The 124039-nt window shown below is 41.4% G+C and overlaps 6 protein-coding genes across 6 annotated transcripts in view; 3 read left to right on the top strand and 3 right to left on the bottom strand.

Moving 5' to 3' along the window:
• LOC137904674 (phospholipase ABHD3-like) overlaps positions 1-4303 on the top strand; it is a 4425-nt gene extending 122 nt beyond the window's left edge. The window contains exons 2-8 of the mRNA XM_068748878.1: positions 157-339; positions 1732-1777; positions 2826-2938; positions 3193-3366; positions 3713-3761; positions 3851-4016; positions 4119-4303. Of these exons, the coding sequence (XP_068604979.1) occupies positions 157-339; positions 1732-1777; positions 2826-2938; positions 3193-3366; positions 3713-3761; positions 3851-4016; positions 4119-4303 (916 nt within the window). The remainder of the gene's footprint in view (positions 1-156; positions 340-1731; positions 1778-2825; positions 2939-3192; positions 3367-3712; positions 3762-3850; positions 4017-4118) is intronic.
• Positions 4304-7418: 3115 nt separating this feature from the next.
• Positions 7419-35037, bottom strand: greb1l (GREB1 like retinoic acid receptor coactivator). The gene is made up of 34 exons (XM_068748418.1): positions 34989-35037; positions 30746-30857; positions 27423-27594; positions 26961-27134; positions 26210-26386; positions 25918-26094; positions 25685-25807; positions 24877-24999; positions 23356-23496; positions 23118-23243; positions 22384-22521; positions 21718-21903; positions 21223-21522; positions 20973-21101; positions 20477-20611; positions 19988-20185; positions 19665-19845; positions 18981-19170; positions 18062-18198; positions 17556-17898; positions 17110-17225; positions 16273-16505; positions 15528-16093; positions 13835-13961; positions 13564-13739; positions 13375-13494; positions 13111-13272; positions 12804-13008; positions 11745-11907; positions 11383-11610; positions 11150-11291; positions 10864-11064; positions 10160-10298; positions 7419-10066 (listed from the first exon to the last, which is right to left on the bottom strand). Exons 2-34 carry the CDS (start codon positions 30809-30811, stop codon positions 9903-9905), a joined length of 5958 nt encoding a protein of 1985 aa, XP_068604519.1. The 5' UTR covers positions 30812-30857; positions 34989-35037; the 3' UTR covers positions 7419-9902.
• A 14970-nt stretch (positions 35038-50007) lies between these two features.
• rock1 (Rho-associated, coiled-coil containing protein kinase 1) lies at positions 50008-72983 on the top strand. The gene is given in 32 exon segments (XM_068749355.1): positions 50008-50100; positions 55994-56075; positions 58006-58106; positions 58235-58372; positions 58513-58688; positions 59143-59227; positions 59423-59567; positions 59657-59795; positions 60221-60312; positions 60904-61115; positions 61945-62033; positions 62221-62269; positions 63042-63177; positions 63351-63442; positions 63532-63778; positions 64243-64349; positions 64514-64664; positions 65247-65407; positions 65491-65675; positions 66264-66333; positions 66438-66541; positions 66712-66877; positions 66958-67054; positions 67139-67227; positions 67316-67507; positions 67602-67767; positions 69063-69133; positions 69273-69361; positions 69453-69531; positions 69690-69951; positions 70606-70813; positions 71018-72983. Coding segments are annotated over 32 exon segments (4125 nt in total). The 3' UTR covers positions 71070-72983.
• Positions 72984-73645: 662 nt separating this feature from the next.
• usp14 (ubiquitin specific peptidase 14 (tRNA-guanine transglycosylase)) lies at positions 73646-78869 on the top strand. Its single transcript, XM_068748663.1, has 16 exons — positions 73646-73762; positions 74511-74656; positions 74801-74833; positions 74929-75033; positions 75535-75638; positions 75739-75797; positions 75881-76011; positions 76175-76255; positions 76348-76430; positions 76613-76727; positions 76937-77002; positions 77084-77176; positions 77251-77379; positions 77516-77576; positions 77817-77924; positions 78024-78869. The coding sequence occupies exons 1-16, from the start codon at positions 73747-73749 to the stop codon at positions 78167-78169; spliced, it is 1476 nt and encodes a 491-aa protein (XP_068604764.1). The 5' UTR covers positions 73646-73746; the 3' UTR covers positions 78170-78869.
• Positions 78870-78921: 52 nt separating this feature from the next.
• thoc1 (THO complex 1) lies at positions 78922-84964 on the bottom strand. Its single transcript, XM_068748943.1, has 21 exons — positions 84917-84964; positions 84639-84712; positions 84463-84523; positions 84303-84372; positions 83540-83658; positions 83421-83469; positions 83238-83333; positions 82857-82939; positions 82700-82773; positions 82473-82581; positions 82249-82383; positions 81901-82001; positions 81738-81804; positions 81551-81601; positions 81372-81442; positions 81180-81275; positions 81023-81088; positions 79836-79919; positions 79576-79723; positions 79382-79466; positions 78922-79279 (listed from the first exon to the last, which is right to left on the bottom strand). Exons 1-21 carry the CDS (start codon positions 84962-84964, stop codon positions 79002-79004), a joined length of 1965 nt encoding a protein of 654 aa, XP_068605044.1. The 3' UTR covers positions 78922-79001.
• Positions 84965-92734: 7770 nt separating this feature from the next.
• LOC137905022 (aquaporin FA-CHIP-like) lies at positions 92735-94750 on the bottom strand. Its single transcript, XM_068749245.1, has 4 exons — positions 94388-94750; positions 93611-93772; positions 93417-93497; positions 92735-93112 (listed from the first exon to the last, which is right to left on the bottom strand). Exons 1-4 carry the CDS (start codon positions 94748-94750, stop codon positions 92933-92935), a joined length of 786 nt encoding a protein of 261 aa, XP_068605346.1. The 3' UTR covers positions 92735-92932.
• Between the last annotated feature and the right edge of the window lie 29289 nt (positions 94751-124039).

Raw genomic sequence — 124039 nt, 5'->3', positions numbered from 1 at the left:
GTGTAACCTGGAACTGAACAGAATGCATTCATGTGTGTGTGTGTGTGTGTGTGTTTAAAGCGTTCTTGTGTGAAGTGAGCAAACACACATACATATGATACGGTGTTATGTTCAGAGCTATCGTTGATGAGTTTCCGGTCGTGTTTGTCTCTGCAGTGAGCTCATTAAGGCCGCAGATGGAGGGCAGATCTCTTTGGATTGGTTTGACAACGACAGCAGCTTCTCTCATCCTGACCCCGCCTCCAGGCCCACAGTCCTGCTTCTCCCCGGTCTGACCGGCACCAGCCGAGAGTCCTACATCCTGCACATGGTCCAGCAGAGCCGGGATCTGGGCTATCGGTGGGTGGGATCTTGGCAGGAAACCCTGGCAGAGGTCCATATGCTCCGAGGGCATTAAATCAGGCCATTAAATCACACAGTTGATGCTTAAGTTAACATTTTTCATTCATCCAGCATTCAGAAAGTTTGTCCAATAACAATAATATTGATTTTAAAGATGAATCTTGAAATTTAGTAGCAAATGTAATTTCCCCCCCTTTTTTTTCTTTTCGGCAGGCCGTATTCGCTGCACTCTTTCTTTCTCCCAGATTTGGGAAGAGTGCCGGCAGACTCAGCATCTTCCACCCCCCTCACCCCTGTCTGTGTAGCTTAATGAATTACAGCTCATCCCTTTGGAGCTTAGTCCAGCCAGACCAGCTCAGAGTGTGTGCTGCAGTGCGCGCTTAAGCACGTCCCTACCCGTATCCATCTCTCCGTCCGCTTGCCCAATGCCCCATCCAGCCCCGCCCGACTGCTGGGTAACACCGGTAGAAACCGCAGGTCACCTCCACCAGATAATAGTTGAGTGATGCCAGGTGGGAAGGGATGCTGATGCCTGTGCTCTGCAGGACGGAGAATGATCTTTACACAGCTGTGCACACCTCATTATTTTATTTTTTTTCGTGAGATTTGTTGAAAGGAATGTGGGCCACTGTGTTCCTTTGGAAATGCGAAGTCAGGAAGTTAGGTGGGGAAAAAAGAAGAACAGATTAGCCACATGTATCTGATTTAAAGCATAGGTTTGAGTTTAATTACTAATTTATTAAACAAAGTAATTATTAATATGATCTGTTGAGTGACCTTTGCATTTATAAAATGAAGAAACATTGTGAAAGTATTAGTATGTAAAGTATGAAAGAAAGATTTCTCAGAGCTACAAGGTGATATATTCAAAGAGCTTATTTTTCCAACAAAAATATTTAGTTCACTGTTATTGTAAATAGAACAAAATACATCTGAAAATGGAAAAATACAATGACAAATAAGAAAATAGTTGCCGTTAAATTGTCTGCCACTTGATTATTCGACTTAGCTGTATTGATTTAGTCCTCTTTTAACATACAGCCTTTTCTTTTGTCCAGGTTTTTCATAAAGTTAAACCTAAATTACGCATTGTCAAAAATTATTTACATTATCAGAACAACAGTCCAAACCAGAAAGATAATAAATGTTTTGTTTTGTTTTTTTACATTTTTGAGAGTCAGGATAATCCTTAATAATACATTTTTCCCCCAAATATTTGATTATTTAATAGGTAAGATGTTTGTTTATTAATGTTTGATGGTCAACCAATCATTTCAGGTCTTGAACGAGTCTGAGAAAGAGTCAATAGATGGCAAGAGAAGCAAATAATCATTTAGAAGAATGTGTAGTAATATTGTAATTAATGTGTGTCTGTCTTGTATATTCCAGATGCGTGGTATTTAACAACAGAGGAGTTTCTGGAGAAATGCTGCTGGTAAGAATTGTTTGTATTATCCGTAGTCAGAACAACCTGCATACTAGATCATTGTTTATCGTGCTCATCTGCCCTTGTTTTATTGCATCGTTTGGTCATAACTCACTGGCAGATTAAACCGATGCTGCACAGACGGTTTTGCAGACATGGGATTAAGTCGCTGACAGATCTTTTAATGTGCATTCTCAGAAATATAACCTTGCTAAGCAGCTGCTCTTCAGACACCTGGCGTAATCGGTTCTTGTGCACCTGGGGTATATTTTGCCAACAGAATTCAGATTCTGAAAGCGTCTACAGTTTTCCTACTGTGTTATGTCAGCCCTGCTCCTGTCTGCACATCTTGAAAGAGCGGTACCTTCTTTAGGGTTGACTGTAACATCACCACCATCACTGATATCCAAAGCATCAGTGCGCCACTCGTTCTTGCAGCTTTGCCATGCCTCACGTAAACTGAGATATGATCCAAAGATATTAGAATAGAATAGAATATCCTTTTATTGTCACTGTGCAAAACCTGACCAGCAAAACTTTGTGTGGCGCTAAACAACCCCAGTGCAAATAAAAAAACAAGGTACATGCAAGGCAACATTGGCTAAGTAAGCAATATACAAAAAAAATAATCAACTTAAAGAAGACCACCTTATAGCAACATTAACATAACAATATACAATGAATCATTTTAAACATTTATTATCAGGAAGCTGAAGATAGACAACACCGTGCAGCACCACAGAAGTGTGTGTTTGGTGTATGTGTCATATTTCTAGTGTCTCATCTCTGTCTGCTCTATATTACGATGTGTTTACCAAAGATGCTTTTTTTTTAACCATACTCTGTAATATTCAGGCAATAGGGTCCAGTTACTGAGCAAGGTTGAAGTAATTCTAAAGTCAATAAGACCATCTATATTTTTGTTTTGATTATTTTCATTTGAAATAGAAAGAAATAACTTCATTATTTTTTTGTCCACGGACAGTCCTCACAATTTGAAGAGCTGTAATGAGCCAGCGATAAACGAGTGACTCTCTTTTCTTCCCATTCCACAAAGACCCCGAGGACCTACTGTGCAGCCAACACAGAGGATCTGGAGACTGTTATTGAGCACATCCAGAGGTCAAATGAAGCTGCTCCAATCATGGCCGCTGGAGTTTCGATGGGCGGGTAATGACACCATTCCCCACCAGAGTTATACGTCCAAGAACATTTCCAATGTAAAGCTTAAAGACATCCTTGCTAATCTGTCTGTGACTCAGTAACAGCTAAATCTGTATTCATTGTTCAACTCTCACAATTAAAATTCTAATTTCCTAGTTTCTGGAAGTGAAAATACCTTCTTTATTTTTTTATTTTTTACATTCCTGATCCCTGTTTCTTCCCATCTGTTACTTCCTCTCACGCTCTCTGCATTAATTCAGGATGATGCTGGCTAACTACTTGGGACGGAAAGGTCGGCAAACTTGTCTGAAAGGGGGCGTGGTCTTCTCAGTGGGCTGGGATGTGTTCGAGTGCACCGCTTCTCTGGAAAAACCCCTGGACCGCTTCCTCTTCAACTCCTACCTCACCAGCTGCCTCCAAGCCTCTGTGCACAGGTCGGCCAGGGCCCGAGCGGCATCAGTGCTAGGAGCTAGGTCTTTCTGAAGCTTCACTAACTGGTTCCATTTATTTTATTTTCACATTTTATTTTTTACATTTTGGTTTGACTTTTATGGTCCAGGCAAACTGTTTCTGTATTTTTTTATTTGTTAGCTGTTCACATTTAGCAATTACTATTCTATAGCTGCATGGAATAAATATATATACAATCATGGTTTTCAAAGCTGAGCTTAATTATAGTGTTACAGCCCGGCCGTCTTATTTTAAGGACATTTTAGAAGGAAATAATGTCATCATGAGCGAAAAAAAGCAATTGATGGTTTTCTTTTCCATCTCCCTCAGACACAGACCAGTGCTTGAAAAGTGTTACGACATCGATCATGTCATGAAGGTCGGGATTGTTTAAAGTCACATTTAGTCATAAATGTTCAAAATAAATAAATAAAGGAAGTAGTGGATATTTTTGCACTGTCCCTGCAGGCAAAGACCATTCGAGAATTTGACGAGAGGTTCACGTCCATAATGTTCGGCTACCCCACCAATGATGACTACTACCACGATGCCAGTCCTGTCCACAGGCTGAACTCTGTGCAGGTGCCAATGCTGTGCCTGAATGCTGCTGATGATGTCTTTTCCCCTTCTCATGGTGAGGCCCCATTAGCCTCATGAAGAATTATTAAGGGGCAATTCACAGGGATTTAACGTTTACTGGCAAAGAAGCTGAATCCTTCGGTTCCTCCTCTGTCAGCTATTCCGGTGGAAGCAGTTAAGCAGAATCCCAACTTGGCGCTGCTCATCACCTGTCACGGCGGCCATATTGGTTTCCTGGAGGGCTTGTGGCCTCGGCAGAGCACGTACATGGACCGAGTCTTTAAGCAATTCGCTGAGGCGGTCATCGAGCAAGGCAGCCGACTCCAAGACCTCTCCCGATAAGAGACCTTCACACTTTCGTATTAATTTCTTCTTCCCTCCTTCCTTCAGTATTTTCTAAGTGCAATCTTCCTTGCTTTTTTTCCCTACCTCATCCTCTTCATCCCTTCCTTTCACCTTTTCCTCCTCCGACATCCTTGCCGCTTCCAACTTTCTTTACTGCATTCCATCCATATCTGTTCTGCCTGTTTCCTTCCTTCCATTGACTCTCTTTGTTTGCCCTGCATCCCTCCATCCGCTTTGTAATCCTGCCACAAACAGAAAAGAGTTATTTCTTATTCCAAGGGCAGATGTTATTGAATGCAGCATGTGTTGCATTAAACATTCTTTCAGTTATTGTATGTAATCATGTTCTCCGTAATATGCTTTTAAAAAATAGCAAGCACCGCTGAACAACTCAATCCGTCACCATCAGGTTAAACTATTTCTCAGTTTATTTTGTGCAATTATTTTCTTTTGAAGAAAAGACAAGTACTGTACATGAAAACTCATGTCGTTTGCCATTAATAGCAGCAGGATTTTAGCCCTCAGGGATTGTGTTTATTTACTCCTTTCTTTCCTCGTCGTCATTTTGTCTGGTCACTCATTCTACTCTGTGTTATTCTTGTTTTCAGGTAGCTGTTTCACCGTTTACATGTTGTTGTACTAGTACGATATCGAGGGAAATAGAGCTTATTCGCTTAGAGTTGTTTCCACAGATTAAGCTGTAGCCAAGAGATTTGCCTGATAAAATAACTCTGCTCTGATCGAGAGCTTGCAGTTGATTTTGTCATGCAGCGCAGAGCTAAGTGAGCACTCCGGGTTTTTTAAACATGCATGATTGTAGCATCATCACTTGTCTAATTCTTGGCAAGAAAGCAAATTACTATCTTTACCCAATTTGCATGCACTCCCCCCCCCCCCCCCCCCCCCACACACACACACATTCTACCTTTACACACACCAAATAGTTCCACAAATATATAAAATGAAGAATACCGGTAGTTCATTAATGACAAGGAATGTGCCGTTGCACTTTTAGTTGATGCTATTATGCCTCTAATTTATTAATGCAATGATCCTCTGTTAATTTGATGTATGAAAGTATATCCTAAGGGTTAAACAGAGCGGCACATGAATATCATGGGATTATCTTTGTGAAAATGCTGATGGTTATTATCGTTAACAAATCTGAGGGTGCTAGGTACGTTATGTGAATGAATTAACGCACACACGTTGGGTGTTAGAAGTGTCGGATGTTGCTTTACGACGTGCATAGTGTCATTAATGGAAGCTGGTTTCCAGGCTGAGGCGGTCATCGAGCTCTGTTCTAGTTTCGCCAACAACGATCAAGCGGCTGGCTACCGTTGGCATCGAAGAAACGACAGAGCTGACCGGAATCCAAAGTCATTTCCATGAACTGCATGGAGGATTTTCTTTTGTGTGTGTGTGTGTGTGTGTCTGTTCTGCCAAGTGTCCATCGAGATGCATGTATCTCATCGTGTCCTGAACCTTAACATCAGCTCAAAATCTGTAGCACAAATAACGTGTTTTCTTCTCCTTCTGATAGGATGCTGCATTTTATTTTGTACACTACATTAAAAGATGAAAAAACGTAGATGTGCAGCAATAAGGTTAAAATGTGTCTGTAGTGTCGAAACTACCAGTATATGCACATCATCAACATAATTGTAATATGCTATATTTAATAAATTATGAAACAGAGTCTAAGTCGATGTGTGTGCTGCCTCTGCTTCCAAAGCAGGCTTTACACTCAGCACATTGGAATGCTTGACTGACTGCTCGTCTTTCTGTCCTTTCACCACCGGGTGCCTGCATATCTGTGTGTGCCGCTGCAGCGTCACACCCCCGTCCCTCTCATGTCACAGTATTGGGTTGTGGTCCACACACACACACACACTTAGCTGTTGATAGGAAATGCATCACTGCTGCAGCGGATGTGATCCACCAAAAGGCAAACTGTAATCCACCAGCACTCCACTTACCCCCCCAGTAAGCCCACAGACAGATGGGCTGTGGTTTTAGCTCGAAGGTTAATGGAAGCATCAGAGTAATTAGAGTAGACTGCCAAGAGGGATGAGTAATTTACTGCTGCTTAACACCAATTAAAATTATGTGAAATCCCCTATTTAAAAAAAAAAGGTTTTTGATCATGTGACCATGATATTAATACTCTGTTAATGTTCTTGAGATGAACAAAAGCCAAAGAAATCATTGCATACTGTATGCATGTATGGTAGTAAAGAAATATATACTGTATATAAATCTTCTCCCTTTGTCAGAATTATGTTTGTCCCAAATGAACCAGTTTGAATTGTCTCAAATCATTACAGACAAAACCCTCCTGGGCTTTCTGTGCTTCTGAAAATAGCAATGAGCAATCAGTAATGCATGTGGAAGAAAATAGCCTTGTGTCATATCATACATGTGTTATAGGTTGAAGGGGGAATTATGCACTAATATTACTTCTCAGCAGCAGGAATTCTACCATTCCTGGACCAGAAATGTCCCTCTTCCATTAATGTGAATCCAGAGTGGATCCTACTGCTCCACAAACATCTGGGGTTTACCCATTTTCAAAATAAAAATCAAGGATCCAGTGCATGCAAAAGAAGTGAGGATTAAAAAGGCAAAGGACAGGGCTGCACAAACATCTAAACAAACAAACCAAAAAAAGATGCGGCATTGTCTTCAGTAAGCCTGGAGAGGTTCCCAAAATGTAATTTAGAAATCACCTTGATGATGTAAGCGGAGTTAAGTTTGTTCGTGTTAGAGTTAAAATTCAAATGTACAATTTCTGCTTCATGGATATCTTTCGTATCGTGACCGACTTCAATATCACGAAAGAGATCACAATGGGAGGAATTACTAGGCAAGTATTAACATAAATTAATCTTACCTCTAAAATAAAAAGACTTTATTTCCTAGAATGCTATGAGGAAGCCGAATAAGAAACAATCGAGTTGCATTATGGGAAATGAAGGACCCCATAATAAACTTGTTTTACCTTGCGTAGCTCAAACGAAGTAAGCAAAATCATCTTTATGCATATTCTTGCACATCTCTAAATTATTTGATGGTTAGAGTGAAATATTATATTTCCCATCAAATGGATAAAATTCCAGATACTTGTGCACGCTTAACTCAGTATAAATATTTTACCCTAATTCAAATTATATTCAGATCACATTAAGCATCTGGAAACAATTCCCACGAGATGTCCGTATTGTTTCAGCGCCAAACAACATTTGCACTGTCATTGTGCTACCGTCGTGTTTTATTTCCATGCTCCCAGGTGAAAACTACAAAACATAAGCATTAAAAAAAAAAAAAAAAAAAAAAAAGACACGAATGATTTTTGTAGTCACTGTATTACCTTCATACAATTTCAACAACAATAGCAATGGCTCTAATGTCATATATTCACAGCCTGCAACCATAATGCTAAACATGAGGTAGATCACCCGGACACCAAGGCTACCAGTGGGCTGCACATGGTTATTAAAACACACTTCAGTGAAGATTGTGAGAGCAAATTGCATATTACATGTTAAATAATTAAAAGAAAGACATTCTCTGGGCTGTTGGAGATTGATCACTTGTCTTGTTTGGACTCATTTTGGGTTTCCTCTAATAGTGGGAAACATCACCTTTCTGCTGGCAACTTGAATAGTGCAAGTTCACGTTTTCTTACCTCAAAGACAATTCAGTGGATCTAAGAATCATTCGTTTGGATCTTGTGCAAAGCCGTCATCGATGGTTTATTAGGGGGGGGGGGGCACGCTTCCTGTTCAAGCAAGCTCAGCATGCAATCCCATATATCACACATCAATGCGATTATCAGTCCCAAATGCTTATCAAAATAAATATTAATCCCTCATGGACCTGATTTTCATTTTCAATAAAAATCCAACACAAGAACAGGAAGGAACACAGACACATGCGTTACGGACACGGCTAGGTAGATTCTTCTTGCCTTTGCGACATCATATTGAATGCAGAAAGACATCCTGACCAAAATATACTGGAAAAAGTTACACAAGACTTTAAAAAAACCCAACAACAGTAACCCTCAGTGGTTAAAGGGGCGATACAATATATTACTAATGTAAACAACGTTTTCAACAGTACAGTAGTCTAATATCCAATCATTTTATTTTTCAGACAAATCACACGGTTCACCCTCACAGTTAAATGTTTTCTTCATTCTTATTGGTCAAATCAAAAATGACTTGGGCACTGGGCAGTGACTGTACTGCATCACTTTAAGGCATATTCTCTTTGGGCAACCCTGTGCAGAAACATACAAAAAACATTCTACTTTCAAGTATGTGAAATGGAACTGGCCAGCTGCTTCTGACAGTGTGTGTGAAACTTCTTCCATTATTGATTTTTGCCTGCAAAAGATGTGCAGATTCTAAATTCCCTGTGTGGATCGTAACGGAGACCATTGACGGACAGCATCACAAGAGGTCAAATCTCAGGCAGAGACAGCGGCAGGAGATTTTGGCAGCGATTATTACATAGCATTTACTAGCAACGTGATTATGCTTAAAATTCCCAATACTTAAGCCAGTAGATGCCTGAATAGAAAACACGTCATTTATTGGAATGTCTGGATTGGCAGAACCAGTACACAGTAGCAGACGGCTGAAACCCTGTCGCATGGCAGGTGGGTCTGCTCTGCACCGCAGACACACTCCATGCTTATACATTCAAGCCATTCTGCAACAACAGCACTCTACTTTCTTGAAATTTAAGCTTTCTCCGATTGCGAATTAAGACTTTGGATAAATCGACATTTGTAATCAAAAGACGGCACTCATACGGATTATCGATGCCGCAAAATAAATGTTTAAGACGCACAACAGAAAAGGGATTCTCATTTACAAGCCAAACGTGCTCAATTTAGCACCTTGCTGTCTCGAGTCACGAGAGCATTATTGTAGAATGTGACACTCAGTGATAGAAGGTGAAACGGTATCTATTTCTTATGGCAGTGAAGGAGTTTGAGAGGCAGTACATGATGAGTCGGAACGGGAAAACTCAGGGAAAACGCTACTGAGGAAGTCTTTGGTGCCGATGTAGGTATAAAAAAATAAAAACAAAAGTGAACCTGTTACCCTAATCTTAACCCCTCAGCCCTGGATCCAAGTTTAAAACCCTGAGATAAACAAAATATGTCCAGAACAAGACACATTATCAAAGTCCATGTTAATATACAATCTTCATTTTGTCACATCTTTCACAGGAGAGCCTCCATTTCTGGGGGGAAAAAATAATAATAATAAAATCTAGTTTAAGATGTTTTCTTCTACAGCCACCTTTTCTGTCAATAGAACACAAGTTCATGTGGAAAAAGACCCAGCAAAGAGCGAGACTTAAAACAAGCCAACCCTCAACAGAGTCCAAGCGTACCGCGGCAGTTCGGATGGAGGGAAAACCACATTCGGTGACCGCGTATATATCTAATGCTACAGCAGATGCCCTCTGACCTTCCATTGGAATAGCAAGAATTGTGATGGCTGGCTGGTTTTGAATCAACTATATCCTCATTTCTGATTGTGTCTCAGGCGCACGCTGGACCCGGGACGTTTCCGATTCAGACATGGCGGCCGGTCAGAAAGTAGAGGGGCCGGTCCTCGCTGCAGTTGGCCGTCTGGAATTCATCACGAAGCCGGAACTGCCACTCGTCCTCCAGCTCCAGTCTGACAATGGTCTGACGCAGAGAACTTCGGTCCTGGCTGATCACACAGAGTGTGGCACCTGCGGCAAAAAGATCAGAACTGGCCCATTACTCTTAAAGCCCTACCCGGTGTGAAAGCGTTTGACAGTTACACGTGCATGCACACGAGTTACCTTTGAGGAAGCGGAATTTCTTGAGGAATCCGGAGGCGACGAATGAGTCACAGAGGTAAAGCAGAAGGCCGCTGAACAGCAGGCCCTGGTGGTTCAGGTTGGTGGAGTGTGGACGAGAGTTGATGTAGCACACGGAGATCTGTGTCCCAACATGCAAATAATATATACGACATAAATTACTCCAAGTCACGCACAATAAAGGAGACATGATGTTTACAATTTTTCCTGGAGGGGCTCGCTCCAAGCCAGTGATGCATATGCTGCATCGTCTGCCACAGGGCTTCATGATTTATTCCCATAAAAGGAGGAAGCGTGCAAGAAATGTTCCGAGGCGTGCATATAATGAAGCTGTGCAGAGTGAAGGGACGGTTATGAGGTCATAGGCACAAATGTAAAGAAGAAACATGCACTACTAGCATTCATTGTATATTCGTACATGTACGTGGAAACCGGTCAGAATGTTCTAAGGAAGCAAAAACAGATGGAGAACTAAAGCTGAATCTGTTCTGTAAACCTTATTGATGTGCTTCTACAATGTCAACACGTTGTTTTTTTTAACAGTACACACTTCCCGGAGATAGTAGTAGAAATATATAAAAACACAAAATCTCATATTTTACTTGACAAACGAGGTTCACCATTAAGCATTGATGCAACCGTTTCCACTCCTACTTTCAGCTGCAACCCCTCTCAGGAGCTCTTACCTCTGGGCTGATGTTGAGGTAGCTGTCGATGGAGAGAACCGGGCTGTTTCTGTTCTGAACAGCCTTTGGAAACAGCCTGTGGCTGCAGTTCTGCAGGAACTTCTCCAGAAGGAACTGGGCCGGGGCATTCAGAAGGGTCTGCTCGCTGTCTGGGGCGCAAACATACTGGGATGGGCTGATCGGGGTGTGGTTTTTTATTTCCTACAGGAAGAAAAAATCAGTTAAATGTAAGAGGGGACACACTCATCCGGGACACACGCGTGCGTTTCACGAGCACGCCACCCACCATTAGTTTGGGTTTGACTTGGAAGTCTTTGCTTCCCCCAACTGGAATGTATTTCTTCATGAGACTGAAGTAGTTGAAGCGACACAGCAGCAGCCCACTGCTGTTCACCCTTAGATTGAAGTCCACCTCCTCACAGCTATACCTGCAGAAATCCAAAACGCACCAATGCCAGCACATCAGGACACTGCAGTAGCTAACATTTGACTCACTGACACAATCCTCTGCCAATTTACCGATTAAGATCGTATTGAACGTTCTGCGTCAGGTCCACATTAAGCATGACCAAGTCATGGAGATGACACCGACTGAAGGGCTGGCCGGCAGGTCTGCGTGCCAGGCCACTGCTCCACTTGCGAGTCCCACAGATGGCATAGAGGGAGATCTTGGGTGTGGATTCCATATGCTGCAGTATCATCTTCAGAGACACATTGGTCAGGGCCGAGCCTCCACCCGATGTCTCACTGAGGGAGGGAACAAAAAAAAAATGCTTTGATAAAGCAAGCTTAAAATTAGAGTAAAAAAAATAAACAGCTAATAATCATCACTAAAACTCTGCAGCAAATCACAGCAAATATTACAAACAAAAAACAATTACCTGTCGTTTGCCGATTGGTGGCTGTTCCACAGCACACAGGAGTCATCCATCATGACAATGAAAGGCCATACATCCTGCCTCCTGACACCCTGCTCCTCCAGCCGGTTTCTCTCGAGCTCAAGGTTGTGGTACGACAGCTCTTTGATCAGGAAGCGGGCGGCGCCTGAAACAGACAGGACCAGGTTTTTCATGTCACGCTTTCTCACAAGTGTTACACTTACAACGGCAAAACGTTAGAGCGCAGCGCTGCAAGAGGCAATAATGAGTGCAAGTAAGGCATTACATTTTCCACAGAGTTCATAGGCTTTATATATTTACAAAACAAACCTTTAAAACTATGACAATGTATGATCTGGGTACAGCACAAAGGGGATCGGTGCAGTGAGTCAAAGCGGGTGAAAGGGGAAAAGAACCATCTGTCCTGACTGTTGCCATCTTCACAACAAATATAAAAATACACATCAACTCAGATTCACTTTTATTCTTGACGGTTGGTGTATAAAGATACCAAGAACGATTTAGAACCTTTTGGCGATAATCCAGATCACCATGTGGACGGTGTAAATCTAATTACAAGGGGAACGAGCTGCTTGGCGGAGGCCTGCTCTCTGATTGCTTTTATAGATTACCCTGTTTTGACAATTAGCACACAGTTGGTGATGCATAAAGAAGTGTAACAATGACATCACAAAATCAAGTACAAAAGGAAAAATAACAATTTGACAAATAATGCAAGATGGACTTTGTGAATGAAAATAGGGTGTGTAACCTACAATCACTGATACACATCATGAATTTTGCTATGAGACATTATGTGAACATAATTTGCTTACTGGAAATCCCCACCGCGCACCTTAAACCTCATTTAAGTCGAGAATTAGATAAATCACTAAATCACTCGTGACATTGTGGAATATAATTATCTACACAAGCGTGATTAAAGCTCGCATGTTATTACGGCGCCTTTCAATTGATCCTAAGAGCGTAAAGCCGTTCGTTGGTTTTAGTAAAACGAGACAATCAATCGTCACGGTTTAATTAATGCCATCGACTGCTCACCAATTCCCGCATTGTTGAACATGGCAGGCAGGACAAGCAGGATGTGGTTAGGCCAGTACTTCCTGTAGTGTGGCATCTCAAAATGTTTGACCACCAGAATGTGCAAATGCGTGGCGCCCTCCATAGCATGGAAAATGTTTAGCAGGCCATGCTCTTGGCGTCCAGTCGTCGGGGTGAAAATTGGACTCTTTAACAGTGCTGGGTCCTAGGGACAAAAAGAACAGAAAAAGAAATTACAATTCAAGTGGTGAAGCAAGCTCAGTCTCTCCGTCCATATTACACATCGGCACGTATAGTCTCAACCAACCCTGGTGGAGACCAGAGGTAAGCGCATGCTCTCCAAATGGTTCCCCTGCTGATTGAAGACAAAGTGCTGCTCCTTGGTTTTTGGAATCACAAACTGGAGCTGGACCTCTTCCCCCAGCATCGACGAGCAGAAGGTGAAGGTATGGAACGTGCAGTCCGACAGCTGCAACGCACACGTGCACAATTAACGGCGATCGCCATGAAGCGTGACTGCAGAGCAAGAAGACCAGTAAATGATGGTGCGAGCCGGTGTGCTGCACTCCACCTGCGTGGGAGGGCTCGCTTCACAGTAGTGGTGACACTGCTCGCAGTGATGAAAGGCATTGTGTGCAGCGAACTTGCTCAGACGTATGGACATGGTCTCTCTTTTGGCCGGCGTTTGACTCTCTCCTTCTTGCTTATGAGCTGCACAGAGCAAGAAAACGGCAGATTGAAAACATTTAATCACGCTGACGCTGTGAGCTTTTGCATGCTTCTGCTGACCTTTTAAGCACTTTGGCATCTTGTCATTGTAAACAGGGCTGGCCTTCTTGAACCTCGTGTCCCGGGGGTGAGGGTCAAAGGGTAGCTTTCGAATGTCCTCAATGTCAGGCCACTGGGTATTTACTGGAGCCGTAACCGCTGACGTTTCTAGGGAAGATGGGAGCAGAAGGTGTCCTTCATTACATCAGTGGTGCGCTAGAGATCATACAAGGTCAAAATAGATGAGTCCCATTGATTTGCACCTTCTTCTTCCTCCTCCTCCTCCTCCTCCTCCCCCTCCTCATCATCATACACATCTACCTCCAACAGTCTGATGAGCATTCGAAACAGGATACGTAGAAACTGCAGATAGGCACCGGTCTTTCCCACCTGGCACAATTAGACAAAAAAATATATATAGAAAGAGTTAATATTCGGTCCGGGAACAAAAGTAAAGACTATCCAGACTAATAATGTTTTAAATAGTCTTGTAACTGCACGTCCTGCATGCAGTTGTTCCTGCTTTTAATAAATAAGCAGTAAGTTTCAGTAGTCGTTTGTCATCGCGCTGTGAAGGAGGCACCGAGGACGTTTCTTCGTTTGAAGGCACGGCGCCTGTATGTGTGTGTGTGTCGGGCAATGGAAATGACTTCACGGTATGTTTGTGGGGCGTTGCAAATGTGACCAGCTACACTGAGGGGATACCACAGCTGCAGTGTAAATGATAATGCACACATAAAAAGGTGAGTAGAATAGAGGAGAAGCAAGGCGAACCAACATCTGTGCAAAAGGGCCATAATATTGATCTATCAGCATGCAGTTAAAAGCTAGATGGTCTTATTTCTCAATAATACTTGTGAAAATATGACTGATAAATAGTGGCTGCTACAACACAATGGGTTTTTATTTTTTCTTCTTTCAAGCAGTAAACTCAGTGAACTGAACTCTCCTGTTGTGACTTTCTTCCAGTTCAATGATCCAAACTCCGAATGTCCTTCTTTTGGTCCTGCAAACAATACTGATAACCTGAAAGAACCTTGGACGTCTGTCCTCGAATATTACGCACTCTGCCTGCAATTTGGGTGTGATCATCTTTTTGTTTGGATCTCAAAGTCGCTAAAGTAGTCATGCTTTCTCCAAAGTGAAAAATGTTTTTATCAAGCAGACCTTGCGAAAGTTCATGCTCATTTTGACATGTCTGGAGTGTCGTCGTAACTTTCTTTTTCTGTCTCAAGGCAATCTCTTGTTTGCAGACTCTTCACAGATTCTACCAGACCAGACCATACACCGTGACTCCAATCATAATAACACAGTACTGCTGTACTCTGCAGAATGGATTTTAAACTTTAATAATAATCAGATTTAAAGATCTATATGGCCTTGGTCTTGCCTATCACAGACTAGCTGCTGTCCCTGCTTGCTGTTCCTTCAGCCCGACTCACTATGAAAAGAACTCTTATTCCATTCGACGCTCCCCCTGAGGAAATCAGACATGCACAATCAGTTTCTTCTTTGAAGCCACATTAACAATTATTAGAAAGGCTTTATTACTCTTACATGCTTTCATTATAGACCGTTTATAGACGATTGATTTTTATTAATGCTCTTTCTTATTATTTTTTTTATCTTGACCGGTGGCATTATTTTCTCAGTTATTGATTTGTTTAATTATGTGCGTTTGTAACCTCGTTTTGGAAAAATGCTACTCAAATCTCAGCTTTGGTTTGACACAAAACCAAATCCCATACATTCTCCTTGATTCATCGGACTTCCTCTGTGGTGGTGCAGCCGGTGACACGTTTCCTCACAGCAACAAGGTTCTGGGTTCAGACTCGAGGACTTTTCAGAGATTGCATTGTATAGGTGAACTAGAGGCTCTAAAAGTGCTGGTAGGTGCGAGTGAATATCAGCTGAGATAGTTGTGGAGGACGCACTAATATAAGGGTTGTATTTCACCTGTGGGGGCCCACTGAGGAGCAAGCGTCGTGGATGTGGCCCAAGAGGAGCTTCATAATCGGCGTGATGTTGCCTGGCGATGGTCCACTGGCGGTAATATGTGCTCTGGTCTGCCCCCTGCAGGTTATGAGTGATCAGGGGCCTGAGCGGGCTGCTCCAGGCCACATCTGCATGAGGCAGCAGGGAGAAGGAGCTCAGCGGACACCCCGACTCAAACGCAAGCAAGCTGTATGCCGCCCGTGACATAATGACTGTCCGCGGTGAGACCCGGGTGGGCTTTGGCTCTCGACCGCACTGTGTGGACTGGCTGGGCTTCTGGATGGAGGACGAAGATGGGGAGGGGGCGGAGGAGGACGAACTGGAGTAAAGAGAAGGGGGGGCCTTGGAAACATGAGAGGGGTTGGCAGAGAGGTGGCTTCCAAAGGAATCACACTCCTGCTTGAATCCTTGAGTCACTGTGCCGATGTCCGAGGTAGTGGTGCCTTCAGGTGGACAGTTTGAGGTAGAGGGCTTCTGGGCAGAATCGGCAACGTCAGATGAGCTGACACCGTTCTCTGGCACAGAACCTGAGCGGAGACAAATAATAAATGCATGTCTACCAACAGCACTCCTTTAATTAGACACAAATTAAGTTGAATTAAGTTGTGAGTCATTTTAATTGCTCAAACATTTTCGCATCATCTGTAAACACCGTCCATTATATTCAAATTAAAAGTTAGTAGTCAGACGGAAGCCCGAGACTCACCAGAGGTTCTGGTCGCTGCGCTGCCATTGCTCTGAGGTCTTTCCAGGTCTTCGCCATCATTCAAGCCAATGGCGGCCTTCTCTCCATCGGATTCCCGAGGAGCCATTGCCTTTTTGGGCTCCTGGATGATGCCCATGGACACATAGGTGCAGGCCAGGCCCACCTCCTGTTCCAGGGCTGTACGAGTCAGGTAGCTGGAGTCAATCAGACGCAGGTCACTGTATTTCAGAGATCTAGAAAGGTTAAAAAAAAAGGAAAAGGATTATTGCAGAGAAAAGTTCACTAATTTCAGTTTCAATGTTTCAATCAGATGGGCACCACGGCGGTGTAGTGGTTAGCGCTGTCGCCTCACAGCAAGAAGGTACCAGGTTTGAATCCTATCTGTGTGGAGTTTGTATGTTCTCCCTGTGTCCGCGTGGGTTTTCCGGTTTCCCCCCCGCCTCCAAAAATATGCTATTTAGGTGAATTGATGAATCAAAATTTTCCATAGCATACGAGTGTGTGGGAATGCCTCTCTGTATGGCTCCGTGATGTGCTGGCGACGCATTCGGGGTGTACTCCGCCTCTTGCCCGTAGCAAAGCGAAAGAATGATAGATGATCTGTCAGATGACGCGCTTGAAAATTCATTCCAAGACAAATCATAAATTGTTTTAAAAAAAAACACATAAAATGTTGTGGGAAACTGTATTGAAGTCATTAACTCTGCTTAGCAAAATACACCGAGGATGTAAAAAGCAAAGCGAGAAAGATCATGATGAGCTAGAAGAAATTGTATGCCCTGAAAAAAACTCTGATTGGCATTTATGGGTGATGGAATATTTGCAAGTTGATCTCACCTGGGGAATGTTTCTCCAAGAGGGTCCTTTCCCGTGAGGATCACAATGCAAGGAAGCCCTTCCAGATCCTCGTAGGTGTGTGGCACCCAGTCTTCAGTTTCACAGCCTCTCCACGTCTGCAGGAGAGCAGCCTCATTCGTTTGTCATCTTATCACTTAGAACTTGATCAGCAGAGCATCGTCGCAGACAGAGATAACAACAGTCTCTACCGCACAACAAGCCATTTCACAAGATTCCTCATTTTAAGATATAGTTGAGAATATAATTTTCATATTACTTAAAAGGTCAGATGAAAGATATTTTAGTGGAGCTATAACGCACCTGATTTCTGTTTAAAACAATGTACGATGACAATTTTAATCAGGTATCCTTGTTTTTGTAACTCTGCAGACATGAAAACTCTCTATGTAGAAGCACAATAAAAAGTGACTTGAACTCCTTCTCACCCTGAGGCGGCTGATGAAATTTCTGGCCAGGCTGAGTTCGGATGCGGGGCTTCCGAGCAGCACGGCAAAACAAAGCCCCAGCCCCAGTTTGTCCCTCACGTACTCTAGTCGTTCCCGGGCCTGCATCGCCAACTGAAGCGAGGGCACCCGGACAAGTAGCATGTGGCCCCGGCCCTGGGAGCCCTCTCTGCTCGGGGCGTTGATCAGGTCCTCCACCATGGCCAGGGTCTCTGGGGTTATGTGGTCTCTCAAGGATGGGGAAGAGGTCAAGGCCATCATGGCCTCAGTATACTGCTGAATCAGGAGGTAGCTGCGGATCACCATGCTGTGCAAGTGTGGATGCCTGGGACACCAATAGATGAAGCTGTAACTGACTGAGATGTCTTAATAACACGGGCACACTTTTAATACGTTTGTGTTTCTTGCGAGTCCTTTCAGGAAGACAGAAGACACTCATCTCATTGATCACGGATGGCAGCCTTCTCTTTTCGCCTCAGCATACTGACCTTTCTAGCAGAGTGTGGACCATCTTTTCAAATGCATCATCATAGCGCAGAATGGGACTGGCCACGCCCCACTGCAGGGAGCTGCTGTAGTCCCTCAGACCAAAATACAGCAGGTCACCAGGAGACTGCTCCCCCTGCTGGAGAGAAATGCACCCTGAATGAGTGTTGATGTGCAATATTTATACTACTATTCTGTTAAACAGCCTAAGGTCAAGTTTTTCATTGTGCTTCACCAAGTGTGCTGAAAAGCAGAACTGATTCACGAGGCAAAACATAATTTTGGTCGTGTATTTATCCATCCAATATGAGGCAAAGTCTACTTAGAACATTTAAAATTTGTTTATGAGGCATGGGCATATCAAAAAACATATATATATATATAATATAAATTATGCTATTCAGTATTCTGCTGTGGAATTTTTTTTTCAACTTCTTTACTTCTGCAGTACAATTATCTAATTAGGATTTGTACTAACCCGAACCCTTTATGGAGAAGAATTATATCTAAAATACAATCTCTTTTTTCAGTAGTCACGCTGAAAATAATAGCTCTTTGAAATATTCGTTGGAAGTTATACCTTTTTCTCACCCCTGATTTTCATATCTATCCCTAAAATTGTCAAATTAAGCAAAAAATGCCAAAAATGTATCTTATCTAATATCTCAAAAAATAAAAATAAATAACTTTAGTGCAGTTTAGGTCCAGCAGGTGGTGCAGTTAAACTAAAACTGGTCACCGCATATATTCGAAACTGGAACATTTTTAGTTGACAAAAGGCTGTATGATTTTTCATTAAATTAATGGCATGTGTCTCTATAGAGTTGTGCTGTTTTCACACAATGACTAAGTTGTATGACAACCTCTAAAACCTGCAGGACTTTCATTATACCTTCAGAATGGGCATTCAATAATACTCACCAGACTTTGACCGGAAGGCCAGTGAACCTCATTGTGAATGCTGATTCGGGATTGGCGGGTCTGCAGCGTGTATGGGAAGCAGCTGACCTGTAGGACCAAGAGGTTCATGGCATCGAGGACTTCCTGGCAGTTCACCACCCGGTCGGCCAAACCCTGCAGCTCCCCGTGGCAAACAGAACCAGACAGCGCACTGGAGAGGAAGTGGAAGCAAGAGATTCATACTCTAAGTTATGTTAATAGCATTTAGCACGGGCAAGCTGATCAACAAGGACACTTTTTGCTTTTGCCGTGTGTTCCAGTCCATTGCTCAAAAAAAAAAATGCACTCTGGAAAACAAGAAAAGTATTTCCTGTTCTCTCAGTGACAGACGTTTGCTGATCTTGGCAGGAGTGGAAGTGTATATAACATTTGGAGCTTTTTTTTTTATTATTATTTATAATCATAATAATAAAAAAACAGCCTGAAAACAATAACTCAAAATTCCTTGCCGACATTTAAACAAGATTCAAGGTAATGGATATTCATTTGTTTTTCAGCCGCTTGCAGCTGTTCTCCCTCCGTTCTGCACTAACTGGTGAATAAAAAGGTCAAGGCTACAGTTACAGCCACAACAACTCATGTTTTCAATCACCTTTAGATTATCAATAGCACAAAACAGAGTCAGTGTTCCTGATACCATCTCACCTTGTGAGGTCGACGTGCGAGTTGTCGTGGATGAGGACAAACAGGGTGTACGGATTCTGCTTGACCTTCTTCATGAAGGCTTCCATCTTGGCGTGAACGTCGCTGTCCAAACGCACCACGTACTTGTCTGATTTCTGGTGAGCCGAGGGGGCGTCTTCTAATCCCAGATCCACAAGCACTCCTGTGCAACACAGATTAAAAAAAAATATATATATATATATTTACTGTAAAATTGGCATCAGAATGTTGAGAAAGTCTATATACGATTCCCGTCCGTGAATCTTAGTCGGTGAACGTGCCATCACACACACACACACACAAACCTGATTGCCGGATTCGCTGAGCTGTCTGGTGCACCAGAACGTGAGACGGAGGGACCAAAACGAGAAAGTCCACTTTAGAAAAACGCCCCAAATCAAGATTCTGTGTCCCGGAGTCAGCAATGGAACAGACTTGAGAGAGGAGGCTGCGAGCCACGCTCAGCTGGGTCGGATAGATCTGAAAGACCTTATGCAGCAGCTCTGAAGGAGGGGCAAAGCAAATAATAGGCCTCAATTAAACTGTTGGTTGAGTGTGTAACAAAAATAATAATTACTCATGATGACATTTTAAATATGAAGACTATTACTAGCAAGAAGAATATTAGATTAGAAGAGATTAAAACAGGATGTCGGTCGGATGCTGAAGTCCTCATGCCAGTAACAATAAAGCGCATGCCCATATTGATTCACAATATATGCAGAACAATCATTGTTGTGGTTGGCACAAGCACTTTTAGCTTAGCCAGTGAGTCAACCTGAGGGCGGTCTAACCTCTGTCCGTGGGTGGTGACATGCTGGCAGCCTCCTGGGAGTGAATGTAGTCGGTGACATCTCCCTGGAAGGGCTGGATGACCTGGCCCTTTCTCCTGCGCTGGTATCGCACCAGCTGTTTGTCCAGATTGTCCCCTAAAAACAACCAATCGCCAGTCACACACACACACACACACACACACACACACAGCCAGGCTGTTACAACACACCGCTGTGCACAAACACGCATCTGAACACACAGTGTGGTTGTGGTTACTGTAAATCTTTACTAGACATCTGAATCCATGTGAACCAACATGTTCTGTATTTTAGCACATGTACTTGTGTTAAATGATCTCCCTGCCACATTTTAAATACTGATCTGTCCTTAAAAATGGACATTTTTGCAGCAAATACAAAGTCAAACATTAACTCCCAACCCATTTAGGGACATGCACACAGTTCAAATAATTGACATTATTGTGTTTGGTTATTTTGACCAGTTGTAAGCACTGACCCAGTGAAGTTGTTTGGAAGTGAGATGCCAAGATGCTGACTTTCCCTGTGATGAGTTCATAGCTGATTTCCTTCAGAAATTCATTAGTTGTAAGCATGCCTTCAGCTAACGCCCGTGCCTGGTACTTCCCTGTGCGCAAAACATAAATCCAGATTAGATTACAGCGTTAACAAACAGATCGTGCAGACTAATGAGCATAACAGCCAGTTGAAATGTTTGCAGAGGACTTGGATGAAACATCATCGCTCACCCAAAACAAGCACGCAGAACTCATTGCCGCTCATTTTTGCGCTGCATATAATGACAACATAGGTGGGCAAGCACTGCTGGTGTTGAGGGCCCTCGCTGAGCGAACGGAGTGACTCGGAGATGCCTTCTCCCAAAGAGTTATGGGTAACCACAACCTGGACGCTGCCTCCAGAGACGCTGGCCTCCAGCCGAGCCAACCAGGGCAGCTGGGACGGGGAGATGGGGGGGCCCCCAGGACAGCAGAGCATGGCTTTCAAAACAATCTGTTCCAACTCTTCTCTCAGAGGAATCTGCTCAGAGCCTGCAAGGAATTGAAAAATGAAAAGAAAAAAAAGGGAACTTGAGTTAACCTTAGTCGTGATTAATTTGCGGCGTAGTTAAGCTAAAGATGAAAGAAGCCACGAAACTGCTGCATATTTGACACAAGCGTCTCCATCCAACATGTCCGTTTCGGTGAGGATTTATTTGAGCGCGTGAGCTTATGTTAGGTGCTCACCTAAACGTGCAAGGTACTGCAAAGTGAGCAGACTCATCGTCTCCACTGAGAGGAGCTGGCTGCTGTTGAGACCCAAAATGCCCAGAGTTTTGTCCGTCAATTGGCTGCTCTTATAGCAGCTGACCAGCAGGGGGCTCACCACGATATCGCCAACGTTGCCATAGAAATATGGTAAGGTGCCATGTCCTGAAATAAGGTCATCGGTTAGGCAAAATGAAAAGATGATGTGTGGAGGTGGCTAGAAAGTACAAGAGGCAACAACAAATCCACATTTTAATACGTGCAGCCAGCAGTGACAAGAAAATTCAAATTGAGATGACTCACATTTTGTTAAAAATATTTGCTGAAATGAAAAAACTGGAAAACCGGATGTGGGTTTACAAGAGCAATTTTCTATTTGCATTGTGGTAATTTTTTTGATAGACATATCATGAAGTCTTATTCACAGGCGCATTTGTCATTTGAAAAAAAATACATCTTTTATATTTAATGTAAAAATACTTGTTGCTGTAGCACTTGTTTGATTTGATGGAGCTGTATTCTTCTTGGTGCTAAAATAGGGCCCGATTAAATTTCTCTTTCCACGATTAACATTATTCTGACATTTCCCGTGGGGATGCTGCATGATTTGCCGGAAAAAGAAGGATTAGGTCACTTGTACCGTACCAATGAGGATGACAGGCCGAACTCCTGAGGAGTTGAGCAGGTTGTCTGGTACGATGACGGTTTCTCCAGCGCTAACCGGTTGGGGCTGAATGATGCCTGTGACAGGTGGCTGAGGGGAGGACACTCCTAATACAGAACCTGGAAGGACAGAAATCATGTGGATATAAATATTGGGCACCTGCAGATACATTATGAAATTATGTTAGCTTTAAACTGGCTTACGGTCATGTAGTCATCCCAGTCCCAAAAGTACTCATGATTTCTGTGCTGACAAACTTACAGGTTTGTATTTTTTTTATTTTCAGGGAACTCAAATCTTTTTGGCTTAGTTGTAATTAAATATAATAGCTTGGTTTTAACATCACATTAGCCACTAATGCCTGTTACAAATAAAAAATACAATTAAAAAGTCAGGGGAGCTAATTTCGTTTTTAAATGAAAGCTGTACATGAACCCCAATTACATGATGTGGCTGAAATATTCTTCAATCATGCAATTTTTTAAAATGACTTCTGTACAAATACACAGCTCTTATCTCCATGGCAATACTGTGTGAATCATCCCTCACAATCAGAGGATGTCAGGGAGGATGAATACCCATCCCCAATTCAGAGGGAGGACAGACACAGAGCAGAGACGGACTGGCTTAGACTCACAGATGCACACAAAATTAAATGTGCAACAAAAGAAACTTTCGATTTCCAACCCATGTCATGCCATGTAGAGGAACTGACCTGGAGAACAAACTATAGGCCGGATAGCAGGTACGGGGACGGCTGTCAGTGGGACGGGCACTACTGCACTGGGATGCCAGCTTCGGTGGCGCTTCTTTGGAGGACCAGAGTTCATGGCAGAGGACACTGGCCGTCAAAAACAGACGCAGAAAGCAGTTTCAGGACAAGACAAGATGATAATGCTCGTAAAACATGTGCATTTCTAAAAAAAAAAATGTTTTTGGAGAGAAAGACCCACCGGGGCTGTCTCCTAAGTCAGGAGTGCGATATCCCTGACCTTGATGCCCTAAGGACACCTGGGAGGACGGGCTCAGTAAGGGAGGACGCCCATCAATGGTCAGGCCATTAGCTGGGCCATTCACCCTCAGCGCTGTGGGTACTGAAGACACACATGTGTACAGACTCATAACTACACACAGTAACACACACGAGGTTTTAGTTCTTAACATGTTGCAAGTTTTGCTCGTTCAAATGATTGCAGAAATAAAAACTGCAATCTAGGTACGAGTTTTTAAAAAGCCTCCATTATAAGTAAATAGGTAAATCTGGATTTATCTTTTTGTATCCAGACAATACATCGGGATCGCTCTAAAAATGTAATGGGATCTCAGTTAGACCAAGACCCATCTTCAGATGCCCCCCCCCCCCCCCCCATCAAGATCCATCCAGCAGTGTTTCCATAATCCTGCTAACAGACCAAGAAACCAACGATGTCAAATATTAATTTTATTTTAATTTTACCTCCGGAGGTTATTTTATTGTTATCTGGTATTTTGGATTTAATGACGGTGACACCCCTCAACTCCGATTGTATTTAGTTTATTTACTGCGCATCTTTAGACTCTACCTTTGCCTTATATTGAACCGTTTGCTTGTCTGATTACCTGCAGTCCAGCCACTCTACAACATGTATTTTCAAGCCCAGAGTCAACACTCAAGCTTTTAATGCAAATTTCCTTTTGACGTCTGTTTTGACCAATGGCCCTTAAAGAGAATTCATCCTCAGGGAAGCACAATTGGATCCAAAAAACTCAACAGTAATTAAGATAGTACTTAAGACCAATGACTTGCATCTTAACAGGCCTGTTAGAATGATCAACTAATACATAAGAAAAAGATTAAAATAAAAAAGAAGCCACTGCCTGCAGAGGTTGACCAACACATAACACGAATCAGTTCGAAGAGAGATTTATTGATTTCCTATGCATGAGCCTTGCCAATGGCTGCTGCGGACTTTTTCCCGATCTTATATCCACTAGGTTTTCAATATGCTAAAACATTACTTGCATGTATAGCCTTTTCTTGTCAATAACTCAACCTCGTAAAAGGCCTAATGGATAGCAAAGCCTTGAAAAGTCGTTGCTGCATTATTTCCTTCAGTACTGACTTGTTTGCATATGCTGTGGACCCTAGAGCACATGTGCACACACACACACACATATGTGTGTGTGTGCACATACATATGTGTGTGGTGATCTGGATCATCACCGTATATTTATACACCAACCATGAAAAGTAAAAGTGAATCGGAGTTGATGTGTATTTTTTTTAACTGATTTTTGAGTGGGGTTTTCAATGTTCAAATTTAATATTTTTTACTGACTCTATTCTGGACCCGATCCAGATAAAATTTCATCCAGATCCGTCCCGTTCTTTTTGAGTTATCTTGCTAATGGACAGACAAATGGCAGGGATTACATAACCGCCGCCTCGCCTCGGCGGGGGTAGTTAATTAGGTGTAATGAAAGACGAGGTTTACCTATAGGTAGAGTCTTGTTTCCAGGTGTGGAGGCCAGAGGTTTGAGGAAACTGTAGTCTCTCCCAAGATCCTGGCTCCCAAAAAACACAGAGGATACTTGTGCCATTCTGGTGGGTGGAGAATCTGCAGGTGAAAACAAAACATTTTTGAATTTATTATGAAAACACATCTAATAAATATCTTTAGACCCCTGTTTGATTTGAGCTAGAGATCTTTGGACTGAAGCAAAACTAACCTAACCTTCCTCTGATTGTCTATTCGGTTGTCTTTTATCAAATAGATGTAAACGGACTGCTGCACATCTCTATCAAATGTCTGTTGCACAATACAAACAAATCGTATTTTTCATTTACCATTACAGGATAAACACTCATTTGTAGGAAAGTGGTGCATGTTGGCAGCCTTTTCAGGAGCAGGATGTACCTGGACATCAAAGTCAGGACATTTTAAACGAGAGTAACATCAACGAGCCCCATTGATCTGTGCTGAAAGGCCGGTTACAGATTTAGAACAAATCAATACCATAAGCCCACAAGCTTTCCCCCCCAATCAAAGTGGGGACAGTTGCTCCTGTGGTGAGAGGTCAGAGAAAAACAACTGCTGAGGGGAAGCAGAACGCGCATTTTGGTGATGTGGTGTTTTCTTTTGGTACACTTTAGCTTTTTTATTGAATTTATTTGATCAAAGGTGATTATTTATGTGCTTTTTCTGTTGCAATTTTTGCTTTAAGCTAAAAAAAAAAAGAGACACTTGCAGCTGATACTGGGTTATTGCAGTCTTGCACACGTGCATCATCTCAAGGCTTCACCTGAAAGGGAAAAAGGCGAGGAGCTATGTCCACTGGCGCCTCCATTCTCTTTACTGCTCAGCGAGGAGGATAAGCTGGGCTTGGATGTTGATGCACTGCAGGAGAACTGACGGGTTTTACAGTCTGGAGGCACAGAGAGCAACGACAGCTATGAACGAGCACGTCCGCACAGTGAAAAATGAACGCATGGAAACACAGAACTGAAAAGCGGTTTATTTCTGCAGCGTCGTGACCTTTCCAGCAGATGAGGGGTCCTTTACACAGAGCACCCTGAGAATTCTTCACCAGGTAGTATTTTAAGTGCTTCTGCTTCTTAGGCTGGGTAGATAACTTCAGGTTGATGTGGTTGGAAAATTCAGTGAAGTATCTGAAACCCTTCTCCCCACAGCCCAAACAATTTCCTGAAAAACCTGGAAGTAGAAAATAAGCATGGAATAATCGTGGATTTTCCGAGCCGAGTTCAGTTTACGACCAGCATTATCCTGTCTTCTTCATTCTCATCTCCTGCTACAAGAAAATACTCACCTAAAAGTGCATTTTTCCCATTCTCGTCAGGCAAAAAGCGACGGTCCACAGCACACACCAGGATGTGTTCAGGGACACTGGGGGACTTGGCGCCTACCAGCTCAAAGCCTGCTGGGACTTCAATTGGCTCTGTTGCTATGGAGACCAGGCGCAGATCCTTGCCGGCTTGACAGAACCCTGAAGAATAAAAAAATAAAAAAAGATGTATAAGATTCAAATTATTTAAAAAAGACTTTTGTTTGTATACTAAGCAAAGAAAATGAAGAAATGAAGTCTTCTATAATCTGATCATCTCAGCCACTGAGGGTGCACGAGCAACTAGTTAATGTTTCCCCTGGTGTTACCTTGCTGTTCCGCCTACACAAACACTATGAGACAGATTTTCTAGCAAACCTGGTAGAATGGGCTGGACAGAGTTCAAGGAAAAGGAGTGGACCCTGATAAAGGAGCACAGGAATAGTTTTTCTACTTCATTTGAGCACTGCAATAGAAAGCATTTTCTGCACTGTTGGAAGATTAGGACCTGTGGCACAAAAGAAATCATTAAACCGGTATCACTACAGCCAGGTAAATGGAGAGATCATACAGTTCTTTCAATTACAGATAAATTACTTGATGTTTGTTTTTCATGAAACCTGAAATTTGGATTAGGGTTAATTTCATCATTTGGGGAGTGTTGGGGTTTGGCAGATGCGCTATTCTAACTGGCCTGCTTGTTTTTGAAATCAATGACTTTTGCTACGCGAGTTACCATCCAGTGTGCAGCATCCATCAGGTGCCGGGGCCTGCAGGTAGGGAAGAGGAGGGCTGCTGCTGCCTGAGTCATCATCTTCCTCCAGCTCCTCCAGATCATTGGACGAGTGGCCATTCGCGAGCTCGTGGCATGCCGGCTCCCTACCATGGAGGTCCCGTTTGGATTTTGTGTCTGATAGACATTTTAAAGAGCAATGTTGTCACGAGAGATGGATTAGAAACACCAATTACACAGGTTTACAAATTCCAAAGAAAACTCTCGAAATTCTTCTGGAAAGATTAATGCCATGTGATGCTAATTATGGCGAAGGAGCCTTTAATTCACTTCATAGCAGGTCAGCTGAGCATTACATTTGTTCAAGCTATACAACTACACATAAGAAAAAAAGTAAATTAAAAGGATAAACTGTTATAAATTCATGTGGGTTCAAACCTTTGCTGAATTTTTGTCACGTTCAACGATCAGGTTCTACATGATATTTACCAGGACAAGTCTCTGGCTCAAGGTAGAGCTGCGTGAAGATGGGCTGTGGATCTCCACTGCTCGAGCGCAGTGACGCCTCAATAGAATTATGGAGAGCCTCTTCAAATCGAGCAGATTTGAGCTGCCCGGCATATGAATTCCCCATTATCTGTTGGAAAAAAGAAAATGGGAAGATGTACAGTCATTGTTCTTGCAATCTCCATTCATAAGAATCAGCCTCCACATCTTTTATAAATCCAGCCATTTATTTCCAAGGATTAGGTATATAATTACATATCAACTAGTGCATGAAAGTTGCTGGATTATTCAATTAGCGACAGCTCAAGGCAACTTTTCCAGCTTCCAAGAGCTGTGAAGTGTTTCTGCTTTTCCTCGACAGATACGACAGCAGATGGAAAAGCTTAAGGTCTTAGGTATTTGGACTGTTGATCAGACAAAACAACGGATTTTAAGACACCACATTGGGCTTTTGGGTGCTCGTGGTGGGCCATTTTTATAGACTAAACTATCAACCTGTAAGAAAGATTAAATTAGTAAAGAGAGTTGAGGACCCATTTCTTGTTATCTGTTCTCGAGTGCATAATTGAGGGAAATAAAAAATAAAGATTCTGGTGAGTAAGGAGGAGAAAAGAAGTCACAGGGTGCGTCAAAAATCCACAGTTCCTGGAGCATGTGGCGCGGCACCTAGGTGTTAGCAATTAAAACCAAATGAAGCTGAACGATCGAGCCAATGAAAGCAAAGCTTTAATTATTTACCCCTATTAAAAATAACATTTATAGAAATGGCTTGAACTCAGTAGCCGTGCAGTTTACAGCCCCCCCTCCCTCACTGGCTGTCCTCTCCCTTTCTCAAACACGTTGCACGGCACGGCGGCGGCTGTAACACCCTCACTGTACGAGGCCCGTCAAATTAAATCATGACCAAGTTCAATGACTTTTTCCATTTTTGTTTCCTCTCCTTCTGTGCCCCTTTGCACCCCCCCACCCCTCCACCCCAGTGTCCCCTTCTGGACATCTGCCGAGGTCGGCTGTGTGGGCCTGAGGTTGGCCGGCTCTAATGGCAGGTGGCAGCTGGTCCAGAGGATCAAGCATGTTGTCTCAATGAAGAGGGCAAAAGAAAGCAGCAGAGGGGTGAAAGAAAGAGATTAAGAGAGGAAGAAAAACACTCTGAAGGCGGTGAAAAGGCGGGCCCATCCCATCACAGAACGGTGCCCCCTTTTCTACACCATAGCACTTCGTACTTCAAGTATCCTTTTTGCGGCTTGTCATAACATTTCACTGGATCCGCTTTTAACACCAAACCAGTCATCGGGAGTGCTCCAAACCATGTGGGGCGAGAAGGCTGAAAACGAAAATGGGAGTTTTGGCCGCGTCCCTGACACATGAGTTTGACCTGCATTTCCTTCCATGTTTGTCCTTGGACTAAATTCAACTGGTGCAGACCACTGTTATGGTTCATAAACACTGGAGCGGCCAAGTAGGGGCCAGGTTGAACACTTCAGATGTTTGGGAACAGCTCAAATGCCTCCTTCGTCTCTAACAAACGATCCCACACAGCTGTCGAAGCACTTACATGAAGGTTTAGTTTAAACAATAGTTCGATGTTGAACCGATTTGATTTCAGGAGTTTGTAGCGACTATAATAACCTCAGATCTGTCTTTTGGAACCGTGTTTTCCAATGCAGCAACAGCCTTATCTGGTAGATGTGCAGACATGTTTATTTGCATGAGTTCTGACCGAGGCAGCTCTTAAATACAGTGTAAACACTGTGAGGTACAAATGTGCGTAAAGGACTGAATAAAAATGTAGCCACACTAAAAAAAAATCATTCTGAATGCCAACATGATGAAAAAACCTTTATAAACAGCAAATTAATTTAAGTGAATGAGAACTACACATGTTGCCACAATATTTTATTGAAATTATCATGAAAACAGTGAAACGTTTTTATGATAAGGAACAACTGATGGGCCAAATTCCAAAGAGGCTCTGTTTTCTACTGCACTTGTTGGAGAAGAGCAGCAACGCTTCACATATGAGTGACTATTTGACTATCCTCTGCGCAGAAAGGATTCCAACCCTCATTAGATTAAAAATATATCGCTGTCAGTTTATCTCCTGGTAATCCAATAATCGATTGAAACAATTCTCCGACAACTGATTTCATGTATAAAATCGATGAACACATATTACAAGCAAAGTCCAAATTATTATGTCAAATGAGCCACATTTTAATCTCTGTATTCCTCCCTTAATGGTATAATATATAATATCAATATAACAACAGCTCTGGCTTATTCAAGACTGTAAAAGATGTTTACACACTGTAGAAATCGGCACTTAAATATCTAACTGAGACAGTGAATTCCAGCCAAATAGTCACCCGGAGCAGTGCAATTTTGTCAATAATGGCCACCGTGGGAATGAAGTGAAGTCTCATTTTGCCCACGCCCGGACAAGTTTTCAGACCCCCTTGTTTTCGGAGCAACCTCCCTTGGAGGGAATCTGACCAACCCAGACAAAAGACATGATTAGGAGGGCCTGATTGTTCAGAGATAAGAAGCTTAGCAGAGTGAAGCTACAGTATTTTTTTCTTTGCTTTAGAAAGAAAGACCCCCCCCCCAAAAAAAAAAATAAAAGAAAATGCCAGAGGGATTTGTCACTGGATGTTTGATTGGGAAGTCAGACGAGGCTCCAGAGGCCTCTCTGGCTGGCTGGCTGGCCCTCAAGCCTCGGTGGACAGACTTGTCATTAACCTCATACAAGCCGGAGGTGGACACACAGACGACCTTTTGTCACCTGCACAACTTAAAACAAAGCGTGACCATGGCGGAGGTCGCCTAACGGGTCTTTCAGGGGAACGACTCAGGTGGTTGCTAAGGTCAGCTGCAGTGGCTGTGAGGTGTTGCGGGTGGGGGGGGGGGGGGGGGGGGGGGGGATATGAGGCGAGTCCATGGCTGCAGTCAGCTTGATGAATGGTCAAACACTGTGAAAGAACTCTACTGTTGAGAAGCAGCTTGATGTTCAGAGCCTAATGAGTCAAAAAAGGGGGCTTTCGTGTCACCGGGTGGTGACTTTTAGAATGCTTTTCATCCAGCCAGACGGGCAGCCAGTGCCATTCCTCGGCTCCTCTGTGGCATCAACAGATTGTATGAATGTGACCCGAGGTCAAAAGCTAGTCTGGTCTCCACTCAGCGAATTAGAGACAGGGAGAGGGGGGGGGGGGGGGGGGGTACGCAAACACGAAACAGAACAGCTGAATTTCCAGCAGTGATGCATTGAAAACAAGGTGACTCACGTTGACAGACTGTTCCCAGGTGTGAAGAGACTGGTTCACCTCTGCTACATGCTGGATTGCTACCATTCAGGGGAAGCGTTCAGCAATGACAGTTCACTCAGCGCCTCGAGACCTGAGGGAGAGCAGGGAGGTCTTCAGTGAAGTGACAGACTGGGATACAGTAGAACACACATTGTTTTTCATCTCCTGAAATACAAGCTGCACCATACTGAGGTTTACATAAAGGGGGGCGGAGCCTGGGGCTGTTGCATATAATTAAAAACCCAACAGATGCTACACAACCAATTTTGAGCAAGGACATTTAAAAAAAATTCTGTCTATGCTTTGGACAGTAGGAATAAGTCCTGAAAAAATAGACAACACGTTAATATGTTTGTTTTTTTAATTACGTAACCATAGCCTCGTCAACATAAACAAGCCAGTGGTTAATTTTATGGGTGGGCAATGATGAACACCCAACTACAGCTCAGCAGGCAGTAAACAGTGGTGGGTTCAAATTTGTGAATTTTGAAACCATCTGGCAGAATGAGTCAATAAATAGAGAGCTGCATAATGTCACTTGTCTAAAGAGTGTATAAAATAATTCACCACCTTTAAAGCACTATGATACCACTATGGTCTTGTTCTACTCGTCACTCTAGTCCAAATCACACAGTCAATTCAGAAAATGAATTTGTGGATTTATGACCATGCAAACATTTTCGCCAAGGCAAAAAACAGAGAAGAAGCCGTTATAAGATCCTGAGGCTCTGGGTTTTGGTTGTTTGTTTTTTTATTAATCACAATTGGTTAGATTTTTTTTGCAGTAGTCACGACATACAGTCACCACATTCTGAAGGGATCTGCAAGTTACTTTGACCCTATTTTGTAAATGATTAGCCAGCATGACACAGCCACTCAAAGCTAAGAATTAAAATGTCACCGTGCAGCGACTGAACTGCACAGATTATGAGAAATGCTCATTTCTAATTTCATATAACAAGTTCATAGAGGAGGACTGTTTTTTTTTTTTTGTCTCAGATAAGAATGTGAACCAAAGGTCAGTCTCTGATTCTGCTAAAAACTCAAAGATCATAGTATTGAGATGTCTGATCCTTATCTGGTCATGATAGGTAGATGACACAGACAACAAATTTCCAGGTCAAGCTGATTAATAATGTTGCGTTTTTATTTTTTATTACGTTTCTCAGCAAGGCCAGATTCAACAAGGTAAAATGAACAAACACTTCTCACACTCTTACAGAAGAGCAAATGCAAGAGGAAGCCTTCGTCTCCATCTGTGGCTTTATCATTGAGATTTCCTAATACATGCTTTAATGAAAAGGGAGCTTGATGGTTTAATTGTAAAATGTCACTTTATATTAAATTTGAAGAATAAATTCTTAAAAAAGGGCAGTACCGGTAAATATATTTGTATCCCATCATATACTTACTGAGAACAACACACACACAAAAATCACAAACATATCTTGCATGGATGTTTTCCTTAAATGGTTTGCATTGATTTGTATTCACTTAAGTTTTTTTATTATTATTATCATCATTATTACTACAATCCTGGTTTGGGGAAAGGTATAGAATCGGAATTTGATGATTTCAACTCGAATCATATGTCAAGCATTTGTCTTAAACGCGGATTAGATATTTCTTTTAACCGAACCTTTTCTTTCCCAGCGTTCTCTCTATTGCTTCACTGTGTAACTACATTACAGCAGAAAGGCAGGATTACATTTAAACCCCCTTTTCATCTCTGGCTTTTAAAGTCAAAGTCAGCATATTTCTAAAAAACATCCTTTCTCTATCCTTCATTTAAATCCCTGCAAATATGAGAAAATGCAAAAGGAAAATATTAACTGTCCATAAAGTTAAATTGTTGTATTATGTATGCATTTATTTGGAACATGGCTGTAGACAACATAATTTAAAATGTAAAAATTTGTGGTAAAGTCCTCAGCACATTCCTAATAGTTGAAAAGCTGTGGATGACAGATACTGCCTATCAGACAAGAGAAACAGGGGGATGGGTAAAGAAACAAGGGGGGGTGAAACATCTCCCCATGCACTCTTAATTAGGTAATAAATGCCAGCTCACTAATGCCAGGGACAAAAAAAAAAAAAAAGGTTTAACAGAACTTTTCCTGTACCTTCCATGAGAGCTTGACTGGTGAATCTTCTAATCCAAATGAAATGTAGTTAATCCCAAAGTTGTTGTTTTTTTAAAACATATTCCATATTGGGAATGAATCATTGTGGGACAAAGAAAAACCCTGCTGATATCCAGGTTGCGTTTGGAGTTTCACTCTCCTCTGGTCCGTCTCAAGTCACCTTTGTCATGATAGCTACGGAAAGAAATGAAAATCCCACTTTTCCCCTCAGTACAGCAGAAACCCTCCCACTGTCTCTCTCTCTCTCTCTCCCTCTCTCACTCAGTCACAGACACACACACACACACACACTTAAACCCCACCCCCTCACCCCCTACACCCCGTGCCATTTGCCAAGGAGGGAGGGAATCTACCAGGGGCCCATTCATCTCGGTCCTGCTGACCCCCTACAGAGACAGATGCAGAGCTGTGGGACGGGGTTGGGGGGGGACAAAGAAGAATCCTTAGCATTTCCCCTGCGACACGCTCTGCCACGCGTGACCCCCAGCATGTCAAGACATCTGCTGTGGGGCAGTAGTCAGGTGGAAGTTGTAATTTATTTCTTTTTGGTTAGTGTGTTGATGACGATCCTTGGCCAACTGCTAAAGCTTAGTTTAGTCACCTGTTGGGACACCAGAAGCACATCAACCAATATGTATTAATATACGTTTACAAGAGATCGATTCCTCCCAGGAGAGACGTCAACTTAAACGGAAGCGTGTCTTTGCAGTCTAAGCCCTGGGAGTGGCCCCACCCTGGGTTTTTTTTTACTCCCGTTATAAATACCAGAGGCTCATCTGGTCAAAATAAATAAACAAACATGCACCGCAAATCAACAGGTACAGGCCGATGTTAGGGGTCGTGCATCATTATAGGCTGGTGTAAATGAAATGAAACGACACCCATGGGGCTTAAAGAAGGATCAGACTGTATGAATGTGCTAAATGATCTACATTTGAGTTCAATCCTTAACTTCAAAATATTAGATCCATTCCCTTGGTCACACTTTCCTCATAATGTTTGCTACATTTGTATTTTTTAACGGCACAAGATATGCAATTACATTTGAAAACATTTTTTATACATATTGTGAAGGATATAGTTTAGAATAAATATATAAATATAGTACATGCATCTTTTGCTGTGGTCTTTCACGTGCAAAGGCCTCTGTTTCCTGGCTGAGTAATTAATGTTAAGAAGTCAGCAAGAATTTGGCAGGTAAACAGCAGGTCCGGGTAAAGTCACATCTACTTGATGGCAAGGAGGATGCATTCACCATTTGCCCTTCGGTCAGACTTTAATGAAAGTGTTTCCCTTCTAATTCATTAATGAAAGATTTCATTAAGAGTCAAAAAATAATCAATAAAAGAAGTGAAACTGGGTGTGGATTTTGATAGAGAATTCTTACTTTAAGCGGAAAAGTTTGTATTTTTATTTCATTAGTCACGAGGATTAATGAATCTTTTTTTTGCAAAATCTCCTAAACTTGGCTCGGGTTTCCTGCGGTAATAAACCCGTGCGAGTGATGATCCAGTTCATTACCACAGACACAGTCAACAGTTGTTTTAATCAAGTCGTGTGCAGTTCTTCACACCTCCACTCCAATGGTTATATTATAGCACAGTCAGCGTAACGGCCGTTATAAACCTCCTCGCCAGCCAATCAGGAGCTCCATTAGTCCTCCTTGCAATCATTTCTCCCATTCAGCCCCATCTGTCTAAGCAACGGGCTGCAATTTGACTGAAATTTAGATTTAGACAACGCAAGAGTTTCACATTGTGCGAGTGGAAAATGTTTCGAGGATCCCTCTCTGCAAAGACTCACTAGTATAGCCACAAGTTCAACTGGGAGGGGGGGGCGTCGGTGTGATTTATCTCCGAGCCCCTGACTTTGACATGGCGCATCTTAAATAGCCGATGTAAAATAGAGCTAATGAGTAAACCCAGCATTTTCTTTAGTCTCAAAGGGCACTGCAAAAAAACAACAACAACAACAACAACAAAAGAATGTGGATTGAATGCTTGCCCGCCCATAAGCCCATCCTTCACCACTGCATTGAGCTCCTGCTAAAGTCTCTGACAAAGGGGAAGTATTCTTACCACAGCCAACTGAGGAAAGACACACTATCAGATGAGGGCGGGGGGTTCTTGGGCCTGGGGAGGGGAGAGCTTTGGGTTAGCTGACTTATCTAAATGTAAAAGATACAAGCAGTGAGGATAAGTTGAAGACAGGGCTGTTTGTCCATTAAGCCTGCAAATATAAATAAAAAATTCCAATATTCTGGTGACATCTGTACTGCTGTACATGTTAAATCTCACCCCCCCCCCCCCCCACCACCACAACATGTTTGAATGCTTGAGGTGTGTACTACATGGAACTTGGGTTAAAGTTATTGATTAGTAATACCCAGCCCGATGCTGTAGGAAAGAGATTCAAAAGAAAAGTGTAAGGTGGGAAGAAGTAGCTCAGGGAGCTCCTTCAAAACAATCCTGCAGCTGAAATGTCCAAAAAAAAAAAAAAAAGTATTACAGCATGTGAAAATTCCCGCAACAGAATCCCCTTTTCCATCCACCTTATGTGGGCTACCTGACACCACGGGTGTGAGGAATCACACTGTTGTTTACCATCCGGGTGGCAGTCTTCAGCTCTAATTTCCTTATAAAAGCCCCCACGACCTTCTTTGGCTCATCTTTCCCCCGACACCCCTGCCCTGCTGGGTGACCTGCTGGGTTCTGAAGTGCAAATCAGAGCGCGTGAGGATACCAGAGGAGCGAACATCACTCAGGACTTTCCAGTAAGCAGCAGAGAGGAAGGAAAACATTCCAGCTGAATGCCGTTGCTGAAGTCGGCAGCAACAGTGAAAGAGAGGAGAAGGGGACAGAGCAAGGCTCAGTGGAGGTAGCTCGAGGGTGTGTGTGTGTGTGTGTGTGTGTGTGTGTGTATTCTGTGGAACTATAAAGTGGGGTGAACTAGGGTTTAAGACCTGGTGTGACCAGAGGGAACGGGGGCAGGGTCCAGGCTCTGAGGAGGGGCGGACAAAGGGAGCATTTGGGCAGATGAAGAAGTCATCATCATTAAGCCACTGGAAGTTTACTGTCCAGTTATAAAACTCGTTTCAATATTCGAGGCTAGGGGTGCGTGTGAAAGGGCAGAGAGGCTGGGAATGCCCGTGAGAGGCTGAAGGGCATAGCAGCTCGCACAGAACTGGACCGTTAATTCATTAGAGCGCAAGCAGCCTTTGTGTTCACACTAGGCTGATTGGAGCGGTGACCTTGCCACACACTCTGGCTCATCGGATGAGTTTAAGGGCAAGGCATTTAACCTTAAACTAAGGACAGCCTCGTTTAATGGCACAGCCGACATCAAACGTAGAAGTGGTGCGGCACAAATAGAAAACAAGCCTTGTTAAAAAGGTGCTGAATAACACACTTTCACAGGAAAGTGAAATAAAAATGTGTGGGTTTGAATTAAGAAATACAACCTTTCCTATAAAAAGGGCTGAAACTGGAAACTGGGGGGGAAAAAAGCCGGAATCTGTATGCCTTTCTTTCGGCTCAACTGATCATGTCTTCTGAAACTTTTTTTTGACAGAACCGACTTAAAACAATGCAAATGTACAAAATCATTACAATATTTTATACCATTGTAAAATGAACATTTTCAACCAATTCCATCAGTCAATTGTATTTTTAAGTGATGCTCCTTCAGGATTCAGGAATCTTGTCCCCGAAAATTACAAATTAGTCCTTTGATTATGAGAAAGTGGATCTCTTGGCTGACGTCCCTGACAGAATTAGGTGAATGAACATGGAGGACGAGTGACAGTTTACAATGCCGTTCATGACTGTGTAATAAAACGGAGGCCCCGTCAGTGAACCCGATCTGCATTTTACTGCCGCCGGGTTGAACGCCAGTTCACGCAATTTGGAACAACAGTCAGAGAGCCTAATGCATTTATAGACTTTTTCAGGGAAGCCACATTGAACTGCACAACAATGAGTTCTATTTCATACTGTAAAGCTGTCACCAGCAGTGGTCAAGCACTGGTCAATGGTAAAGGGCAAGAAAAGGGAAGGAGCGAGAGGGGGAAAAAAACAAGAGTGAGACAGCCAAAATTTAATTTGTTAGATGAAGACTTATTCTTATCTAGGTGACCTCATAAAAACTGATAGCAAGCTTATTAAACATTTAAACAAATTATTCACCATTTGTTTCAATGTAGCATGCGCTTCATTTTATTTTGGAAAAAGAAGCAGCTTCTTCAAACATCTGGTCCTCTCACCTGGACTCATCGCAGCGCAGATCCCTGACGATGGCTTACCAGGCATTGTCCGGGCCGTAAACTGTTGTTTAGACAGGCCTATTTGTCGTGGGGTGTAAAAGGAGAGCGACCCCATCAAAACATTGGCTCTTTATCGAATGACGGAACGAGCAAAGGGGTCAGGTTTTGCTTCCAGGAGCTGCACTCCACCCTCCCACTACGTCACCTAGCAGTCAAAACACTGAGGCGCTGAACGTGTGACGCTAATGGGAGAGGTCCATCAAAACATCCAAACGTTTAGCCCTCCATGCAACAACTGCAAAAATAATCATTCATTCATTTTTTTTCGAAACTGCCCATTTGCCATCTTAAAACAAGCACATACTACATGTTAATAAATGAAACTGCCAAATGTGATGCAAGAGTAAGGAAACGACTTAAAATAAATAAATAATAATGAATAAGTAGATAAATGCAACCCTAGATTAATCAAAGATTTCTGTTTTGATCCCGTAACACGTTCCAATGCTATAATCGCAATAGGAAACTGCAACAGCTAGTGAACGAGTCACCTAACAAATGAAAAATTAACACCTTACTCACTAAAAACGTTGGTTATCTTGAGTAGCTTTTCCCCAGTTATATAGGAACGGACTCAAAAGCCATCCACTCAAAGTTCTGTCGAGTTGCTTCCCGCAACGAAAACACTAACTCAATTTAGGGACACTGGATCACTCATGGAGAGGACATAAGAAAGAGGTCTGTTGTGTTTGGCAGGCATCCAGAGGGACATCCACCTTTCACAGTTGGATCCCTCCTTTCTTTTCCTCCTTGGAAAAAAGTCTTAGCCACCTTGAATCCATTTGAGTGACACCGCGACAAAGAGGCTTTTTAACGTCCCGACGAAGGAGCCCCCTCCCCTTTCCCTCGGAACTTCCTTACCGGGCGATCAGCTGTATCCATCGTGGCCCCTCTTCCTGACCCCAGGCGGTACTGCTGCATCATCATCCACCCCCGTCACTCATTCACCATATCTCCTCCATCACCCCCCTGCCCTCCCGATTAATAAGCACCAGGTTGCCGTCGGTGACGGGACCCACACTTAAATCCCATCAGTCCTCCATACAGTGGCAAGAGCCACGGCATCAGCAGGGCTCTTTTTGTCTTAACGGGACAATGGAAGCAGGGCCATTCTTTGTTGAGGGCTTGACCCCGCACACAAACTCTGCTGATGGAAAAAAAGTGACAGCCAACCCATTCAGGTCCAGTGCACTTCATCCGGGACCGATCCCTCTGAGCGATGACATACTTGTCACGACTGGCAGATGTGATAGTTGGGACAGGGCTCGGTGGACAATGTAGGGCGCCAGGATGAAATAATGGGTACAAAGAAAGAAGTAGAAGAAATAACTACTCAATAAAAGATCCAAGACAATATTAGATCAATCCAATACTAATGCTGCAAGTATACAGACATACTGGTTGTTGGTACAAGATCAACAGGATGCTAAGAGCCTTCATTAAGAGCTCAATGGGAATGTGGAAAGCAAACCCCAGAGGTCACCTTAAATCTAATGCCCAAGTTAACATCAAGTGTGATGGAGATGCACTGTTGTTCTGCAAAGGCCTGAAGCCCATCAAACAGATCATCACAAAGAATGCCTACGGACACCGACGCAGGGCAACAATCCGCCACCTGCACTACATGGATGCCATCAAGCTGTACGACAGGAATACATTCACAGATCTACAACATAGAAGTAGCTTCAATAAACATGCAATATATTAGGTGAACTGCTCACTAAAAATTTGCCATCGGTGTGAGCGGGTCAATTAACGTTATAGATTTGGTATTATTAAGTCTACCAAGTTACCTTAAATAAAAGTACTAAAGTTACTATAAATAATTATATATATATATTTTTTAGAAAAACTTAACTTAGAGAAACGTTTTTCTATATACATTATCCTCACCAGGTTTTACAGTGTAGCGCTCACCAATTACTCTGAGCTGTGAGAAATGAATGGGCTTCGGTTTCTACTGACATAATCTTCTTTAATCAGTGTTGAGGCAGCAAAGTAAACGAAGCCATCTTCACTCTTAGCATTTGACTGAAACAGTGGTACATAGCGATTGATGTAGATTCACTCTGATGAATTGTCAACAACGCTACAAGTGATACGGACTGCTGGAGCAATAGTTTATTTTACATCCAACAATCTAAAACTAGAAAAGCACTTGGACAGCGCAGACCTCCGCCAAGCAGCTCATTCCCCTCGTAATTGGATTTACACCATCCACACGGTGATCTGGATCATCATCAAAAGGTTATAAATTGTAAGCCTCCACTAGAAGTAAATGGAAAAATCTTGAATTTATTTGTATCCAGATCACTCTAAAAATTTAATGGGATCCAAGTTAGACCCATCTATGGATTTTTTTTTACCATGGTCCATCCAGCAGTTTCTCCGTAATCCTGCTAACAAATGCCGTCAAAAACATAACCTTCTCGGCAGCAGCGTTAATGAAGTGGGAATATTTAAAATGGAATGCAACAGATCTTATTACGTGAGTCACATAAACTCAGACATATGACATATATTCACGTTGTTGCTGACAGGTAAATGAGAAGATCAATCCTGTATAACCCTAATCAATCAGGCTCCTCCTGCCTGTAGCCAATTAGCTCACTTTAGTATTAAGACTGAAAACAGTGGGGGGGGGGGTCTGGAAGCCTGGCTCTATTCAGAAATAAATCTACCTACAAAGACCTCTGAAGCGCTTCAATTTATACTTTTTATCTTGTTTGTTTAATCTTCACAAAAAAAAACTGTGTAAAAGTCACAAATCGTCATTTTAAGGGCCGCTTGTTTACCCTTGTTGGAATATTTGATATCTTTCAGTCCACAAAGCAGGGATAAAAATAGAACCATTTGCTGCGTTTCCCGAATCATGTCTTCAATTTCCTGTCATTTTCAAGACTCTCTGTGAAAAGGACTCCGTGCAAATAAAAGACTGCTGCTGACTCTCACATGTCCTGTTCTGTCCTGTTCTGTCCTGTTCTGTTCTGTTCTGTTCTGTTCGTGCTGGATCTGGAAATGTGCCCAGAGCGAGACTGAATAGACGAGGGAGACAGAATGACCCCTTGAAACAGCGGAACGGCGAGTCCTAGCAGCAGAGCGCTGGGTCTTGGTCACCGTATCCTTGGACAATCCGTGACAGCCTATGGAAAAGCCTTCTGCTACAGTAAACTCTCCCCCACAAACACTGGCAGCATCAACTCACGCTGACCTTGTGTTTGAATATGCCGAGGGTGGGCGGGTGAGAGAGACCGAATGTGCTCGGCGTATGTGTGTCTGTGTGTGTGCGCGCTATTATAATATTATTATGGGACAATAGATGTCGGTGAAGTTAAAGATGCTGCCCTTACTGATGTCAGAAAAACTGGATACCTGCCCGAGTGTTTCCTGCTGTTGTCCCGCTCCTTTATAGCAACAACGGCAAACACACAATTTGCATTGAACCACCAGAGCATAGAATGCTACAGCAATCCATCTTACCAAAAAGGAACATTTTATAATAATGAAAATAAAACTACATCCAGACACGAGTGCAAACTTTAGGCCTCTGGTGAAACCAAAAGGTTGTATAAAACGTCCAAATGAAAGTTTTCACATTTAATATTGCACTGACTCAGGATACCAATACCGCGTGTTTAACAACCTATAGAGGGGTCACTACAAAGTCCTGCACAGATTACAACCAATGTTATTCTGTACCAGTGTGTCTCGCTATCGTGTGAATTAGGAGAGACAAAGCACAAAAACTGCGATGATGAACCAGTCACATATTTTATACTCTGCAAAAAAAAAAAAAAAAGGCCGTTCGTATGAAAAGGTCACAACAACGAAATTCAAAAGTATAAACTATTTACTTTCCTTCAACCTGTTGATGGTTTAGTCGGTGGTATGGAACATATTGTCCTCTATCAAGAGAACATTTAAGTGCCAGTGTTGGCTGCAGGTAACGTTCCACAGAGGTTGGCATCTGTACTCGGGGTGGAAAACACAGAAGTACACTCAGTGCGAACACCCTGTTCCATAACAGTACAGTGCGAGAAGGAGATTCTCAACTGGGCGCTTTCCAAGTTTCAGTCAATGGAAAGAATGAGGATATATGATTACTAAGTGCTCTCTGTGGCGCCACATGCACACTTTGAGCTTCATGAGCTCACACTGATGTAATGGAGCCCACAAAGAACCAAATAGATTGAAAGAAAGAAGCTGGAGCAATGCCATGTTTTTACTGCGACGCTATAGGATGCAGTGACGTTGGGGGGGGGGGGGAGTCACTGGCTGCAAATGAGAGAATTCAACTCAAAGACTGAAATTGATCCTTCACCTTGACACGCCATCACACCTCTGCAAACGCACAAATGCATTTTGGAAACGATGGCAATCCATCGACTTTTCTCCAGATACGCTTCCTGACGGTTTATTTCTGCCGACGAGCTGCTTCGACTTTCATCTGGGATTGTTTCGGCGAAGAATATTAGGATCCTTGAGCTTCTTACAACTACTTTGGCTTTGCGTTTAGATGCACTTACAAAAAAAAAAAAAAAACTAAAGAGACTGTCGTGTCGTTATCTTAATGGATACAGAGGGTTTAGATAAACTGGAGATTGGACTCGCAAGTCTTTCACTTGGTCAACCAGGAGATCCAGCAGTAACAGATAAGAACTTGTTCTTCATGTCAGAATCAGAGATAACTGGCAGGACAACAGGAAGTGCCATCTAGCAGGGTCGTGTTCCATTCATGCACGCATGCGCGCATACACACACACACACACACACACACACACACACACACACACACAATCTCCCCTGCAACAAAGACCGGGATGTTCGGGTCATTCTTTTTGGCTGTACTCCTACATATTGTACGTCCCACCATCCTGACAGTACGTTTCCTTTCATTCGTCACTGACAGCCCCCCCCCACCCCACCCCCCCGTAAAACAGACAGGCATTTCATCCTCGTAACTTCTGCCATTCCATTTCACTCCTGAACGGGCCATAAACACAGAAGTGAAGTTGAATCCCACCCAGACACACAAACTCATGTTCAGAACGGAAACAGGATTTCTCCATAATTCTTCTGGGATTATGTCATGTTCATGTGGACGGCTGTGGACTGAGCACACGTGAATAGAACCAGGGGAAGGAGCAAGAGGGAAGTTTGGGTGAATATGAAACTGATTTGTTTAAAATAGAGGAGAAATAAATGTTGATTCCCAGTCCAACACTACATAGAATTTAGGAGGCAGAATTCGATTAACGCAGTATCTTCTCACTGTTGGTGTACTGAAGGGGCAAAAAAACAAGATACATGTTGATAGACAATAATTAAACTGGAACATACCGCAATACTTGATCCAACAAGATGGAACGGAAAGGAGACTGAATCAGTATTGTTGAGCTGTATCATCCAACACAGCTTGTTCTAGAATTTCAAAGCAACTTGTCATTCCAGTTGTGAGCAGCTCCCTCATTTACTCCCAATGGGAATGTGACAGCCTCATTTTAAAGTCTCATTTATCGGCCTGCATTGTTTTCACCATTGATCATTTTTATTTAAACATCAATATAAATTTCCCCGCCCGAGGCCAAGTTGACTGATCTTACGCTCTTGTTTTGTTGACCAATATTCAAACACCAGAAATACTCCCATTGCTATCCATAGAATACCAAGAAAAAGTATATATATATATATATATATTATTTTTTAAACTTTTTACCAAGAAAACTGATTTAACATTTCACGCAGTTGCTGATTATCTTATTCCTCTTTCTTGATCGAAAGAATTAACTGAACACCCAATTCAGCTAGAATCAATAACCTGCTTAAAAAACAACAACAGCAACAACAAACAAACAAACATCTGCACCTGGCTTGCATATCGGCATAAAGCATAAAGCACACACAACGAAAAATGAGGGGAATAAAATAAATCAACATTTAAATGATTGCCGTTTCCTGCAAGTGAAACTAAGACGTAACAGCTGACAGTAGAGGGCTTTGAGGAGGGAGCCCCACCCCCCACCCCCCCCCCCCACCAAAGGGATCAATGCACATAAATGGAAGAGGTCAAAGACCTTTGACATCTCCTTTCAGCCGGGGGAGGGGAACGGGTCTTTGTGAGATTGGCTTTAATGATCCGATTGTCGGCCGTGTGCACCTTTATACAGTACGTGCCGCTTGTCGCATTTGTGTATGCGACAAGACACTTTCGTTTAACCATCCAGCCACAAGTGTGTGGTTTCAATAATAATAGTTAAATATATATATATATATATATATATATATATATATATATATATATATTTTAACTATAAAATTTAACTGTATATCACTTGCTGTATGCATCCAGCTGCTTTGTTTCACTCTTCATCACTCCCACATCTGTCCACCCATCCTCAACCTCCCCTGGTCCTCTTCAGACCTTATCTGGCGTTCCCTCCCTGCTCTTTCATGCTACATTTTTTTTGATGAGGGTTTTGGTCATATAAAAGGCCAAAGCAAGAGAAAGATGATCGCTTTGATGTATTTTGCACTGTAGAAATTGTGTTTATGAGAAAACAAGAAGCATACTCTAATGTCCATGTTTTGGATTTGTGACTACAAGCATCATTTCAAATTAAAAGAGTCAAATTACTGCTTTTGAATTGGATCACATATAGAACTGGCTTCATGCCACAGCAGCAGAAACACTTCCAATAAAGTCTTGGAATATCTGTCTCTTTTACAAATCCTCCAAGTGAACACAGTGTTCCTGGTGTTCGTGACCCCCCCCAATAAATAAAAAAGAACAGGTTAAAAGTTTAACAGCATCCAAGCGGAAAACATCTGGCTTTTGCAGATCTGTAGATCTGTGATGCTCCTTTTCTTTCTTTAACTGGATGATTCTGAATTCCACTGGATGTCCATAAAGCAGTAAAACCAGTTCCATAGAAGAAGAATCCTAAACTATTTCCCTGGGGAGTGAAATGAAGACATAGTGATAACATTTAATGGGAGTGAAGCATGCAGAGTACATTTATTCAATTACTACACTAAAAAAATAAATATTTTTGGGGTTACTGATAATTTACTTGTGCACACCTATTGAATACTACTTTATACTTCCACTCCACCGCATTATACAGGCAAATTGTGTTTTAATTACTTATTGCTTGACTACATATATCAGAGATAGTTCAAAGGATACTGATGAGATAGATACATGATCCTATAGCAAATATTAATTCATACTATGCATTATACAAAAATAAAAGCACGTAAAACTCATTTTATAACATCGTCAAAAATAAAAGCGTGACAGCCTATAATAACAGAGGACAGTTTTGCAGCATCTTTTGCTGATATTATAAATCAGTTATTTTATACTTTTACTTTTCATTGCGTTTGTTTACACGATTGTGTTGCTAGGGCTAACACTACCGGCACTTCATTATGCATTTTCATATATCCTTAGTGTGTTTTAGTGACACAATGTGTGCACAAGTGAAAAATGCTGCAAAGATGGCCTTGACTTACCGGTTTGGTGAATAATGGATATTTTGAGGACTGCCTGTTCCCGTTTTTTTAAGATCCTGTTACATCACACTCAAGCAGTGTGAAACAATACAACTGATTTCTTGTTAGGACTTTGTCCCTGGTACCATCTGTACTCTGGATCGTAGAGGCCGAGAATCACTGAGAAATACCTCTGCAAGGATGAAGAGAAGCATCTGTCTGCTTCACGTGCCGGTCCCAAGGGCGACTCGCGATCTACACTTGTACTGCAGACGATTTAAGAGGATGTTTGACACTAGAAATTTTTCCTCATTGATCAATTTTCAAAATGAAATGTTTGCCGAGCAGCTTGAATCCAAGGCAGAAACTAAAGCCTCTTTGTTGCTGACTAGAATGGAAATCAATGGTAATGCATGCCCTTTTGTTATGACACCTAATACAGATCTCAGTGATCCATCCACACACTCGCTGTCATAACACAGAGCAATTATGAGAGAACACGCGAATGAAACGTGCCAGGTTCTAAATGAACATGTGCATTCCAGAAAAATAACATGTACAGCAGGGGAAGCTGAGTAAACATGAGACATTAACAGGGAAAAACAGGAGCCCTGATGTGCTTCAAATGACAGTGAGGGAATAATGAGAGAGAGAGAGAGAGAAAAAAAATCTATCTGTTACCTTGACGACAATTCCTTATGTACAAATTGATATGAAACAGTTATCCTGGTTGAGCTTTTTCATATGAGAAATGGCTTCTTTTTTTTTGAAAAGCTCTTTGCCTCACAGCAGGTCTTATGCACGAAAACAACCGTGAATGAGAACTCAGGCAGAAAATAAAAAGGATGCCATTATCATAACGAGATGAAACCGCATTGAGCATTTTAATATGATGAATTATTATTTTAAAGAGGACATCTTTTCAGGGTCACGCTGCTTTTGTCGCATTTGGGTTCATTTGATTTGATAAAAATGTACCCCCCCCCCCTTCCCAGCAAGGCTCGGACCTGCATGTCTGCGTTACTTATTACTTATTGGCCGTTTTCAGCATTTACGGCACATTTTCTAAAGGGAAACAATAAAATGTGAGGCAATGAATAAAAATAAAAATACATTTTTGATTTTGAAAAATAAATTCAAGTCACTTTCTGGTATACCTAGAGGGAATGCATTTTTCGTTTGTTTGAGAATCAAAAGGTCAACGTGTAACAGTCCCAAACAAAGTAAATGCCGACTCCCAAACACCAACAGCTCACAGCCATCGGCCAAACAACATGGGACTGAGATGTCTCCTTCAAGTCTAGAGAGGGAACCCTGTCCAAGCGCAGGAGTCGAGTCACGGGGGCCTTACTTATCTCCTCCCAGATTAAGTCCCAATTGTTCACAAGAAACAAAGGCAGGCAGTGAGGAAACCAGCCCCCCCAAAGGCCAGATGGTCAGCATTCAGAACCCCCTGACCCCTCCAGACCTTGCCCTCTCTGACAGGGCTACGCGTGCTCTAAGCAAGACAGGCCACCCAACAAATATACGCAATCCACATTGCTTCACGCGATTCTAGACTGTAGTAGATCGTTCAACGGAGGTCAAGCTGCAGCGGACGAGCACCAACGGTAGATAAATCTGCAGCGGATGGCAACAGTTGGACTCTTTGGCCATATTTCAAATGATGCTGAATGATGTTTAAAAGCAAATCTGGGCCTAGATCATAAAAGGGATATATTATTAAAATGCTGCATTGGCATTGAGTGATGCATTTTCATTTTCATTCATGCATGCGGTTGGAAGAAAACAACTCTACCAGGCTGCGGCTGGAAGGCTCTTCTCGTAAGGTGCATGAAATTGCCTTTTAAGTCTACGGCATTCTGGAAGTACAGAAGAGGATAGAGGAGGCATGAGAAATGCAGCCAGCGAGACATGAAACACAAGGAACGGCAGATTAGATGCAGTCAAGACCGACTCGGCTCGCCTGTAATTACGATGACAAACCACCAAATGCATCTCCAGGTCACTCTTATCTGACATGACTTTATCTAAAGCAGCCTGTTTCAACACCAAGCCTGAGGCAACTCCAACAGCATTCAACAAGCAGGTAAATAAGTGGCTCGGTGGCAGATATACTTGACTTGATCAACAGCTGGAGGGACATTTTCAAAAAGAAAATAAAAGGTGAAATGCAACTTAACCGGATTTGGAGTTAAAATAAATACAAAGACTGCTGGTAATTTAATGATTTTTGAATGGCGATTTCAATTAAGAAGGATTCATTGGCCTTCTTGTATGTTATAAAGGCCACTGACACGCATTGGACTTACAACAGCCCCCCCCCACACACACACACACTCACTCAGCTTGTTAACTGGAGCGCAAATAGAAAGAACATTAAGAAGAGGGCAATATTTGCCTGCATTAAAACAGACTTCCTGCCAGAGACCGTGAACTCGAGCAGAGCCTTCTACCCCAAACATCTTATTATCACATCGCACAAGCACACATCGGAGTCAGCCGTAGTTTACATTAAATCCAGTTCACCAACTTTACGCATCTGTCTCAGCCTCCTTCACGGACCGACAGCAGTCTCTGCAGACTCCCAGCGACCATTCTCGGCGGAGCTTCAGCTCCATTTCCTTGTTTCATAAGTGACACGTTTTACCTTCGACATGAATTTACGTGAGATTTGGGATTCACAAGAAACCACAACGCGCGCCTACCTCTGATCACACGGAAGGCGCGCCCGGTAGCCAAAGCCGCGTCTCGGTTCCAAAGACGCCGCCGTTGCTTCGCTGCTGCTCGGGTCGCTCTGCTGCTCGGCCACAGCTGATCTGCGCAGGGGGGGTGGTGGGGGGGGAGCCGCCGTGTGACGTCACGACATTACTGTACGTGGGCCTTCAAAGGCAGGGCGAAATAACTTGAGTTCTCTCTATCTATATGTCTGCTGATCTGGGAGTGGTCTTTGTGCAGAGTGACACATTGGATATATATATATATATCCATATATATATATATATATGATCATTTTAAGTGTACTGTAATATAGAAATATCATACACAAGTCAGTCAGCAAAATGTATTGGTGTATTTTATTGGTGTCCATGAAGACTCACATTATGTTGGTGGATACAATCAGCAGATCCGGTATAAACAAATCAAAACGTGCCATAATAATATGGGTATTGATCCATAATACTAAGCATGTCGAATTTTATTTGGCACATTGATCTCTTCTGACAACTTGAAAAGCATTCAGAGAGCGCAGACCTCCGCCAAGCAGCTCGTTCCCCTCATAATTGGATTTACACCGTTCACACGGTGATCCGGATCATCACCAAAAGGTTCTAAATTGTTCTTGGTATCTTTATCTGTATACACCAACCATCAAAAGTAAAAGTGAATCGGAGTTGATGTGTATTTTCAACTGTTTTTTGAATCCGTAAATGGGGTTTTCAATGTTAAAATTGTATATTTTTTCCTCACCTCATTCTGCACCCATCCGGATGGAATTCTGTGGTGAGATAGAGGTCCGCACCCTACATGACTGTGTCAAATTCCATAAACATAGGCCAATAATCAACCGAGATATTGAGAAGCACATGTTGAATCTCCATTGACACCAACCTTAACGGAAATTTCAAAGTGAGCCATAATCCAGGATCTCTTCTGTATCCTAACCAAAATGTAATCATCTGCTCCTGGTAAGATTCCCAACATTTCCTGACAATTTCATCAATATCCTGCCATAAAGTTTTGAGAAGTGTTGAGTTATCTTGCTAAAAGACAGACAAACAAACAAACCATCTCGGGCAAATACTGGAACCTCGTTGGCAGAGAGATAAGAACAAATTACTGCACCACGTGTCAATGACCTGGCGTGCTTCTTAAGATAGAAATGTAGACCGAGAAGCTGGCGCTGTCCAATTTAAGAACGCGTGAAAGGTATGGAGTACGCGTTAGCGGCACATGTTTTAGATCCGTCATTGGTCTAAATTCTGATCGTCGTGTTATTAAATGGTAAAGGTTATACAACACCGCCCTCTGTCGATGACAGTCTGCATAACACAATAGAAAGAACCAGAAGGGCATTGGCATCTCTGCCAAGACCCAGCAGTACCTTTAATTAAATTACAGCATACTCCAAATTCCAAAAAGACCTGCTATCAAATGGCTGCTCTCGGGGTCCTATTAAATGGGAAAAAAATAAAAATTGGAGAGAATTTAAATGGAAAGTATTCAGTAGATATTTCAGGACACCAGACATTTTTGCTAAAATGACTCCTAATATCCCAAGTTCTGGATCCTATCCGGATGAAATTCTGTCGTAAAATAGCCCAAAAATGTGCATGTTCAAAAAAGAAAATACAATAGATTAGAATCGGTGCAATTTATTTGAAGTTTACAATTTTCATTGGCAACATGATCAAGCCCGTCGACAGGGCGGGGGAAGCAACCGGGTCCGTTGTCCCTGAACGCGTCTCGACACGGCGCATGCGCAGTACTTGACATTTTGAAGTCGCTTCTTCGGGGTGTTTGAACAGGAAGGCGGACATGTTGATTATGCGGTGGACGAAAATCGGGCATAGTCTGCTGTTTTTTTTCCTCAGCCGAGCTATCAGACATTGGGAGACGGGTTATATGACCGAACTTGGAGCTAAAGCCGTTTGGAAGGGGAGCAGTCGCTGACAGTGCAAGGGCCGCCACGGAAGGAGCGCCGTTACGCGTTCGGGCTCCGCGTATAAACGGAGCGAAATTCGGAAGAAGCAGAAGTTTCCCACCCCCCACCCCCCTCCCCGCCGCCACCACTTCTACTTTTGAGCTGTCAGATTAAATGTTCGGGTTCTCGTTTTGCAGACGTCTGCCACAGATGCGGGGGGAGGCCCGGGCGGACTATTCCTACAGGTCGTGACTTTGACGTAGAATTACGCTTCGGTTTTTAATTCCCTTTTGTTTGGATGCACCAACATTTAAGCCCTCACCCTCAGTGGCATCCTGCGGAGGCTGACTAATCTCTTGCCACATTTATCGTTTGCCACTCGGACTGGGAAATACATCGTTCGTCTTCGAAAATGTGGCTTTTGTATATTCAACGCAACCTTAAGCGTTTCATCGTGTGTGAGGGCCCGATGAGAACAATGTATTTTCTTTGAAGTGCGGCGTAAACTTCAAACGAAGAAAGGAACATTTGGCTAGCTAGCTGCTACTGGCTGCTAAAGCTAGCTAGCCAGCCTTCTGAATCGCCAGTGCTGTTCATAAACGAATATCGGGACTGATTTATAAATTTTTTAGAGAAAATGTCTGCCGGTGAAAGTATGGAGGTTCGGTTTGGAAAAATCGATGCCATGTTGAAGGACCCCAAGTCAGAAGTAAACACGGATTGTCTGCTGGTAAGTTTTTAGCTAGCTAGCTAGCTAGCGAGCCAGGCATCTAGCCAATCAACCTTTCGGGGTCAGTCTACTCCTTGGAGCAGAAATTGTCACTGAAGGAATGTGCAAATGAATGAAACCGACGAGCCAGTTTTGCTCGTGCTGCTAATGAAGTTCAAAAACACGTCTGCGTGTTGTGTGATCATGAATGCATGAAGAAAAGTGATTATAAACTGTTGTATCCTCATGATCAGATACTGTAAAAAAAAAAAAACATGCAGCCAAAACAACGAAACCTTAATTTCTTGTGCTAACATTTTTATTACAGTGAGCTGCTATGCACTATCAGTGTTAGATCACCTAGCGAATGGAAGTGATGTTTCTTTTCTCCTTTATAATATACATCTTATGGTATTTAAAACACGGCCAGTCGAAACACTGCCACTAGTATTTGAAAGAAAATGGTGCTGCTCAAACAAGGGAGGGAATTGTTTTCAAAAACCAGCCAGATCCATTCAGATTTACCAATCACTCGGGTAGATTTTTGTTTTTGGCCGGATCTTTAATAGTCACTATTTACCATCATGCTACTGATCATAACTGTGTACATGTTTAGTCTTATTATGTTAGTGTTGTGCGTTAATTAGATAATCAAGAAGTGGCTGGTCGCATGTGCTGCTTTGCAAAAAATGTAAGTTCAGTTTGTGGCGATAGGAGTAATGCAAGCCTGCATTAACCGCAGACATCCTACAGCATCCGTCCACCTGTTGGATGGAGGTATGCTACCCGTTTCCTGTCTGTGGATTTTAAGTCATCAAAAAACTCCGTCAGTATGAGGAAAAAAATCTTTGTTGCCGCCATGTGCTGTAACTGTAAAGCAAAATATTAGTTTTTCTGTTAAATCACAGGAACCTGCTCACCTTAGACTGGTATGCCAAGGAATGTTGTTGTGTCAGGTGTCTGTTGACATCAGAAGCCTTTTGTCATGTCTGTCGTTCCCTCGGTATTTCCACAGGGGTTTGCCTTGTAGTCGGTCATGGATGTAGTTGCATTCGCGGGTTCTGTGTAGAAGGAAGACCCATGTGGGTTAATTACGTGTAAGATTTTATGCTGAATTTCCAGGCACTGTTTTTGGCACCAACTTAAGTGTCGGCTGCTTCGCCTGAAAATGTCTAAATTTTTTTCCCTGCACTTTAACAAGCAATACGTTTCTCATAGTTCAGAATTCCCATATTCACGTTTCATCGTAGCTTGCTAGAGATGTCCAAAGACACTATTGATCCTTGTAAATTGATTGCAAGGTATGGGATGTTTTAGCTGGTAAATCAACTTTGGTGACTCCAGAACATCAGGCAAGCTGTGTCGGGAAGGAGTCGCGCCCTAAAACCTCAGCCAGTCACTCGTACTCTGGAAGCGTTTGTTTTTAGGGTGCTGCCGATGGTTGTGTTTTGGAAAGTTGCATCGTCTCTATGACCTCCCAATCTGTTGCAGAACGAGGCAATTCAACTCGCCTAAAAGTGCACACACTCTGCATTTTTTTTTTAATGGCAGAAACCTGTGGGGACTACTCCTGCTGGCAGCCACACACACAGGGGTGTTGTTCCCCCCCCCCCCCCCCTTTTTTTTGCAATCTTGCTTGATCAATGAATGGAGCCCTTTTTGCTGAGGCTCTCTCTGACACCAAGCAACTCCACCCACAGCTTAATAAAATGCCATGCTAATCAAATAACCTCTTGTCTTTGGCTGGCCTGGAGTTCCCTGTTTGTCCCAAAGCTACCGTGTTCTGCGAGTCTGTAGAGGCTTGAGAACAGGCAGGCGGCGCTGAGGTCGCTGGGTGTGGGCTCCGCTCTACCCGTAAACCAAAATTATGCGGAGGGGAACGCTCATGTTTCTGAATGCCGTGAATCAAGACATTTAACTCGTAATGTGAGCGGCATGCTTGGCTGTGAGTAATGGGTTCCACCAGAACCCACACTGCATCCCTCTCACTGGCCGTGTTTCTCTACCTGTGCTTTGAGCTGGCCTTTCTTTCTATCGAACACACGGGCCTCTTTGGGTCATGTATTTCTCCCCATGGAAGCGGAGTCTGTGTTTTGTGATGGTGACTGCTGGCCTGCGACTCACCACTCAGGCCTGGTCTGGCCCATTGAGCACAGTATTCCAACGCTGTCGCCCTTATCTTCATCCCCAAAATAAATCCTGTGAGGAGTGCCTTATCTGGATTGTTTGCCCCCCCCCCCCCCCCTCCTCACCTCACTGAAACAGCAAATGCTTTTGCCAAATAGTATGTATGAATTGAACATACTCTCCTTAGTTAAAGTCTGCAACAAGCAGAGGAACTATAGAAATGAATTCCCCCCCCCCCTTTTTTCAGTGGTGGGAGTCTGCTCATCATTTGGGAAATTAGAATGGTTGGATTGATATGTTGAAACTTGTTGTGCCTCTGTTTGAGATATCTGAAGGCCTCCTGGCACAGCCTTAGTTCTTTCTCTGATGCTTAGGATGCATTAGCGTCTCTGTTTGATCCCCTCTGATCTGTAATAAGCATTAATACAGGAAAGACATTAAAGGTGTGAATTCTGCACGTACGTGGGTAGATTGAACAATGCTATTATTTTTTATATTTGTCAAATAAAAATAATTTATGATATGAGTGATTTAAAAAAAAAAAATACAATTAACATGGTCTTGTTACACCGTTGATACAATGAACATGTTCTCAGATTAAATATTTGCTTTATTGAATGAATGAGATAATGAATTTGTGGGAATCAGATTTGCAGGTTAAGATCTGCCAGTATGTTTCTCTGAAACCCGATTAAGTAAAGCTTGTTTCCAACAGTGCTGTGTGGCAAAGAAGCTAGAAAATCACAATTGATAGTGTGATAGATTTAATTTTTAATTTTTTTAAATTTCTGCTTTCACTTCCAATAATGGCGCTTTTACCACCATCACAATGTGTCACAGTTTCCGTTCAATTTAGCTCAATCCTCAGGAATTTAAATGAAATTGCCATGTAACAACACCAGAGTCTACCAAAATGCTGATGAACTATTTTACTGTCTTTCATTAACCTCCTGGTTTTTGACTTTGTTCCATCCTAAACTTTCCTTTTTTCCATCAGGCTGGCCGTCTTGAGTTTCTGTCCTTGTTCTCGCGACCTTTGCCTTAATGGACAAACCTTACCTGGAAGGTGTTTGTCAGAACTGATAATGCAGGTTTCATCTGAATTTGATTCTTTACTGATAAATTACATCTCATTGTCTTGAAAAATCTGTTTGAAGCAGAGGCTGTGGTGAGCATTTGATCCATGTCTGTCCATTGTAAACTCTTCTCAGCTGTTCAGCTATGGGAACAATTGGCTGAGCTATTTGTAGCTCTGCGTTCCTTTAACTGACTGATTAGCTGAAGGAATGCCCACTTAAATTATGACATTTTTAATCAAGAATCCTTTTTGCCTTGATACTCCTATTAAAGCTTAGATCTTTATTTTCTGCCAATGTCTTTCTTTCTTGAGGCTTACATTAGATTAGCCTTTAGATTGGCCCACTTACAGGAGATCATGTGAACCATGTCCTGGCAAGATGGTTGTGTAATAAGGTGGTTATTGTCAGGGTGATGTCAGATATCTTGGCCAGAGCAAGCGTGACAGTTTTTCCCCCCCTTCTTAAGAATCCACAACACGTGTGTATTTGTGTGTGTGTGTGTGTGTGTGTGTGTGTGTATTCGTGTGGACACATTGTTGGAATAACTATTATGTTCTGAGATGAAACCACTTGTGACATTAATTCTTGCTCAGTAGGACCTCATAAGGAAATGGAATGCCCCTGTTTTTTTTTTGTTTTTTTTTAGGAACCTGTGAATATTAATAATTAAGCACTGCTGCCAGGAGGTAGCAGCAGTGCACCTGCAGTCTGTTTGCAACTGCTTTTAACAAAAGAATAATAATTTAATATTACCAGAGGGCACATGGACAGAAAACACGTTACAGCTGCCAAAGTCTAGCATGGGACTCCTCCTCCCGGAGTACCGACTCTACCTGGTAAAAGCTATGTTATCGGAAGCGCCAAGCCCATTTGTTACCAGATGTAATGAACACACAACTATGATCTCACAGATGTGTGCCCCATCAGTCTTGTTGAACGTGGTGGATGTGGAACTTAAGAGTTTACACTAGAATTTAGAGAGACTGTACAACTATTTGGTGAGCAGTATTAGTAGAGGCATTTTTACTTGAAATGCTGATCCCTCGTACCTGAATGTTTAACAGTGTGGTATTACGTGCTTAGAATAACTTCATTGACTCCTACGGTCACATTTGTGTTTACAATGGAAGTGCCTTTATTTGCAGGGCAAACTGAATGACTGGCTTATACGATTGCTCACGTGTGGAAAGTCTTGGAGAGGTGGCGAAAAAAAAGGAAGTGAGAAGTAGGGCTCGACTTATGTCAGTCCACATGCCTTGTGCTGGCATGCAGGAAGGGATGATGTGGCTGAGTCTCCCATGGAAACTTCAACTCAGACTTTAATGTCTGGAAAAGAGCTTTTGTGTGTGTGTGTGTGTGTGTGTGTGTGTGGACTTCACTCCGAAAGCTAAATAATTGCCATATGTAATATCAACCACTGATGTTTGCCTTTGGTCTATCGACATTCTTTAAAAAAACCCAACAACTTTGTATTTCATTAATAGTGTAATTTTTTTAGTCATCCTTGGGATGTGTTGCAATTTGACTGAAGCAGCATCATATATATATATATATATATATACCGGTGCGTATATATATGTGTGTGTGTGTGTTTGTAGGGGCCCCATAGCATATAGAGAGGGCATAGGGTTGAGGGATGACATCATGGCAGGTGCGCCCGGAGCACTTTTGGGTAAGGCTGTGCCTTACTTACTGGGAGGTAGACTGGCCTCGCTCCATATTTTTTGTCTGGGACGGGACTTGAACCAATGACGCTCCGGTTCCCGACTCGAGTCTCGACCAGCCAGCTCCTTATGCACTAGTGCAGATTGAAAAAGGCTCATTTTGTGACTCTGTACTTGGGATGATATTTTTCCCCTCCCTCCCTCCCTTCACTTTTTGTTGGGAACTTGTTTTGCCACATACCTAAAATAGCTCTCTGACGTGTACGGTCCTGTTAAGGAATGTTACTGTGGCTGTCCAGAGCGCTCTGTGGCAGGAAGTTATGCAAACGTGCATTGCTGAGTACAGAGCCTTGTGATTAGGGTCCTGAAGGACTCAGTTCTTCAGCTTCTTTCCAGTGCAGCCTGGCTGGGCACTGCGTGGCCAACAAGACGCTCGTCTCTCCCAGCATGGGGTCTCTTATTTAGAGTCTCCTTCCTAAAAGTGAAATCTGAAAGATTTAAGGTCAAGAGATGACAGTTCTCATCTCAGGCATGTGGATCAATCGCATGTTTTGTTCTGTCCACGTGAACATCTATGGTTCTTTTGTTCTCCATAGCAGCCATTCTGCACCTCCTGCCACTCTCCAGCAGAAACATGACTTCGGAGGATTCCTTACCTCGTCTGCGCTGCTGATTCACCATATGTGCCTTTGTTTTGTTCAGGGATTCAAATAAAGCTGTCATAATTTAACATGAGCTCATTTGTGATACAGGAAAGACCAGATTCTAGGCGACGGTGAGCTCAGAGATTGTGTAACCAATGTCAACAACGAATAGTAATGTTTTATTCTTGATCGCCTGTGACATCTGTCTCATCTTTTGAAGAATGAAAATGTGGGTGTCAGACGATGCTCATTGTCACACCCCTTGGTAAACAGGGCTGGAATCCCGCTGGTCTTTGCAGTGGTGTGGTGGGGCAGCCCGATTGAACTCCGCTTGCCTGCTCCATGTTGTGTTTGGTCTAACTGCAGCAGTGACACATTAACCCTTCTGCTCTCTCCCCAGGATGGCTTGGACGCTCTGGTGTATGACCTTGACTTTCCAGCCTTGAGGAAAAATAAGAGCATTGACAACTTTTTGAATAGATGTAAGTAGCTCTCCTGCTTGTTTTCTTGGTTTCCTCCTTTAATGATGGTCTGACCGCATTTCAACCAGTTGTGTTTGTCGACCTTGTTCGATATGGTTATGAGCCAAAGCCCAGAAAAGGCTGTTTTCGGGTCGCTGCCTCTACGCAGGCTTGGACACAATAGGTGTCTGCCGCTGTCGTGTCCCCAACAAAGGGGCTTTAATAAATGGCTGGTGACCCATATGATGCATATCATGAAGGATTCTTGTTTTCTGAGCGTCCTCAGACTGGGGACCCCCCCCCCCCCCCCCCATAGCCATGCTTTACAAACCACCACAAGATTGCCAATGCCAATAGTGAAACATAATTTATCTCTCTCTTTATCTTCTAACTTCCTAATTTTGTGGCATTGACATTCCAAGGAGCAGCTGTCAGGTTGGCGTATTTGCCCCAGTATATGTTTTTCTCAAGCCAGCTGTGTTTAACAATATTAAGGTTAGAGGTCAGGGTAGAATTGTATTTAGACAAATGTATAATTTAGGCTGAAAACATCTAACTAACAATTTAACTAACAATAAATACTTATGTTCATTGCCTCTCATTATAACTGTATATTTTCCCTCCCTTTGTATTTTGTGGCCTTCACTTTTTTGTGTAAATACACTTAATATCGACACTTAATAACATTTTTCATGTGCAGTTGTTTGAAATTTTAACTCCAGTCAATGCTGCGAAGTGCGGAGATGGCTTTTTTGTTGTCACTGAGAAAAAAAAAACTTTATTGCTTATTTGCAAAAATAATTGTTTGTACTTCAGATTAAGGGTCATTAACAAAAAACAATTCTGTATGAAGAGTGGTGGAAAGAATGTCCCATGAATGACTATTAGTGTTGAGTTGTGGGATCACTGCCACTGATTAAAAGGTAGCAAAAGTGCTAGCATTCTGCAGAAAAAAATATGTTTTAGTCTTCTACTTTAGTCGTCACTTCACTTTTAGTTTTAATAAGTCTTTTCCTTACCTTCTAATCAGTATGAGGAAAAGTAAATTTAAGTTTCACAGTTGGCAATGAGCCCAAGCTACTATGAACCCTTGAACTAAAACTGCCATGAGGAATCTCCTCAATTACTCCTGGTACAGCAAGTCGAGTGTTGGAAATACATTGATGGATGTGGACTAATGGACGAGCTGTCTTGCTTTGCCCAAAGGGCTTTTCGCCTTGAATGCTGTCCACCATGCAGTGTGCTTTGCACACAGAGCGCCTCAGCTGATTATGATATTTTTGTATCTCTGTCTACTGGGACCTACTGGAAATAATTATCCTCCCCCCAAATACATGCCGATATAGTATATTTTGTGACTACGTCATAAACTTCTATTTGTGCCCCTTTCTAAGCATGACTAGGGATGACAGTCCCAGGAACTTGTGCGGCAGGCAAAGCTTTTATTCTAATAACTCGGGCCTTGAGTTTTATTTTTAGTTCACTTAAACACACCACTTTTCCATTGGTTCCCGTACTCGATAGGGCCCATGTGAATTTAAAATGATCCCCGCAGTTTGAGTATGACCAAATTTGGTTTACGATACGATCTCCCCGAGGGGCCATAACATTGTTGCATACTGAGAGTTGGCCTCCTCTTGATGTAACAATCGCTCTGATGCGCTTTCAGACTTTTCTTTTCGGTTTGCTAATAGACAGGTCTTTCCTCTGTAGATCACCGCTTGTTAGATAATAGAAACAAACTAGCAGTGAGAAGATGTTTCATATAAAATGCAACCACGAGAAACTGTATTTTATCAGGTTTTATTTTGCAACTTGTCCTGTGACAGTTTAAGCTTAAGGCTAAACATAATGCCTGTTAAATGACTTGTGTTTGTGTGTGTATTTATAAGGTTTTCTTCACAATGTATTCTTTCTGAACATCTGTCTCGACTTGCATTTCTTCCCCTAGACAAGGACACCATTAGTAAGATACGGGATCTACGCATGAAAGCAGTCGACTACGAGGTTGTTAAAGTTATTGGGAGGGGAGCGTTTGGAGAGGTGCAATTGGTAAGAAAGACTGGTAGAGAATGAATATTGCCAGTATTTTCTCTTGATTTTTTTTTTTTTAATAAAATTACTTGATATTGTGTTATGTTTTATCTTTGGCCCTAATCTGATCGCCTTAACTTTTCCAGGTGAGGCACAAAGCAACAAGCAAGGTATATGCCATGAAGCTGCTGAGCAAGTTTGAGATGATCAAGAGGTCAGATTCTGCTTTTTTCTGGGAGGAGAGAGACATCATGGCTTTTGCCAACAGCTCCTGGGTAGTGCAGGTATGATGTGGTAGAAAATACGCATCTCAAACTGAATCTTTTCTGCTTAGCCTTGTGCGTGAGTGACTCGTTCTCAAGCGATTTGTTTTATTCATCATCCTAAGTAAATGTTATCGTTTCATTCCGTTTCTATTCCGCAGCTCTTTTTTGCTTTCCAAGATGACCGTTACCTCTACATGGTGATGGAATATATGCCCGGTGGCGACTTGGTGAACTTGATGAGCAACTATGACGTCCCAGAGAAGTGGGCCCGCTTCTACACGGCTGAGGTGGTGCTATCTTTGGATGGAATCCACGCTATGGGCTTCATTCACAGGTCACAGCCAAAGTTGTATTTTCTTTGTCATCATTTAAATGTGTTTTGATTTGGGGTTTTTTAATTAGCTGCAGTCAAACACCCACATGTTAAAACATTTCGAATGAAGACTACTGTCGAGGCATGTTTAACATTTTGTTGGGCAGTGCCTCTGACATGATTTCCTGTCTTTAGCAGTACGTGATCGAACTTTATCTGCTGTGGTCATCAAGCAATCCAAACATTTTTTATCTTGATGCTTCACTAGACTGTGCAGTTAGATCCAGATCCAGTTAAAACTGGATCACTAGAATGGTGTCGCACATTTAAACTGACCTGGAATGCTATTTTTTAGAGTGGGGCTGTTAAGCTCTCATCTTTAGTTGTTAAGATGCATGCAGAGCGCTTCAGTTTGGTTGTCATGTTCAGATTGAATGCGTAATTTATATTTGACATGACTTTTCCTCTTCTCTAGGGATGTGAAACCTGACAACATGCTGCTAGATAAAGCAGGCCACTTAAAACTGGCAGACTTTGGGACCTGCATGAAAATGAATAAGGTATCTGTCAACCCATTGAGTAACAACAAGCTGAATATGAATGCTAAATGTTAGGTATTATTATTATTTACTGTTCTGTATGTGATTTGATAATTGCTTTGGGCTATGAAAACTGTTCTATGCTTTTGGTGTTTTGGATTATTTTGAGCGTTAAACTTTTCAAATTGCAATGATACGAGAAATGTTGATCTCCAGGATGGTATGGTACGATGTGACACGGCAGTGGGAACTCCAGACTATATTTCACCTGAGGTACTGAAATCCCAAGGAGGCGATGGCTATTATGGCAGAGAGTGTGACTGGTGGTCAGTGGGAGTGTTTCTGTACGAGATGCTGGTTGGTGAGTCCTCACTGGAAAGTCAAACGGCTAAATATTGATGCTGTTATATTTCTGTGACCCCTGGCTTTTGTTCCTGTCTTGTGCATCAGGCGACACTCCCTTCTACGCCGACTCCTTGGTGGGGACCTACAGCAAAATTATGAACCACAAGAATGCCCTGACTTTCCCTGACGACAGTGATATCTCCAATGATGCCAAGAATCTCATCTGTGCTTTTCTGACTGACAGGTTAGATAGAGGCAGGCCAGGCACTGGGTTTTTGAAGTGGGCTCTTATCACGAGAGAACAATTCCCTTCTTTAGGCATTGATTGTTTTCCGACTTTAGTGACACTCAGTGGAAACAATCAAGCCTTGTAGTCCTGCAATATTCAAGTGCTGATGGTTCTTCAGCTGCACGATACTGTAAAAAGATCAACAAATGTAATCAAGCATAACTGTGACAGTGGCATCAACACAGCTGGAAAGATACTTTGTAATCTAACATTTCTAGCTATGTTAAAATGTTAGCTAAACTTATTAAGAGAAATGAAGCAAGCTTAAAAGGAGCTGATGGGCTGAAACACCTTGCGTCTGCTGGTATTATGATAATCATGCACGTACGTTTTAACATGATCTCTGATCAAGATAAACGTGGCTCCTCACCCACTCACAGGGATGTTCGACTTGGCCGCAATGGTGTTGATGAAATCAAGAGGCATCCTTTCTTCAAGAATGACCAGTGGACATGGGATAACATCAGAGAGAGTAAGAACTTCTAGCTGTTGACTTTGTTCCTGACCTGTTTCAGGCCTCTTGTTAGGATCTGCTCATTATTACTGCAACCATGCAGCCAACAGTCGTGTTTTCCATTTGACTTACTGCGGACAGTCACAGGAAATTCTTGTTGACGAGTCCATTCATTCTGTATCCTTTCCAAGACCAAACATGATTCCTGTTCAGAGGCAAAGCTGCATTTTTTTTTTTTTTTTTTTAGACAGTGGGGAGGTGGTCGATCACAAATGTTACTGCGGTAGGATTGACAGCGGAGCAGAGGGAGATTAGAAATGTTAAAGCTGAATCCATAAATTATGTCCGGTATTTAGTACCCTTATATTTTATTTATGGCATGGCTTAAGGCGGCAGCACTTGAGTGTTGCCCACCTCTGTGGCTCTACTGGCTGGCCAGCTCAATGTTTCACCTGCTTAAAGGTAAATAATCTGCTCTGTTTGAAGTTGGTGTTTCTCTGTCTACCTTGAAGGTAATCTCCCTCCTACTGGCACTGTAATGGCTTTAACGAAAAAAAAGCATTAATTTAATAAAAATAATCCAATTGAATCTGTTTCTATTTTTTGCAGCGGCTGCCCCAGTTGTACCCGAACTGAGCAGTGATGTTGACACCAGTAATTTTGACGACATCGAGGAGGATCGGGGGGAGGACGAGACCTTTCCAATACCAAAGGCCTTCGTTGGCAACCAGCTCCCATTTGTAGGCTTCACTTACTACAGCAATCAGCAGTAAGTTTGTCAAACTTTGTTTCTTAATGCTTTTATTATCAACCAGCAGCTTGTGGACTGTAAAATAGATTTCATCAAGTATCGGGAAATGTGAAGTTTGGGCCTCATTAGACTTTACAAAAGGAAAACGATCCCATGCATTCCTGTAAGTCTAACGCGCCTTTGTGTCAGACGACGCCCTGGATTGTTCCAGGTGTCATCCGTCGTTCACGCTTAATCATAAAATGTTTTCTCAAGAACTTTTGACAAAGTACATTTCATTTTATGGAGGGTGAGAGTTAATTATTGATTGATTACGCTTGAAATTTGTTGTGGAGAAATCATTAAGGTAAACAAGTTTTAATATTTCAATAACTCAGAATACATGTTGCTGAATTGTTTTAGTGCAATTTCTGATATTTATTTCTACCAAACCATATTTGGTTGAAATAAAAACAACACGCATTTGAATTTATTTTGTATATAAAAGGACAAAAGGAAAACGACACCTGAAGAAAAGTTAGTTTTATTCTGGTGCTGAATTCCGGGTGTTGGAATTGGTTCAGATGTCAACAATAACAAACCTTCCTGTCAGTCATCTTAAAACCTCTAACTTTCCCTCAACGCATTATTTAAGACATTTATTTCTTGCTGTCATTGATTTAGCTATTGTTATTTATCAATAATTAAATGTGTGTGTGCTCCGTTTCCAGCCCTTTGCGTAAATCCACCTCTGCCACAAAAACCAGCGACAAACGGAGCAGCTCCACAAAAGAAGACAAGAGTCACGTAAGCAGACTGCTGAGGTGTTGGAGAACTTCAGTGAAGATGTAGAATATCTGACTATCACTAGAATCAATTTGCATTCAGGTAAATGTATTGTTTTTTTTGTTTCAATAAAGTTGGAGAACTTGCAAAAAAGAATTTACCAGCTGGAAGAGCAGCTCCACGGCGAGATGCAGCTGAAGGATGAGCTGGAGCAGAAATGCAGGTGTGAAAACATTTCATACAAATGATGAAATGTCCATTCTTTGGTTTCATAGCATTAAAGGGAGACGTTTGCATTGTTGACGTTTTTATTACTGTAAAGGTTGTATTTGTCTTTTATTCCTTCATCACTTATTGTACATTATTCAATGTAGTTAAGAATTTTCTTTCTCCCATTTTGTTCTCCACAGGACATCGAACAACAAGATGGACAAGTTCATAAAAGAACTGGATGAAGAGGTTAGATGCTGACACTTTTTAATTGCTCAACATTCTTCTAATGGACTAATTATAATATTTCAATGTTATTTGTTGCCAGAATTTATGAAAACCATAATTAAATGCACAAGCAGGTTTTGTCCTGCTTATACCACGATAAGTGATTTGTTACACCAGTACGAGCGGAGTACATCGACGATATATACAATCCTCAAACAGAAGGATGCTATCAAGAGCACAAAGCCTTGCAAAGGCATAATTATTATGTCTGTTTATGTAAGTGTTCGTGTGAGGTACAATTATGGAATAAATTGTAACTCTTCCTCCTCCTCACACGGCACACCGCTGTTAGCGCTATCGTCTGTCTGGAAGGTAAAACTCAGAATAAAACCACATTTTATATTATAGTAATACCGTATATCATTGATTATATTACTTTGTGTGTGTGTATCTATATACCGGTAGCAATTAATGTTTTTTCCATTGTTGGTATTGTTGAAAAAGCCTCCATTATAAGATAATGGGAAAATCCAGATTTCTTTTTATCCAGATGGGTATGCGGATCACTCTCGAAATTGAACGGGATCTAAGTTCAGATTTTTTTTCCATCAAGATCCATCCAGCAGTTTTTCCGTAATCCTACTAACAGACAGACAAACGGCGTGAAACGCATACCGGTAACCTCCTTGGCAGAGGTAGTGAAGACCGCATTGAAAAAACTATTGAAGACCTGATGCTAGATTATGGATTGGCTTCTTCCTGCCACACCACAGTTGCTCTGTTCTTGCCACAGGCCAACCTGAGGAAGAGCGCTGATGCCAACGTGTCTCTCCTGGAGAAAGACAAGATCATGCTGCAGCACCGTTTCACCGAGTACCAAAGAAAAGCTGATCAGGAGGCTGAGAAGAGACGCAACTTGGAGAACGAGGGTAAACCTAATAAGCTGCTGATATTTGATTCAGAGGCTTTGCAGTCAACATCTAGTTGCAAAGAGTCAGTAATTTGAACATAGCTTTTTTGTATATAATGTCCTGACGATACTTTTCCTTGCCAGTTTAGAAATAGCTTTATCCAATTAATTTCAGTCTGGCTTCTTTTCTAGTCTCAAATTTAAAGGAGCAGCTTGAAGATTTGAGGAAGATCAGCCACAACTCTCAGGCTTCAAGTGACAAGATTATGCAGCTGCAGAACCAGGTATGCTGCATACACACAGACACAATGTCTGAGGACAAAGTCAATGCAATCAACATCAACTTCCTGGTCCTGTCTCTTTTGATTGACAGATGGAAGAGGCCAATGACCTCCTGCGTTCAGAGTCAGACACAGCGGCAAGGTTGCGGAAAAGCCACACTGAGATGGCCAAGTCAATGAGCCAGCTGGAGAGCTTGAACCGCGAGCTGCAGGAGAGGAGCCGTGCAACAGACGGGGAAAAGGCCCAGCTGGAGAAGGAGCTCCTGCTTCTTCAGAGCACACTTAGTTCTGAGAGGAGGAACTATAGCCAGGGCTCTGAGGAGATCCGAGAACTGCAAGGTTACGTCAATTCAATGAAGGAATCCGACGAAAAAATTCATAGCAGCAGTTTATGTTTTATATAGTTTCTGAATTTGTTTGACATGTTTGCCCTTTTCTGGAAAGAAGTACAATAAAAGGGTGTAATTCCAAAATATGTAATCATCCCAGTGTGGTTCCCAGTGACTTGTTGAGACTGGTAGTCTCACCCTCATCCTGACATATATGACCGTTGTTGAAATTCCTCGCGATAGAAACCATGCCTCCCTCAGACAGGTGAAATCAGTGTTAACACACCGCAACAGTCAGATAAGTCTCATTTGTCATTAATCTGTGTTTTTTAACGGCACAGTGATTTAAGTTAGAGATATAGTGCAATGAAGAGAATGTAATAGGGCGTAAAATTATTTTTCTGAAAATCAGGCGGCGCTGTATGCAATGGGAACTGAGAATACTGACTTTGCATTATACCATCTTGTTCTCAGTGAGAATGGCGGGGCTGCAAGAGGATAACAAAAACTTGAAACTCGGCCTCTCAAAAGTGGAGGGAGACCGCAAACAGGCCCAGGAGAGGAGCAATAACCTTGAGAAGGTATACACAGCCAGTCCTCGTGGGAGTATTCTGTACGTGCTCCAGTGAGAGCGTCTAGCTTTTACAAAAGCTGCTATTTGGTGTATTTTTAATTGGACGAAAGGGCAGTGGTTGTATTCAACACACTTCCTGTCATTTACACTGTCGTCATCTTTTCCCCGTAGGAAAAGAACAATCTGGAGATAGACCTGAGCTACAAACTGAAGACCTTACAGCAGCGCCTCGAGCAGGAACAGACGGAACACAGGGTGACTCGTGCACAGCTTACTGACAAATACGAGTCTATTGAAGGGGCCAAATCAGCTGCCATGAATGGTATGCCAGTCCCGTGTCAGGGCACGTCCTCCTCTGCTGTTTTTTTCTCTGCTTCTTCTTCTCTATATCTTTTAATCTCTGGCTTTATTTCATTTAATTTCTTTCTGTCCTCATGTTTTATTATCTGATCAGACCCACCTGTAGGGATCTTTGCATATCAGACTTCAACTCTGAAGCAGTTTCTGCAATAGAATTTAAAACATCAAAGATATTAGTCTCCAGACCCTATTTTTTATATATTTTTTGCCTCACCATTGTCTGTTTCATGAAAAATATATGTTCTTTTTTTTTTAAGTTGAAGCCATTTTTAGCTGACTTGTTTGTCCCCATTCATCCACTTTTTTTTCTGTGTCCAGCCTCTTGAGACACACTGTTCATTGTAAATCGCAGAACACAAGTCCACTGTGACCAAAATAAACGTGTATCTACTTTTTAATGGAAAAGGAAAGTGTATCGAAAGGGAATAATATTTTACTTTGGTCTAAATGTGACTAGAACACCTGAAATGATCATGCGAGACTAATAGCAAGCCACATGCTCAAAAACAAAGAATTGACCGTCTCCTTCACTGTCCTACTTCAGCTGTTCAACAGAAGATGTCTGAGGAGAATGGAGCGAGGATGAGAGCAGAGAGCCGGGTAGTGGAGGTCGAGAAGCAGTGTTCAATGTTAGAGTTTGACCTCAAGCAGTCTGTGCAGAAGATGGAGCAGCTGATGAAGCAGAAGGAAAGGCTAGAAGATGAGGTGAGCCGTTTCCCTGGCCGTCTGCATCAAACAAAAGAGACAACATACTGCTATCTCAGCTCTCCCACATCTTCTCTGTCCAGGTAAAGAGTCTGAGGATACAGGGAGAGCAGGAGTTGAACAAGCGTGTCGTGGCACAGAGCGATCTCAAGGGCTGCTTCCAGGAGGTGGATCGCCTCAGGTGTTCAGAGAAGCAGCTCAAGCAGGAGATCAACACGGCACTAGAGAGCAAACGCTCGCTAGAGTTTCAGCTGGCGCAGCTGACAAAGTGAGTGGTCGTCCTGTTTGCTTGTTTCAGAAGATATTCCACATGATGCCCATAAACCAATCGCATTACTTGAGTTATTATCTTTGTCTGAGAGAAGATGTGTTGAAGATTTCATGTCACTTAGGCCATTGCTCTGGTTATTATTACTATTAGCTACTAGTACCTACATAGCGGAGCTCTAGACAGGAGTCCAACTTTATTGTTATTGCTGCACAGTAATGCACTTTTGAAGTCAAAGTGTTAATTGCCCTCCAACTGCTTGTTATTTTCAAATAAGCGCTATTATTCCAGTTTAGAGGGTAACTGCGCCAAAGCCGTTTGCAAGATGAAAGGATTAGGCTTTATTCGGGGTCCAGCGCCATCCACTCTGTTGCTAATCCTCTGGCCAGCGCTGCAGCCTAAGCCGCTGGACTTGGTTGTAGTTACATTTTACTACAGGGGAGGAGTTAGTGGTTGGCACTGTTTCCCTTGCTTAACAGCGCTATTTAGAGAGCGCTCAAGGTTGTGACTAACCAATTAGCTGCGGTAATAAAAACCTGAAGAGTGAAATAAAAAGTTTCTCATTCAGTTTGGTTGATGGGTTCATAGACAGTACCGAGGCAACGAGGGACAGATGAGGGAACTTCAGGACCAACTTGAGGCCGAACAGTATTTTTCTGTAAGTATGAGTTTCAATTTCCCAGCATCTCTATTTATTTATTCACTTACTTACTTGCTTACGGTACTTATTTACTGTTAAACAAGTTGCCTCTCCTCCCTCAGACGCTTTACAAAACTCAGGTCAAGGAACTAAAAGAGGAGATTGAAGAAAAGAATCGGCAAGTACAGGAGGCTCAGAAAAGGGTGCAGGAGTTGTGCACTGAAAGGTAAAAATGATTTAAACACCCACGCGTTGATCGTCTGATCCTGGTTTTGTGCCTTATTGCTCCGTTGACTGACTTCTTGATGTGGTCTGATGGTTAAAACAAAAGCAACGTTTATATAACTCGATAGACGAGGTTTAAATAACTTCACATTTCCTTCCCACTGGACAAAGGGACTCCCTGTCGGCCCAGCTGGATCTGACAGTGACAAAGGCTGAATCAGAGCAGCTTGCCCGGGCACTTCAGGAAGAACAGTACTTTGAGCTCAGCCAGGAGAATAAGAAGGCAGGGACGAGACACAAGCAGGACGTTGTGGAGAAAGAAGCGACTATTGCACGGGTGAGCAACGTATAACAGTTGGTAGGATGCAAACGTCATCTTTGAAAGGAAGTGATGCGCATTTTGACATTTCTGTGCAGCTTGAGGAATCAAACAAAACTTTGACCAAAGATGCGGAGCTTCTCAGCAAAGAGGCAACTGAGTTAAATGAGAAGCTTCGAGCTCAGGAGGAAGGTAGTGCTCCTCCGCTCGCCTTTTTATGGCGCTTTGCTTTGTTGTAATTGCATTGTCGTGAACGCTGGTGTCTGCATGTCTTTTCAGAGTACGCGGCACAAAAAGAAGAAGTTGCAAATACAATCAAGGCCAACTATGAGAAAACGCTGAACACGGAGCGCACGTTGAAGACTCAGGTCGAGATTCAGCTTACAGCACGTTTGCAAGCCCGAGGTGACGTAGCTGCTCATGCGTTCCCATTGTTTACCGTCTTTGGTTTGTCAGGCGGTGAACAAGCTGGCAGAGATCATGAACCGCAAGGACATGAAGCTGGACCACAAGAAGAAGGGCAGTACTGCCGACCTGCGGAAGAAGGAGAAGGAGAACCGCAAGCTTCAGCTGGAACTTAACATGGAGAAGGAGAAGTTCAACCACATGGCCATCAAGTACCAGAAGGAGTTCAGCGAAATGCAGGCGGTAGGTTTAAAAAAACCCCAAAAAACTTATCAGGATACTAGAGCCCAGTAATCAAGCATTCTAAAGTCCAATCTTCTGGCCGCTCTGCCAACAGCAACTGGCAGAAGAATGCACACATCGCAACGAGCTGCAAATGCAGCTGGACAGCAAGGAGAGTGACATCGAGCAGCTTCGGGAGAAACTGAATGACTTGCAGCAGCGCGTGGACAACTCCAGCGTCACCAGCCTGCAGACGGATGAGTTGGACAGCAACTTCGCAGGTAGGATCGCTGCTGCGAAATAGAAGTTGAATTTATTTATTTCATTTTGCTATGTTCAACAGAGACACCCTGTGGGTCTGTCCAAGTCGAGGTGTTTTTGCCTATCATTTGAGGCATTTATTATTATTTATCTACAACTGTAAGTTATTTAGTTCTTTTAGTTTCTTTTTTATCACATTTAGTCCTTTTTTCAGTGGTTTTTTAATGGTTATTGTTATACAAAGAATAAAAATTGTTTTTGATGTCTGTGGTTAAATCATTCTCTCTTTATTTCCCTCGTGTCCAGCTGGTTCTACTTGCTCTTATCTTTGTAACTTCTATTCCTTTCCCTCTGTGAGTAACTGAGTGGACAAGCCTCCTTTGCCTGGCCTGTTCGGATGCTCGTGTGTTTTTGGTCCCTGATTTTTTTAATTATTTTTTTTCTGCCAGATTTAAAAATTGAGTTCAGAAGAATTGGGACACTTTTGAAAGTAGAGTGAAGTGAAAAATATCTTTACAAACTGTCAGATAGTTCTAGTCTTAGAATCTGCACATTAAGGAAAGCTGCTGATAGTGAACCGCTCTCTGTCACGAGGTGAACACTTACTATGAATGAACCCCATTCACATCATACTCGACTACATCCTGTGTGAGTCTTGACACCTCATCCTCACCACCTTTCAAAATGTGTCTTAGAAAAAAACCCTCATTTTATTAATAGCAACGTGTGCCTGAAAGACTTCATACTTGTCTTTTGCATCTGATATATTTATTTACTAGCATGTTCACCTCTGAGGACTGTGTTTTTTTTGGACATGAAGACCTCCCTCGCTATGTCCCACATGCCCCTCTTAGCTCACCGTTCCCATTTAAGTTGTGTTTGTTTCAGATGCATGTGTTCGAGTCTGCATAATGTATGTAGTCTGCAATAAACTGGGTTTTTACGATGCAAATAATGGTGCTCAAACTGCACTGCATTCCTACTAAACATTTATGAATAGTTTGAAATTTTTAAAGATCTAAGAAGGGCTTTTAAAAATCTCCAGCTGCATGGTGTGTGTGTGTGTGCGTAGAAGCGGCATGGGATATGTCAGATCTTCTGGTCTTAACTTTAACTTTAATTGCTTTAACACTGTCAGAACTTCTTCAAGGCTTCACCTGTTGTTTTGAAACGGTCCTCTTAGTCGTTATTTAAGTTTATAATTCCCCCCCCCCCCCCCCAATTGAGTTGAGGATTTAAACAATGCATGTCAATTTTTCTGCAGTGCTTTATGATTTGCTAAAAATAAAAAATATAAAAAAAAATGTCATTTCAGAATCCAGATTGGAGGGTTGGCTGTCCATTCCTAACCGTGCTAATATCAAGCGGTACGGATGGAAGAAGCAGGTATGTTGTGTTTATTTGGCATTTCCTGCCTTTGCCTTCATTGTGCTGCAGCCTGTTCTGGATTGCTGAGAATGCCGCTGACCCTTCGAGCACAATAAAGCTCCTTCCTTTCATTGTTTTTTTTTCCCAATATTTGCAGTATGTGGTAGTGAGCAGTAAAAAGATTCTGTTCTACAATGATGAGCAGGATAAGGAGCAGTCCAACCCTTCAATGGTGCTAGATATTGAGTAAGTATTTTTTCGCTCCCGTTTGTCCACAAAGAGCTTTTCCCAGAGCGTTGTTGGTATGTTATTCCTAATCTTATGTTTTTGCATGTAGCAAATTGTTTCATGTGAGACCAGTCACGCAAGGAGACGTTTATCGAGCCGAGATGGAGGAGATTCCAAGAATATTCCAGGTTTGAAGTTGCATTGATTTCTATATCGTTGATTATTGTTCATTAGCAACCTCACCTTTCGGTTTAAATATAGAATTCAATGAAACTCGAGCCTCTGAAATGCTAATGTTGGTGAAATGTGGCTTTTGACGGCTCTCTCTCTACATGTGTATATTCAGATTCTGTATGCCAATGAGGGCGAGTGTCGGAAGGAGGCAGACATGGAGACAGTCCCTCAGGGTGACAAGACCAACTGCCTCCCACACAAAGGTCACGAGTTCATCCCCACGCTATATCACTTCCCTTCCAACTGCGAGGCCTGTGCCAAGCCTCTGTGGCATGTGTTCAAGCCGCCTCCAGCCCTGGAGTGTCGTCGTTGCCACGTCAAGTGCCACAAAGACCACCTCGACAAAAAGGAGGACGTTATTGCTCCTTGCAAAGGTAAAATGCATTTCAGAAGATGTCAGTTATCATGCTTTCCAAAGAGAACGTGATATAAATTTACTAAATTGAGGCTTTTGTAATTTAAGGATGCTCTGTGTTTCTTTTATTTCTAACTAATCAAAGCACATAGTCTCAGCCCATTGTGCCTCATTATATCGCCACCTGCCGATGTGTGGAACGCAGCGGAACGTCGGTTGTCCAACATAATGCGTTCTGGAACGCTGTTGGAAAACCGAAACTACATTTCCCATAAGAAATAATCGAAACTAGATTAATCTTTTCCTACGCTCCAGATAAATGCCCATTTACATGCCGACAGTTATATTAATATGTAACTACGTGTCTCTAAACAACAGGTAACACTTAAAAGTGTAAATAATAAGTAAAATAAAAGCATAATAAAAGTACATTTAATACAATTCTGTATCATTTACAAACCGTTTCGGCTGCGGTCTGATGCATATGTGGATGGATGGAAGGTTATTCCTTTGAAAGGGAGTCCTCCTCCATAAAATGACTCGGTAACTGTCCTTCTGGGTTGATTTCTCCAAACCGTACTGCTCGGCAAGATCCCAGACACAAACACCATTTTTGTATTTGGCAATTATTTTTCAGTGCAATTTTTTGACTTGCTTGTTCCCCCCCCCTCAGTAAACTACGACGTGACCTCGGCCAGGGACATGCTCCTGCTTGCCCTGACTCAAGATGAGCAGAAGAAATGGATTGGCCATCTTGGAAAGAAAATCCCTAAGACCCCACCCTCCACGTTTTCAAGGGCTTCACCCCGTTCCATGTCCGCTCGTTCCGGACCAAACCAGTCCTTCCGCAAGAATCCTAAAAGCAATACGGGAAAGCTGAGGTAAATTGACTGTGTCACGGATGTCGAGGCTTTTAAGACTTTTTATAATCAGATAATTGCACCACATATTATAAAGATACTGCAATATTCTTTTCGGGCAGTAAGAGGCGCGTGCTGCAGTCAGAAGTCATGTTTTACCCAGCTGGTGGGCTGGGATGTGGTCAAGTCAGTCGCGTGACCTGCTGTTTGTCTCCTGTGTTGTAGCAGAGCGCAGTCCAGCCTCCAAGCGGCAAACACAACATCCAGCACTTGTTGACAGGAAGCCCTTCAGAAAGTGTTGATGCTTATTTCGACTTTTCTCTACAGCTTTAATCTTATTTATTGATTTTTGTTACTGGGGTTTCTAACACGAGACACTTCCTGGTTGGTTGGTTGGTTGTTTTTTAACTCCTGGGTTCTTTCCAGTTGACACTTGGGATTTTTCTAATTGGCACTAATATTTTGTTGGGCTCGGTAACTAACTTCGAGACTATTAAACAATCTTTGTGAGCATTGTACACTGTCCACATTGAATTTTGACATGATTCAGATCTGTTAACAGAGTTGTATTGTCTGTAAACCAGCGTTGCTGTTTTCTGTTGACTTAGGTTGGGTTACTAATGAAAGTAAAGAATCGTTTTTTGCTTTTATTCGACCTTTGTCTTTGCTCTCTTTCAGCTAACCATGTCAACTGTTTGGATTTTTTCTGGACTCTAAACTTTCCTTCCTTCCATGATCCTCAAAAATGGAGAACCCTGTATTATGTAAAAATGAACTGAAAACGAAAACCGTCGCTGGATAATTGCAACACATGTCGGACACGAGGCATTGTGGACATTAAAAAGGCTTGATGTGCCCCGCCGACACCGTTCCACGTTCCAGAGATCATCCTTGACCCATCGTCAAACTTCACAAGGTTGCAACTCTCCATTTCTACCAGAAGATGGCATTCTAGTCTTGGAATCAAGATGAACAATTAGCCTATGCCGTGTTCATGGAAAGGTTCAAGGGGGTTTTGTTGGGAGTCAGTTTAAGGTACTGTCATAAAAGGATTTGAGTGGTTGTATCTCAGGGGTGGGGAAAGAAATATTTGCATTCTAAGTTCTTTCTCCACCTCACAGATGCTCAATCATACTTCTGTTTCCAGCTAAAAATCAGTGAAGCCTTTGTCTAAATATTATTTTTGTTGCCTTTTTGCCTTTTAATACTCTGCAAATCACTTATGAGGTTTGTGACAGAGTATCAGAACATGTCTATTAGATATTTTGAGAATTGAGTGAGGAGTATGCAAGATCATCATTTAAAATCTATGCATTATTTTTATGATAGTTATTTTTATTGCTCCAAGCCATAAGGAAAAAAACCCATTGTAATGGCACACAGGAGTCCTAAAACGTAAGTGTTTTTTTTTTTCTGTTTATTTGGTACATTGTTTCTGTAATATTTTTCTTGTATTGTTTTTTTTTTGTAATGTATTGCCTTACATTGGATTCATAGATAAATGGTTCAAAAGGAAAACATTAAGTTAACAAATGTAAAACTGCACTGTTTGAATTGTAAATTATTTGTAGAAGACTAAACAGGTGTAGCATTTGGCCCACCTCGTGCCTTAATGTTTGAATATTGATTTTACTGCCATATCTGTATCTTTTCTCTTCAAAACAAGACAAATCATAACTCTTCCATGTTTCCTTTTTTTTAAGAAAATGCCACATTTGTGGTTTTATCTGAACTTCTTCCTCTGGTTTAAGTATATAAAACATATATTTTAGATTACCTCTTTACGGACACATTGCAATAGACTAGCCTGTCAAAAAAATGAATAAAATTCCCGAGACACGTTTCATATCACAGGACGAATTTTGGGATGGTGTCGTGAGCCAACTTTTGTCATTAATGATGTCCTTGTTATTAATTGCAAGTTTCTCTAACACAGTAATGTCCATTAATGTATTTTAATACAAATCCCCCTCAGTGTACAGTATATAATGAGTGACCTAAGGATTGGAATACCTCTGAATTTTTTTATTTGTAACTTTTTGTTCAGTTATAAAAAGAAAAAAAAAAGCACTGGAACTATGATCTACTCTTGTCTTGGATAATTTGCATGGTTGATTGCATTGGAGTCCGCACTGATGGATATGTCAATAAACATATCTTTATCATTCATTGTTCAATAATGTTCACTGCAGATGTCGTCTGTTTTTATTTTTCAGAACCAAAAACCTGATCACCAAGTAGGCGAGGTTTCCTAGAAACTCCAGAATTTATCTTTGCAGACTCTCAAACGCTCATTTTCATGAAAATATGGTGGAGAATGTCGGAAGCACAACATTCAGTGTTTTTAAAGGCATTTTAGTATCTGATTTTCTTCTTGTTTCTCGTGTCTAAACCCGTGTTCGGAGGGGCCCCATGTGTCAAAATCTAGTTTTGGGACCTTCCATCATTAGTTTTGTGTTTACATGTTACAGATTAACGAGGGTTAACATGTTTCCAAGTAGACTGGCTTGAAAAAAAAAGGAAGATATGAATAAGATGTGTGCGTGTGTGTGTGTGGCAGTAACCTCTGCATTGCTATTGGTTTATCCCTCCGTGTCTTAGATCGCAACAGAGGCAGGCTTAGATTAGTCTCATAATATGGTAAAGTAACATTTGCTAATATGTAATAAACGAAATAAACAGTAATACTCCAACGCTGTAAAGAAGGTGGGCCGGTGGTCTATGCAGTCAGACCCGCTAGGCTAGAGCTCGGGTGTGTGTGTGTGCATCCTGTAGCATGCGGCAGGATGGCAAGCAGATGCCGGAACGCATCGATAAGTTCCCAGCGTGTTGTTGCAGCGTCATTCTGTTTGAATGAAGTTCAGCCTCGGAACTAGCCCAACTCTTCATTCGCGCCTCGGTGCATAGAAACAGGAAAAAAAGAAGGCGTTAAGGAAATATAAAGATTGCCAAACATGCCGGTGTTTACAGGTAGGAATTAACGTAAATGCAATACAGGTAGTGCGATTCTGAATGGAGATAAGTAACGAACTCTTACACGTGTTTATGAGCTGCAACGTAAAACATTTAGCCAGTTAGCTTAGCTAGCTCTAGCATGATTTGCATTTACTATGCTAACGGTGTTTGTCGGTCTCGTCGCTTCGTTACTTCACTGGTAGATTTTTTCCACAAATACGTTTTAGACATTAGTGGACATAAGAGAGCTACTTTACTCTCGCCACGTTGCTGTTTTTAAAAAGAATATAGTTTACAAACTGGCGAAGCTTACTACGCTAACATGACAAACCAGGGAACAGCTAGGCTAGCTAAATGACCAAGGTTTCGGACGTGTTTTGATCGGTTATTTAGAAACCTTTGTCTTCGCACAGTCGGGCCCCGTTAGGTTTATGTTAGCTATTTTAATTTTTCTGCATATTTAATTTGCTATTAGCAGAAAACAAGCAGCTCTTATCGCGCAGGTAGCCTTGTTAGCCAGGTTAGCCAAATCATGAGCGCACACTGGTTTAGCTTTTTCGTTTGTAGGTGACCAATAATATTCTATATGGAGCATTTTAACATTTAAAAATGTCCAGTCACCGGTTTCTGACCCACGACAGTGAAGCGGCTGCACATTCGCTTTCACTTCGGCTTTAGCTCTGCAGCCGGGCAGGCTGGAGCGTTTCTTTCTTGGTGCTCTGTCACCGAGCCTTCATCTTTACTGTATTTTCTCCCCCCCCAGTAAATGTGAAATGGGGCAAAGAGAAGTTTGATGCAGTAGAACTGAACACCGAGGAACCACCGATGGTCTTCAAAGCTCAACTCTTTGCGCTGACAGGAGTTCAGCCAGATAGACAGAAGGTGATGGTGAAAGGAGGCACTCTGAAGGTATGGAAGCAGCCATCCAGTTCTGAGCTGGAGGTGGAAAGTGCTTTTTATTTAATGACGACGAATCTCATTAAAAGACTATTGGATGGATCCAGCCATAACGTATAGATCTTTGCTCAGCCCATCATAATGTTTTTATTTCAGGATGATGAGTGGGGAAACATCAAACTGAAAAACGTGCGTATTTAAGGCTTTGTTGGAATGCATTCCACAATACTGTACATCTGACCCACAAAGTCATTCTGCACCACATTTCTGCGTTGTGTTTGTAGGGGATGACTCTGCTCATGATGGGCTCAGCAGACGCCCTTCCAGAGGAGCCTGTTGCCAGGCCCATGTTTGTCGAGGACATGACTGAGGAGCAGCTCGCCTCAGCAGTGAGTCAGCTGGAAAATTACCAGTATGGCTACAACAAAATATTGCCCATTCACATTCTCTGCACTGTTGTGGTCAATATTTTTTTTCCCCATTTAATGTGATGTTTGGCGAGCAGAGAACTTAATAGGCATATCGTGTATGTCACTTTCTATAAATAAGAATCTCACGGCATTGAGTCCTGCTTCAACTGTTTATCATGTTGGCACACGCATAAATCTGTCATGCAGGACGGGTGCAATTGAAGTAACTAAGCCTGAAATGAAAAATCAAACTGAACTTGGGAGTATAACGTCATACTTGCATACTGGTTTTACTTCGTAAGCCGTTTCTTCACTTGGGTTTAAGGCCTGACGTCCATTTTATCAAGAGTGGGTGGAATAAATAGATCCTTTTTACATCCTCATCGCAATGTCTGTCTGTGCATACGGATCTAACCGGTTTGGTTAGGGTTAGGCATCATCCCAACGGACGAATCTGTATCCTGTTCTTTTCATGCTCAGATGGAGCTGCCATGCGGCCTGACGAACTTGGGTAACACCTGTTACATGAACGCGACGGTGCAATGTCTGCGCTCCGTGCCAGAGCTCAAATCTGCACTCAGAAGGTGGGTTTCCTGTCATCCTGCACGGGAATCCTTCGTGTCAACTTGCTGTTATTTTCATCTTGTGGCTCTGCTCTTGCTGAAATCATCCGTCTCCCTCCAGGTATGCAGGTGCTCTGAGGGCTTCAGGAGCGAATGCACCATCACAGTACATCACAGCTGGTACGAGGCTTAGATTGTATATGTAAGGAAGTCTCAAACAAACAAACGAATGGCAGAAAATGAAGACGTTTTTCTGCCATCAGCCCTTCGTGACTTGTATGAGACCATGGACAAGACTTCATCAAGCCTCCCACCCATTATTTTGCTGCAATTCCTTCACATGGCCTTTCCACAATTTGCTGAGAAGGGAGACCAGGGTCAGTACCTTCAGCAGGTGAGGAACTCCTCCACGGTTCTATTACTAACTGCTACGGCTGAGCCTCGTAGCTCGGAACCACACTCTTAACACAGAGGGAAGTATAATAGCCGTTTGAACATGCAGAGGGGCGCACGGTGCCACTTGTGTGCATTTTCTTTGTTGTGTTTTTCTTCTTCAGGATGCGAATGAGTGCTGGCTGCAGATGATGAGAGTTCTTCAACAAAAGTTGGAACCACAAGAGCTGGAGACGCCCATGGATGTAAGGACGTTTCATTAGAAGGGATGTGGCGTTGGTAATTAAGGAGGAATGAGTAATGCCTTAAATTCTTGTGTTTTGCTTTCGATCTATAGACGGGCTCTGAGAGCGCCGCTGCTTCCGCTACAGCGAAGAAGAACTTCATTGACCAGTATTTCGGCGTAGAATTTGAAACTACGTATCCTTGCCTTGTGACTTTTGCAAATGTTATATTTAGTATTTTAGCCCGTGCTGGTTCAGTGGGGTTTCGCTGCAAATGTCTGGGTCATGAGGAGCGTGTGTTGAAGTGAGAACCCGGTAAAGGTCCTCCCGGCTTTGTGACATTTCTCCGCTTGGCTTTTTCTTAACCCCGCTCTTCAGCATGAAATGTACAGAGTCTGAGGAAGAGGAACCAATCAAAGGCAAAGAGAACCAGCTTCAGCTCAGCTGCTTCATCAACCAAGAAGTGAAATACCTTGCGACAGGATTAAGGCTGGTATGTGTCGGCATCTGAAATGAGAAAACGGGATTCTTTCTCTTTGATCTCCTGAAATGAAGTCCATCTTTTTCTGTCGGAGTTTCTAATTTAATTTTGAGTACTAGTACACCCTTGTATACATAAAATTTGCACTTGGTTAGTTTGTCTCCAAGGTAACAAGAATCAAGTCATGCGCCCCCCCCCCCCCCCCCCCATTTTCTTTCCAGAGACTGCAGGAAGATATCACAAAAATGTCTACATCCTTGGAAAGAAATGCCCTGTATACAAAATCTGTAAGTTCATCCTTTCCCTGTTAAGTGAACAAATTAGCAATGCCTGCTACTGTATCTGAAATGTTAATTTTAAACATCTAGTCAAAACTCAGCCGGATCCCTGCCTACCTGACGGTACAAATGGTGCGATTTTTCTACAAAGAGAAGGAGTCTGTCAACGCCAAAGTTCTAAAGGTTTGTGTTCAGTCAGGCAAAACCGGATCGTTTGGTATGAGGTTTAAAATCAAGGAGTTTATTTATTTATTAAGGATGTCAAGTTCCCCCTGATGCTGGACGTCTACGAGCTGTGTACTCCGGAACTTCAGGAGAAAATGCTTCCGCTCAGATCCAAGTTTAAGGAGATCGAGGACGATAAGCTGGAGAAACAGCAGCAACAAGTAAGTAACAATGCCATGCCACTTTCTATCCTGCTGAGCTACTTGATAGTGGTGCGTTGCCCACTTGGGCTTTACGGCGAATTGTTAATTGTCTGTTCTGTTCAGCATCTCTGCATCGCTTTCTGTTTTCCATTAGTTGGTGAAGAAGCCCGGCGCTTCCAAAGAGGTGAAGCATGAGCCTTTCTCATTCCCTGATGGTATGTGAGGACACTTTACATTTCATAATGAGGGAATCCACTCCCACTGGGATTATTTTTTGACAGTCATGTGCGCTGCCACAGTTGGGCCCTTGACAGACACGACATTCAAATCCCTGCAACGTAACAAAATGTAGTTTTCCCATAATCTTAAAAACCGTCCTGACATATCCAGCCGTTCACGTTTTACCATCTTGGTTTATTATAATAGAAAGTTGAAGCGGCGTTTCTCTCCTGCAGACATCGGCTCCAATAACAGCGGCTACTACGACCTGCAGGCCGTCCTGACGCATCAAGGTCGCTCCAGCTCATCGGGTCACTATGTGGGATGGGTCAAGAGGAAAGAAGGTAACCATGGGGGGGGGGGGGGGCTTTATCCACGGGTCCTGATGTAGAAGAATGCAATCCTATGTTTGGTCTTCATCCTGTGATCTCTGCCTCTGATAGATGAGTGGTTCAAGTTCGATGACGATAAAGTCAGTGTGGTGTCTCCAGAGGATATCTTACGACTGTCTGGAGGCGGAGACTGGCATATAGCGTACGTTCTACTGTACGGCCCCCGGCGGCTGGAAATACTTGAAGAGGAGCAGTAGCTGTGGAACATTTCCTAGGAGACAAAAACAACACCCGACATACACAAATTGCCATTTCCAAGCACTCTGCAGTAAAATTGCCGTTTGGATTTGATGACCTTAATTATTTCTTTTTGGAACCCGATGCTTGTAAAACAAATTCTGTCAGGTAGTCAACCATCACAGGCGGGAGGGAATCTCTGGACCGCTTGAACGATGTTTGGAAATTTAGCTCTGCGGTGTCATTAAACGTTTTGTATACATTGTATATTTTTATGCCTAATGTGCTTATCGCAAAAGTTCTCTCGCTAAGCTGTTGTCGATATCTTCTGAGATTTACACGACATTTCGGACTTGACCCTGCTCCCCCGTTGCCCTCTGGGGAATTCGGGTTCAATCTCGGGTCCGAAGCGCTTGGCTCGTATCATCTCCTGGAATTGTTCAGATGCATTGATGGGTTCTCTGCCAAATCTCACTAATTGCTTATTTTTGAAGGAAGCGTGTGGAGCAGGTTTAGAACAGGCTGCCCTTTTGGTGAACTGTGTGCAGTTTAAGACCTGAGATCCCACTGATGGTTAAACGACACACTGATTTCTGATGCCGCTGTCCTTCCTGATTACCCCCACCACAGGTGGGAGACGTAACCATCACCTCAGTAATAAATTATTGATTGCTTTCATAGGTGGTGAAAATAAAATGTTATAAGAGAATGTGAGCATTGGATTATTGACCAGTTCCGTGACTTTTTTTTTTTTTACAAAACATTTATTGGATTTCCTATAGTGAAAAAACTTTCGACGTACGACATACAAAAACTGCGTCTCCAGCTGTTTTTGGTAACGACCGATCCTCCTTAAGCCTCGGCGAGGCCGTCTGCGATCTGGGAGAACCCGGCGGCATTCAGCGCTATGACCAGGCTATCCGCAGTAGCTTGTGTTCCCTCTCGGTCCTGCCAGGCGATGAGCAGCAGTTTGGCCTGGATGTCGACGTCTTCGCTGTCCGTTTCGATCTCTCGCAGCTCAGCAGCCTTCATCTCTAAATGAGTAGCCAGCGCCTTCCACCGAGCGCCCAGTTGGGCAGCTATGTCATCCATCTGCTGGTTTGTCACCATCTTGCTTTGCATGCTCGGACCTGGAGGATGAGTTAATAATTGAACACGTTGAAGCCGCCGGGACAAAGTTAAATCTGGCTGGGACGTAGCAAATGTGGACACGGCAAAGACAAAGTACTTACTGTCATTGCTGTCTTTGAGGAGATTGTCTCCGTTCTCGTCGTCGTCATCCTCTCCCGTCTTTATCTCTTCAGAGGGGATATCCTTCTACAGGTATGGAAGGAGAGAGGATCAGCAGGTATTCAGTTTTATGCCGTTAAGCAGTAACGTTTTATATTATAAATGGGGGGGGGGGGGGGGGGAACCAGATCCTCACCGGCAGTTCTTTGGCCAGTTTGCTAACCATACTGTCCAAGTAGTCTGCCAGGCTCTTGAACTTCTGGTTTGTTGGTTGAAAGAAGTGTGGGCTCCTCCTGGACAGCAGCCTCAGGGCACGCCAGCCATAATTTGGGTTCCGCACAACCCTGCATTAACGGAGAGGAAGCCCAGAATGAAACAAGACACTGCTCTTCTGGATTTTTTTTTTTTTTTACTTTGGTTGGACTTGCAAACCAACCTTCAAAAGTGTAAACTTACTTGTACTCATCTTCCACCATGTTTGAAGGGTCAGCTTGTTCAATGGCCTCTGCAAAGAATTCGTCCAGTGACGGCATGAACTCTCTGAATGGAAGACATAAAATGTTACAAACATTAACAGTATTTCTCAATATTTGTGTCTCAAAAACCAAAATAAATGGTACCCCGAACAAAAATTTAATTACGTAGATCATCGCGTAACGAGAACATTTTCATAACAGTGTCTGGCTTCGGTCTCACCAGTTAGTCAATCTGACAAAAACGTCTAAAAATTCAGAAGCTTACAAAGCTCCACATTATCTGCAAATGGAAAACACACGGAACAATAGCCACTTGAACATGAATTCTGCTCGACCGAACATTCTGAAGCAGAATGTCATCAGGTCATCAGTCTGCGAGTTGCTCAAATACACCGGGGTCATGCAACAAAACAATGATCTCAAGCACAAGAAAGTATGTCCACCTCTGATTGGCTCATCAAAATCTGCACCTGACCTCATGGAGATACTGAGGTGGGACCTGATGGAAGCAGCTCAAGCTGAGAATGGCAATAAAATCTATTCTGATTTACTTTAAAACGTTTCATGTCATTAAAATAACTTCAATTTAGGAGAGCAAAAAAAGACATTGTGAGTGAGCACAAAATACAGCTTTTAAATTATTATTCCACTCAAGGAAGGTAAGAAGTTATTCAAAACCTATATCAGCCATCTGGAAAATGTTTAACGTCACGGCACAGCGTCTTAATCTGAATTAAATCTCGGCCACTCCAAAACTTGGATTTTGTTTTGACCCATTCGGAGGTAGACTCGTTCTGAAGAAGCCTCTTCTTTGTTTTTTCTTCGTGGCTTGCTGGCGTGTTTCGGATCCTGGTCCTGCTGCGTGACCCGGGTGCTCTTGAGCGTGAAGTCACAAACTGATAGTCAGATATTCTCCCTCAGGATTCTCTGGTTAATTACGATGTCGTCTAAGACCCGCAGCAGCAAAGCAGCCCCCGGACTGCCCCACTCCCACCAGCATGTTTATCTGTGTTGTTTTTTTAGGCCAAAACTTGGTCAAATAGGCTCCATTTATGAAGTGATATCTTGATTGAATAGGTAGCAATAACCAGGCCGGGGTCTGCCTGGTGAGTTTTGAAGAAAATGAAAAAAAAATGATCATGGAAGGAAGAATTGTGTCCCCCTTACCGGATCTCTGACTGACAGGCATCCATATTGTTGTGGTTCAGGTTCCACAGCCGGGTCAGCTCATCACTAACAAAACGCACCAAGAAATATTGCTTTCAGCAGGATGAACGAGGAACTTCCTCCTCTGCTCACTCACACCTTTTATTACTTCACATACTTTCCCATAAAAATCTTGCGGTCTGGCCCTTTTCCAAGGAAGTCCTCTGGCGCTTGTCTTTTCCTGGTGGGCCTTTTGGGTTTGTCGTCTATTATCCTGTTAAAGCGTAAACAAGTGGGCAAAAATGTCATTTGTCCCATTAGCCCAAGCTCTCGCACCACATTCCTGGATCGTAAGAATAAACCACAGTACCTTTCTTTCACAAAGCTTGGGCATCCCTCATTTTTCCAGCCATTCCAGTTCTCCTCTGTGTTGAGGATATGCTGTCAAAAGATGAGAATCGTGAGGGGGAACTCCTACAACACACTTATCTGTGCAGGAGTGTACATGCAAGCATCAATTCATGTATTGTATCCAAGAGGAAGATTTACCTCCAGCATGGTGGCAAACTTATCTCCATCAGGAGGGATCTCTCTCAGGAGCTGTCACAGACGGGTCCAAAGTAAAAATACAAATGTTATCTACACCTTTACTCAACACACTGAGTAAACAATATATTGATGACTTATGGATACAGCAACCAGCATATGAACTCAATCAGTGTCACTTAGAACCGACCTGATAAACCAGCCGAGTCGTCTCTTCAATCCACGTAGTCTGATCATCATTGAGAACACAGCTGGAGCTGTACAACAAATAAACGCAAGAACATGAGCCACGCCCAACCGGCGATGAGGACATTTTTTTTTTGGTGCTACATATGAGAGCAGACATGCCTCACCTTTTAAACTTCACCTGACCCTTAAGGTACTGGAAAAGGATGAGGTACTGCAGCAGGATGTGCCGCCTGAAGTTACTGTCACTGAGCTGCAGGTCCATGAGCTGGAGATGAAGAGGAAAGAAAAGGAGTCATTTACAACTCACCATCAGATAACTTACCTAAGGGCAAAGAGCAGTGACATGTATAAAGGTTAAGAGTAAAGTACTGAGATTGTACACGGTATAAACCCACAGCGTATTTTTAGAGAGGACACTTGTTTGGCAAAAGTATCTCACCACATTCAATAGACTCAAACCCGAGAACTGAAAACCTCTGATCATCATTCCTGGGGTAAAAATGTTTTCGCACCTTCTCGCTTGTTAAAAACTTGGCAAAGTAAACATGCTCTCCTCCAGACGCTCTGAGGTCGTCCAGCTTTCTCTTTGAGGCCTGCATGTCGTCCAACTTGTAGCTCTTGAATACGGCCAAGGTCTCATCAGAGTACTGTGCACGTCAAAGAGATCGTTAATTCAGCAGCAAATCATTGGAAATGGTTTAAAAAAAAAAAAAAAACTCAATTTCTTTGCAGTTACCTTCAGGAAAGTCATCCAAGAAAACTTGTCGTAACACTGCGCAGGGTTTCTGAAGTAGTCCTGCAGCGTCCAGAACTTCCTGTACAGGTTGTAGTCGATCGGGATGGAGCTGAAATTACGGTTAGATGCGGTTCTTATCATGTTAACAGTAACATGTATTTGACTCTTTAACTCAAAAAAACAATAACAGTCTTTATTTCGTCGTTGGGAACATGACCTCAACATACCATGGTGCCGGAGCATCCTCCTCTTCCATTTCTCCTTCCTCCACCTCCATTCCATCCGGCTTGTCCTCCGTGTGCTACAAAAATGGAATCGGAAAATATGATTAAAACTGTTACCACATTTTAAATTCACAGCAAGAATCGGGAGTCAGCGCTTCACCTTCTGGCCCAGAGTGCTTTCTTGCTCGTTTTTATTGAACACCGTTACATTGTCCAGGTTGAACTGGCTCTGCAGATTGAGACCTGGATAAAACACATGGTGGAACAGAAATGTGCGCAATCAGGCAAAATGAGACTCATCTCATGTTACTAGTGTAAAATGATGGATATGAAAAGTGCAATTCCTTTGAATTGAAGGAGTTTGTGATTTTTATTTGTCGTATTCTTTTTCCCAATTGTAAAATTCAGAGTACCGGTAATCCAAATCTGTTTTAATTCTTTTTTGTATACAGTGATTAGAAATATTAAGATTGCCTTGTAGTCTGTATTTAGAAACTGACAGTATTTTAAAGTGGTAAAAATACACAAATACTGTTCTTACCTGATTTTTCGGACAGGGGGAAGAGGCGTGCAAGGAAAAGCTGAATGCGCCCACAGAATACAGTATTCTGAGACTTGGACAGCCTCCTTAAAAGATCTGTGCAGATTTACAAGCATTTGAATCAGTTACGACCCCTACAAGTGTTGTTGTTCATCACTGAAAATAGAAATACTACATATTTACCATTGCACATCCTCAACAAGTAGTTCTTCCCAGCAGTATAGAAAGAGCTCTAGAAAAGAGGACAACAGTGAAACGTTGTATAATATGCGGAAGAACTATTTTAGCTGCGGATTACTTACAGATTTCCAGGTGGAAACATTCTCCTCGACAAAAGAGAATATTTTGTCACATTGGTCAAGGGGGAGACAGTCAAGAATGTCTCCCAGTAGGACAAAGGGAGTTGTAGCAGAACAGATACCTACACGGAGAGGAATCGACAAGGAGAAGTTTGAATGTGACAATGTTTTACCTTCAATCAAATAGTGTTTGATTGATCACCACAGTATAAGAAGTCTGAACAAATTTATGTCACAGTGTAAAACTGTATCGTAGTTCATGGTATTAGGTGGTACAAGTTTGTAGGTCCGTAGTTTTAAATGTGTAAAGACTTTTTTTTTTTTACTTTGTGTTCCATCATTCCAGAAGATGCATAGCATTTGGCGTTTTTCTTTACAACAAGATTAACTGTTTGAAATTGAATGCATTGGACATTTTACAATGGAGCGCTCATTTTGCAGGCCAGCTTTAAGAAAAACGCTTCTCCTTTGTAAAATGGTTGTATTTACAACCAGAGCAGGTTCTGTGATAATTATCCTCACGGTTTGGTCATGCTTGTGGGTATCTTTATGTTTGTGAGCATAACTTTTAGATCAACAACAACAGGAAATTAAATGTTGTTACTTTCACACAGAACTTTTGCACAATGGGCATTTTTATATACAATATATATTCCTTGAATTTATAATTAGGGCAATAACATACTGCCACTATCACGTAATATAATGGGAGGCGTATTCATTGCACAATCACTGCCTTTACTGTCAATCTATTGGTACAGCCTACCTTCTGTTACGGCATCAATACTAAGGTCGATGAGAGACAAGCAGTCATCACAGCTCGCCTTCTGCTCAACCTGCAGACCAAACCCAACAATGTTAGGCTTACATAAACATTAAAAAATACAATGAGGTCATTTAGAGTCGCTGGCCACAAGTTCACTTACAATCTGATCACCGAGAACACCCCTCAGAGCCTGGTCAAGAGTAGTCTTCTTTTCTGCCTCACTGTAACATACATGACAACAACAAAAAAACTACAGTCACAACAAGCGAAGCTGTCGGTTTAAACAACGTTATCTGTATTCAGAAATTATACGGAGGCTAAATCAAAGTTACTCACTTCCCGTGGATCAGGTTGAAAGCATTTACCAAATGCTTGCCGGTTTTAACGGTCAGGGCATGTTTAGCTGAAGTCTGTATGTGCGTAAAGTAGAAAACATTCAATAGGATTTCGTTATTGTTAGCTTAGATAGCATTCGCTAACTATCTGTGTTATGAAAACACTAACGGGACCAGTACAGTAGCTTGCAGTAATAATTCAACATCTAGGTATGACTTAAATTACAGATTATAATTCAAGTGGACTCAAAGAGTTTGAGCAAATATACTTTATCTCACCACAAATTTGTCTTTAGCGTCGACAAAATTGAATAAGGACGTCGCCATCTTTGCGTCTTTACAACCGGAACTGACGTAAGGGCTCTTCCGGGTGGTCAGCAGAGCGATGCATTCAGGGGCTGCTCTGAAAATAAGCCCTTCACTGCTACCATCGTTAATAAAATAAAATAAAGAAAAGAAAAGAAAATAATCATTCTTTCCACTGTATCAATAAAAACTACAGATGTATTTTCATATAAAAATATTAGTGCCACCAAATATTATTATTTTTTGATGATTTGGGGCACTATTAGTTGAACTATTAACATGAAAATATTTAATGAGAGTGAGTCTGTGAGTGTGGGTGTGTGTTTCTATGCAACTGCAGTGAGCCCTTCGTGTGAATTTCAGCATGGTAGATTGACATTGCTGCACGCTTTTCTGCCCATTATCATTTATTTACTTGATGCACTTCTCTGGTGGTACACATAACAAAGTATAGGTGGTGTGTATGTGTGGAGGGGGTGTACTGTTGCCATGTCAGTACATAAACATCAGTATGGAACACTGTGAACACAGTCACACACAGAGACCAATAACTTTTTTTTTTATAAACCTGCAACCTGCTGACTCGAAAGTACTGAACACTTTTCACAGATGTCTCAGCAGTCATATGTGAATTTTTGCTTTTGTGTCGCTTGTGTATACTCATTGGTGAGTCATGGGTCTACGTTTTAGATTACTAAGCAGTAGGATTTCTAATAGGATTGCATTCTTAGTCAAGGTCACACAAGACATTGTAACCAGTGGTGCATTACACTCTGGCATCACTGATTAAAGTATAAATAGAAAAGCCTAACCAGGGACAGGGGTCCCAAATTAGCATGGATTTGACAACACCAAAGAAAAATTACCTAGATTTAGTCATAGTCTCACTCTGTGCTTTGTGGTGGAAGGATGAGCATTTGATTTACATATAATTATATTATCTTTCTTTAAGACAGATGGAATGGATACAGTGGCCCCTTTTTGTCTGTGTTTAACAAGCAGATTAACAGGTCAGGAATTCTAAAGTCGCTCGTAGTGGTAGGACCATTCACCTTCTTCTCCATCTGACAAGTGTTTATATCTCTGCAGTTACAAGGGCAGTTAACCGAGCCTGGCGGTACAGGGATGATGTTTTGAAGAAAAAGACTAACGCTGTGAAAATATAGACCTGTATCAAATAGTGGAGGTTTAATTTTCATGGCATTTTTTTATTGTTATAAAGGTCATAAAAAGAGGAAACGAGAACTGTAATGCACTGCAGTTTTGGTTGGTTCTTCAATATGTAAGAGTTGCACAAACACACTTCACCAGATAGATAGTCGTGCCCCCGCCCACCTTTTGACATAGCGTTTATTGAACTGTTGCCAAGAGCTGATGATAAACAGAAAGGGAGTGAGCATTGCAAGTGACTGGATTGCAGATAAGGGAATAGCATCAGTCAGAATGTGTTGATCGGGTGAAGAGGGTTGAGAGGAGGGGTTACGGTGAAAGGCAAACAGTCCTCAAGCTGGACTTATTTTGCCACAAGAGTTTAATTGTATATCTGTGTTGAATAAAGTCACCTCAACTTTAATCCATTGGAATTCAATTTATTCAACTGGAATCCAGTTGAGTTTATTCAATACAGAGATCCATTTGGGATGAAGATAATATACTGTACCAAATGCACAACATCACCCATATGGCCTTGATCTATCATGACCTGGATGACTGAGAATCTCCATGGACTTCATTCCCAAATGTTTATTCTGTAAAGATAATGACAAGAAGACCACTGAACAGTCTCTCATGCCAAGTAATCAAGCTTAAAACGAGTGCCAAATAATTTCATGAAAGACAGCCTCAGAGAAAGATGGTTGCACTGTAACAAAAAGAGCATTGTCCGTCTTGTTGAGGACAACTTCAAAGCAAGAGGCTAAACACAATGCTTTGACCGCCGAGGTTAAGCACACAAAGGAAACAGATTGTAGACTGGCCACCATCACGCGACTGTCCTCTAAAATTCCACCACAAAAAGAAAGTGACCCTTCAGCACACCCATATTTCATTGATGTAGATTCAATAGCACGGGGCCCACTCAGTAGGTGTATGAGAAACCAAACTGAGAGAGATGTGATAACATTCAGCAGAGCAGGGGAATATTCCTTCTTCAAGGGTGGATTGTTATAAAGAATAATATATACCGGTATATATATATATATTGTGTTATGAAAGTACATAAATGCCAGTACAATTAAATACAATGAAATGACAGGTACTCAAAGCATATTAAATATTGCATTTCCATTATTCCCTTTCTTGTTAATTTTCTGCCTTTGAATTATATATCTGATTTTCCATCATAGATTTCACTCATATTTTTCAGAGCTGGGTTTGACAATGCAACAATTTCTACAACGCAACTCCTTTCCAGGAATTCATAATTATTATTTTTAGATACGTAGATTTTGTTAATGGGCCATCTCTTTGAAAGGATTTGCATATAATCATGGCAGTTGTCCTGCCCACCCCTGATTGGTCCTTGAACTGAAAATAACTAAAAAACCTGGAATGGCTGGAATGTCCTCAGACTGCAGAATTTCTATTAAGAAGTATTCAGCTTTGGAGTTTAAAGTGGCTTGATGGTTGTTCTGAAATTAGCACAGGGCGCATGGATCACAAGCCATAAAACTTGAAGGAGGATTAATTTAAGAAGTCTCCACGATTGTCACTTCTTGTCTGATCCAACCTTTTTACCTATGAATTTGATGCTTTTTCCATAAATGTGCAATTACCTGAAGCACATCCTTGTGTTGTTTTACTACACAGAGCGATCTGGGAATGTTGCCAGATATTTTGAACAGAATGCTGTTTAGAGTATGAGATGATTTATGAGGAATAAATCAAGGTCAAGCAGCTCTATAGGTACATGGTTAACTTTACAAATTATTATTTTTTTCTATTGACTGAAAATTGAGCCCAACCAAATGAAAAAACCCTCTTAATGTAATATCACTGATTAAAAAAAACATGATAAAAGAAGCTATGAAAAACTAAGAAACTATATTTCATAGATTATGTCTAGATTTGCTAAATTGTTGTTTATCTGCCTTTCGCCTTTAGCTATACTGTTTTCTTCTCCAGTTATTTGTTGTTTTCATCTTCTGGTTCATTAAGCAGGACATTCCTGTGCTGGCTGCAGGTTCACACTCAGGGACACAGAAGAAAAGCATGCAGAGATATGAGCTGCTATATCAAGGTCATCTTGCATTGCAATAACATGTTTTGTATATTATATGTATTTATTTTGGAAAGTTTTCTGTTTAATATGTGAATCCACCACCCACTGCACCACTATGTCACCCTCTAAAAAGGGATTTGAGTACTGTATACGTTTAGAAACAGCTTTCTTCAGACGCACCCAAACAGCCACAATTTAGCAAATTTAGATGCATTCTATATACAGTAGTTTCATAGTTTCACCCTGTAAGGGTAGCATGGTGGTGCAAGGGGTAGTCCTGTAGCCCAACAGCACACCCTGTGATTGCGATTGTTTGTTTTTCTATGTATAGCCCTGCGGCTTTCCAGGGTGTTACCCCGGCTCCTGCCAACCCCTGTTTGTTACCACACAGATCTCAGAAGAGATCAATGCCTAAATATTAAATTGAAACTTGTGGATTTAATTTGGCCAAACAAAATGACACAGCGATTTCCTCATCATGAACATTTTGTTCATCAAGCATCATTTCCTGAAAAATGTTCATACTTCTGCAGTATTTTTCTGTCATCTTACTAACAATCCAAAAAAACCAACTAGAAGGCTGAAAACATAACCTCCTTAGTGGGGGGGGGGGGGGGGGGGGGGTGTAAAAGAGGATGATGATTTGTGACAGCAAAACACAAGAAAACATAATTCTCATTTGTTAATCTAAGCTGAAGTGGTAGCCAGATCAATAATACAATTAGTTTGATACGATTTTAGTCTATCATGGTTTTATATTAAAAAAAAGGTTGTTGAAAGCAACCACAGATTCATCAGAAATAATGGCAACAGCACTACATTTGCATTTGAGTGAAAATGCCAATGCACATCAGGAAACTGATCTGACAGTCGACCTATGGGTCTAAAGTGACTGCAACAGGTGTGTCCTACTCATGAGTCCTAATCGCTGAGACAGTGTGGTAGTGGGCAAGCAAGATCTTCAGCGCCTGAGCAATGCTTACCCATGGAAGAGAAAAAGATGCGCCGCACTAGAGTTTGACTCATGCTGGAGAATTAGAGAGAAGATAATGTTTTATGATGAGAAAATATTTTTTTTATTGGATTCAAATAAGCAGCATGGATTGGTTACATCCACTTAATGTGCCTCATTTGATCATTCTTAAATGTCCTCCAGAAGGGGCTCAACAATTTTATTTTCCTGTGCTTGAACCACAGCAGAGCAGAACTCCAGTTTGTTCACTGAAGGTCTCATCTGTATGTGCTATAATTACTGTACATAAGAGCGGCCATATCACTGATACTCATTGGACCTGCCCTGCCCCTCTCTGTGTGGGTTCTCTACAGCTTCCTCCTATGTCCAAAAACATGAATATATATATATATGTGTGTGTGAATTGTGACCCTAAATTGCCAGAAGTGGGTGACTTGTCCAGGGTGTACCCTGCCTTTCTCCGAGTATCAGCATGGAATAGGTTCCAGTCCCCTGCAGTTCTAAACAGGATTATACATGAATTTTCTTGCAGACAAGATGACGTCAATTGTTTCATCTACAGCCACATTGCTGGAGTCTATCATAGCTGACAGCCCAGAGGCCCCAAATATGTTGCTAGCGCATCGTGGGGGCCACACACAGGGCAATAAGCAGGTTTAGTGCTTCAGAGAATGAATGAATAAAGATGGAATTCCAGTCTAATGAGGGCCAATAGGAGAGCTGTATTTACACCACACCCACACCCTAGGGTGCAATCGATGCTATTAATTTTAAATGCTGAAGGAATTTTAAACATTACAATATTGAATGTATTGTAAGGAATTTGCACTGCTTTTTATTTATTTTTTTATAAAGCTTTGTAAATGGCATCCCTGTCTACTTATTATATTCTAGGAAAGTGTCATGCAGGGCCCGCTAACATCAGTCATGGGCAGCTGTGCAGGAAAAGGGTCCTTCACAGCCTCCTGAGTGAAAGGACGCACAGGTTAAAGGTCACTCTGCTTCTTGTCTTTTTGTCCGTGTAGAAAATGAAAGCATTCCCTCTGGCTTGAGCAATAACTCTCCACCATAGAATAAATATATATATATATTTATTCTAAAATAAAAAAGAAGCACTCTTTTCCATATCCGATTCGTTTCTGTCAGCTCTCAAATCCAGGAGCTGTTTCCATTCTGTCAGAGATTTATTATCTTAAAGAGTTTCCATTTTAAAATTGGCTCTAGATGTATATTTCATTTTTTGAATGAAATATATATATATATTCATTCATTCATTCATTCATTTTCTAACCGCTTTGTCCGTTATCGGGTCACGGGCCAAGCTGGAGCCTATCTCAGCAGTCAATGGGCGAGAGGCGGGGTACACCCTGGACAAGCCGCCAGTTCATCGCAGGGCATATATATATATATATATATATATAATACTAATATCTATGCTGAGAGTTGAGGGGAGGAAATATGATTTATAAATGGGTGGAAGAAGAGTACTGGAATTAAGCGTATTAAAGAAAATTGAGATAATAGAGGAGAGACAATCATGGATGTAAAATGAGGCATGATGGTTCGGCTTTCTGTCCTTGTGGAAAGGAGCTGTCAAACTGTACAGCTGATCTAGAGTTCATAACTCTGGTGGTGGTGAGGGGTTGAAGGGGCGGGAGGGGGGGGTACTGTCATTATCGCACAAAGCTCCCTGTTGTGTCGAGCTCGCTGTGAATGGGGGTTACCCACATGTGGTCAAGTGGAGAACAACTCTTTCTAGTATTTATTTTACTTTGGTGCTTCTCATATAAGAATGTAGGAAATGTAAAGGCCACAGAACCATATTCTCCAGCCACAGAAGGAAGTTTTATTTAACTTATGATCAGTGTGTAAACAATCAATTGATTGATCATACTGAATAATCAATTAGTGGTTAAAATAACTTTAATGGTCTTTTTCTGTTTTGTTGTTGTTGTGTGAAATGAAGTCATCACATGATATAAGGCTACTGGCAGTGTAAATGCAATCCAATGAATAATCCCATTCTAGTGACCTTTCATTTCATTCAGTTTCTCAATGACTTAAAAGGGATTTAAATATCTGTATCACAGAGCTTTCTTTTAAACCTGGCCTAGTTTTGCGAGAGTCGGTTCAATCCACAAAAATACTCCTACTGAGCTCTAAAAGATTTAGAGCTCAGTATTATTTGTCCATCACATATTGGTCCAGGTTTTTCTTTTTTCCTAGGAACATTTGAACGCATTTTCTTTGATGAAAAATGACTCCATAACGCTGACAACTTGAGATTCATAGAAAACCTTTGCTTCACTCTGTATCGCATAACTCATACAAAACATCAGCCAATAAAGCCATCCAAAGCTTTTGAGCAAGCACTTCTGCTTCTTCTACTGAATCAAACTGCCTGTCTCTCCCTAAATGACAGCCCATTGGTTCACCCTTTGGAATAATCCTCGGCTGTTAATGTTCTGTCCAGGAGGTGTTGCAACGTGTTTAATGGTTGACTGCCCCCGGACGCTTTGATCTGATGCTGTACTCAAAAGCTGAATCCAGACAAGAAATGTTTGCACTCGAATAGGACATATAAATGGTTCATACACAATACTCTACAAAGGATCTACGATTTAGTATAATTCCGTTTAGCCCAAGTGCCTGACGAGTCCTTCTTTGGTGAGCTTCCAAAAGATAAAGTTTGACATCCTTGCTGCAGCGGTTGTAAAACTTTCGTCATCTTTGCCCCTCACGCCACTGAAAGATTAAACTGCTCAATTATTGCTTTTCTCCTGATTTGATGAGCATTTGACATCCAATAAATCTTTAGGTCACTTGACCGTTAGTTTTCTTTGGAGGTGTTTGGTTTTTCATTTTGGACATTCATGAATTTGTTCTGGATGCACCTTTCAAAGCCCCCCCCCCCCACATAAAAAATGTGATGATTACAACTGCTCACTGTTATTTGATTTGACAAATCTGACACTGGGATGACTAACTGAACAAAACCTCAGAAAGGGGAAAAAAAGAATCCCAGCTTTACATTAATCATTTTTATTTTAGCAACATGCAATTTTTTTCAGGAAATTTACAGCGTCACATTAAAGTTTTGCAACATTAGTAAATCCCTTATTGAATAATGCCTTCATCTTAAAATGTCATTTAAAACCCCTTATTATTTAGTTTACATTCTAGAGATTTGTACAAAAACAACCCCAGCCATGTATTAGTTTGGTACATGTGCAGCTGTGAGGCGACATGGTGCATATATAATGCACAGCGGGTGGGCCAGCAGAAGAGGCCCAACACCAAGTCTTTATCTTAGGCCCCACTTTAGGTTGAGGAATCTATTAATCTTTACCTGTTATTTTGGAAAATCCACTCTGTAGAATCAAAATATCACAATTTCAATATACTAGAACTCCAATTCAATTTTATTAAACAAAATGTATTCAATGCTAGGATATTTGTGCATAATTTCTTTTAGTGTTGATTGAATCAGAATAATCCTGCAGAAGGAAAATTGCCATCAATACCCTGAAATAACAAAACATTCACTATATTTCACAAGAACAAGTGTTTTATTTATAAAAGTGAACACGTACTCATAATACATTGCCCATCAGAAGCAAAAAGTGATGAAGGCATATAAAGTATACAAAAATGGCTCATCATGGAATACTGATATTGGACAACATTTGAACAAACTGCTCCGTAAAGAATACTCATCCTACATTGAATTCAAGAGCTTTTTTTTTTTTTTTTACAGGAGTATAAGGAAACATGAGGTTGTGTCTGTGTGCTGGGACTATTTTGTTGTCATCTCCACAGTTGTAGCGTCATTGCCTCCGTTAACATCATAGTCACCCACTGGTCCGCTGATCAGGACCTTCATGCGTTCAGGGAAGTCATCAAATTTGGGTGCTAGCAGGAAATCATAGACGAGAGCTGCTGCTACGCCACCGCACATTGGTCCTACCCAGTACACCTGCAATGGATAACTCGGATCAATCTCTGGATTGGGCATTAGCCGACGCCAGACATGGGAAAACCATTGTTACCTTTGTTAACATAACTAACAACACAATAACAAGTCCAAATGTTTTACTTTTGTCAATATCTCAGCAGGGCTAATTAAAAAAAACAGGAAACTTATAACTGATTAACTTGTGAAGGATTTGCAGGTCATCTGTAATGCCGTTATTGAATTATTTAAGGTTGACATAACATGCGTGCAGAAAAAAAAATTGTGACGCTCATGTAAAGGACCAGAGCTTCTTTCTCTGACTCACCCAGTGGTCCGTGAAATCTTTCAAGATCAAAGCTGGACCGAAGGAGCGAGCGGGATTGATTCCACAGCCTGTATAACTGATCTGTAATCCACAACAAGGAGACAGCATGAGAGGATGCCTTTAACTATTCTGGTGATATATGGTCCGGCAGGGGTACGGCGTAAAAGATGCATGCAATCCAAGGTGCAACTTACTGCTGCCAAGTGTCCCAGGCAAACCGAGAGGCCAATGGCCAAGGGTGCTGAGCCGGTGACATCACGGCGTCTTTTATCAGTGACTGCAATGACACACAGCACCAACTGGAAGGTAGCCAGAAGCTCTATGCCCACGCCTTGGCTGGGGGTGATGCCGTTAAGCTGCAAGAGTTGGGGAGTATTTCAAAACAACAGGAGTTTTCAGTCTGCGCCATTAGGATGGATAGTTTCTGGCTGGCATTGCACAGGAAGTGTGATAACAGCCAGGACTCCAAAACACTACATTTCATCGCTACATGTTTATCTTCCATTTGTAGAAAAGTATTTTTTAACAGTGGTAAACTATGCATTTGGCAGTGCATTGTCCCTACAATGATAATATGTTTATGCTCTAAATTTGTGTTAATGAAATAATTGATGTTACATATTGCAGATAATAAAAATTGTTGCATGTAAAAACTTTTTTTTTTAGTATCCAGACACCCCAAATTTAAACCTGAACAAAAAAGTTGGCATGACATATTTTGTTATGACTAGATTCTTTCAGCTGTTCCCATGTAATCTGCTTTAGTGATGTGTCATCACTATTCAATAATAAGCAATGAGATATTTTCATAGAACAACACAAATGGTGCCAAATGAAATTCCTCCATCCTCACAAAAGTCACCGTTTTGGCGGACGTATTTGTTAATATGGGATTAATCTTTTGAACTTCCACTTTCCAATCACATATTATCACATGTGCTATCGGCAATAATAAAATTAAATTCACTTACAGCGTTGAGCCCCAGCGCATCGGTGGCACTTGGACGAGCTCCATACACAATGCCACTGGCCAGGGCTGAGCCGAGCATCTGGGCAATAATGTACATGACCGCCTTGAAGATGCTGATCTGGCAGCTGGCAAGCATCCCAAGGGTGACTGCGGGATTCAGGTGAGCTCCACTGATGTGGCCTATACTCTGGGCCAAGGTAGCGATGGCCAGTCCGAAAGCCAGCGAAACTTTCACCTCCTGGTCTGGGTTGCTGTTGTTCTTGTTTCCAATGGCTGTGGAGATGCTGAGGAAAATGAAAAGGGTCATCCCGACCAGTTCGGCCAGAACGGCCCTCCAGAAGTCCTTGCTTTTCAACTCTCTCATGGTGGTGGTGGTGTGGCTGCTTGGCTGTGGGTTTGGGCTCTGTAAAGCGTGTGCACTCGCCAACCACAGTGACAGGCTGCATATATAAGGCCTGGGCTGATAATGGTCGGTGGGCGGGCTTTAAACAACTGAAAGAGAAGGCCACATTGAAATAATGAGAAATCCACAAGACTTGTCTGTTACTTCCCTCCCTCTGCCACCCTCCCTCCCCTGTCCTCTGGCCCCTCTCCCAGTTTGCACTATTTTCTGGTCTTTGGACTTTTGTGAGTGAGAGAACTGGGTTCTGAAATAATTGCATCCAAAGGTACATTTCCACACACACATGCATTTCCAGTTTTGGTGCATGTCGCCCTGATGTGAGTTGTTTATCAGTAAAATATTTTTTTCCTTTAAATCCCAATGATTTAAATTCTTTTAATGTTGTTATATTAACTAAATTGCATTAGCAATTTTTTTTTTTGCTCAATCGTGCATTGTTATTATACAAGTATGTTTTCTAAAATCAAAATTGGAAAAAATTGATATTTCTACCTTTCAACACAACCATAGTGGACTTTAAAGGGGGGCTAAACAAGCTAATTAAAAAGTGACAGCATCTAGTAACTCATTTTCCAAAGAAAAGCAATTAGTAGATGTTTTGTAGAGTAAAAACAAGCAGAGTAAAACATCAACTTGAGAACGGTGCTGCCTGTTGCACCTGGCCCCAGATTCAAGGGTATGTGACAGCAAACAGATTCCAGGCCACTGCAAAATGCCACTGCATTCACTCGGAATGACTGTCAGAGCTTACATTCCTGTGCGCATTCAGGTTCCTGGATTTCACTAGTTTTGTTTCTGAATCTGATTGGAGTAAAAACAAAATATCACTGGTGTTATCCTCAAAAAGGAAAGGTGGCGCAACCTGGAGGGTTTACACATTTTATAGGTGTAAATGATTCTGTCATTGCAATACAGAATTTATTCATTAACTGTTTTAAAGCGGCATCAGACGTGGATGAGGGGACGGGTTCTGTCCTTCAAGAAAGGCATGACCTTTTAATTATTAACTGTGCCAGCTGGTACTGTTCAGAGATAAATGGCTCCATGTTTGGCGTATCGTACGTCAAAGAGTTGCTGAATTACCATGGAACATTGTCTTAAACCACAATAACTAATATTTGGGGAAGTAAACGGCTTGACTAAGAGCTGTGGCGTCACTTGTTAGAATGAAATATGACGAGTCAGTGCCGTGATTCATCTTTTCTCAGGATTGTCTTAAAAACGGAATCAGATATTTTTTTTATTTTGTAATTCACTTGCTATGTCGTACCTTTACTTACTGTAAATTAATATTTTATTTTTTATGGGAAAATTGACAAGCTATCAAGAAATATATTAAGCACTATACTTGAAATACATTCAAATGTATCTTTACATTTAATAACAACTGCAGGATTAAAGTGACAATTACACATCATCGTCAGTAAATGTTGCCGAATTATAATTCAGCAATTATTATGAAATGAAATTACAGAAATGATGGTCAATATGTCTATTAAAATGTACTTTTAATTAAAACAATATACATTGTATTTCTAATTTTATATACATGGTTATTTGTTGTACTTCTTCCACAGCTAGTTATCTATAAACACTGGTGACAGTTGCATTCACCTGCAACTATTGTTGCAGTTTGTACAAAAGGATATCTTTCTTTCAGAGAGAAACAACAAAGGGTTTGTGTCTGCAGAAATATCTGTTTTGGCATTCACATTAGATTTTTGACCGGGACACACCTTCAGGTCAGATTGTGTGATTGTGTATTCCTGTTATTCCTGTGTTGTACTATGCCAACCGGGAACAGGATTGAGATTTGTCAGTTAGAAATGAAGTCATGGCCTTGTCAGTCCGGCAGATATATCACTACAGCAGGTTTCATGAAAGGCGCATATATTAAAGTTAAAGTTTACTTTAAGATGATGGTAGAAGAAAATTCAGATTCATTACTGTAAGAAAACTCCCCTGCGAGTAAAATAAGTGCAGTAAAAAAATGTAAACATACATTTTTGTAATATTAATTTGCTGCTGAAACCTCTGACATTTTACAGCTGTACACTCAGTTTGTGACGGGGGGAATGAGCTGCTTGGCGGAGGTCTGCGCTCTCAGAGTGCTTTTCTAGTTATTAATGCTTAGCTAATATGTTCACATCTCTGCAAGTCAACTATATAAGACAAAGTGAGCCAGTTGAACAGCAGATGCAGCTAACAATGGACAGCACAGGCATACGAATAGACAATACATGTGGTTACCATGAAACTGTTGTTGTTTGTTATGTTGGAAGGAGTTGTGGTGGCCAACAAAAAGTGCTTTATCAGTGCAAGAAAATAAGCATTAGTCACCTTCATTTTAGGAAAAGAACAATAGAAAACGAATGATTTTGCCTCAATGTTGACCTGATTCTAATAGCTGCTATCCAAGTGTGTGAGAAATTAGTGTTTAATTGATATAATGATTTTCAATGAGCGCCTCTTTTGGGTTATGTTTACCCTGTTACCATGACTTGAAAACAGTTAAGAATGAGCATGAACATAATTAGACATAAACACTGCTGAAATCTAAAGACAAGCCAGGCATTGAGGACAAACGTCCTTCAATTCTTATTGCAGTGACACACCGGACATGTGGACGCTAATTCGAGAATGAAATCCTGATCTGAATATACTGCTGCTGCTGGACAGAGCACCATTTCTCAGAGCAGCTGTGTTTGGGCCCTTGGTGTGTTCTTCTTGCTCAACAGATGTCAAGTGCTGTAAATGTTCACAGCTCCTTCATGTGATCTGATGTGCAAGAGGAGCACTGGAGCAAAAATGTTCCAGGACAGGTGTGGCCTGAGGACGAGGTTGAGAAGCAGCGCTATAATGGAAACATGAATAAATTATGTTTACATGCTGCAGAGGTCAGCATGGAACGTTTCACGGGCAGGTGTGTGCAGAACTCAATTTAGATTAGCTTACCTGGACTGGACGAATCAAATTAAAACCACTTCTCTTGGCACTTTAACCGAACAAATTGTGCATATTTAATCCTCACAATATATAAAAGCATTACTGCAGGAGGATTTCCGAGTACACAGGACATATAAAACAAACGCATTTTGCTCGCGTTAACTGAATTACGTTCTTGCGCGACCCGTTATAAGCTGTTCAAACTCCTCTTTAACGTTATAACCAATCACAAAACTACAGTCGGAGGCCTTCAGAAACAATACACAGCATAGACTTCACAATCCAAGCGCATTTGACAAAGTACTAACCTGTAATAATAAATTGAACGTCAGCGCTTACATTTCACTCCCGTTAGGATCCAAACATAAACAAACAGCGAGCCGACCCACTATCGGTACCCCGGGGGGGGGGGGGGCGCCACGGCGTCAAAGGTTCCGCTCAGCTCCTACCATTTAAGACAGGACAACATCTCAAGAATGTTAAATAATAATTGTTAATATTAAGTGGATATATTTACCTAGCTTACAAGCTATTAAATTGATACATTTAATCATGTTAAATAATAACACCAAATGTGGTCGCACATATTTGGGTGTGACACAACATTACTTGTGGAGTGGCAATCACTGTGGGGGGTCTTTTTTGTGCAATTAAGTTTATTCTAGGGGGCTGGAAAGGAGCCGACAACTAATTATAAAACTATAGAACCTCAGGCGTGCTTGTCGTAGAATCTTTCACCATGCCTTGCAGGTTTACTATTGGGATATTCGGAGTTGGCGCTCACTATCCACATGTGTTTTTAAATCTGGAGAAGGCCATGTTCCCGTACGAGTTCTCTCTGTGGGATTTGAGTCATGCCGTACATTTCCTGTATGACTAATCTGGGAGTTGTGTCTGCATTCATGGTACAAAGTCATGCATACTCGCAGTGAGTTTTGCTCTCTGCCAAGTCTGCCCCTTGTCTCTAATCCTGAGTGCAATATTAATGGACAGGTTGTCATAGTGCAGATGACGCAAGGACAGTGTCCAGTTTGGGGAGCTCAGAATGGCTTCTCTGCTCTTTGCTGACGATGCGTTGATATTACTCGTTCATGATCATCAGCAAGCATTGGTTTGCAGCTGAGTGGGATAATGGCAAGACAGCAAGTCCAAATCTGAATCTGGTCTTGTTCATGACTGATTGGAAAATGGCCCATGAGATGGACTGGCAACTTGGTGCACTTTCAGTGATTGATTTACCAGTAGATCTATGTTTTAACTGTCACTTGTGGTCATGAGCTCTGGGCACAGACTGACAGAACAAGATCGCACGTTAAAGTCGACAAAATAAGTTTCTTGTGTGGGATAGCTGGCCTCAGCCTTAGATAGGGTAGATAGCTTGGACTTCAGATCAGAGCAACTCACTTCTTTTCGCTGAAAGGAGTCATTTGAGGTGGTTTGGCCATCTCCAGGGCACCCTCCTTTGGAGGTTTTGTAGCCATAGCCAAGTAGGAGGAGAACCCAAGGTGGATGCAGAACTTGCAGCGGATGTTACTTATCTCATCGGACTCAAGAGCAACTGCCAAATATTTCCGGTCAGATGGACCTCTGGTAAATTCCTCTTTGTCTGTTAAACCAGTTAAGCAGAAGAAAATGAATGGACGGATGATGGATGGAAAGAAAAAAGTAGATACGCTGATTTAAGATGAAACAGGGTTTCTGAATTTGAATTTTAAGACTCTTTATCTTTTGCTAATTAACATTATCTCTTTTGATAAGTGACAATCCAAACGACCCACATGCATCCATTGTGAATAAACACAGCGTAATTTCATTGAGAAAAGTTCTGGTCTGTTCTTATAAAGGTATTTTTATTTGTATTCATGAACAAATAGGGTTAGGGCTCAGTTAAACCTTAAAAGATATTTGAAAAATACCAAATTTGTTTTATTCTTTCCCCTGATCCATTATGTTCAGTATTGTTCTGACACTACATGAACTTTCTACCACCTCCTGAATCTGAAGTCAGTTTTAACTAATAGGATAATGAAAACTATAATGTGATTAAACATGATGTTGCTGTTGTGATTTTTATGCCTATAATCTTGCTGTTGAGACACTCCATCCTCACACGGAGGAGGAACATCAGCGGCCATCAGGAGGAGGGCTGTTTAGACATAAAGTTCACGGCAAGACTTTCCTAAATGTTGGGGGGGGGGGGGGGTGTTTCCACAAGTCAGACACCCACACAGCTGTCAGGAAGAGAGATATCACTGCATCTTATCAGGCTTTCAGACCACCACAGTTTCACCTCTGCCTATATCTCATTCAAAACACGCTTTTACCGGAGCTCGTGGAGGAACGCCACTAATGTGAAATGTGAGGCGCCCATATCACGAGTACAGGAATGCTGAGAATGCTTTAAAACACACAATGAATAGCAGTAAATGGAGTCTGCTGCTACTAATCTATATTAATCAAGACATGCATGCAGATTGTGCATACAGCTATAAATACTTGTACATATACTGCAGTAAAAGTCAGTAGATCTAGTAAATAACTGCAAACTCCTACACTTAATTTTAGAGAAGTATTTAGATAATTCAAACAGAAAATATGTTCCTATTCAAAGTAAAGGCGGTATCATTGTTCAGCATTTTGCCATGCAAAATTCCATAGAAAATCAAACAGACCGATGGGTTAAAGGTCGAGGAGCGTGGATAACGCAGAACTTCAGTGACCCGCTAAATTGTCTGTGACAGTTCGGAACTCATTTTACTAATTGCTCAAATTTATGTGATTACAGTTTGATCATACGGCGTTTTGTGTTCACATGAAACATTGCTCCCAATATGAGTCTTTTTTTTTATTTTTTTATCACTGACACTATTTCCTCTGAAACGTTTTGAGGCTACAAGAAAAACAAAAAAGAGAAAGAGATGTGTTGATTACCATGATAACAAAGGCCAGCATTCACAGAGACCCCTCACTAACACGGAGATGGTTAAACGTGTGTGAAAGCAGAGTGAGAGACAAAAGAGACAAATCACTGATGAAATAATTTGAGCTCAGATTCATATATTTGATTGCCACGCTGGACAGACGATCCTAAAATGCACACTCAGAAGTCACCCCACATCAACACAGTCCTATAGAGCCTTCAAATCAAGGAGACAGAAACCAACTAAGGGACAAATTGGTGGCTCATTATATTAGCGAGCTGCAGCCAGACAGTTATGTAACTGAAATAAAACACTCGCAAAACTTAGAATTGGAAATGATTCCCAGCTCTTTCCTATCATTGTTGGAGTTTCAAATAGAGCAATGTTAAGCAAAGTTGCACCCTTAAGTGTTTTGCTCTGTAATTGATCCGGTTTTCTGCTTCCCCAATATGGCAAAATAGCCTCACGTCAAGACAGGAGGAATATGACATTCAAGAAATGTCCTACTGCTTCTGCATCATTTTTAATGTTTATAAGTATCCAAGATTCAACATTTACTGTTGCTCCTCAGAATATGAAGCATTAGCAGCTCTAATGTTGCCTTAATGGTTTTTTGGCTTATCTGACTTCCACAGTCGGATTCTAATTAATTTATGCTGTTTATTTATGTAACAGCCATCATAGGATATCCTCTTAGTCTGCATGTGTCTCATAACAGGAGAACAGTAGTAAAATTCTCCAGCTTTCCACATCATTGATGAGTGATCTTGGCAGGATGTCGACATGTGAATTCCTTTCGGGTCAAATGTGCAGGTCCCCTATTTGCCCAAGGTATTATAACTCATTTTAACACCTGTATTGTGTGTTCATCTGCTTTATCGCTGTGATGGAAAAGTGTCTGCAACAAAATGATTTCCCTTGCATTGTAAATTGTTGCACAATAGCTGCAATTGCTTCAAAGTTGTCTTATCTATCGAGCGTTCATATAACCTTAAACATTAACTGATTTGTGTTTGAGGGATTCTCCTATTGCTGGATGAAATACAGCTTCAAATGAGGTGACTGTGGTGAATCTTTTTGTCGGTTCTCGTTTCTTCACAGGATGTGTGATGGAAGGAGCCTTTTGGTTTTGCCTGCGTGCGTCCATCTGCAGATAGCTTTTTATTTCTACTCCGTGTTCTCTTGTGAATGGCTCACAAACACATAGTGGGTCTTTTATTTGACGGATCAGCTCCCCTCAATTGTCACATGTGGCTCTTTGCATATTTATTACCATTGTAAAGCCCTGCCCTGTGTTCCCCTTCTATACAAAACCTATACAAAAACATTTCTGAAAGGCTTAGTCGGGGGCCGGTGATGCCATGACAACAGCTTTAGCATTATGGACTTCTTCTTCCAGCTTCAGAGACGTCATGTTTTACGTGTTTTTGTGGTGAGATCATCATGGAGACGTATTTCACCAACCACAAGGGGATTTTGGTACAGCGTAACGCATCAGTGGCTTTCATCAGAAAAATGATTGATTTGACCAAGAAATCTTAGCATTAAGCAGAAGCTTTGTAAATGTACAGCAAAGAAATGAAAAAAGTTGTCATGTTTTAAAACCAGATTACCGGTAACTGAAATAAAAATTACAGATTATACTACATTATCTCTAAATTAAAAAAAAAAAAACCAGATTATTTCATGATAATTTAAACGTGGCAGATTAATAATGTCCTGCATTATTGTTTGTCCTTTGTCTGTGCCTGTGTGAGTGCATAACTCATAAACTTTGGTGTCACATAAACAGTTGGGTTTAAACAGCATTTCTAAAATTGGTCAGCCTTGCAGAGGTGCCACCAAATATTATAAATATATTCACAGAAAACTACTACGTTCATTCATGTTCTGGTATTATGTTGATTTATTTCATCCTGCCACAAGAACGATATGATATGACGCCTTTGTAGTGATTGTGACCCTTAAGGCGATCCTGCACAGATATGGTATCTTATCTTATAAATCCTCTTGAGTTTCTGTTATCGCCCTTATCTTTAAACTCACTGAAGTACAGAGGTATTTGAAATATATAATTTTGTTCTCTAAAAATAACAATGCAAAGAGCAACATAAATGTTTTCATGCATCAATCAGGTGAAGACAAGTTGAAGTCATTTAGGTCATAATATCATTTTCCACAAAAGTGAGCAAAAGGTGTGACCGGGTGATTCCTTTGTTGAAACAATAACATTTGCATCTAATTTCTATTTCAATGCAATAAGTTAAATTTGCATCATCTTCTATTAGACATTCTCAAAGGAGGCGATTCTAATGAGATGAGGCCAGTCAGATACATTTTAATCACTGCATTGATAATCTCTTTACGCTCCTCTGTAAGAATGGAGCACCGGCTGATGGCTGTTATCTGATGACAGAAAGAGAAACTTTGTGCAAGTGGCTGAAATCTGTTTGTTTTTCTTTCTGTTGATGACATCATGCAGCACACTTTTCTTCCCCTTTTCTAACCAGGATGAGATGTGTAGAACTGACAAACTAATATAGCAATTTAACAATGACAAACACAAAACTGGACGAGAGCCTGTATCAGCAAGCGATATTGGCTAAAGCGATATAGGCTAAAGCGATATAGGCTAAATAAATACCCCGGACAGGAGTTGAATTCAAGTCAGCAGACTGCTGATAGCTACCAGTATTAGTATTCAGGTATACCAATAACTTTGATATTAATATTATAGAGTACTTACAATAGAAAAACAAGCTGACCTTTGCTGCTGTTGTTTGCTTCCCATAATTCCATTCAACAAGAACAATAACAGCAACATGTGTACCCCTAACAAGCCTGAATAATGCACCAAGTAATACATCTAAATAAATAATTCTTATGAATGATTAATACAATCAAGAATAAAAAGACTATTAATTGAGATTAGTAAGATTATTATTATTATTAAGCTCTTCTGGTTGGCTGTTCCAGACAAAGAAATTAAGATGTGTTAGAGCTGCATGTTGTGGTGTTTTTAAAATGAACAGTGTCAGTAATACATTTTAAACTAAATGCAATAAGAACAGCCGTTGACTGAAAGAATCCTCTCAAATTGACAATTTATTTTCCTCTTTCCCTTCCCATGTCCACCAGTCAGTCCAAGAAATCCTGTCTCTGTGAGAGTCAGTGATGATGGATGTCAAAGTCTTTGATGTGGCAGAAATCAGTGACTGGAACAATGCGGAGGAATGCTGGATGACTGCTGCGTAGAACAATGTCCCATGCTGTGAACTGGTTTCTTTGTAATCAACGTAAGCTGCCGGGTCACATCATGAGTCAGGGTTCCTTGGAGGGTCCTTCTGTTCCGAGGAACTTTCAATGAATATTGTAGGAACTGTGGATGTAGCATCTGTGTTAAGAGGCACGCTTTAAACAAGGTTCCACATCCCTGGAACTTCCTGGCCTCATGCAAGTGCAAATAAAATCCCTCTATGGGGAGTAATAAAATATGGCTGTAGGCTATTGTATACAGAGACTCTGTTGTATTTTTTGAGTCACACCTGTTGTGCACAATGCCACTTCAGAAATATTAAAATCCAGCAGTGGTATTTTATCATATTCAGTGATATTTTAATGAAACTCCTGAAAACATAAGATTATGGATTATATTACATTATTTTAGGAGCGGTTTGAGAATATTATATCTATCAATGAAGATGATGTATCACTTTAAACTCATGCATTGACCAGTTTGATCATAGTTATATGCCTAAATGTTCAACAACTTACTCAACATGGTTTTCCGTGCTATTCTCTTGTTGTCTCAGCTCTTATGAAACCTGGCCTCCGACCAAATAACTATTCTTGATTGCTTTAAGAGGTAAAAAGTATGTGCTCCCTCCCTCCTCTCAAAGCTCACAAAACAGCACAGTTACATATCACTGAAGGAATTTCCCAGATGCCTGACTGTTAGCATTAAATCTTGGGAGAGCATTGTGTGTGCAGTGGTGGAAATCAGTGAGGGCAGGTAATCAGCGGGAGGTTGACTGGGAAGTGTAGAGTTCATGGGTGGCAACGGGGCAGGTGTTGGCTCCAACGGCACAGGATCTTCACATAGAGGTCTTGTCCCTTGGGTGAAAAATGGACTCCGCTGTCTTCTGTTTGGTAGTAACCATTGCCTTATCAAGGGAAGGAAATAATCTGTGAGCTGCTTCCCTGCATTGTGTATTATTGTTCCCCCTAGTGCGAGGAGGCTGCCTTAGTCAGCAAGAGGAAGACCAGGTTTCAGGGTGACCCAAGGCAGGTTTCTTTTGACTGATAGGAAACAGGCACAAGAACCCGAGGGCTTGTAGATTAGCAGGTTTGGATTGTATGATGAAAAAAAAACCCTGGAAACTATTGTGTAAAAGAACAATGAAAAGTGTTGTCTACCTCTTCACATGCATTCTCCTGCACACACACAAAAAATAATACAAAAAAAATTACTACATTTGCTGGCCTTTAAAAGCCAGTTTTCTGTTTATCAGTTGCACTCTGTAGCTGAATAGTAAGAGGTTAGTCCATTGGCAAAGTGTGCTTCCAAAAATACACCATGCCAATTTGGTAGAACAGAGGATGTCCTTGTTGTGAACAGGCTGTTCATGCTCCCTGCATAGTGAACTCCTGGGCTGCTGCAAACTAGGCCTTGATACAATACAGACCTTGAACCAACCAACACCGAACCCTGAATGAAGACGGTCCATCAGCCTCTCAGGGCAATGCTACCCCTTATGTAATCAATCTTTAAGGGGACTGTGGCATTCCTTTCAACCACAGATTGATAAATTAGTTGTGATTGTTTATAATCATCTCATTGTCATTGCTGGGTGTGATTTACATTAGCTGCCCTTTCATTACAATCCAATCCGTCAGCAAGCAAATCAAATATCAGATACATTGACTGTCAGCTGGACCCAATGTGCGATTGCTCCAATTATAGCCTTAGCAACAGTTTAAAGGCGCAGCAGTCCTGTGAAGCTTTTTCGTTTCGTTACATAATGAAGCAGTTTGTGTGGCTGTCGTCTGCAGTAAGGGCAATCCCTTAAATACAGGTTTGGATGTTGGTGTTCTCTTTTGGCCTCTACATCACAAAACAAAGACCAAAAGCTTCAGGACAATGCAAGTTTATCCACTTCAGTGATTCTCAAATAGTAGGGCGCCCCCCCCCCCCCTTGCTGGTGAAATGCCAGAGGGGATGCGTTGCGTGCGGCCTCAGGAAACATGCATGGCAAAAAGACCATTTGCTTTTTCATTGCCGTCCGCTACAGTAGGTGGCAATGGTGCTTTCACATCTACATGTAGTGTAATATTAACTCTAATTATTAGAGCGTGCACAGGGAGTATGAGCTCCTCTGTTATTCATTCACGTTGGTTTTGTTAGGTTTAAAATGTTTTATATGTTGTGGTCCTGAGGTAATTGGTGCTGATCAATTTGTTATTGTTAAGAATTTTTTTAAAGCTTATTTTTCAGTATTAAATGGCTCAATTAGCTGGTTGAAAAATGTTTATGGTTTATGTAAGGATTTAATTTTAGTCTGGCAGTCGTACCATCAGTGACTCAACACTCAATGAAAGCATAAAAAAACACTAATCACAGCAATCGCAGAGATTCCCCTCCTTCCAGGAATTTAGATATGGTCACCGCGTTTAGCCTCCTGGCTAAATGGGGTTAGTGGGATGCATTTTTCCAAACAATTACTTTAAATTTCACATAATTTTATGCAGGCCAGATGTAACTCCTCTCATGTAATTGGAACTAATTTGGAAAGTGATAAGAAGTACACCCAAGTATAGCAAAGCAAAAGGTCATGAAAATTCAAGTGATGTGGAATTAACTACATAAATTACTGGAACTGCACTTTGTGCACTTTGCCTTTAAGTGAGGGCAGGTCTGAATATAAATATCCAAATTACAATTATAAATTCCTGGTATTTGGAAAGGGCTCTTTTACTGTTCATGACCGTTGGTGCTCTTTGCTGCCATTTCACCAGTTACGGGATGTTCTGCCAGTTTAAGTCCAGTTTTCTAACAGCACTTTTTCCAAGTAGAAATAAAAGCTATCGAGGCATTGAAGATGTCAGAACCGTTCCATTAGTTAAAGGGAATCAAATGTGTGTGAGGAGAAAGCGGTTTTAGACATACTTGTTAATGTAAGATTACTTTCAAGATGCTGTTGTTGCAGCAGCTCCAAATCAGGATGTTGGGAAGACAAAGGCCCCTAAACAGAGACAATAAACATGTGTCACAAAGCTCGATATGTATTTAATCCATATCTGGATTGCATTTTCATGTGACATTCCTCAAAGAAAAGTAAACAACATGGCATAGAGAGAATTTCTGACTCAGTTCTTGGAGGCAGGAATGTTCAGTGAACCATAGGTGCACAGAATAAATTAGAGCGCTTTGGTCAGAGCAATATCTCATTGAACACATTTTCAAAATAGTAGCTCGGTTTATTTCCTATATAACAAAAGACCTCTAGACTGAGCTGGAGGCTGCACAAACGCTGCTAAATGGGAAACAATTGTTCTCCTGAACTCTCCTAAATCATACATACAAGGTACGTCCATGCATTTTTTTTATAGTGGTGATGTAGTTTGTGTTGAACAATATCATTTCCGCAGAGCAGTTTGCACGAGAGGTTAAAATAGCAAAAGAACAGATGTCATCTACAAATCAAGACTATCGGGCTCAGGGCCAATCATTGTGACAAACCTCTCCCAAGTTCCCAGACTGGACGAGTTTCTTGTTTTCTTTTGGTATGTCTCATGGAAGTTCTGCATCCTGTCTCAGTGGGAAGCTAATGAGCTCCATCCACTAGTGGGTTATCTCAAACTGTCTTCACCTCTGTGCAGAATCCACAAACTCTTGAGAATCACTGATGCAGTGATTAATGTTAATTTGTCCTGTGTTCTGCCATCCTGACTTTGGGTTTGTTTGTGCGGGCGCAGTTTCGAGGGAAGCGGCCGAACACAAGGAGGCACACCTGACGCTCATTCCCCTTCATCACCATCACTCTACTTAGATCCTGACCTGCTGCCACCTCTTTGCCAGATCATGCTTGCTTTCATTCACATGTTTGCTGTCTTGCTATTCTCTCATGTCTTCCGGTAGCTCCCTTGCTGTCGCTCATGCGAGTATATTAGATCTAAGGTTTTTTTTTGGCAGTGTTTTTTTGTTTCCTTCTCTGGCACCTGTCCACCTTACCCTGCTAGTTAGATTTAAGTGCAACTAAAATAGTTCATTTTAATTTAGGCTGTGTACTTTTGTCATCATGGTTTCTGGAATCCTGCTCATCATAATCTTTGGTTATGCTTAGTCCTCAGTTTGTCGTTTCGTAATTCTGTTTTTGAAGTAAACATTGAACTTTTCCCTGAGTTTCCATCTCTGCTTTCTGGGGCCCACGTTCGGCACTCACTGCATGACAGCTATATCCATCAAAAACATGTCCACTGAATGCCTGTACAACTGAGAAATGTCAAACATCATTCAAACATTCCTTGCAAACTAAAGGCCATGTGGAACTGATTCTATTCTTTTGTACCCGGGAGAGAGACCAAATATTATCATGTTTTCTTACACAACACTTTTGAACCAGGCCAAACACAACTGGCCAAAAACAATCCCTTAACATCTGATAATATGGCCTAACAGAGACAAACTAGTCTGTATCCATAGTTTACTCATTGTTCTGGTTGCTAAAAACATGCAAACACCCAGGGAGCTTCAGTGATCGGGAAAACAAATGTTCATTTTAATGATATGTTGATTTTGTCTGCAGACAGCTGGGAAAAGATATGTTGACGGTATCCGTTATGAATGAAAAGGAATTTGCTTCTGGCTGCTTCAGACTGATGTTCAGAGATGCTGTCAGGGAGACCACACCCTTCCTTACCTCCCGTGATGTTGCCTGCGTCCTAGTTTGAATTCACCAGGCAGCAAAGCTCAGATGTGGATACACATGATTTGATAAATCAATTTGTAGCCACATCTGAAGTGGAAGGACAGGAAACACGACTATTGACAAAGCAGTTGTACAAATATTAAGATAATAACAATCAACTCCACATCCTGCCACTGTGAGTTCTGATGGGCTGGAGTAGAAGCACTAATGAAATAAACAAAATGTATTAAAATCGATTGAGCGGCAGTAGCTGACATTTGATCATTTGAGTGCAGAGAAACATCCTTGTTATCACTGGCTTCATGATGATCACGACTTCTATCAGTTTTAATGATCTCCATTAATGTGCAAATATAATACAATTACAGGTCAACTATGACAAAGCCTGTATGGCTGCCTCAGGGGTCAGGGGGTCAGTGTTTCGACAGAAAGACAGGAGACAAAGAAAGCCTTCTGGACTGTCTCCTTTTTGTCTTCCCTGCTGACATGAGCTTGTTTTTTTTAAAGACAAGGCTGTTAACGTGTCTGCCGCGATGACGAAGATAACACCTATGATAGCCAAGACAGGAGAAATAAACACAAAAATGCTTCATCAGTCAGATTTCACTGAAACATTTTAAGTGCAGCAAAAATGTATTTAGAACAGTTATGGAGAAATTGCAAGCCTGACTATGTCGGATTGTTTTATTTACAATGTTGTTAAAACTCCGAACCTCCTTAATTCTTTGCATTGTTGATCATGGTCCATAAAACATGGCTCAATAAGTCCAGTGGGCGTGTACACACGTCACCGACCAATGAAACAGACTGGCGGTTACTGATGTCTCCAAAGACGTCTCCACGGTTCATCTCATGGCCGACATGATCTTCTTCAGACCAACCTGATAAAGCTGTCCAGTGTTTAATTTATATTTGGAGCTATAAATTGCTTAATCATAAAATATAGAGCTCCTCAATGCTCTCTTTTAGTTGGCATAGTCGCCATTTGGTAATATACACAAGGGAAAAAAATGGCATGCTGGGCTTTATTGCTTCTCGTGGGAGTCGCTGTGGGCCGTGTTCTCTTTTGACTTTCATCTCTGTCTGCCCTCATTTCTGCCCTTGGTTTGATAGAAAAAGCACAGCAAGTCAAATTCAAAGGGAGTGATCCATAAAAATACTCTTTCGTTTTGTTTCCTTTCTCAGCTTGGGGGCAATGTACAGTTCCTCGACCTTCTGAAATGGTACGCTGAGGAATAACAGGGAGGAATCCCTCCCACCCCACCGGTTTACCAGATGGTGCAGCCGTTGGGGCCCATGGAGGCATTTATAGTCTCAAGGTGGGGTCTGAGGTGGGAGGCTTTGAGGATACAATATCAATATCAGTGTCCCTTTTGAAACAGCACAATGTCTCCATGATTTCCAGATTTCCATCTGCATGGATCTCATTGTTAACTGCACCGTGAAAAATGCACTTTCGATATCAATGGATGACTTATTCTGCCTTCTGGTTTGTGATTGTAAAAAGCATTCTTGGGTAGAGCAGTTCTCGCAACACTCGTTGATCTCCATCTGAATTCTGGTCGTTCCAGATGCAGTCTGAGATACAAATGTTTCTGCAGCATGAGATTGAGTACCTGTATACATTTTTGGATAGTTGCTCATATGCACTCACCAATGCCCCCTGGTGAGCGCAGATCTAAAGGTTTCATCATGAGGTCCTCGGGTTGTTAGTGAGGATGCTGTTTTAGCTGTTTAGCATCTCAGCATTTCCAATACCCGCAAAAGGAAAGCAGTGGCACTGAAAGTGTTGGGTCTTATTTATTCATATAAATGTGTTTGCCGGCTACCAGGTCTGCAAATGCATGCAGTCAGTCTCCATCCCATAATTCACCTGATGCAAATCTGAAGTTTAAAAATACATTTTATCTTTAAGCATGTAAATTTAATTTACAGCACATTCTTCTAACAAAATAAATAAATAAGCAGAGCAGCTGAGGGAATGTGTTATCTAATCATCTGTCTCTTTGCAGCTCTCAAATTAGGTTTATCTCATAGGCAAACGTTGATTGGATCATTCCAACAGTATCATTTCATAACAACTCAGTGTGAAATTGATTTCACTTGACTTCAGTTTGTCTGCATAGATTAAAAGTGACTTGGCTTTCAAGTCGCCGGGAGTTCAACTTTAGAGTTCTGCTCTACAGTTGATCTCTGATCAATAATGGAACAACATCATTGGACCCCTCTGCTGATTTTGTGATTACAGCATTTATTTTTAATCTGTTCATGTTTTTGTTTGAGAGCTCGTTGCATTGAAATGAGTGCCTCTCTGTTCCTAATAAACACAACCACCATTTGATGCTGCCAGTTCACAATGCATTTGAAACAGTATAGTTTGCAATCAACCATATTTTTTCTTCATTTGGGAGGTTTGAAAAATGAATTCTTCATCTTCCTTTTTTGGCTGAATTAGCAGTTCTCACTTCTTGGGATATAAAGATGGTTGCATTCGAGGGCCGATTCTGAGCACAGACAGGGGTCTCAAAACAATAAAAGCACCAGGATGAATCTGGCCACATTTTGCGAGCCAACCTCTTTTTCTGACCCATAATCCTTCGTGCAGTCGGGCATACTTCACATTGACTCAGTGACTAAGAAAACACACACAGATGCGCTGACAGATGATGCAACATTCAAATGGATGAAAAGTGAAAGGCGCTACATTTGTTTCATTAATAAGGATTGCAACAGATGTGTAAGCATGAGATTGAAATTGAATGCACAATGTTAAGATGTGTGCCACGATAGTTTAGACACTGCCTTCGACAGTGCATGTGTCATAAGGGCAATTTTGGGATGTCAGAGAGACTTTCTGAGGGAACTGTAACATTTACAGCTCCCATGAAAGGTTAAAAAAAATGGCAGATAAAAATAATCCAAGTCAGACTAATAAAAGGGTACATTACAAGTATGCTTGTGCACATAAAGGGTCACCAAGAAGATTCTCAGAAGCAATAAAAGCAAAATATACACAGAAAATAAATAATATAAAAGTGCATTCTATATGAAATCATTATCATTCACAATAACCCTAATATAATGTTCAACTGAAAAAAATGACATAAAATATGAATTAACATAAAAAAAAGTCTAACTTCATTGAATGTTCATGGCACCAAATCTGTGTACATTACAACTCATTGCAAATCATTTAATCCTGTATAATTATGTTTAATAATTGCACTTCTGGTTAGACGCTAAACTGATTTTGTTAACTTGTACTTGTGCCTCGCGTGTTTGCAGTGAAATTTGTGACCAATAGAGGGCAGTATTGCTCAAACGTTTTTTAACCCCCTCTGCCTATAAAATTTTCCCCATACCACCGATCTGTATACAAAATGTTTACTTTTTAAAAATTTTTAACAACTAGATATAAACACCTGTAGGAGAATAGATCTTCATTAATCACTCAAAATATTAACCCCAAATCCCACCATGAATTAATATGAGCTTCAGGTAAAAAATGTGCCAATCAAATCACATATCAAATTAAAGTACATTTTCCTACCTGCCAGAATAATGAAATATGTCACATATACAAGCAGAATCCTGCCTTCATAATATTCTCTTCACTACTTGCATCAGTGGCTCCAGTGCATAATTAACCTCACTATGACTTCCCAGGCATGAGGGAGCAAAAGAAAAAAACAACGTTTAAACAATTTATGGAAAGCATATTAATATTCAACAGCAGGATGTAAGATATAAGCAGCTTTCTGCTGCTTTGTTTATAAATCAAGCTTTCAATATCATTTACATTCTCGATGAGCTGATAAATGTCACAGTGACACAGTATGCATTGAACACCTGAGAAGGACATAATATAAATATTGTGCATCTGGGTGTTTGTGAATGCATGTGAATATTGTTTCAAGCAAAATGACAATAAAAGGTAGTGTCTCTTTGGACATCCTAATACATTTCAAAGCTCTAAAATGTCACTACACACACACATAATGAGGAGGATGCAGTACTAGGCAGAGGCATGAGAGCTCCTCTTACACTACTGGGGAAATGGCATCAGAAAACAAGCACGCACAAGACAAGTACACTTAATAGAAATATCATGCACCAAATCTTCATGCAGTATTAGCTCACAATTGTGAACTCTGATGTCGTATTGGAAGACATTTCCATCAGATCCTTGATTTACTAATTAAGATGGGGAAGTTCTCTCACTGACTGGACATTTATAAACTGGACAGCACCAGTAAACGCCGGCTAACCAGTAAGGTTAAATACTAACTATCATTGCTAACATGGCAGTATTTAGCAGGTAAAATGTTCCAATGTTTACGATATTTAGTCAGTTAACCTGCTAACATTTATTAATATATCAGGCTGATGGGAATGTGATTATTTTTGTAGGTGGCCTGTTGGGCTCGCTGCCACAATTGATTCTTATTCATACCCCGAAGCGGAGGGTGAAACAAGGGCTACTCAGGCGGCGTAGCCACACAAATCTTTTGCATAATTCTAATTTGTAAAAAGGGTATTGGGACAATGTCAGTACATTAGTGATTGAACCAATCTCTTCTCCTTTCCTGTGCTTACTGCATTGCAAAAATTTATGTACAGTTACAAGAAGGGCTAATCTGCTTGCTGTCTCCTGAAATGCGATTAATCGGCGGCTCTATTTTCAGCCAGTGCTTTTTGCATCAATCAAGTGACCTTTTTTGTCATAGCAACATCTAAAATATTGATTAAATGCATAATAGATAAATATGTCTTTTTTTCTTCCTCTTTCGGCTTGTGTCGTCAGGGGTCGCCATGGCAAACCAGCCTTCTAGTCGATTGCATGCTGAATTCTGGCAAAGTTTTACTGACAGGACAAACTACCCCCCCGCCCCCCTCCAGAGACAACCTGCACATTAGCACGTTGCTCCAACATTAATTGGACAGGTGTAATTTGGACCGGTCACAACAAAGACATGTTGCAAAAACACATTTACCAAGCACTGAATAGTGGATCATTCCTTTCTTACAGATTCTTACAAAAAATGAGTCGTGCTTGATCAGCCTTATTATGAAGTCATGAGTCTCGGGAGTTTGGCACTGAATCTCAGTGGGTTCAAATTCCAATTAATAAAATTGATCCGGGTTCAATGCCTGCAGCTAATGCCTGCCCATACCATAACCCCACCTTCACCACGAAGCATGCCTGACACAACATCAGGATCATTTAAACCATCACTGCGTGCATGAATGCTATTTGCCATCTTCCCAGTGTAAACTGGGATTGATCCAGTATTCTTTTCCGAGGTTCCAGTACTAGTAATTCGTGTGTGGTATTGCATCAGCTGAGTGAATGGCCTCAGACAATCACGCAGGTGAAGCAGTTAGATTTCCTAGGTTGGCATGGTTACACATGATCTGTGGTTGCAAATCCATTTGCATTGGATGTGACTTACGGTAGTGAAATGATTATTGAATTAACAGAGAAAAGTTCCCTCCAATTGCTATAGACAAAAAAAAACCCGACATTTTGTTGTGCACTAATCTCACATCCGTGCAAAAATCATGATGTAACACACCCATCAGGTGGATGAGCAAAAGCGATAGTGTGACATTGACATTTTTGTTGAGTGCAGATACTCAGTGGCTGAACTTCAGGTGGCAAAACATTAGAAAGGAAGGATTGTTTGATAGATGAAAGAAAAGGATTGCTGATATTCCAGTCTGAAGTTCAGGAAGATCAGCAGGCCTCGGTTCTAATGCAGATTATACACAGGATGAAGGCCTCAGATAAGTGATCATTTGTCAAAATGTGGAATGTTCAAGGTGAGCTGAATGGAAACATGGAATATGATTAGAAGTGGTCAGAAGTAATTGCTGCTCTCGTGATCTCATTTTGTAAGGGAGATAATTAAATGGATCATAAACCATCATCTAATATCTCTTTAGGGATTATGATGGCAATGGATTCCTAATTGCTTGACTTGATTGATAAATCCACAAACGCCCTTTTCAACTACGTATTCCTAATGTTACACTGATTTTGAATCGGCAATTAAAAATACAATGGTTGCCAAAATTAAAACTTTTTTACCTCCCAATTGCAGATTTTTCACCTGAATTTATCTTGTTGAATTAAATTTTTCATTCCTGAAGTTTTTTTTCACCATTAATTATGTAGACATTAGACAATAATGAGCCATTTCAATCACACTCCATTAATACATTTGATTTATACTGTGTGCTCCTGATATTGGATTTATTGCTTGGATTGTGCTCATTACTTTTAATCGTCTTCATTCTTGTTTATGTGATATATGCTGTGCTCTGCATTAATTGGTAGTCATACCACATGTTGTTGTAGTTATTGTACACACCATACATCACCTGGGTCTGCAATCGTGTGCTGCCAGAAGCAGAGGACTACAAATGTCTTAAAGGCAAATCAGAAATTGGTTGCAATGTGTGGGCGGAGCCTAAGTAATTGCAACAGATAACAATATGCTTTCTCTGCATAAGATGGACAAGCAGTGGTATTTAGTGAGACATGCAGTAATATCCAGATTAATGCCAGCACCTCTGAGACATCTGTTGCCACAGCTACGTACACGGCAGGGATTAATGCAGGATTCTAGTGGCAGTGGACTGGTGTAATAGTGATGCTGAGAATAGGAATGAATGACATGAATTAGGGATTCAGAGTGATTAAGATTAGCTCAAAGAAAAATATTTCACAGTCAGGACATAAGTCTACCAGTAGAGCAAGGACAAAAAGAATTTAGAAAGCCAGCATGATAAAATTCCAATTAAATCTCTTTTCTTTTTTTCTTGTGAGCATGGTCTTTGTTTGCTTAACAAAAAAATCTTTAATGAATTGAAGTTATCAGAAGTGAAGCCGTGGGTGCAAAATGAGCATCCTTTTTTATCGCCGCGCCCCCTGATCCCAGCGGGGATTTAACTTTCCTGTCGGTGGAGAGCTTTTGCAGATCCTTCTGAAGTGCAATTTGTGTGAGTGTAAGTGTGTGTGTAAGTCTCAAATTGAAAGTGACGTTCAATTGTTCACCTTTTTTGAGTCTCTTCTTCAAGCTTTACTAAAGGCGAAGTGTCATCTGAAACAGGTGCTCGGTGAGATTATCGGAATGACAGCTGAGTGTTAAAGGACTGAAGCTGTATCTCACATCAGCCAGTGATCAGCTAGCCGGAGACGGACGGGGAGCTGCTTTGGAGTATCAAAGCAAGTGATCAAATATATTGTATGTGTAAAAGAAATATACAGAATGCATTTGATTTATTCATGTAGTTTCCCTTGGATTCCCACTAGGGTGCATTTTCACAGAATAACTCTCAAGTACCCAAATCCAGTTCAATAAAAAAATGATGTCCAAAATGTGGTTTTTATCACCGGATGCAGCGCACAGGTGCATGTGATTAACTAAAATGCTCAATTACATATCGGAGCAGATGGCAAAGGATGTCTCAGCTGTCGAGATGAATTATTAGGAACGACAGAGGGCCAGGACGAGTAGAAGAAGGACAAAGATTTGTGAGTTGAATCAGATGTGCCAGGGAGAAAAAGCAGCAGGTGAGAGACAGAATGTTATTTATTTTATTTACTGTATGTCATTCTTCAACAGAAATGACTAAAAGTCATTTAAAATGCTAATTACAAGCTTCGAGGCAGTACAGAATGGTTCAAGGGATTACACAAAGCTGTAACTACCCCGAATGATGGACAAAGAAATACTGAAATACAAAAACTCCTTATTCCGCCAGCTTGTTCTCATTAAATCGGCATACATATGCTGAACAATATTAATTTGATTGCTTTGTATATGGGCAATGTTTGTGCATGCTACATAAACGTATTACTTTTGAACTGTTCCACAATTTGATCTTAATTGTTGATTCAAGTGGTGAGTGCCATATTTGTTTCTTGATAACATTCGGAATGACTTTGTGCACCGTGCAGGAGACTGCAGGAGTCACAGTGTTGAGCAGGTCCTTTGCTGCATTCTACTTACATAGCCTCTCTATATGAAAGTAGCTTGGCATCTTGAGGAAGCTGAAGCTGAAGTGAACAGTTATGTAGGTTTTCTCACTTGTGCATTCAGATCAGCACAGGACCGATGGCAACAGATAATAATCAAATACCCTTCACACAAACCACATCTGTGCTTCCTTTCGTGATATACTCAAAGCTAAAGACTGAGGACTGAGGATGTCTTACAGCCAAATAGAGATGCATGTAAAATAGATTCTCTTTCATCTTAGACCCCAGGCATATTTGGTTTCCAGCCAGAACTTTGTTGATTTGACTACCAACAAACTGAAACTATCATGTACCTTTAATGGATTTGGGATTTTTTTAAAGTAATGCTAGTTGCATCCGACACTAAAACCACATCAGAGACTAAATGCCAGCAGAGATGATGAAAGAAGCCTTGTTAACTTGAGGGCTGTTACAATTTCTTGGAAGTCACTGTAAAAGCTGACACCCTTAGGACGGTCTCTGCAGGTTGGGATGAGCAAATTGTACATTTCCTTTTTATTTTTAGACATTTCACTTAACATGCAGAATGAAAATGACAAAATTGCATAATGCTACTGCTAATGGTCTGTCTGCATGGGATTACAAATATGTCATTAGGATATGGATAATATAAAATGTTGGCAAAACATTATAAAGCAGTATTTGTTAGAGGCCAATAGCCTCTACACAGTATATATTACTTTATCTTTCTGCCATTCTGAAGACGTATCTGCACTGACAATAGACGTCAGTGCTTGCTAAATAATGCAATCAGCCATTTTTAAGGGAGATGGATTGAAGACAAATTACCAAATTACCTTATTACCTACAAATAATATACATACAGTACGTTAAAGAAGCGGGATGGTGGAAATATAGAATTGATCTGAAAGGTGAGAGTGGAAGAGTAACATTACAGTCTGCCTATTGAGCTGCATGTCAGTTTCTGAGATGACATTGAAACTGAACATGTAGAAAAGAGAACCTCCTCAATCAGCCCAGAAAGATTACAGTAAAACCTCTTCAATCAGCATAAAGGAAATCACTGGCACATTCTTCAATTTTGGTATGCTGTATTTTTCTGGTGATAAAAGAAGAAAGAAGATTGTATCTTCAAGTATAGGTCTTTAACATTCTCTCCACATTTTCAATCTCTTAGACACCCAAAAAGACTTAGTTCACAAATCCAGATCAACTTCCTCAAAACCATTGCCTGCATGTTTTCAACATCCGGGAAATGCAAAGGGAAAAATCTCCAGAATACTGACCTCTGGTCAAAGGATATAAGAATACTAAATTGCTTCACCCATCATATGAAAGTTCATGCACAAAGTAACGTGTCTGGTATTCATGATTTGGGTGATAAAGAGAGCACTGGTTCATTTAGCTTTTCATTAATGTGCTGCACCAGACTCATGATAAAGATGCAGCATGTGAAAGACACTTAGTGAGATTACATATCTGTATTCATGGTATTTTTATTCAATGACTGACTTGGAGAGGATAAATGTTTGAGAACGCATATGATGTAACTGGAATTATCTTCCAGTTAGAGAGAACTGAGAAATTGTGAAAGCAACATGGATACAAGCTTGATTGAAAAACTTTGACATAAATTAATTATTGTAGGAACATTGGTTCTAAATTATAACAGTTTATTTCATAATCAGGAAATAATTTGTAAATTAGTTGACAATTAATACTAATTTTCTGCAATTAGAGTCCATTCTTGCAATTGTTAAAAGGTCTTATTGCATTAGCATAACTTTAAAATGAGTGCTGTCAAGAGATTACATTTTTTAGCAATTAATTATGATCTGTAATTAATTAATCAAATTAATCTTTTTTAATCTCACTGAAAAATTGCTGAAGACCTCAACTTCAGGTACTTTAAATGAATTACATTATTGTGGCAGATCAAAAGATTGATATAACAAAAAGTAGCTTTATAAAGTCATATATTGATTTTAACAGATGCTGTACTTGCGACTAGTCCCAAGTGCTCCCTGCAACATTTAGTTTCAACGACCAGGGGGAGTGTTGCTGTGTTCTGTTGTGTTCTGTTAGAAAATAAAATAAAACATCAGGTCGATAAAAAGGGCTGTACGTTTACACATCAAAAAAACAGTAAGAACACTTTTCTGAACAATACAAGTATTGAACACTGAATCAGAAATAACATTGTTCAACAAAATAAAGTGCTGAAATAACATCATTACTACAATTACATCTGCTGGGGTTTCACGCACACCTGGAAACACACATCTGAATGCAGAAATGGGTAATAATCACAATATTCAATTTAGATTTGAAGATCACATAATTCCACTTGATGGATTTCTCATGTTTTGGTTTCTGGCATTGAGAGAATAATCTCAAATACACACGACACTTCAGAACTTCTCTTATTTCCATTAGGAGTTGCCACGATGGATCTTATTCCAATTCCCTCTGTTTCGTTTCCTCCTTACTCACGCACATCACCTGAATGTTAACCTCACTAGTCCTCTTCTCTTCTCCCGACACTCGTCTCCATCCGGTCTACTCTCTTCTTCACCTCTTTCACACCCTCCACTGCTTGGTACATTTGGCCCCAAATACCAAAACTCATGACTCTTTGTCATCTCCACTCCCTGCAGAATCACCGTTTTGCCATCCTTCTCATTTTAATTAATGTACGAGAACTGAATGGAACTCGCATGAAGTTAATCTGAAACAGTGGAAATGATATCCTGTAAAATAACGCTCTGTCGGGCAATTTCACCAAGGTACACAGGGCGCATCAGTCCAGCAGGCAATACTAGGAAGACATTGAGAGAGGAAATTGCTCTGATCAACACATTTCTTTGAACGTCAAAACACTCTAGCACAGGTTAAAAATACAAATTGAAGGAGTGGCTTCATTTTGTTGATTGCTGTGAAATTAGAAAACACGGAATTGCAGTCAGTCAATGAAAAAAGCTCTGCGTGTGCACCCAATCACTTGTTTGTTTCACAGCACTTAACTGTTCAATTTTATTCAGGAAAAACAACAACCTCTGAAACGCTGAAGCGGATGCTTAAGTTGGGTTGCATTTAGCTGCAAGGCAATGGTGGCTATTCCGATAATCTAGTCCCAGATTATCTCTGGGACTAGAACTAAGCATGCTCAGGTATGAAATGATGCAGAAAAATATATTCTTTCTGAGAAAATTAAGGTAGAGGTCTTTATATATATATATATAAAAAGCATCAAACACTTTACATAACAGATGAATCCTTTTTGAAAACAAATACCTTTTGTTAGCTACTGTATGTTAACATTGTAAACAGCAGCTATTAATCAATAGCAAGCCACATCATTAATTTATTTACATTCATGCCATAAGTATTACAATTTCTCCAAATCGTATACTGTTGTGTATTTAGGTTGCCACTTCCGGTTTTATTTGTAAGTTCAGTTCTCTGTGTCTTGTCTCATGCTTTACAGTTTGCCCCCGCTCTTTCTTGTAATCTGCTTTTGGTTAATTTTGGTTCTTCTCCCTCCGTTTTAGTCTTCTATGTTTCTAATTCCAGTTTGCTCCCTTTCCCTCTGCGTCTGTTTACTCTGAATTACATTGGTGACTGCGCCAAGTACCTGTCATCAAATTTTAACCCCCTGCAAAGAAATACATACATATTTTTTAAATCACTAATTACAATTGTAATTTTACAATTTGCAGCAGTCGGACAGCATAATTATCTGCGCTCCCGCTACAATGATCCATTCTACCTGTTATAAAATAATGTGTTCCAGACCCTGGTGGATGTGATCTGATCTGATTGCTATTAAGTTAGCGCTTGAGGCGTATCGTTTGTATTCACACTTTGTTTGGGAAAAGTCATCCAAAAAATTCCACAATCTGTCTCTCACAGTCGGGTGCTATTGAGGTTTGCTTTTTGAAAGTGTAAGGAAGACTATCTCAGAGAATTCTCCCGACTGTTTCACACAGCTGAGAAAACTCTCCGTCTTCCATCAACAGTGAAAGGAAGGAGGAAGGTCAGCACTTCCTGCTGGGCAAGTGCCTGACACACATCCCTGTGGTGTGTCCAACGGGGTCTTCGTCACAGCGCTGGCCAGCAGGAAGTTAGATGTCGATCCTCTGAATCTTGAAACAAAGCGAGCTCGCTAGCGCCGGTATTTTCAGAGATCTAATAACCTGCGTAATCCACATGTTGAGTATATACATGAAATATTTTTCTCTGTCCAGCAGAATCTTCTCTTCACTTTCACCATTCATCTCTATTACCCAAGTAGCTCAGTGAATTGGGTTGAGAACCAGAGGATCAGCGGTTCAAAGTCACTGCCCAGACAAAATACGGAGTGTGGGGTGGTGGCCATGCAGGCTTCCTCCAGGACACTGCCGAGGTGCCCTTTAGCAAGACGCTGACCCCCCCCCGCCCTCGAACTGCTCCGGGTGCACTGATCAAGGTGGCGCCTTCACCCTCTGCCTTCTCCACATCCCGTACAAAATATGGCGAAACCAGTTGACAGATATGAGAAATCAAAAATGCAACTATAAATACAAAACGTCAGGCTGTTAAACATAACTTGTTAAGTCATGTGAACACAGTCCATTCACCTTTTTCTCTTAGAACTACTGTGTTATATTTTCGTTCTTTTTCATTCTTTTAGCTCTTATTGCTGAATTTAGATAAAAGCCATGGTGACTGATCAGTCCATCAATAATGGGGGTCAGCTTGTCCTCTCTTTGTAAAACAAACAAAATGACAGAATTCTGAGAAATAAGTCCCAGCTCTAACATTGTTTTCAGAATGATCACTTCTTTCTGATTATTCTTTCATTATTGACATGCGGAATACAGGCTAGGGCCCCCTGCTATTAAACTTTAAGCATTAATTTAACTTACTGATACAGAATTGTGGAATAATATCAGGATTCACATTCAGAAATACGTGATTGCTGATTCTTCTTCTTCAACAACAGGCCTGATATCAGCAGTGTGGATTCATCGCCAAAAGATAAAACTGTGACAGACCTTTCTTCTTTGCGTCATCCTGTCCGGGGTTGCCACAGCAAACCGACCTTCTCCACTTTACCCCTTAAATACGTTTATTCAGGTGGCACAAGTAAGGAGGGAAAAGTACAGACTGAGACTAAGGCTGGTGAAAAACAAAGACTTCAGCTGATAAGAACTTTTCTTATCTTCATCTTGTTAACTCACATCAGACTCACACGAGTCTCCAAAATAACATGAACTACAAAAAATCATCTTGGATCACCCATTTGAGCTGCATGTCGCTGTGAAAAGTCCTCTGATTACCCAGCTGCAGCATAGACAACACACATACACACACTGCATGGATTCAAACAAGCTTTGGCTGACGTTTGGAGTGCCGTATATTTGGTGAGGGGAAAACCGTAGCAGTGCGAGAATCCATCCACAGAGCTTCACTGGTCTCAATATAGATGTTTTTTTTTCTTGTGCCTGCAGATATATGATCCTTTGTAGAATTCCAATACACATGAACATTGGTTTTCATAGATATATATACACACACATAAATACAGTGAACATTTGTTTGGACAGAAGTCATTACTGTCAGCACTATTTTTTTCAGCCCCTGGTTCACTCATTTCATGCACGACAAAACAGGTTATAATATAACATTCTAAAAAATTTGAGCGGCTGTATTTTCACCAATTTTGTGTCGGTCATGCATTTATCATTTTGAGATGATGGGAGGAGGATGTCTCTCTCACTCTCCTTCACAGGAGTGCAGCGTAGTCCGGTGGGGTTGCTGTGGAAATTTATTTTTGGACTGCTTTGGATTTGTGTTCATAGCAAGGGCAATTATAACATTGTTCATCATGTCTACATTCAGACACTGAATATTGCAGGGTCTGAATACATAATCTGAAAGCATGGGGTGGGAAAATGAGAAGGCGCAGTGCGTGTGGAAGCTTCGAGCGAGTCCAGAGAGAAAGCTTCACGCCAACATAAAGGTCATGTCTCAAATTTAACAGGTAAACAGACAGACAGTTATGCTGTGGTTGTCTATTATTGGAAAGGTGTTTACAGCTTCAGAGCCAAAAGATTTCTGTATTTTATCTACTGGTGTATCTACATTTTTAAAGTTGTATTACTTTGTGTATTTCCATGTAGAAAAATGCCAAACAGAACTAACCAGAGCAGAACACCTGAGCGCAGATCTCTTTATTGACAAGCATATTTGCTGATTGAGCATTGTAATGTCCGAGTATACTGGCAAAGCGTATATGAATTTGAGCCACTGAGCAACGTGTCACATTCTACGTATCCTGAATGGATTTTGTCTTCATGCGACACATACTTGAAGCTCTTAAACCAAATTTTTCATGCAGCTAAGTCTCTCTAGTGATCACAGCATTTACAGAGAAGAGTCACTTAACCTTATTGTAATTTGCAGCTTTTTAGAAAATGTTAAATATGAGAGTGCTGAACTACACGCTGATTTGTATTGTGGTCATAATTACCTTCACATTTAAAAAGCGTAAAACAGACCTACAGTGTTATGGGGAAAACCACAATTTCAGAACTCTCATTCACTCCCCAGCTATTGTCATCTAAGTGCACAAGTAGGCGCCACATCATTGAAGAAGAAAAAAAAAAAAACGATAGAGAGCTGTGTGTTTGGACACTTACTAAATCACAATAGTAAATTAAAGAAGATTGTCCTCGAGCTCTACAAGTTAAAGCAGTCCCAATTTAGCATAGGTTTGAGAGCCACACAGGAAAGGCTTTGTTACACCCTGAGGCCTCATTACGGTTTGTTTTCAGTTCTTCTCAGTTTCTTGAGTTTTTTTTTCTTGATTACCTGCCCCGCCCTGATTGGCTTCACCTGTTCATCATTACTCTTCCTGCCTTGGTTAATTATTCCCTTGTCTATGCCAGTTTATCAGTGTTTTTCAGTGAGTACTAGATTTCCTCTGCATTCTCTCGGATTCAGACCTGATTATTTTACCTTTTGACTCTACTTTGTCTTACTGGGATGTACAATAAGTGTCCAATCAATTTGAAAGTCTGTTCCCACTTTTTCTGTTCCACCATATTAAAATACTGCTACTGTAGATTTATAAAAAAAATATTTTCACGAAAATATAAATTCTCTTAATCCCTACATTGTCCAAATTGTCACAGCCTGTTATACCAAACTGGTATCAGTGTGTGACAATGGCACCAAATGTCAGGATTAACAAAGGGCTTAATTCAATAGTTATGTAACAGAAATTAATAATAATCCTCACTTGTCCAGTATTTTCTGTTATATGGGGTTAAAACCTGTAACAGTGCAACTTCTATTGTTTTCACAGTAAACAAATTAGCAATCGCCTTCCTCTCGAATGCATCACGGTTTTCCTGGCGCCTATGGCACGCTGTTCACACATAATGTTTGTGATCGTGCTCGG

The sequence above is a fragment of the Brachionichthys hirsutus genome, chromosome 15, assembly GCF_040956055.1.
Source record: "Brachionichthys hirsutus isolate HB-005 chromosome 15, CSIRO-AGI_Bhir_v1, whole genome shotgun sequence".
Lineage (NCBI taxonomy): Eukaryota > Metazoa > Chordata > Actinopteri > Lophiiformes > Brachionichthyidae > Brachionichthys > Brachionichthys hirsutus.
The sequence above is the reverse complement of the archived record's forward strand: the minus strand, read 5'-3'. Positions and strand labels throughout refer to the sequence as shown.

Bases quoted from the DNA above. Each gene is read 5' to 3' on its own strand.
- greb1l (XM_068748418.1), bottom strand. From the start codon at position 30,811: ATGGTAGCAATCCAGCATGTAGCAGAGGTGAACCAGTCTCTTCACACC. The intron at 21,102-21,222 runs GTGAGCGATGAT...TTTTGCGCACAG, and splicing joins GTTCTGCGTGCTTGTTTTGG to GGAAGTACCAGGCACGGGCG. The intron at 13,273-13,374 runs GTGGAGTGCAGC...TGTGCGTTGCAG, and splicing joins AAGCGAGCCCTCCCACGCAG to CTGTCGGACTGCACGTTCCA.
- usp14 (XM_068748663.1), top strand. The intron at 74,834-74,928 runs GTGCGTATTTAA...TTGTGTTTGTAG, and splicing joins GAAACATCAAACTGAAAAAC to GGGATGACTCTGCTCATGAT. The intron at 75,034-75,534 runs GTGAGTCAGCTG...TTTCATGCTCAG, and splicing joins AGGAGCAGCTCGCCTCAGCA to ATGGAGCTGCCATGCGGCCT.
- thoc1 (XM_068748943.1), bottom strand. From the start codon at position 84,964: ATGGCGACGTCCTTATTCAATTTTGTCGACGCTAAAGACAAATTTGTG. The intron at 81,805-81,900 runs GTGAGGCATGTC...TTTGTTGTACAG, and splicing joins GGTCAGGTGAAGTTTAAAAG to CTCCAGCTGTGTTCTCAATG. The intron at 81,089-81,179 runs GTATGTGAAGTA...GCGTTTTGTTAG, and splicing joins CGCAAGATTTTTATGGGAAA to TGATGAGCTGACCCGGCTGT.
- LOC137905022 (XM_068749245.1), bottom strand. From the start codon at position 94,750: ATGAGAGAGTTGAAAAGCAAGGACTTCTGGAGGGCCGTTCTGGCCGAA. The intron at 93,773-94,387 runs GTAAGTGAATTT...CAACTCTTGCAG, and splicing joins ATGCGCTGGGGCTCAACGCT to CTTAACGGCATCACCCCCAG. The intron at 93,498-93,610 runs GTAAGTTGCACC...TGTGGATTACAG, and splicing joins GCCTGGGACACTTGGCAGCA to ATCAGTTATACAGGCTGTGG.